Source organism: Oryctolagus cuniculus, chromosome 19 (assembly GCF_964237555.1).
Source record: "Oryctolagus cuniculus chromosome 19, mOryCun1.1, whole genome shotgun sequence".
Taxonomy (NCBI): domain Eukaryota; kingdom Metazoa; phylum Chordata; class Mammalia; order Lagomorpha; family Leporidae; genus Oryctolagus; species Oryctolagus cuniculus.
This window is the reverse complement of record NC_091450.1, coordinates 17,095,624-17,234,441: the sequence shown is the minus strand read 5'-3', so window position 1 is coordinate 17,234,441 and position 138,818 is coordinate 17,095,624. Positions and strand designations below refer to the sequence as shown.

The 138,818-nt window shown below is 52.3% G+C and overlaps 3 protein-coding genes and 1 non-coding gene across 17 annotated transcripts in view; 3 read left to right on the top strand and 1 right to left on the bottom strand.

Annotated features, from left to right (window-relative positions):
• Positions 1-35,333, top strand: part of VWA3A (von Willebrand factor A domain containing 3A) — a 66,334-nt gene extending 31,001 nt beyond the window's left edge. For 7 of the 9 annotated variants that reach the window (XM_070064610.1, XM_070064611.1, XM_070064609.1 and 4 more), the window contains 27 exons: positions 53-178; positions 496-604; positions 846-911; positions 4,303-4,443; positions 4,764-4,814; positions 4,922-5,057; positions 5,179-5,282; positions 6,817-6,897; positions 7,321-7,415; positions 8,978-9,097; positions 11,206-11,280; positions 11,496-11,640; positions 12,069-12,264; positions 12,997-13,067; positions 17,396-17,548; positions 19,545-19,635; positions 21,856-21,966; positions 22,539-22,636; positions 23,420-23,563; positions 24,743-24,851; positions 28,268-28,412; positions 29,856-30,000; positions 30,389-30,540; positions 31,373-31,496; positions 33,947-34,044; positions 34,233-34,298; positions 34,630-35,333. In XM_070064610.1, the coding sequence (XP_069920711.1) occupies positions 53-178; positions 496-604; positions 846-911; positions 4,303-4,443; positions 4,764-4,814; positions 4,922-5,057; positions 5,179-5,282; positions 6,817-6,897; positions 7,321-7,415; positions 8,978-9,097; positions 11,206-11,280; positions 11,496-11,640; positions 12,069-12,264; positions 12,997-13,067; positions 17,396-17,548; positions 19,545-19,635; positions 21,856-21,966; positions 22,539-22,636; positions 23,420-23,563; positions 24,743-24,851; positions 28,268-28,412; positions 29,856-30,000; positions 30,389-30,540; positions 31,373-31,496; positions 33,947-34,044; positions 34,233-34,284 (2,938 nt within the window). In that variant the 3' untranslated portion in view covers positions 34,285-34,298; positions 34,630-35,333. The remainder of the gene's footprint in view (positions 1-52; positions 179-495; positions 605-845; positions 912-4,302; positions 4,444-4,763; positions 4,815-4,921; positions 5,058-5,178; positions 5,283-6,816; positions 6,898-7,320; positions 7,416-8,977; positions 9,098-11,205; positions 11,281-11,495; positions 11,641-12,068; positions 12,265-12,996; positions 13,068-17,395; positions 17,549-19,544; positions 19,636-21,855; positions 21,967-22,538; positions 22,637-23,419; positions 23,564-24,742; positions 24,852-28,267; positions 28,413-29,855; positions 30,001-30,388; positions 30,541-31,372; positions 31,497-33,946; positions 34,045-34,232; positions 34,299-34,629) is intronic. The other 2 variants (XM_070064615.1, XM_070064616.1) reach the window with 2 other exon arrangements.
• A 4,078-nt stretch (positions 35,334-39,411) lies between these two features.
• SDR42E2 (short chain dehydrogenase/reductase family 42E, member 2) lies at positions 39,412-60,400 on the top strand. Its single transcript, XM_070064608.1, has 12 exons — positions 39,412-39,509; positions 41,517-42,193; positions 42,553-42,648; positions 44,212-44,269; positions 44,946-45,064; positions 45,658-45,733; positions 49,245-49,327; positions 51,086-51,223; positions 51,662-51,727; positions 53,580-53,643; positions 56,445-56,518; positions 59,270-60,400. The coding sequence occupies exons 2-12, from the start codon at positions 41,552-41,554 to the stop codon at positions 59,522-59,524; spliced, it is 1,671 nt and encodes a 556-aa protein (XP_069920709.1). The 5' UTR covers positions 39,412-39,509; positions 41,517-41,551; the 3' UTR covers positions 59,525-60,400.
• A 3,803-nt stretch (positions 60,401-64,203) lies between these two features.
• On the bottom strand, positions 64,204-64,285 carry TRNAL-UAG (transfer RNA leucine (anticodon UAG)). Its single transcript has one exon. It is a non-coding gene; the product is annotated as a tRNA-Leu (tRNA).
• A 77-nt stretch (positions 64,286-64,362) lies between these two features.
• On the top strand, positions 64,363-135,102 carry EEF2K (eukaryotic elongation factor 2 kinase). Of its 6 annotated transcripts, none has more exons than XM_070064605.1 (19): positions 64,363-64,522; positions 69,810-69,881; positions 83,918-84,239; positions 103,113-103,213; positions 106,566-106,626; positions 109,116-109,153; positions 109,514-109,685; positions 112,098-112,247; positions 112,687-112,819; positions 113,355-113,482; positions 114,079-114,280; positions 119,297-119,364; positions 120,593-120,670; positions 121,468-121,530; positions 124,879-125,013; positions 125,174-125,362; positions 127,773-127,897; positions 130,000-130,178; positions 132,446-135,102. In XM_070064605.1, the coding sequence occupies exons 3-19, from the start codon at positions 83,994-83,996 to the stop codon at positions 132,553-132,555; spliced, it is 2,178 nt and encodes a 725-aa protein (XP_069920706.1). In that variant the 5' UTR covers positions 64,363-64,522; positions 69,810-69,881; positions 83,918-83,993; the 3' UTR covers positions 132,556-135,102. The 6 variants fall into 6 exon arrangements, with proteins under 6 accessions (XP_069920706.1, XP_069920705.1, XP_069920707.1 ...); XM_070064604.1 differs by having other exon boundaries at positions 64,372-64,522; positions 69,795-69,881; XM_070064606.1 differs by lacking the exon at positions 69,810-69,881 and having other exon boundaries at positions 64,372-64,522.
• Positions 135,103-138,818: the final 3,716 nt, after the last annotated feature.

The window sequence follows — 138,818 nt, the reverse complement described above, 5'->3', positions numbered from 1 at the left end:
TGGAACCTGGTCAGAGAACTACAGTGAGCCTCCTGCTGGTGTCTCCTCCCAGCCTCCAGGAACTCAAGCTCTGGGTCAAGAAACTGCAGCCCGAGGGAGGCAGCAATTTGCTACAAGCCCTGAAGAAAGTCTTCACTCTGAAGGAGCTGAATTCTCTGGTGACCATCATGGGCAGCTGGTAGGTCTCCTTTCCTAAGCAGGTATCAGACTACATGAAGGGGGCATTGTAGAATCAAACCACGGTTTGATCAAAGATCAGCAAACAGAGCTCTTCACACTTGAAACAAGAATCGTGTTCACAGACGGGTGAGACAGGGCAGCCAGGGCCAGCCAGGCCTGCAGTCCACCCCACCCTGCATCTTACTACACAGGTGACCTGGGACACAGTGGTCAGTTTAGAATGGACAGATAGTCCCTGGACTTACCATTTTTCTCTGGAATGTTCTCAGAGTGGCTTGACCCCAAGTGCCCACTTCTTTTCTGTCTCCTCCCCAGCCCCGATCAGCCTTCTGAAATCCTGTCTGACTACATCCAACAGGCCACGATGGGAAGGGGCCTCTTCATCCATGTTGTTACCTACAAATGTGATGGTCAACTGCCCCCTGTAAGTACTTGAGTTTCTCCAAGGTTCCTCTTGGGTTTGGCGATACGAGTTTGGTCAGCCTTCAGGAATCCATGCCAGGTCAGCCCCTCTAATGCATGGTCCAGAACATCCCTCTACTGAACCAAGTTCTCCCGTTAGGAAAAAGGGAAGCATTAGCCAGTTGGGAGGTGCCGGCAAAGAGAAGGCTTGTGAGAGTACTGGGGTGGCCCTGGTGAGGCTGACGCTGTCCCCATCCCCACAGGCTGTCCTGAAGAACCTTGCAGAAGCCCTTGGAGGCTGCTACCACTGCTACAGCGTGGAGACAGAGGTAAGCCCTTCTGCCCACACACTGTCCCACTCCTTCCCCTCGGCCTGCCTGCAAGGCTGTGCCCGGGGAATGTGGGCCAGGACAGACCACGTGTGTACTTGTTCCACCCACACCCAGTGTGTAAAATCAAGTTCAAATGTGTGGAGGATCCAGGACAGCCTGAACTTACAAGGACTCCTTTCGTCAGCAGACTGCATGATGAGCTGACTGCATGCCTGTGAGCTTGAGTTCGAGGCCTTGCAACACCTGGCACCAGACTTCTTGGTCACAGCCGCCGTGCACAGAGGCCTTGGGCTACCTTTGCTCCCCCAAAGTACTGAGTTTGAAATGGTCACCTCCATTGTCTCTCCTAGAGAGATCCTTGCAACAGCACCCATGGCAGGGCAGATCAAACAGGCACTTCTGTACCAATCCATCCGTTAGTGTCCTTGTCCCAGTTAGTAACTAAATATCATCCACCCCAGTCACAATGGAGGTAGCGATTAGCAAACGTGCGTAGACCCATTTGGCAGATGGAGAATCCAACCACCTGTTCGGCTGTGCCTGTTAATAATTATAAGGAAATAAGTGTGTTCAAGTGTCCCAGAGTCCAACATTTCATTCCAGGGCACTGGGGTCACATAGTCCCCTTCTTGATACCCAGTTGCCTAGACTCCTTTTGTAGGTGCCACAGACTGCAGGGGCTAGGAAGTGAAATAAATGAAGGGGACTGGCTGGTAAAGAAATATTTTATCTGGGATGGGTGTTGGCACAGCAGTTAAGACGCCACTTGGAATGCCCACATCCAGTACTGAGGCCTGGCTCCTCCACTTGAGACTCCACTGCCTCCTTCTAAGGAGGCAGCAGGTGGTGGCTCAAGTAGTTGGGTCCCTGCCACCCATGTGGGAGACCCGGATGGAGTTCCAGGCTCCTGACTTTAGCCTGGCCCAGCCCCTGCAGCTAGGGCATTTGGGAAGTGAACCAGTGGATCTATGATCTCTCTGTCAGTTTCTCTCTCTCTCTCTCTCTCTCTCATTTTCAAGTGAAATGAAAATAAATAAATTTAAATGTTTACAAATATTTTACCTTAAAAGCTAGGGCCCTCCCCTCTTGATTTAACTCTTGTTTTTCCACTCTGGATGGAGAGATGTGAGATTGTCTTCTTTGATGTGAGGGAAACAAACTGTACAACGATGACAAAAATTCCAGCTGATGCTCTGATGGGAGCAACAGAGAGTCTAGGGACTGTGGCAGCCCAGAAGCCCCTGGCCCATCTAAAGCCTCAGCTGACCACTGCTCTGTAGGATGTAGTCTTGGTGTTACCAGGTCCTCTGATTTTTCAAGAGGAGTCAGAAATCTGGTATATGTGTGTGTGTGTGTTTTTTTCTTTTTTTAAAAATAACATAAAATTTACATAACATGAAATTAACACTAAATGAACTAACCAGTGACTTTTAGTGAAAAACAAAACAAAACAGTGACTGGTAGTACAATCAGAGTTGCACAATCCCTACCTTTTTTCTGAGTTCCAAAACATCTTCATCACCTAACAGAAGGTCCTGTACCCATAAAGCAGTTACTCCCATTTCTCTTTCTCCCAACCCCCGGCAATCACTAATCTGCTTTCTGCTGATATGGATTTGCCTGTTCTGTGTATTTCACTTAAATGAAATCATGTACACTTTGTGTCTGTCACCTTTTGCTGTCATGATGTTTTCAAGGTTCACCATGTGATAGTATGAGTCGGAACTTTATTCCTTTTTATGGTTAGAAACCGTTCCATTGTCTAGATGCACCATGTGTTGTTTATCCATTCATCTGTTGATGGACAGTTGGGTTGTTTCTACCTTTGGGCTATTGTGAACAATATGTGAATGTCAGAGTCCCTGTTTTCAGTGTATATAGAGCTGGAGTGTATAACTAAAGTAGAACTGCCATATCGATTCTATGTTTAATCTTTTTAAGGTTGATTTATTTATTTGAAAGGCAGAGAGAGAGCAAGGGAGATAAATAGAGATAGATAGAGATAAGAGATAAAGATAGATAGAAAGAGAGTGTGTGTCCTCCATCCATTGGTTACTACCCAAATACTGTAACAACTACAGCTGGGCCAGGCCGAAGCCAAGAGCCTAGTACTCCATCTGGGTCCCCTACATGAGTGGCAGGGGCCCAAGCACTTGGGCCATCATCTACTGCTTTTCCAGGTGTGTTAACAGGGAGCTGGATCAGAAGTGGAGCAACCAGGACATGAACTGGTACACTGATATGGGATGCTTGTGTTACAGGTGGGGGCTTAACCTGCCGTGCCACAATGCTGACCCCTGTGTTTAAGGAACCCTTTTTCTAAGGAACCCTCAAACTGTTTCTGCAACAGCTGCACCATTTTACATTCCTACCAGCACTGTTCAAGGATTCTAATTCTCTACATCATCACCATCACTTGCTATTTTCAATTTTTTATTATCATTTTTTAAAAAATGATTTAAAAGTCAGAGAGACAGAGAAAGAGGGAGAGACCCAGACTCTCCACTAGTTCACTCCCCCAAATGTCTGCAACAGCTAGGACTGGGCAGGGCCGAAGTCAGGAGCCAGGATCTCAATCTGTGGGTAGCAGGAACTCAGCTACTTTAACCATCACTTGCTCTCTCCCAGGGTGAGCATTAGCAGGAAGTAGAACTGGGAGCAGAGCCAGACCTTGAACCCAGATGTTCTGATATGGGATATGGGCATCACAAGCAGTGTCTTTTTTTTTTTTTTTTTTTTTGATAGGCAGAGTGGACAGTGAGAGAGAGAGACAGAGAGAAAGGTCTTCCTTTGCCGTTGGTTCACCCTCCAATGGCCGCCGCAGCCGGCGCGCTGCGGCCGGCGCACCGCGCTGATCCGATGGCAGGAGCCAGGAGCCAGGTGCTTTTCCTGGTCTCCCATGGGGTGCAGGGCCCAAGCACCTGGGCCATCCTCCACTGCACTCCCTGGCCACAGCAGAGGGCTGGCCTGGAAGAGGGGCAACCGGGACAGAATCCGGCGCCCCGACCGGGACTAGAACCCGGTGTGCCGGCGCCGCTAGGCGGAGGATTAGCCTATTGAGCCGCAGCGCTGGCACAAGCAGTGTCTTAACCTCTAGGCCAAACACTTGCCTCTAAATTATCACTACAGCCACCCTATGTAAAGTATTTCTTTGCATTTATAAAGTTAGAGAAACCTTCAACCATTCAAAAATCCTAAAGGTCAGTACTGTACAAATGGAACAAAATGTGTTTCCAGACTCTGTCTGGTACCTGGACCCCAGTTATAACGCCTGATGTGTGCAGTCTGCCACTCAGTTCTGGGAACTGACTTGGCTGCTTGCTCTTTCTGCCTTGGCCACTGGTAGCCAAATAACCGCTAGATGGCTGTTTGCTCCCACCACCCTCAGCTCTGTGCCAGCCGGGAAGTGGATGAGCTCCTGGCAGAAATGCAAAAGGCCCAGAGCCTCCTCAGCCACATCCAAGCCCTGCGCCAGAGCAGTCCGTGTGAGGAGCTAACCTGCATGCCCAAGCAGGTAGGCGGTGCGCAGGTACCTGAAGTGAGGGCTTTACTGTAGTGTGTTCGGAGCCAACCTCTTAGAACTTCCGTTTCTCACCTTGTAAGAGGGGGTTGGGGGGAGGAGGAGGCTGGGGTGGATCAGGACTCCCTGAATGATTTGGTGTGGGAGTTACCAAGTAGTTCCCTGAAGCCTTGTGTTTTGAGCCCACAATGGGTGGTGGGGGTTGGGGGCCGACCATGATCTTGACATCTGTGGTGCTGATCTTAATGGTAATGGTAAGGGAAGGGGTGAGGAGGATGAAAAAATAAGAGAGAATGAGTTGCTGAGTACATCCCCATTTTTCCTAAAAGTTCCAGAAATATCAAGAGAAGGAGACGGGGATGATGCCTTTGATTTTCCAGGTAATGCTTTAAGTTTCTTCACTTGGGGGGCTGGGTTGGGGGTGGGGTGAAGGACTTTCCAGCTCTAAAATATGATTATGCAATGAGGGTTTTCTAATTGAATTTAGATTTCCACAGAGATTGCAAAAGGGCCACTCACAAGTCTCTTGCCTAAACCTCCAAAGCATGAAGCTCCTCTTACAATTGAGTTCCCAAACTTGGATAAGACTTCTGCAGAATGGCTCAAGGTTAATAGTCTAAAAGGTAAATCACCAGAGAGGGCAGAACCCAGGGTGCCACTGACTGACAAAAGGACTCGAACCCTTGGAACTTCTTGGGGAATGCCCAAGAATCCCACTGGTGGTTTTTTTTTTTTTTTTTCCAGCTAAGAAATTAAGCCTTTATCAGGTTCTGGCACCCAACGCATTCTCTCCTGTGGAAGAATTCGTGCCTATTCTCCAGAAAACTGTGTCATCAACTATCCATGAGGTAATGTAAATTCAAATTAGGAGTTCCCTCCAGTCCTCTACAGGGGAGCTCCCTTGTGCGTTTTCCCATCTTTTTAAATGTTCACAGAGCTGGAGGAGCATGAGGCTGAGGGCCTGGTCTAGGGTGCAGGGCTTCCACCAAGCACTCTAGAACACTCAGCTCCACTGTGACCGCCGTTTTGCAAAGATCTGAAAAAGAAACATGGGAGATGGGATAAGAGGGAGCAAACGAAGTGCCACGGTTACCTCCTCCAGGGCACATTTGCTCCCTTCATGCCCTCACTGTACCTCGTACAGACTTCCATTGCTCCTATCATGTGTTACCAGCTATAAATCCCCACCAAGGATGAGCCCTTCAAGAGAAAAAAAAAAAAACAAACTCTTCTCTCCAACTCTGTATCCCCAGTGTCTAGTACAAGTAAACAGTCAATGTTTACAAGATGGCTGTGTGGATGGGGAGATGGAAGGATAGAAAGAAGAAGGAAAAGAATGAGGAATAGGTGGATGGGTGGAAGTGTTGGTGAGTGAATGGGAAAAGAGGTAGGTGGACAGTAAGAAGGACGGGTGGTAGATGGAGATGTGAGCAATAGAAGGATGGAAGGGAAAAATGAATGGATGAATGACAGGACGGAATGAAGGAAAGATGCAGGGAAAGATTAAGAGTGAGGAAGAGCATTTGGTGCAGCATCCCGTATCAAAGTGCCTGGTCCAAGTTCCAGCTATTCGTCCTACCAACCTCCTATGCTGGGCAGCAGGTGACAGCTAGTATCTGGGTCCCTTCCACCTACCTGGGAGACCCAGATGAAATTCTAGGCTCCTAGCTTTGGCCTGGCCCAGTTCTGACTCTTACGAGCATTTGGGGAGTGAATTAGCAGATGGAAGATCTTTCTCCATCTGTTCCTCTGTCTCTCTGTGTTCCAAGAAAGGATGAGAAGGATGGAGAACTGGAAGGAAGGAATAATAAGTGAGTAGAAAGAAAATGGAAAGATGGAAGAATGAAAGGAAGGAGAGGGTAGTGACAGACGCATAGTTCTGCAGTTGGTGGGTGAATGACTGGATGACTGGACTGACAGAGAGACAGATGTGAGAGCTCGGCAGAGGATCAAAGAACAGGATGAATAAATTGGATTTTCCAGGTGTCCATGAAGGCCTATCTGTGTTCCCAAACCATGGCCAGTATGTATCAATGTCTCAGCGTGCTCCCTAGTACCAAAACCCGCCAACCACCAACCGCATCTTAATGACTCTGATGTTCAGAAGAGCTTTCCAGGAAGACAGCCTGGCTTGCTGTCAGGCATGGATAGTTCAAGGGCTCACTCTCCTGCAGGTGCTCAGACCGGCTCCACACCAGGCATCACCTGCTGTAGCTACTGCTGCTGCTCCTGCTGGGCATGTATGGGTGGGGGCAGTAACCTGACCCCGGATGTGTTGAGGGCATCTGATTTGCAGAACCCAGTACTCAGAGTGAACATAAAATCCTTCCCCTCACCTGTTTCTCTTCACTGGCTCCCCCTCCTGCCCTTGCCCGAGTGCAGAAGGCAATGGTACAGTTTGAGTGGCACGACGGGACAGTGAAGAATATTCATGTGGATCCGCCCCTCCTCTATGAGTACCAGGTCAGTGATGAGAGCACTCAGTCAGAATGCAGGGCGTGGGAAGGGAGGATGGCGGGACTACGGAGACACCAAGCCATTCACTGAATTCCTTCATGTAAACAGACTGTGTGTTCCCCCTACACATGTCTCTAGAACTTTCTCCAATTGCCAACCCAGGCAGGGACCTGAATTCCTCAAACAAAAGTCTCTAATCTTTTGGATCAAGTTCTCTCTCCTGCCCCATTTGATACAATGCGATACATTGACTTGTCTCTGCCTAGCCTTGGGGCAGACTTGTCCATGATTCAACAGAATGTTTAGGCGGAGGATACCCAGGGACTTGACACATGATTCCTAGAAGTCATCTAGAGTATGCCTGCTTTCCCCTAGGCTCCTAGGGGCGCATGCACACAGCACTCACTCTCTGGGCCCATGCTTTTGCAGAAACAGCTCAGCAGAGCCGTGCGAATATTTGAGAGGCGGATTGAGTGGCTCTCCCTGGCCAGCAGACGAATCTGGGGCACTGTCTGTGAAAAAAGGTATCTTCCCCAGGCAGTGCTCTTGTCCCTCATGGGTCTTGTATGTGGCACAGCAAGGGTCAACTCACAGATCTTCTGTTGGTAGCATCAGAAGTCATCACTTAGAGTAGGGATCAGAGCAGAAACCCTGGGGGAGGAAAAGGTCACCGCTCTGTTGTCAACATCGATGATGTCATTGTGTGTCACTCAGGATTCTTTCAGTTAGAAAGCAGCAGAAACTAAATGCCAAATTGGCTTAAACAAAACAGGAAAGTCTGATTAAGGTGACTGAAAAGTCTAGGCTAGATTTATTTTTTATTTTAAAGATTTGTTTATTTATTTGAAAGGCAGAGTTCCAGAGAGGCAGAGAGAGAAAGAAAGAGAGAGAGATCTTCCATCTGCTGGTTCACTCCCCAAATGGTCACAGTGGCCAGAGCTGGGCTGATCCGAAGCCAGGAGCCAGGGGCTTCTTCTGGGTCTCACATGCAGGTGCAGGGGCCCAAGAAATCGGGTCATCTTCCACTGCTTTCTCAGGCCATTACAGAGAGGTGGATTTGTCACATGGGCACCAATTTAAGTCCTGGCTGCTCTACCTCTGATCCAGCTCTCTGGAGCTATTGTGGCCATCTGGGGAGTGAACCAGCAGATGGAAGACCTTTCTCTGTCTGCGTCTACCTCTCTGTAACTCTGCCTTTGAAATAAATAAATAAATCTTTAAAAAATATATAATATTTTTAAAAATATTATATATTTATTATAAATTATATATAAATATATAATATATATTATGCAATAAATATATAAATATATATTATATGTATTTATATATTTATATATAATATATATTATATATGTATATAATATATATATATAAAAACAGCCTTTAAAAACATCGGCTGTTCTTTAAAGGAAAGAAGTTTGGGGCCGGCGCCGTGGCTCACTAGGCTAATCCTCCGCCTTGCGGCGCTGGCACACCAGGTTCTAGTCCCGGTCGGGGTGCCGGATTCTGTCCCGGTTGCCCCTCTTCCAGGCCAGCTCTCTGCTGTGGCCAGGGAGTGCAGTGGAGGATGGCCCAGGTGCTTGGGCCCTGCACCCCATGGGAGACCAGGATAAGTACCTGGCTACTGCCTTCGGATCAGCGTGGTGCACCGGCAGCAGTGTGCCAGCCGTGGCGGCCATTGGAGGGTAAACCAACGGCAAAAGGAAGACCTTTCTCTCTGTCTCTCTCTCTCTCACTATCCACTCTGCCTGTCAAAAATAAAAAAATAAAAAAAAATAAAAAAAAAAAAGGAAAGAAGTTTTGGAAAATCATCCTATGCAGTTCTTGCCCCTCAAATCGTCTTCACGCTGAGACTTTGTTCCATTACGCAGTTTGCTGCAAGGGAGGGTTCCATGGTCTCCTGTCCACTGTTGGCAACTCACCACTGTTGCCCTCAACCCATGGGGGAAGATTTTGGCCAGCTAAGAATTTGGCATGCAAACCCTCCCTCACCTCTGGAAAACACTTTAAATAGTAAAATGGAACGAAATAAACAGTATCTGAGAGATTCGGTTCTCCTCTGAAAGCTTGTGTTTCTTTTTAGGGTGGTTTTACTGCTGGATATCTCTGCGACCAATTCCATGTACATTATTCATATCCAGCACTCCCTGAGGCTGCTGCTGGAGGAGCAGCTCTCCAACAAAGACTCCTTCAACCTCATCGCGTATGTGCCGTGTAGCCCGGGGTGGGGAGGGTGGGTCACGTGTGGGCTCGGACGCCGTCTCTGGGCTGAGGCTGAGGGCAGGCTGCTGGGTGGTGGATGTTCTAAGTGTTAGCAGCCTGGGATGGCCGTGGTTTATCTGATTTGGGTGATCCTGTTTGGGGCGTTGAATAATTCAGTGGCTGCAGGACTGTCCCACTGGGGCGAAGGTGATAAGTGGCCCCAGAACATGCTGCTTGATCAGCCAGGGGAAAGTAACTCAGCTCATTGCCCCATTTGGCTCCCGAACCAACAAACACAAAAGAGAGGGGCCCCAGCCATGAGCTGGTCTTTGTCCTCGGCTTGGTTCTAACATGCCACAATATGTCTGAGATGTAGGGCCCTAAATAAAAACCTAAATAAATATTTAAAAGTAAATAAAAATTATACATATAGAAGTGTAAAACTATGCATTTAAATGATGTGTAACTTATATGCATAGTTTTAAAATTATGTGTAATTAAAAATGTTATATATTGTATAATTTCTTAAATTATATATATATATTTGTTGCCTGTAACTTTTAAAAATAATTTCTATTTTATTTACTTGAAAGGCATAGTTACAGAGAGAGAGAGAGAAGGAGAAAAAGAGAGAGATCTTCCATCTGCTGCTCATTCCCCAAATGGCAGCAATGCCAGGGCTAGGCCAGACCAATGCCAGGAGCCAGGAGCTTCCTCCAGATCTCCCACATGCGTGCAGGGGCCCAAGAACTTGGGCCATCTTCCTTTGCTTTCCCAGGTGCATCAGCAGAGAGCTAGATCAGAAATGGAGTAGGCAGGACTCGAACTGGCACCCATGACGGGTGGTGGTCTTACCTCGCCATAACATTGGTTCTGCCTGTAACTTTTATATAGTTGTAATTGTAGGATAGAACCCATTTTGTTCTTTGATTTTTTTCTACTTATCTTGTTTCTCTTTATTGCCTATGTATAATTTTAAAATACAACATTTTAAAAATTAATATAAATTAAAAATTATACATATGTAGCTTTAATAATTACATACTTTTTCTAGCTAATTAGGGAAGAAAAGAAAGAAAGGAACCCAGTTGAGGTGAGTGTTCTTTTTTTTTAAACTAGTTTGAGGGACACAGACAGAAAGAGAGAGCTCCCATTTGCTGGTTCACCCCCAGATTCCTGTAACAGCCAAAGCTGGACTAAGTCCACAGCCAGGAGCCAGAAACTCCATCCAGGTCTCCTTTGTGTGTGACAGAGACTAAGTACTTGAGCGGTCACCTACTGCCTCTCAGGGCCCACGTTTGCAGGAAGCTGGAGTCAGGAACGGAAGCTAGGCATTGACCCAGGTGCTTTGCTGTAGACCATCTTAACTGTGGCATCTTAACTGACATGTTAACTACTGGGCTAAACACCTGCCCTGAAATGCTCGCTTTTACTCAACCTCTCACCAAATAGGGCATGTTCTAACCCTAGCAAGCCAGCAGTTAACACCAGGTGTGATTCAGTACCATAGCCTAATCTTTTCCTAATAAATTCTACAGAAAATGCTGAGAGAAACACTTTAGACAAGATTTTATTTATTTACCTAGCCATCTATTCAGTCAGCGAAGCTTTATTGGAAACCTGCTACATACCAGTCACTGCTGGCATGGGGCATATGGAGGTAAATGCACACAGTTAAGGAACTTATGGCCTAGTGGTGGGAGACAGGCCTGTTATACAGTAAGTGCTATGAAATGTGTTCTTAGAAATAGGTAAGGCCAGCGCCGTGGCTCACTTGGCTAATCCTCTGCCTGCAGCGCCAGCACACTGGGTTCTAGTCCCAGTTGGGGCGCCAGATTCTGTCCCGGTTGCTCCTCTTCCAGTCCAGCTCTCTGCTGTGGCCCGGGAAGGCAGTGGAGGATGGCCCAAGTGCTTGGGCCTGCACCCCATGGGAGACCAGGAGAAGCACCTGGCTCCTGGCTTCGGATCAGTGCAGCATGGTGGCCATTTGGGGGTTGAACCAACGGAAGGAAGACCTTTCTCTCTCTCTCTCACTAACTCTGCCTGTCAAAAAAAAAAAAAAAAAAAAAAAAAAAAAAAAAGAATGTGTTTTCTTTGTTTCTTTCAAAGGTTTGGAGCCACAATTGAAAGCTGGAGGCCAGAGCTGGTTCCTGTGACCCACGACAACTTACAGAGCGCCTGGCGGTAGGTGGCGGGCAGAGCTTCCGTGCTGCTGCGTCTAAGGACAGCCTCCATGATGTTGCTTCCTCTATCCCTGTCCCTACCAGGAAGTAGCTCTCTAGGGTCCCTGCCCTGGAACAGTCACGAACAGCATTCAGAAAACCACTGCCTTTGGTGCACTGCCTCCCCTCTGGGCCTCATGGGTGGCTGCCCTCAGCATCGTGTCCCTGCCTTCCCAGGTGGGCCCTGACCCTGCAGTGTGGGGGCAGCAGAAATATCCTCAGCGCCCTGCGGAAGGCCGTGGAAGTGGACTTCAAGGACAAGGACAAACACCAATCCCAGGGCATCTACCTCTTCACGGGGGGCATCCCTGACCAGGACATGGTACGTATACTGAGTCCTGGGCATCCGTGAGCCTCTGTGACCCGTCCAGCTTCTCCTGGGAGATGCCTGGCAGGGGTCTTTCCAGTGTGCTGTTCTAAGCCAGGATTTTACGATGCAGACAAGTGCCTGGGGATGTTATTAAAATGCACTGCCCAGTTCAGCAGGTCTGGGGGGAGTGGGACCGGAGAATCTGTCTCTAACAAGCTCCCGGGGGATACCAATGCTGCCACTCTGCAGAACACAGCTGGTGTCACCAGACTGCTGGGCGCAACTCCCTGACCATCCCTAGTAAGACCCAGACTCATCTCTTTCTATCTTGGGTCCAGAGTGCTGATCCAGGTGCCTCATGGGCTCTCAAGAAAGATGATCAGGCTGAACTGGTCTGAAGCCAGCAGCTATGGGCCCCTCTTGCCTTCTCTCTCCCATAGTCCATGCTCTGTGCCTACATGGCAGAGGCCTGTAGCGGCTGCGACCTCCAGTTGAACGTGTGTCTCTTCTACGTGGGTGAGCCGCAAATGGACAGCATAGCCCCTGCCTGCTATGCCAGCCGCACTGACACAGCCACTGCCTACAAGGAGGTCACCCGGGCTACTGGTGGCCGCTTCCACTGGTTTGGAGACACAGGTGTGTGAGAGTGCTGCGGGAGTAACAGAGGCTGGGACACACCAGTTGCTTTCCAACCTCCCTGACTCACAGAGGAGGTCACTCCTAGATGCATGGCATGCCTGTGGTCACAGAGTGGCCTGACTGGGGCTGGAGTTCTATTTGCCAGATCTTTCTTTCCATGAAAAGTACTGGGCATGGCCGTTTACACTATTGGTGATCATTACTTATAACAGCAAATATGCACAGGCCAGCTGTTACGGACCAGACACACTTCTAAGCATTTTACATATGATTTGTTCCTCATAATAACCTGTGAAGGAGGTGATCATTACCCCCATTTTACAGACGAGGAAGCTGAGAGACAAAAGAGCCCCAAAGCACACAGGTAGTTAAGTGTCAGAAGCAGGAGCTAAACCCAGGCAGGCCAGGTTAGCCATTACACTCCCTGTCCTCCCAAATGTGACTTCTGTGCCCACTACACATATCTTCATGCCTAACCTACTCTTCTTGTGGGTGAGTACCAGGGCACTGGGTCCCAAGGTCAGTCCCACTGTCAGTGACCACACGGTACCTGCCCATCCCCTTCCCCACTGGACAGTGTTGGCATAGGGACTGGTTGGCTCAGCCTGCTAAAGCCCCACCCTGCCCCTCAAGCTCCAGTCGCCTCTACACTCACTCGTGCATCCAGATGTGGACACAGGCTAGAATCCACACCCCCTTTCCCATCTTCTCAATGTTCTTTGCTTCCAGGCATTTATGAGAGTGATGACATCAGCTCCATCATATCCGAAATGGAAAAGGCTCTCAACTACTCCCAAAAGGTACGCCTTCGGTGTGAGCCGAGTTACTGTGCTGGCTTCTGTGTTCATTTTCTGGAGCTGCCGTGGCAAAGAACCACAAACCAGGTGGTTCAAAACAGGAGACAGTTCTCCTCTCACACTTCCAGAGGCTAGAAGTCTGCAATCAAGGTGTCAGCGGGGCCGTGGCCACGCTCCCTCTGAGGACTCTGCGCAGAATCCTTGCTTGCCTCTTCTTAGCTTTTGGTGGGGACTAGTGTTGCCATCTTTAACTGCCTGGATGTTTGTGAAAACTGACGAGGAGGATTTCCTGTAAGACTTGCGGAAGGGGAGAGAGCTTAAACTCCAAATGACAGCACAGATAGCTGGGGAGTTAGAGTCAGCAGAATCAGGGGATGAAAATTACCACGAGGGACATGATTGGATTTCAAGGGTGGGGAGGTTCTTTCTAAACATAGTGGTTGCTGCAGACCTGGGGAGGACCTGGCTAGCAGGGAGGGGGATCCCAGGGGCAGAGTGGTTCTCACTACAGTGACTTAGAAGGAGTCTTTGCTAAAACTGGATTCAGAAAGCCAAGAAGACGAACCTGTCTGAAGTTTCCTCAAGGAGGGAGCGCCTGTCACTGGCTATCCTTGGCATTCTCTGGCTTGTGGCAACACAACTCCAGTCTCCGCTCTGACTCCAAACAACTGTCTTCCCTCTAGGAGCATCTGTATCTCGTCTCCTCTTACAAGGACACTTGTCATATTAGATTTTTTTAAAGATTTATTTATTTATTTGAAAGAATTTCAGAGAGGGAGAAGGAGAGAGGCAGAGACAGATTGTTCCATCCACTACTTCACTCCCCAAATGGCCACAACATTCAGGGCTGGGCCAGGCCAAAGCCAGGAGATAGGAGCTTCATCCAGGTCTCCCATGTGGGTGGCAGGGGTCCAAGCACTTGGGCCATCTCCCACTGCTTTCCTAGGTACATTAGCAGGGAGCTAGATTAGAAGTGGAGTGGCTGGGAATCGAACCAGCTCCTGTATGGGATGCTGGTGTTGCAGGCAGTGGCCTAACCCCCAGTCATATTAGATTATAGTCTAGCATCTGGTCTAGAGGTTAAGCCACCAGTTAAGATGACCCCGTCCCATATAGAGTATGTGGGTTGCAATCCCAGCTCTGCTCCTGATTCTAGCTTCCTGCTAATGTGTACCCTGGGAGGCAGAAGTTGATGGCTCAAATACTTGGGGCCCTGCCACCCATGTAGGAGACCTGAATTGAGTTCCTAGCTCCTGGCTTCAGCCTGACCCAACCGCAACTGTTGTGAGCATTTGGGGAGTGCGAATCAGTGGGTGAGAACTCTGTCTCTATTTCTCCCTCTTGGATAAAACATAAATTAATAATAAAGCTCCCACTCTCCTTCAATGTGATGTCAGCATACATCTCAGTTACATCTGCAAAGACCCCATTGCCAAGTAACGTCAGTCCCTGATGCCAGGAGTTCAGACTTCTGCATATGTTTTTGGGGGACATAACTCCTCCCACATCAGCTTCCCACCCTGTCCTGACCCCAGGGCTTCAGGTGAAACCTGACTGCTCCCTGTTAGTCCTCGATGTTCAGTCTGTGCTGCACGCCCTGACCTCCTTTGAGTACTTGGAACCCATCAGGCTCATTCATGAACTCATTCCTAATCTCGGCCTCAGGATTCATTCCCTTCCACGTCTTCCATGGCTTACTCCCTGTTATTCACAGCTCACTAGAAGGGTTGTGGGGCCAGTGCTGTGGCGTAATGGGTAAAGCCACTGTCTGCAGTGCTGGCATCACATATGAGCACCGGTTCAAAGTTCCGGCTGCTCTACTTCCAATCCAGCTCCCTCCTAATTTACCTGGGAAAGCAGCAGAAGATGGCCCAAGTCCTTGGGCCCCTGCATTCATGTGGGAAACCTGGAAGAAGCTCCTGGCTCCTGGCTTTGGCCTGGCTTGGCTCTGGCCATTGTGACCATTTGGGGAGTGGATGGAAAACTCTCTCTCTCTCTCTGCCTCTGCCTCCCCGCCCCCAACAACTCTGACATTCAAATAAAATAAATAAGTCATTTAAAAATTAAAAGGGGGGTTGAGCAATAAAATATGTGATTAGAGAGGTAGGCAGATGCCAGACCATGTCAGGAGCCACAAGATAAGGGAATAGAGACGAGGCTATTTAAGGATGAATTGACTTGTAACTGTTGAAGGGTGAGGGAGAAAAAGAAATGCACAGTACCTCCCTTGGCCATTGCTGGGGGCCTGGAGGACGGGGCGCTGCTGGAAGTAGGAGGAGCCCCTGGGGGGAGTGCAATGCAGATGGGCCTAGGACACAGATGAGTGTGTGGGGCCTCTGAGATAACAAGGGAAGGTGTTCTAGGGGCAGGTAGAAAAACAGATGGGTGGGAGATAGAGATGTGGGATCATTCAAGCCATGGGGATGGACGGAGAATGTGTTGGGGGTCATGGTGAAGGAGCCCACCTCGCGTGTCCATCAGCGAGGATGTGTTCCCAGGACTCAGCTCTCCGGCTAGATGGGGGAGGGGAGGGCTGCGTCTCCGTGACGGGTCTGTGGTTCCCCTAGGCACACCTTAGCCATCCTCCCAGACAAGGCTCCTTGCAGTGCCCTTGCAAGTCCCTTCTCCTAGGTCACATCAATCCCGTTCTCTCAGCTGACGGGCTCAGTTGCGAGGTGTTCACAGACAGCGCTGGCTTAATCCACCCTTCCTTGGAATGCTTACTTCCATTTGACTGGGGTCTTCTAGGGCTTTGATTGAGAATAATTAGTGGAAAACCTTTAGGATTGATTGAGAAATTTGTAGTAAAAGAAGCCAAGGACAATGCCATTATGCTGAGGGCATCTGGAGTCAGCACTGGACCCCTGGTGAGCTGCCTAGCACCTGTGTATACCGCAGTGTCTTACAATGGAAAGGGCGCTGGCTTTGGACTCAGACCCATGTGGGATTTTTGTGGTTTTTTTAAAGTTATATTTATTTATTTATTTATTTAGATATACTTATTTATTTATTTGAAAGTAAGAGTTACAGGCCGGCGCCGCGGCTCAGTAGGCTAATCCTCCGCCTAGCGGCGCCGGCACACCGGGTTCTAGTCCCGGTCGGGGCGCCGGATTCTGTCCCGGTTGCCCCTCTTCCAGGCCAGCCCTCTGCTGTGGCCACGGAGTGCAGTGGAGGATGGCCCAGGTGCTTGGATCAGCGCGGTGCGCCGGCTGCAGCGCGCTGGCCGCGGCGGCCATTGGAGGGTGAACCAACGGCAAAGGAAGACCTTTCTCTCTGTCTCTCTCTCTCACTGTCCACTCTGCCTGTCAAAAAATAAATAAAAAAAAAAAAAAAAGAAAGTAAGAGTTACAGAGAGAGAGAGAGAGAGAGAGGTCTTCCATCTGATGGTTCACTCCCCAGATGGCCGCAATGGCCGAAGCTGCACTGATCCGAAGCCAGGAGCCAGGAACTTCTTCCAGGTCTCCCACGTGGGTGCAGGGCCCAAGCACTTGGGCCATCTTCTACTGCTGTCCCGGACCATAGCAGAGAGCTGCACAGGAAGTGGAGCAGCCGGATCTCAAACCGGCGCCCATATGGGATGCCGGTGCTTCAGGCCAGGGCATTAACCCACTGTGCCACAGTGCCGGCCCTAAAGTTATATTTATTTAAAGGGCAGAACATCAGAGAGAAAGGAGGGAGGAAGGGAGGGAGAGACAGAGAGAGAGAGAGGGAAGTAATATGAACTTCTGTCTTCTGGTTCACTCCCCAAATGGCCATAATAGCCATTCTGAGTCAGATTGAAATCAGGGGTCAGGAATGCCATCCAGGTCTCCCATGTGATGGCAAGGACCCAGGTGCCTGAGCCATCATTTACTGCCTTCCCAGGTGCATTAGTAGGAAGCTGGGTGGGAAGTGAAGCAACCAAGACTCAAACCAGCGTTCTGATATGGGTCAGTCTCATCCACTACACAACACCAGCCCCCAGCCTGGGTTTCAGCTGAGGCTCCTCTATAGACTAGTAGTCTGACCTTGTGCAAGAACCTTAAATTCACGGAGCTTTGGTTTCTTCATCTGTAAAACAGGTGTAAGATAGCACCTCGCCTACCAGCATAGGTGGCATGATGGCTTGATACGCCCAGGCATGAACTGGCCCAGTGCCCAGTTCACCCAGGCCCTCCATACCAGGGTACTTACTATTGTTAATAGGATTGGTCCACAGCACTCAGCCCCAGGTGGCATTCTAGAGACAGAAAGAGGAGTCCAGGGGAGACCAGGGCTCTCCCCTGCCATGTGTGTATTTGTCTATCCTCAGTGGCCAGAGACGCTGCTAACCCTCCCAATCCCCCTTGCAGTGTGCCTTCTTAGTGGCCTCCCTGAAGAACCACTCAAAAAAGGAACTGGAGAGTGCAGCCCTCCCAAAGGAGAAGCCAAAGATACCCAAGCAAGGAAGTCAGCCCAAGAAATGCCGCCCTCCCAAGCCCACGGCCCCCGCAGTGGCCAGAACGGTTTGACTCCCCTCCCTAACAACATGCAGAGGATTGTGTCTCCAGTTTGTCTTTTGGTCTTTTCTAGATTTTCAAAATGGCTGGGGCCAGACTCTCAGGCCCTAGGATCTACAGGGATGGGGCAGCAGCTTCGGTGGCCAGTGTCCCATGGATGCCCCCTCCCCTGGCCAGAGGGAGGGGGATTCCCCTGGGCTTTCTTCTTCCAGGCTGTGGGGGCACCGTGCCCATGGCTCTGCCTGCCTCTGCCAGCTTTCTTTCCAGCCTGGCACTAAGAACCCCATGAGGCTGGCACGCACAAGTACCTTTGATGGCTTATCATAGAGCATCTCTCGGGGCAGAAAAATTAGAGTCTATGATGAAATATTGTTGCTGCTGCCCAATACCTACCAGGGATCTCAGGAATTGGAGGGTGGGCCTGTGCCTGCTGGGGACTTGTCCCCATTCACGACCTGGCAAATCTGTCTCTCATAAAAGAGCCCCCCCCCCCCCCGCCACATCGGCACTCAGGAGAGGCCCTAGAGGGAACCCCCACAACAAAGGTGCAAGGAACCCTGTGAGTTCTTTTTTGTAAAAGATTTATTTAGTTATAGGTTTATTTAACAGAGAGAGAGAGAGAGAGAGAGAGAGAAATCTTCCATCTGCTGCTTCATTCCCCAGATGGAACCAACAGCTAGGGCTGGGCCAGCCTCATGCTTCTTCCAGGTCTCCTACATGGGTGCAGGGGCCCAAGCACTTGAGCCATCTTCTGCTCTCACAGGTGCATTAGCAGGGAGTTGGATTGGAAGTGGAGCAACCAAAACTCCAACTGGCACCCATATGGGATGCCGGCACCACAGGCAATGTCTTCACCCACTAAGTCACAGCACAGCCCCCTTTAAAAAAATTATTTTGACAGAGTTACAGAGAGGGGGAGAGAGAGAGAGAGAGAGAAAGAGAGAGAGAAAGAGAGAGAGAAAGATCTTCCACCCACTGGTTCACTCCCCAGATAGCCACAATGGTCAGGGCTGGGCCAGGCTGAAGCCAGGAGCCAAGAGCTTCATCAGGGTCTCCCTTGTTGGTGGCAAGGGTCCAAGCACTTGAGCCACCTTCTGCTGCTTTTCTCAGGCCATTAGCAGGGAGCTGGATCAGAAGCAGAGCAGCTGGGACTTGAACTGGCACCCATATGGGGTGCCAGAGTCACAAGCAGTGGCTTTACCTGCTACGCCACAATGCCGGGCCCATCCTCTGAGTTCTTTAGTCTCTCGCTGAGAGACTCTCCAGAGCGTAGTACCTTTTCAGAATGAGGAATCTATCCCAGACAGTATACACCATTCCTACCTGCAGGGCTGCACATCTGGGGGATTCTGTGCACACGGGCACTGCTTTCATTCTAAGAACTCTGCCAGGTGATGGGAGCTGGCCCAGGCATGTTGGCCTCTGATGCTTTCCCAAGTTCTGGGCAGAAACCCTGGGGTCTCAGGTTCTGCCTCTTGGGCTTCAGGGGTTCCTGAGCTAATTCAGTGTGAAGTGTCCTCTGCTACAGGATAGCCTCTAACCAGAACCTCCTGGAACAGCCTAGGGGCGCCCTGGTCTCCTTAGCTGGCACCAGGACTGTGGTTGCCTTTGTCTAACTATTGCCATGCTCCTGCCTTAAAACACAGGTGCTCAGTAGGGCACAGAAGTTACCTGAGTGGTTGCTTGGCATGCTGGAGGCCCAGAAATCCCAACCAATAGAAAGAGGGGCAGGTAACTGATGGAGAAAGCTCTGGCAAATCCCTACATCTCTCTCTCTCTCTCCTTCTCTGTCTGTCTCTCTCTTTCTCTTTCTCCATACACACACCAGCATGCACACACATTCATACACACTTTTTCACCTCAAAACCCAGAGTCCTTTCTGAATGTGCTGCCAGAGATGGGCTGAGTGTGTTCCTGATTGCCACATTGAGGTTGGGGTGACTAGGGGTACTGCCACCCATAGAGAACAGAACTCTGATGGGAAAGATGGCCTGTTTTCTAGAACATTCAGGATGGCCCTGACAGAGAGAAGAGCCCTTCCTTGAAAACTCTGAAATGGTGTCCACACAGTGGCAGAGCAAGTGCCTCCCCAGGTAATAAGTGGCTATGGTTGGGCAGGGAGGGTGGTGGTGGTGGTCCGAGGTTGGCTGGGCACAGCTGAGGCCTGGGCTGATGAGGTGGTACCTGAAATGATCAGTAGTCTTCAGTCTTGATCATCTGCCGTACTGTTTGCTCAGATGGGCCGTCTTCAAAAAGTTAATAGAAAATACATATCTTGAAAAAATTATCCATAGATTTCAAAAATCTTTTGCCCCAAAGTGAACTTTTTTTTAAAGATTTATTTATTTATTTGATCAGTTCAGCTCTGGCCATTGCAGCCATTTGGAGAGTGACCCAGCAGATGGAAGACCTCTCTCTCTTTGCCTCTTCTTCTCTCTGTGACTCTTTCAAATACATAAAATAAATCTTTAAAAAAATTTGAGAGGCAGAGAAACAGAGAGAGAGAGATAGAGAGAGAGAGCGAGAGAGTGCCTAGCCACTGATCCACTTTCCAGATGCCCACAACTGCCTGGTCAGGCCAAGGACCAAAGCTGGGAACTGGAACCCAACCCAGATCTCCCATGTGGGTAACAGGAACCCAGTCACCCAAGCCATCATTGTCCCCTCTCAGGGTCTATACTAGCAGGAAGCTGGAATCAGGAGCTGGAGCCAGACACCAAATCCACCAAATGTGGTCATCCTAACCAGTGTCTTAACTGTGAAGCCAAATGTCCACCCCCAAATTACCTTTTCCTTTATTTAAGAGCCAGAAACACACAGAGACAGATAAAGAGCGATCTCCCATCTTCTAGTTCACTCCCCAAATGCCCACATGGTCTGGACTGGGCCAAGCCAAACCCAGGAGCTGGTTTCTCCTTCCAGGTCTTCTGTGTGGACAGCAAGAATCCAACTGCTTGAGCCATCACCACTGCCTCTTAGGGTGCACACTAGCAGGAAGCTGGTATCAGGTGTGGAGCCAGGACTTAAACCTAACATGCAGTACAGCTGCCTTAAGTGCTGCACCACATACTCACCCTGACCAAACTAATTTTAAAGCTGCGGCCTGCAGTGCTGGCATCCCATATGGGCATTGGTTCGAGTTTCAGCTGCTCCACTTATGATCCAGCTCTCTGCCATGGCCTGAGAAAGCAGTAAAAGATGGCCCAGGTCCTTGGGCCCCTCTACCCCCATGGGAGACCGAGAAGAAGCTCCTGGCTCCTGGCTTCAGATCAGTGCAGCTCTGGCCGTTATGGCCATCTGGGGAGTGAACCAGCAGATAGAAGACCTCGCTATCTCTCTGCTTCTCTGTAATTCTGCCTTTCAAATAAATAAATAAATCTTTAAATCCATTTTTTCACATTGATTTTGAAGTCCTCTATTAAAGCGTATGATAGTTAACGCTGTGTAGAAAGTGCTTTTGACAATCTGCATTTTTCTGGTAAAGAAATCCAGGCCTGGCCAGCGCCACGGCTCACTAGGCTAATCCTCCGCCTTGCGGCACCAGCACACCGGGTTCTAGTCCCGGTCGGGGCGCCGGATTCTGTCCCGGTTGCCCCTCTTCCAGGCCAGCTCTCTGCTGTGGCCAGGGAGTGCAGTGGAGGATGGCCCAAGGGCTTGGGCCCTGCACCCCATGGGAGACCAGGATAAGTACCTGGCTCCTGCCATCGGATCAGTGCGGTGCGCCGGCCACAGCACACCGGCCGCGGCGGCCATTGGAGGGTGAACCAACGGCAAAGGAAGACCTTTCTCTCTGTCTCTCTCTCTCACTGTCCACTCTGCCTGTCAAAAAAAAAAAAAAAAATCCAGGCCCTCAGGGACTGAGGATAATGTGCCAACTGGTTATGTCCAAGCATTTCTCTTTTCCTGAAAGTATTCAGCTAAACCTAAAACTAGGTGTCTTGTTTCTAATGTCAAATGTCAAAGACATAGCAAAGTGGCTCAGAGCAGAGTTCTGGGATCAGCACGACCAAAGTGGGATCTTTGCTCTGCTTTGCACTAGCTCTGAGTTCACTTAGCTCATTTGTAACCCTCACTGAGGATGCCGTGAGACAGAACATGCACTGTGTTAGCATGCACTTAGCACCATGCCCAGTCGGGATCCACGCAAGGCCAGGGGACCAGGGGTGTGGGCAAGGAGTGCCTCTGAGCCATCTCAGAAGCACATTTCCAGGGGCAGAACGTAGCTGAAATTGAGACATCTCTAAGCCAGGCTGGACAGCTTCATCCCAGGAACCCACAAGGCTGCTCCAACCAACAAGCCTCATGTCTTCTAGCTGCAGCGGAGCCAGTGAAAGAAAGGACGACAGCATGGAGAAGGAAGAACAAATCAAGGGACACAGAGACTTCTGTCTCACTGTTCTATACAGAGACAGGGAATAACGTGGGTAAGTTGGAGGCTACCCAGTGTCAGACAGCCTCCTTGCCCCGTAGGAAGTGAGAGGGCAGCAGGCCCCGTGGAAGAAGACCCCCTCCATCTGGCCCAGGACATGCAATCCCAGCAGGGCCTCAGGAGCAGGCCTATCCTCAGACAAGTCACTTCTCCCAGCCCAAATAAATGCACATACAAAGTCTTGACACCTGCCAGAGACAGAAAAGTCAATATTGAAGAGGAGATCCCCAGAGGTCCTTGGGCACTGTGGTTCTGTCCCCACAGGGCATTTCCTTAGCCCTGAGGCTGGTCAGGAAGGGGTAAAGATTCCTCTAGGCCAGGTTGATTGACTGGTGGTGAATGCTGTGAAATCCCAGCGACAGTTTCTTGCTGAGTGAAGGGAGGGCCTGAGAAGCCCCCTCCCAGGTCACCTGGCAACCTCCTTTGCTGCCTGTCAGCAAAGTGCACCTAAAGAATTTCACTACTGGTTTTTTGATTGGCATAGAAATTGACATGAAAGCAGAGCGATGGCAGGGAGGGGGAAGGGAAGAGAGGAGCCCAAGATGACCCTGCTTTTTTCCCTCCTAGGTTCTGTGTACAAAAAGTACCCGCAAGGAAAGGGTATAAGAAGGATCAGAGGTTCTATTGAGTTGCCCAGAAAGGATGCAGTGTGTTCAAGCCAAGAGGTATTAAGTTATCTACATCAGCCATGCCCCCTAGGCAATGATTTCTTCCATTACTTCTAGGAAGGTGGGCATACTTGGAAATGAGCACAAACCTGGGACGCATGCTTGCATATGTGGCCAATGGAATATGGGTTAAAAGATGTAAATTCAAAATCTGGGTCTGCCACATCCCAGCTGGGTGACCTTGGACAAGTCACTTAGCAATACTCAATGTCAATGTCCTTGTTTATAAAATGGAGATGTGAGGATTAATTGAAACATATTTTGGGTATAGTCCTTAGTGGTGTCACTAAGTCCTTTGTTTGCAAGCAGCAGACATCCCCCTTCTTGTTTACAGCTGAAAGGTGCAATGTCTTTCTTCCCTGTCAATCAAAGTCTGAGCTTGGTTCTGATTGGGCCAATCCTGGATGCCGTGCTGTGACTGCTCTGAGCCTGCTGGTTCACAGATCTCTCATTGTGGCCAGGATCTTGAGATGATCCTAATTGGTTTACAGTCTGAACTTTAGACCAATCAAGGATTTCATAGGGGAGTTTGAAATGAATGTTCAGGAAGCAACAATGTTTACTAGGCTGAGGACCAGGGGATGCTCCCTGAATGTCAGTCCCTGTATCCGTTTCTTGTGTAGCCCTCTCCCAGTGCTGGGAAAGGAATCTCCATGCAATGCATGCTCAAAGAGGACTTAGGGAGCCCACAGTTCAAATAGGAGGCTTTAATAGATGCGTCAGAGAACAGTCCATTAAACCTGAGTTACCTAACATAGAATTCTCTCCTTTGTTCCAAAGTGGGTAGCAAATTATGGGCTAAAAAAACTGAAGATGGAAATCTCTAGACACATCGGTCCCAACTGCACTCACCAAAAGTCAGCACAGAGGTCAGCATCAGCCAAATACTGCAGCTGCAGTGCCTTCCCCAGCGTAGAGATCAAAGTAAGTCACAATTTTTAAAGATTTTTAAAATTTTTTTCATTTAATTTAAAAGACAGAAAGACACACAGAGAGATCTTACATCTACAAATTCACTCTTCCAATGTTCACGACAGCCAGAGCTGGGCCAAACTGAAACCAGGAGCCAGCAATTCTATCTGGTCTCCCACATGGGTGGCTGGGGGAACAATCGCCCGCTGCCTCCTAGGGTGTGGGCTAGCAGGAAGCCAGATCTGAAGTGGAGGAGCTGTGGACTCAGTCCCTAGTCGTGCTCCCTGATAGGGGATACAGGTATCCCAAGCAGCAGCATCATCACTGTGCCAAACACCCACCTCCACAGTTTTTATTGTTGCTTTTCCCCCAACTCCCACCTCTTCTCAGCTGCAAACAGCAGAGAGCAGTGTATGACACCGGGGCTTCTATTCTTGGTTTTGAGAACCCCACACCCAAAATGGGACCACCCTTGAAATCCTGTTGGAAGGAAAATCAAGCCCCCAGAGGGCCTGAGATCCTAACTCCAGGGTCACGGCCACTGCAGAAGGGATTAGAAACGTAGGGCAGCAGCTGCTGTTCACCAGTGGGAGCTCTGAGCCCAAGCCCAGAGGAGGGCAGCAAATGGGAACCACGACAGAACAGCAGGGAGTCCTCTGCCGGTCCGTGGGGTGATGACTGGTCATTGCCAGCACTGAAACAAACCAATTTAGTACAAAATGAAAATATAATCATCTCCCTCCTTGTCCTTTTAGAAACTGCACATCCACCTTGGGGAAACTAAAGATAGTCTCAAAAGCCAAAATTATTGGCTGAGGGATAACCAAGGGTCATTCACTCTGCTGTCCCGCTTCCATCCAAGGTCATCTTCAGTTCAGAATTCATTAGAATTCCCACTCCACCATTAATGGTTTCCTATTTTAAAACTCAGATATTATGAGATTTTTATTTGTTTGTTATTGCAGTAACTGCATTTATCACAAAACCATCACCCTAATTCCCCTACTCCTTCATAGAACCACACATCTAGTAGTTTTCATTTAAAAAAAAATGCTTTTAAACAAATGAACAAATAAAGCTTAACAGATGTTTGGGGCCTTGTTAGCCCCAATGGAATAAAGTGCCTTCTGGGTGATGGGGGTTGGAGAACTTGCTAATGAGGGGCCGATGCCTCCACTTGCCTGCTCCCAGGGGGTGGTGAGACACATCCAGTGGACGCTCAGGGAAATGGAGGCGTACATCTCGCGCCTGGAGAAGCTGATGAGGCGCTACGTGCAGAGGCTGCAGTGGCTGCTGTCAGGTGAGCCTGCCCACTGCCCTGGAGGGCGGAGGGGCACAGGGGAAGTGGCAGGTTAACCCTGGGGCACCCCAAGGCTAGTCCTTTCAAGGCCGGGCCCTCACTGTCAGGTCAGCTACCATCCAGGTCCCACGTAAGTTCTGGGTTCAGAGGTCAGGCAAGGTGCGGGATGACAGTGAGGCGGAGCACGGGCCAAGCCACCCCAGAGTCACGTGTATCAGGCACCGTCCCACACTCCTCGCCTTCCTGTAGGAGATGGTGGAGCCCATCCCTGGAGGTGCACTTCAGCATTTATTTATTTATTTTTAGATTTATTTATTTGAAAGAGTTACAGAGAGAGAGGGAGAGACAGATCTTTATCTGCTGGTTTACTCTCAAGATGGCCACAATGGCCAGGGCTAGGCCAGGTGAAAGCCAGGAGTCAGGAGCTTCATCCGGGTCTCCCACATAGATGACAGGGGCCCAAGCACTAGCGCCATCTTCTACTGCTTCTCCCAGGCCGTTAGCAGGAAGCTGGATCAGAAGTGGAGCAGCCAGGACACAAACCAGCACCCATATGGGATGCCGGGGTCACAGGCGGCGGCTTTACCTGCTGCACCACAGCCCCAGCCCTGGCTCTTCAGTACTGACTGGGCCCTGCTGCACTGGCCCCCAGCAGTGGGTGTGGGCAGGGGTCCTGAGAGAGAAGAAGCCCTCCTCAGTGAATGGATGGGGCTGCTGAGGAGAGCCAGGCTTCTGTCGCAGAGGAAGATGGGCAGGGGATTGAGAGATGGTCTGAAGCAGAGTCCAGGAGGCCTGGCAGCCACTCAGAACTGGACAGGAGGGGACTTAGGCTTTGGGGGGATCCTGAGAGAGGAGGAAGGAGGGAGAGGGTCTTATACAGGAATCCTCCAGGTGGCCTTGTGTGGGCCAATCAGGGCCCTGTGCATTTATTTGGTCCATGCCTCTGCAGCAGAGCCTGATACAAACAGTCCTTGGGCAGTGCCGTGTAGCTGCAACTGCTGTTTTCCAAAGCCTCTGGAGGGGATGGCAAGCTCCAGGAGAGGTCCATGCCAGAGGCTGAGGTGGGGCAAAGAAGGTGCAAACCTGTCCCCATGCCCAGCTCACATTTCCAAGTACGAGGAGCAGAGATTCAGCTACTTTTGTAGGACAAGTCTCCCATCTAGCCCACAGGTACACACCCCAAAGCCATCGAATGCTTCTAACATACCCAGGGAGACATCATTCATTTATTTATTTTTATTCAATAGTGTGGAGTACTAGAGAGAGGGCAGAAGGCCAGCCTCTGAGCTCATGCAACATATTATCTAGGAGGAGACAGACATCAACCAAAGAGTCTCACAGAGACGTCTAATATGCATGGTGCATGGCAAGGAGGTGGGGCACAGACCAAAGAACCCCCAAGAGAATTTACGCCTGAGAAGCCCTTCCCCAAGAGGGGCAGTTGGCTGGATAGAAAGGTCCAGGAAGGCTTCCATGAGGAGGTGACATTTGAGCTGAGATCTAGAGACTGAAAATATGTTAACTGTGCAAAGAGAGGGAAGGCAGGTGTGAGCTGGGGTGCTGTGCAGGAGGTGCTGAGTACAGAGACTGAATGGAAGCGAGCGTGGCTGAGCAAGGGAGTGAAGGGAGAGACCCTCCTTGAGAGATGAGGCCACAGCACAGACTGTCATTTATCAAAAGCAAAGGGAAGGGGCTGGCGCTGTGGCACAGCAGGTTAAAGCCCTAGCCTGCAGCACCAGCATCCCATATGGGTGCTGGTTCAAGTCCTAGCTGTTCCACTTCAATCCAGCTCTCTGCTATGGCCTTGGAAAGCAATAGAAGATGGCCCAAGTCCCTGGGCCCCTGTACCCACATGGGAGGCCCAAAACTGGCTCCTGGCTTCGGCTCAGCTCAGCTCTAGCCGTCATGGTCATTTGGGGAGTGAGTCAGTGGATGAAAGAACTCTCTCTGGCTCTGCCTCTCTCTGTGTAACTCTGTCTTTCAAATATATAAAATAATCTTAAAAAAAAAAAGGAAGGGGAAGCCATTAAAATGTTTTCAATAAAGGGAAAGGGGTCAAGTTAGCATTTGCAGCATGGAAATAAGCATGGTTGCTGCAAAGAAAACAAGATGGTGGGCGGGTAGAGAGGAATCAGAGCAAATAGCCTAGACAGAAGAGTGAGGTAGCTGAAAAGGGGTCGTGATGATGGAGATGGATGAAGTCGGCAGAGGCAGGGAGATTCGAGAGCATAGTGACCTGCACTGTTTACACCAGCTGATTCCAAAGGTAGACCAGTAGGCCATTTGTGGCTGGGGTTCCTTCAGTTGGCTGGGCCTCATCATGGAGCCCCCTCTGCTTTGGGATGGCCCCCTCTTCTCCCCTTGCCATGAGCATGGCCAGACAACACCCCAGAGGGGTCCTTGAAGGCTCAAGGGCAGCATAGTCAGCTCTCAGTCCATCTGCACCTGGAGAGCTGGCCTGTCTTACAGCTGCTCATCCGTTTTCTCTGCTGAACCCAACAGGATCCCAGACGCATGCTTTGGGAAGGCTGCACGTGGCGTCTTCTGTTTCTTTCCCTTCCCCCATGTTATCTCCGTTTAGCCTTACAGAGCCATAAGGACTAGGGGTAGAGGTTGCCTCAGCAAAGTGTGGGGTGGGGGGGCTGCTGAGCTCAGCTCTGCCTCTGCCAGTCTGTGTGCGGCTGGGCAGGTCACCCTTGGGCTGACCCTTAGCAGCCTCCCCAGCTTTAGCGCTCATCCCTTGGCCCCTGGGTGTCTCCAGTCCAGTGTGGTCTTACTCCCCACATGGCTCTCTCTGAGCTGCTTTCTGTCTGCCGGGGTGTCCACACCCCCACCTTGGCTCACTGTTGCTCCTCCTTCCCAGGCTTCTCTGCTCTCCACCCTGTATCCATCGAGTTTCGGTTCTCCTCATTATGTGCACCCATAACACTCCGTGGTCACAACCCTCGGCAGAGCTGTCATTATTTGCTAATGTCAGTCTTCCTTGCCTGATGGAAGCTGCACGAGGGCTGGGACCCTCTCTTATTCAACATCGCACTTTGCACAGTGCCAGGTGCATAGCGTGTGTGCAGTTGATTTCTGTTGATCAGTTGACTGAAGTGCTCCTTGATGTCTTTCCAGTCCCCAAAATTCTATGACACTGTTTAGCCCAATCACTTAATCTCAGGGATAAGGAAACCCAAGTACTGGCAGGTTGGAACACTTGTGCAAGTCATCACAGAAAAGCCAGAGATGAAACCGTGAATCTCCCAGAGCCCAGACCACCGACTGGCTCTGCTCTGGGACAGCTGACCCCTCCCAAGCACTACAAAAGGCCATGTCCTAGAGAGGTGACCTCTGATCAGTGATTAGACTGATACAGCGAGGAGAGCCATCCTCACTCCTGTCCTGCCTCCGCCCCTACCCGACCGGAGCAGGGAGCCGCCGGCTGTTTGGCGCCATCTTGGAGAGCAAAGTGTGCATCCTGCTGGACACCTCGGGGTCCATGGGCCCCCACCTGCAGCAGGTGAAGACAGAGCTGACTCTGCTGATTTGGGAGCAGCTGCGGAAGCGGTGTGACAGGTAGGAAGCAGGGCTGTGGGTGGGTGGGGGTCAGGAAGATCAGAGCTCCTGGGGCTTCCCAAGCACACTGCCTCCTCGTGGTTCCAGCAGGCCTGGGGCAGGCTGGAATGCTTTTCTGAACAGCCTGTTTAAGCAGGAAAGAACACCAAGTCTGCTGTGTTGCAGAAGGAAGGTGGTTCTTGGCAATCCATCTCGGGCTCGGGAACAATTGCAAGCTGAACAAAGGAGCCATGATGCGGCCCTGAACAGTGACCTTAGTTGAACTTGATCTTTAAGCAGAGTAGATGGGTTGTTTGTTCTGTCTGCCCAGAAAAGTTGGCCCTACAGAGACAGCAGGAGGCCCTAGTCCTAGGCTGGGATGCGTTCTTGACTTAATATTAATGAGTAAGCACTTCCCATGTGCCAAGCATTTTACACGCATGATTTCTTCAGTCTTCACAATGACTCTGTGAGGAATTCAGTTATCACCCCATTATGCAGAAAAGGAAGCTAGAACTTAGCGGAAGTAATTTGCTCAAGGTCACATACAGGCAGTGACTGAGCTGGGATTTAAATCTATTTTCATCTGCACCCAGAATCTTCACAATGTGTAGCCTGTGTTTTTTTTTTGTTTTAAATATGTATGTATGTATTTGAAAGGCAAGTGACAGGAAGAGAAGGAGAGAGATCTTCCATTCTCTGGTTTACTCTTCAAATGCCCACAACAGCCAGGGCTGCGCCAAGCCAAAGCCAGGAGCCAGAAACTCAATCCAGGTCTCCCGTGTCAGTGGCAGGGATCAGAGTGCTCTAGCCATCACCTGCTGGTCCCATCCCATCAGAACATTAGCAGGAACTGGATCAGTAGCAGAGGTAAGCCTCAATCCCAAGTATTCCAGTGTGGAATGCAAGTATCCCAAGCAGTGGCTTAACCTACTACACCACAAGGCCTGCCCCCATGAGTATTTTCTCATTCTCATGTGGCCCAGGAGGCCACAGGGATCATTGTAGACATCTTCAATGCTAGGTATGAACAGTCTTCAGGGAAGTGACTTCACCTGAATTCAGTATACACTGGCTACACTGGCTGGTTTTGTTTTGTTTTGTTTTGTTTTGTTTTGTTTTGTTTTTTTAAGAATTATGTATTTGTTTGCCAAGTTGGGGTAGGAGAGTTTTCCTTTCTCTTGTTCACTCCCCAACTGCCAGGGCTGAGCCAGGCCGACGCCAGGAGCCAAGAACTCCATCCTCATGCGTGGTCCATCTTCCAGTGCATTCCCAGGCATATTAGCAGAGAGCTGGATCAGAAGCAGAGCAGCCAGGACTCAAACCAGCACTCCAATATGGGATGCGGGCATCATCACAAGCAGTGGCTTAGCCTGCTACACCACAACACTGGCCCCCGCTGGCCTGCTCTAACCAGCCTTCTCTCCCCTATCTGCCCCTCCTCTCTCTGTTCTTCCTCCCTAGTTTTAACCTGCTGAGTTTCGCAGAGGGCCTACAGCCATGGCAGGACGGCCTGGTGGATACCACAGACGCAGCGTGTCACAAGGCGATGCAGTGGGTGGCCCACCTGCAAGCTCAGGGGAGTACCTCAGTCTTGCAGGCTTTACTGGCAAGTTCTAGCACTGTGCTGACCCTGTAGCCAGACAGACATACTGTCATCTCCTGAACTGTGCTTTAGGATGTACAGGGTTACTTCATTTTATCTTCCCAACAACCCGATGAGAAAGGAATTCTCATTGCTTCCACTTTATAGATGAAGACACAGATGCTCAGAGAGGTTAAGCCACTTGCTTGGGGCTAACCAGCTAGGCAGTAGACCGTGACCTGTTTCCTAAACCCCAGCAGCTTCCTTGGTGTGTCTTAGACCGAAAGGGGAGTCTCAGATACTTAATGGACAAATCAGGGCATCCGATCAGACACATTTTCCTTGGCGACAGCAGGGGCTACCTGCTCAGGAGGTGGCCCCTGCTCATGACAACCTTCCCACGCTCTTTCAGAAAGCGTTCAGTTTTCATGACGTGCAAGGCCTGTACCTCCTGACCGACGGGAAGCCGGACACAAGCTGCAGCCTTGTTCTAAATGCGGTCCAAAGACTCAAGGAGGAAAGAGACGTGAGAGTGCACACCGTGTCCCTGAACTGCACAGACAGGTGAGCAAGGAGGCGGGGCTGAACTTGAGTCTTTCCCTGTGGCCACACATGAGAGGACGGGCCTGGGCTCCTCACCTAATCCAGGGACTCATTTAGACAGTGGTCTCTCCTGGGCCCTGGTCCTACAGGCCAGGGATTAGGAGGTATCCTGTTTGCCTGGAGGGCCCAGGCAGGTATTACCCCACAGAGTGAAAACCCCTCTCTCCACCCTGAACTTGACCCTCAGTGGGTCTGCTCCTCTGACTTTCTCCAGCCTGGAAATGGATTTGTGCTGATTCACAGTCACATCATATTCTCTCTTCTGACCTTTCTTGGGAACACATTTGTGGCGATTAAGTGGAGGGAAATATAGCAGATGAGCAAAGCATCATGATGGTTGTTTTTGTAAACCATCACAATTGAAGAGCATATGTTAGAAAAGAGAGAATCCGCTCCTTCAGGAAAAACCCTGAGTTATTAGCAAAACTTATTCCTAGGTGAGTATTTTATTTCTCCATCTTAGCCATGAGCTGCAAGAAGGCCACGCATGTATTCCTCACGGGCCTAACCCAGTGGGCACTGGATAGAGGTCGAGTAAAGTGGGGGGTGGGCACCTGTGGGCTTTGAGGGGGTCCAGGCTAAACGGTGACACTAAGGTGCTGAATTTCCTCCACTTAAGCAGCCATGGCCCGTGAACTCACCAGGAAAGTGGGCTTGCGGATGCTGATGACAGTCTCAATGGCGCAAACCATGGCCCATTGCCAGGCTGATTTCTCTTAAATCCTAGACTTGCATTCCTCAGGGGTTGCGGGGCCCGGTTGGCCTCCCCCCAGCCCTCTGTTCCTCTCCCTAGAGAAGCGGTCGAGTTTCTGAGAAAGCTGGCAGCCTTCACTGGCGGGCGCTATCACTGCCCGGTTGGAGAAGACACGCTCTTCACAATCCAAGGCCTGCTCACCAAGGGCTTCATCGATGATCAGGTAGGCCGCAGGGCTGCCGAGTGCAGGGCCTGCCGAAACAGCTCAATAGAATGTCGATGGGCGGGGCTTTCTCCTTCCCACTAAAATGCTCGCTGCTTCTCTTCTAAGACAAAGTGTTCACTGCAAGGGGCTGTGTTTCCCTGCGGCTCTCCTCTTAAGCTGACTCTCAAGCTTGGGACAGAAGCAGGGTTTAAGGGTGGTACTTAACAATATGGACCAGTTTACGTTCATTGAGCACTTCCTACATGAAGGTATGTCGCTTTATGTAGATTATATATATTAATCTTCCCATGATTATTTTTAAAGATATTTATTTTATTTACTTGAAAGCCAGAGTGAAAGAGAAACAGAGAGAGACAGAGAGAGAAAGAGATCTTCCATCCACTGGCCATTGCCCAAATGACCATCACAGCAGGTGCCCAGCCAAGCCAAAGCCAGGAGTCTGGAACTCCAGCTAGGTCTCCCATGTGGGCTCTTGGGCCATCTTCAGCTGCTTTCCTAAGTGCATTAGCAAGGAGCTGGATCAGAAGCAGAGCAGCTGGGACTTGAACCTGCACTCCAATATGGGATGCCAGTGTTGTAGGAAGTGGCTTAACTTGCTGCACCAAGATAACAGCCCCCCTCCCACCATTATTATACCCACTAAATGAACAAACAGGCTCAGTGAGGCTTAGGGATATACCTAGCCAGAGAACACGGGGAAGCCAGAGCCCACAGCACCCTTAATCTCTGTGTTTTACTTCCTGCATATTTTTGCCCTCCTGGGTTCAATTCATTGAAGCACAGATATTCAAGTTGTCTGCTAAGCAATGTACTTAGTAGCCACAGATTATCTGTCACATAATTAATCTAGTAAAGTCATAGGTTCCAGTGATCCTCTTCTAATGTGATAGAGAACTTGTGCACCATGCCGGCACTATGGTGCAGTGGGTTAATGCCCTGGCTGGAAGCACCGGCATCCCATATGGGTGCTGGTTCAAGACCCAGATGCTCCATTTCTGATGCAGCTCTCTGCTATGGCCTGGGAAAGCAGTAGAAGATGGCCCAACATTTTGGGCCCCTGCATTTGTGTGGGAAACCCAGAAGAAGCTCCTCTCTCCTGGCTTCAGATTGGCTCAGCTCTAGCTGTTGTGGCCAATTGGGAAGTGAACCAGCAGATGGAAGACCTCTCTCTCTGTCTCTACCTCTCTCTCTCTCTCTCACTGCCTCTGCTCTCTCTGTGTAACTTTGACTTTCAAATAAATAAATAAATAAATCTTAAAAAAAAAAGGAAAGAAAACTTGTGCACATATTCTTACCTGGACAAGAGGCAGTGTTGTCAATGATCACATTTCTAGGGCCACAATTTATCAGGGAAGACTACCACACAGAAGCCCACATTTCTTTTCAGAGGATAAAGCTTCCTTTCACAGTACATGACATAAATTTTGAAGTCAGGGTGGCTCTAACATCACTGCATTATTCAAGTCACTCTTCCAGGGACATGTATTGCAAATTATAACAAAGACAGCCGAACAAGTTGGTAAAGGCAAGGAAGAATTCACTCAAGGGTCCTCGAGACATAGGAAAGCATCGACATGGGGAAAGTGCTCAGTTTAATATCTCATCCTCTTGGATTTTTGGATTGGTTTTTTGCACGCAGAATGGGCTCTCTCTACCCTTAGGAAGCAGGGCAGCCTTGTTTCTTTCACAGAACTTATTAACGTGAGGATCCGTGTTTCTAAGGCGAGGCTCTGGAATTGCACTCGTTAACATCAGACGAAAGTGTGTCTGTCTCAGTTTTATTAGAAGAAATGGAGAAAGGGCTGAAGAGGCTTTACTGAACAGCAGTAAGATAAGGAACACATACATATCTTTTGGGTTTTTTTTCTTCAATTTTTTTATTTGAAGGGCAGAGAGACAGAGAGAAAGATCTTTTATCTGTTGGTTCACTCCCCAAATGTCCACAACAGCCAGGGCTGGGCCAGGCCAAAGCCACGAGCCAGAAAGTCAATCCACATCTCCCATACAAGTGGCCCCTGTACTCAAATATCTAAGTACTTCAACCATCATCTGCTGCCTTCCCAGGAAGCTGAGTCAGAAATGGAGCTAGGCACTACCATATGGGATGCAGGCAGCCCAAGCATCAAATTAACCACTGTGCCAAACACCTGCCCCCGCACCTACCGGGGAGGCGCCAACTTCATTAGAGTTTGAAGACCATCTTGGTTTGCCATAGTCTCCTCCATACAATGACTCTCACACATTTTATTTCAGTGTCCCATTTACAGAATGACCGCCTGAATAGGTAGTGAGTTTCCCACAAGCTGAGGTCCACAAGGAGTTCTTGGCCTGGGTTGGAGGCTGCATTTAATTATCCTTGACATTCTCTACTTAGGATGTTGGATTTTCAAGTTCTGCCCAGTGAAGTTCAAATGGATGAAACTTTACACTCACTTCCGGTTTTCCAGGATCCCCCGTTGCCACCATTTGAAGGAGATGATTTAAGAAGATTGGCCCAGGAGATCACCAAGGCCAGAAGCTTCCTGTGGCAGGCCCAGTCCTTCAGGTAGGCCCTTCAAGTGCCCCTGAACCTGTCCCGTGGCTCCCAGCACAGCCAGACCCTGAGTCTCATCAACAGAGGGCCTACTTTGGTCACAGCACCCTTGTTCCCAAGAGCTCCTATCCCATCTCCACCCACCAAACCCAGAAATCTGGACACCAGGAGAACTCTCTTCCTCATCTCCTGCCCACCAGGTCCCAACTCCAGAGGAAAAGCAGCACTGAACCCCAGGTCACTGCTTGTTAGAGACGTGTTCTCAGGTAAGGGGCAAAGGGTGGACCTCCATCTGCTGAGTGCCCAGTGAGGGCCGGGTGCATGCTCTATTTGTGGACAGTCACACCTCTGGGGAAGGGTTCCTCTAAACAGAAAGGCCATGCTACAGAGAACCACTCACTAAGCACATCTGGGCCCTGAGGCAGCACCACACAGAAAGCTGTGACCCAGGTTGTCCACCGGAAACACGACACCACACCCAGGACTCCCTGGAAGTTGAGAAAGGAGAAGCTCTGGGTTTTGTGTATGGGGCCCTCCCCAGGTCTACCCTAAGTCGCCTGCCCTGTCCCTGAACTTACCCTGCACTCTGACCACAAGGTCACCGTTCACTGAGAAGCCCCACGGGAGCCCCGTGCCTGGAACACCCTTCTTGCCACCTTCTCCCGATGACTCCCACTCACCCCCCTGAGACACAACTCAGATGACATCAGCTCCCGTGTGAAGATGTCACTGGACCCATCTGGAGCCGGGAGTCTGCAGAGTCGGGAGCCTCCAGCCTTCCTCTCCCAGCAGCCTAAGCCGCCATGCCTCTTACTGCATTTGCCGTTCCATCTCACAGTTCCTTGCTCACTTCTCTAACTCTTCTCCTTGCCCGTGCATTCCCTCGGGATGAAGCTGGTGTCTTATTCATCCCTAAGTCCCCAGAATCTGCTGCATGGCAGACAGGAAGGAGACACTGAGCGCTGGGCCGAGCTGTGAGAGCCCAGCTCTGCAAACAGCCAGCCAGGGCTACTTCCGCCCTGGTGCTCTCTGTGCTGCCCCTGCCCTGGGGCACGAGGCCCACGCAGGTTCAACGTCAGCCCATCTTACTGCAAGAAGAAACAAGTGAGCCTCTGCCCCACCCTCAACCCTGGCTCGGCCAAGCTGGACTGAAGGTTGCTCTGGAACGCAGGCCGGAGTAAACGCGGCTGGAGCACATGACAATTGGGCAGGTGGTGGGGGCCTAGTCCCACCGTGCATATAAGAAGTGAATGTGTCACTGTTTGGGGTCGTTTTCTAAAATAAAACTGCTTTTATTTTCATTAATGGGATCATATAACTTTGTTTACGTGATCTTTGGGGTGGGTTTGTAGATTTTCGGTGAGAAAACTTTATTAAAAAACTCAAAGCTAGGTGTGGACATATAGCTGAGTGAAGACGCCTGTGTCCCAGTTCAGGCAGGGGGAAGTAAACCAGTGGGTAGGAACTTCTTCTCTCTCTGTCTCTCTGTCTCTCAAATAAATACATATGATTTTCGAATAAATAGGGGCCAGCATTGTGGAATAACAGGCAAAACTGCCACGTATAATACTGGCATCCCATAGGGACATTGGTTCATGGCCCAGCTGATCTACTTCCTATCCAGCTCCCTGCTAATGGCCTGGAAAAAGCAGTGGAAGATGGCCCAAGTGCCTGGGCTCATGTCACCCATGGTATGACCGGGAAGAAGCTCCTGGCTCCTGGCCTCTGCCTGGTCCAACCCTGGCCATTGCAACCATCTGAGGAATGAGCCAGGGGATGGAAGATCAATTGATTCCCTCCCTCCCTCTCCCTCTCCCTCCCTCCTCCCCTCCCTCCCTCTCTCTCTCTCCCTTCCTTCTTCCCTCTCTCTAAAACTCTAATAAAATCTTTTTAAGAAATTTAAAATAAATAAATAATGAGACTCATAGAGACTCATACCTAGACTATATAAAGACCTTTAAATCAGTGGATAACATCTCAATTTTTTTAAAGTGGACAAAACACTCAAATAATTACAGTGGAAAACATGAAAAATACTCAACAGCCTTACATCAGGGAAATGCATATTAAAACCACAATGATGGCCGGCGCCGCGGCTCACTAGGCTAATCCTCCACCTAGCGGCGCCGGCACACCGGGTTCTAGTCCCGGTTGGGGCGCCGGATTCTGTCCCGGTTGCCCCTCTTCCAGGCCAGCTCTCTGCTGTGGCCAGGGAGTGCAGTGGAGGATGGCCCAGGTGCTTGGGCCCTGCACCCCATGGGAGACCAGGAGAAGCACCTGGCTCCTGGCTTCGATCAGCGCGGTGCGCCGGCAGCAGTGTGCTGGCCGCGCTGGCCATTGGAGGGTGAACCAACGGCAAAAGGAAAACCTTTCTCTCTGTCTCTCTCACTGTCCACTCTGCCTGTCAAAAAAAAAAAAAACCACAATGAGACACCACTACACACTCGCTAGAATAGCTATAAAGAAAAAGACCTACAATATCAAAATATGGAGCAAGTGGATTGGGGTGGAAGTGGGACAGTATAAATTACTTCAACCACTTTGGAAAATTATTTGGCAGTCTCTACTGCAATAAGACACATGCCTACTCTTGTCCCAGCAATTCTACTCCAAGAGAAATGATAATATGTGTTCCACAAAAGACAGCTAATAAAAAGTTTATAGCAGGTTTATGCATAAGAGCCCCAAGCTGGAAACTACCCAAATGTCCATCAGTGATAGAATGGGTAAAGAAATTGTGGTACATTTATACTGTAGAATACTACACACACACACATCAATTAAAAAGAATGAACTACAAGAAGATGCATCAATCTTATGAACAATATTGAATGAAGAATCCAGACACAAAAATTATATACCATATACATATGGTATATAAGTCAAATTATGTGAAATTCCAGAAAAGGCAAAATTGACTGTTGGTGGCAGAAGTTGAGAGAGTGGCTCCTTTAAAAGGCAGCAGTGCTGAAAATGCTCTTTATCTGAGTGATAGTTCATTGGGATGCAATAAAAACTCACGAGGTTGTTTGCGAGCACTTGGTTTGCCAGGCTTGGCAAGGCCTGCACTACCCAGAATGCGCACTAGGCCCAGGGATATGATGTGGAACACAGCCCCAGGCATGGTGAATCCCACCCTGATCAGCCTTGGACAGCTGCCTCTCTGGGTCACTTCCATAAACACAAAGAAAACGGCTGGTGGCAGTCATATTAGTTTGCTAGCATTGTCATAACAAATGCCACAAGCTGAGTGGCTGAAACGAGAAATTTATGATGCCACTGCTCTGGGTGCTGGAAGTCCGAGATTAAGGGACCAGCGGGGCCCTGTTCTCCCTCTGAAAGTGCCAGCGCCATGTACTGCTCTCCTGAATTCTAGTAGTGCCGTGGCTTGCGGCAGCACGACTCCAGCCTTCCCCTGATGCAGTCACTGTGTGTACGTCCATGTCCAAATCTCTCTGGATAAGGACACCAGGCAGACTGGAGTGGGGGCCCACTCCACTATAGCCTCATCTTAGAACGAATTACATCTGCAGAGACTTGATTTCCAAATAAGGTCACATTCTGAGGTAGGGGGGTGGAATGTCCCCACTTGAGTCTTTCTCGGGGACACAATTTGCCCCTTAACAGCTGTGTTGTAACCTGTGCTTCTCCTTGCAAGACGACATCAGTGGCTGCTACTGGGGAGTATGATGAGTTCCCTGGCCCTGCCAGTGGAAGCAGGGCTGTACTTTGTGAATGGAAGTATGGACAAGCAGTAGCTGTGCAATGGTGAAGCACAGGACCTGGGTTCAAGTCCCAAGCTTTCATGTAATGATGATAATAGCTACCAATGGCTTAACTGGCCAGGCTCCATGCTTAGCATCCTGCATATATTGTTTTAGTTATGAACTTCACAACAGCACACTGTAAAATACACACCATGTTCAGTTGATGGGTGAGGAAGCCGAGCCTTGTAGCTGCCCTAAGACACACAGTAAGAAACTGGCACAATCAGGATTTACACCTGGTATTGTACCCATGGCCTCAACTCCCCTACACATATTGAACCCCCTTTCCTAAATCTGTGTCTAAAACTGAGCTAAAACAGGGTTGCAAGAACTGAACATAGACCTCACCTCTGGCACTTAGCAGGTGCAGGCTAGGATCTTGTTTTTCTCTTCATTGCATGGAGGGCACTTTCCGGTCACCCTCTTTCTGACCATGACCAAGCGCACAGCCCCACCTGCTCTCAGCCTCTCTGGTTGTACTGCAGTTGTTAAGCGAGGGGCTGGGCACACGCCTGCCCCTCTGCTGCTGCCACTTCAATGTGGGCTGCTAGGGACAGTGTGACCCAAATGCATCCTCAGCCCAGGGAGAAGGGCTGCACTGAGGAAGTGCCCATTAAGCATGGTCTCAGAGATGGGTGGGGCATGCAAGAGAGGAATGCTAAACAGATGAGTGGAAGGGAGGAGAGAAAGACATGTGGAAGGAAACAGATGGCTGGCCGGCTGGCTGGGTGGTGGAAGACTGGATGGATGAAGCCTGTTGGATGGCGGAGGATGAAGAAAATATAGATGAAGAAAATGTAGATGGATAAACAGGTACATATTTTTTTTATATTTATGTATTTATTTGAAAGTTGGAGTTACACAGAGAAAGGAGATGAAGAGCGAGAGCGAGAGCGAGAGAGAGAGAGAGAGGTCTTCCATCCACTGGTTCACTCCCCAATTGGCTGCAATGGCCAGAGCTGCGCCGACCCGAAGTCAGGAGCCAGGAGCTTCTTCCAGGTCTCCCACGAGGGTGCAGGGGCCCAAGGACTTGGGCCATCTTCCACCGCTTTCCCAGGCCATAGCAGAGAGCTGGATTGGAAGTGGAGCAGCCGGGACTCGAACCGGTGTCCATATGGGATGCCGGCACTGCATAAAGCCATACAGCGGCTTTACCCGCTATGCCACAGCGCCGACCTCAGGGGTACATATTTGAATAGATACATGGAAAGATGGATGGAATGACAGATGGATGGATGGCTAAAAGATTTAGTAAAAAAAAAAAAAATGAATGGAAAGATGGCTGCATGGGAAAGGGATGGACGGAAGAACAGGTTGGATGATGGACAAAATGAGGGAGGGAGAAGAGGAGGAAGGGGAACAGGCAGGCTGATGGCGGGGTAGGGTGGTGTCGAGGACGCACAGTTGGTAGAGGTTAGGAAGGGTGTGCGGGCAGGCAAGGCCTCGCTGTTCGTTCCCCAGCGGGAGCGCGGCCCGTTTCCACCCCCAGCTCCCCTCGGGAGATCTGCGGGTCTTCACTTTCGGAGTGGAGGAGGCGGAGCGAGCAGGTGCGGGCGCAGGCGGGGGCGGTCCCGGCATCAAACCCCGCCCCGCCCCGCCCTCAGCCCGGTCCCCATCCCCGCCCGCGGCGGCGGCGGCCCGGGCGGCGGCGCCTGGCTCTCTCCGAGACCGGAGGAGCACGCAGCGCCGCGGCGCGGGAGCCCGGGCCAGGTGAGCGCAGCCCCGGCGCGGGCCAGGGGCGCAGGTGTGGGCGGGAGTGGCCAGGCGGGACGAAGCGGGGTAAGGGGGGGACAAGTGGGGAGCGGGCTTGCCCCGGAGCTGCTGGGGTGAGGCGCGCGCTCCTTCCCGCCCCCAGAGGCCGGCGCGCCCGGTGGTCCGTCCCTGGTGCTCACCGCCCTTTTCACCAATTCATTTCGATAAACCCCGCTTCGGGCTTCCCGCTGGCCTGGATTCGGGCCGAGGCAGTTACTGTGACTGGGTCACAAGGCGTTGAGGTTCTCTGTGCCTCAGTTTCCACCTCTGGATGGTGGGAACAGTGGCCTCTGCTTCTCTGGGCTGCCGTGTCTGGCGGGGACAATAGCGCTCGCTGATACCGCCAGCCCCCAGTGCTGTCATTCATCCCGCAGCTGATGACTGGCCACCGTGCACTGCTAGAGGTGCTGGGGACTGAACAGCACCGTCCCGGGGCGTGCGCTCTGGCACTTTGCACAGCGCTCCCGCGTCTGTGCTCTGTGACCCGGCTGGGAGGTGCATGGCGCTGTCAGGGTTATTTGGGTCCATGTTACAGCTGTGCACACGGAAACACAGTGAGGTTTTAAGGGCACACCCTAGCAAATGGGTACCTGTGGTTGGGTCCCAGCCTGTGCCACAAAAAGCAGCCCCTTAGGGTAGGACAGCTCTGGACCACAGCCCCTTCCCCAGAACAGGGTCATCAGGGCCTGGGTCCTCTTGGGCTGTACTCTCTCCCCATTTCTCTGATGGCTCTGATTTGAGGTGTCCCACGCCCCCAGTTGAATCAGTGAGTGATAGAGTTTGTACAAGGCCAACTGTATCCTTCACCCAGAACCTTGAAAAACCAGGTAGTGTCCAAGGACACAAAAGACTCAGTCCCTATAGCTATCAGAGTCCCTGCCTTGTGACCACCACCATCAGTCAGTCACTCAACACACACCTGCTGTTTCATGCAGCCAAATATGTGCCATGCAGAACAGGTACTTACCTACCTGTAAGACCTGGCACACAGTAGGCCCACAGCACACAGCTGCTGTTGTAGTGATGATGGTGATCTGGCCCCTGGCCCAGCCTCATCCTCCAGTGAGGCAAGAGGTGATAGAGCCCAATAGCCTGGCTTGTTTTAAGTCTAGATTAGAGAGGACAGGAGCCTCAGTGGTGGCCCCTGAGAGCCACAGACCCACAGTGCCAGGCACCTGCCCTGCTTGGGTACCGGGAGGAGCAGCGTCAGGGTGGGGCCAGTGCAGCATGTGGTGTCACGCACAGGCTTCCAGGGGCTGTGCTTTGTGTCCCATGCAGATTCCTCTGCCCCGGCCCTCTTCCTCATTTCTAGAAATCCATCTGCTTCTCCCCACCGGAGGGCGGTCCCCTCCCAATCTAGTGAGGTCCCCTGGGCTGATCTGATCTGACTTCCTGGGACACTGCAAACACAGAGATTTGAAGGGAAGTCAGGAGTGTGTGGCCTAAGTCTCAGCTTCCCTGCTGTAAGCTTGGCCACGCTGTCTCTCTCTTACTCTCTCTCTGGGAGGGAGCACCCACCTTGAAAGTTATTTATGTATTTGAGAAGTAAAGACAGATGGAATTCCCATCACTCCCCAAATGTCCATATTGCCAGGTCTGGGCTAGGCCAAAGCCACAGCCAGGGACTCATTCTGGGTTTCTCATGTGGGTGGCAGGGACCCAACTCCTTGAGCCATCACCTGCTGCCCCCCAGGGTGTGCATTAGCAGGAAGCTGGAATCAAGAGGGGAGCCAGGACTCAAACCCAGACACTCTGATGTGGAAGGCAGATGTCTCCAGCAGCGACTTAAATCATGGCGCTAACCACCCATCCCTGAAGGTACCTGAAGTTCTGAAAGGGACAGATGCACCGAGAATTCAGAGCGTCTCTAATTTCTACCTGGAGTTCCCTTTAAGTCCTAGGAATCTGATAACCCGTGTGACTTGAAACAATTCTAGAATGTTCTTTCTTCTGTGTTTCCCACAGGTGGACAGCCTTGGGTCCGCATGGCCCAGTAGAAGATGAAGCCCAACCCCGCAGGTGCCTTCCCCGAGGCCTGCAAAGCCGCAGGCCAGGGCGAGAAGAGCTGCCCTGTCTGCCAGGCTTGGGGAGGGGTCTCAAGTCCAAGGTCTGGTTTCGGGTCTGGGGCAGGGCCAGGTGCTGCTCTAGGGTCTGGTGCTTTTCCAGGACCTGGTGCTGTCTCAGGGTCCAGGCTGGGACCTGGGGTGGTCCCAGCACCTGGACTGGGACCTAACACTACTCCAGGACCTGGGTCAGGATCTGGTGCTGTCCCGGGATCTGGGCCACAGCCTGGTGCTGTCTCAGGGCCTGCGTCGGGACCTGGTGTGATTCTAGGACCTGGACCAGGTCTGAGGCCTGAGCCAGGAGCTGGCTCAATACCTGGGCTAGGAGCTGGGCCCAGACAGGGGTCTGGAACTGGGCCCCAACCCAGTGAGGCACCGACAGCCCCAACACCAGCGCCACAGCAGAAGACTCAAGCCAAGCCCGCCCCGGCCCCTAGGCAGAAGGTTCTGGTGACCGGAGGAGGAGGCTACCTGGGCTTTAGCTTGGGTTCCAGCCTGGCCAAGGGCGGTACTTCCGTCGTCCTACTCGACCTCCGCAGACCGCAGTGGGAACTGCCCCCGGGGACCGAGTTCATCCAGGTGCGGGGACCAGGGTCTTGGGGACCGGTGGCAGTGGGGGGCGGGGCAGTGTCTTATGTGAAACCAGTGGAGTTTAGGAGCACAGGCCGTGGAGCCAGACTTGAGCCCCAGCTCTGCCTCTGTTCTTCCCACCGGACAGCCCTGGTCCCAGGGGGACAGCACCTCTTCAGGTGCTGTCCCCCTCTTCAGAGCGGGGCCAATGAGAGACCGGCGCTAATGATGGCCCCCTATAGGATCACAGAGTAAATCCGGGTGCCCCCACCTCTCCTGGCCCTGCGTGGGCTTGGCCTAGGCCTGGAGAGGTGCAGAGCTTGTGTGTCTGTTTGCCCTGAACTCGGACCTCCTCTTTCCTGTTCCAGGCTGATGTCCGGGATGAAGAGGCCCTGTACCGCGCCTTCGAAGGGGTGGACTGTGTCTTCCACGTGGCCTCCTATGGGATGTCCGGCGCGGAGAAGGTGAGCCCCTCACATAGACTCGCTGGAGAGAACAGAGTCGGGTTCAAGTCCTGGCTGTGCCCACCACACCCCTTCGCCCCCTGCAGGAAGGATTTAGGCTATTCCCAGCCTGCCTTCTGCAGCCGTGAGACCAAACAGCAGTTCTGCCACTTTCTCGCTGTGTGACCGAGGGCGGGTTAACATAACCTTTCCGAGTCTCTGTTTCCTTATCTGGAAAATGAGGGCATGACCGCCGCTTAGGTCACAGCCCCTTCCAACAGCAGTGCGACAGTAGCTGTCAAAATAGACATAGGCCCCTGGACTCAGAAATTAAACTTCTTTCTGTATTGGTACCCTTGCTTTTCATGACAAAACTGGACATGACCTAAATGCCCACCAGCTGAGCATTATTTAAATAAATTGTGTTACTTGAAAGACAGTTACAGAGAGAGGGAGAGACAGAGAGAGAAAGAAAGAGATTGAGATCTTCCATCCACTGGTTCACTCCCTAAAAGGCTAAAAAGGCCAGGGCTGGTCCAGACTGAAGCCAAAAGTCCAGGACTTCATCCAGGTCTCCGACGTAGGTGCAGGGGCCCAAGCACGTGGGCCAGCCTCTGCTGCTTTCCCAGGTGCTGGCCCCAGGACTGCCCCTTTTTACTGTTTGAATTACTTTTAACCTCTTACTGCATTACCCATTAAACAAGACAACCACAGAAAGAGTAGATAAAAATAAATCTATGGGGCAGGCGTTGTGGCATAGCAGGTAAAGCTGCCTCTTGCAATGCCAGCATCCTGTTTGGGGGCTGGTTCATGCCCCAGCTGCTCCACTTCCCATCCAGCTCCCTGCTAATGGCCTGGGAAAGCAGCAGAAGATGGCCCAAGTACTTGAGCCCCTGCCACTGATATGGGAGACCCGGATGAAACTCTTGGCTCCTGGCTTTGGCCTGGCTCAGCCCTGGCTGTTGCAGCCACTTGGGGAGTAAACCAATGGATGGAAAAATCTCTCTCTCTCTCTCTTTCTCCCCCTGCCCTCATGACTCTGCCTTTCACATAAATTAAAAAAAAAAAAAAAAAAAACTTAAAAATAAAGAAATAAAAATAAGTCTAGAACCCAGCTTCTAGTTGCTGTAAGACTTGAGATCGGGGTCACAAAGCTCGCGCCTGTCCCGGGCACATGCGGAGCTGTCATCACACCCCAGCCCCTTGCTGGGGCTCACACAACGCGGTTATGTCCATCTTACAGATGAGAAGACTGAGACTTCAAAAGCAGGGAAATGATCCAGCACAGTTTGAGCCCTTCTACCTTGCCAAGTTCTGTACTGGGCTCTCCCTGGTGTCTTATATAATCCTGCCCACCGCCCAGGGGGGGTCGGCCAGCCCTTGCCTTACCCCGAGGGGCTGAGGGCCAGGTGGGAACAGAAGCCTGGTCACCTGGGGAGCTGGCAGCAGAGCCGGGCACCCCAGGGACCCTTTCAGGACCCTGCTTCTGTGCTGGACATTCTGCTGCCGTGGGCCCCGCCTTCCAGCCTGGGCCACAAGGCGAGAGGCCCCACCGTCACTCCCCCGCCTCCTCTTATCTTTTAGCTGCAAAAAGAACAGATTGAGTCTATAAATGTTGGAGGCACCAAACTGGTGATCGATGGTAGGCGCTCAGGACTGAGTGTGACCTGCTGTGTGCTTCCTCCTCCTCTCCCCTCTCCTGCCACAGGTCCAGCTCTGGGGCAGGGTTGGGGGACAGACAAGGGGCCGTCGGCCCACCCCAGGGCAGGGGCTGTGGACAGCATTTCTGCAGCGCACCTGCCCAGGGCCCTGCACGGGGTGTGTCCTCGAGGTCTTAGCCTATCTAGGACTACGGGCAGCGGAGTGCATACTCACAGCCTAGGCATGGGCGTGAGAAAGGTCACAGCAGTGCCAAAATCGGAAACCCAAGTCTGGGCCTCTGAGTCTATCCTGCCTTGCCCCACCTCCCAGTTTCCTCTCTGATTCTAGAGTGGTTTTTTTTTCCCCCTCTGTCCGCATGGAGTGAGACTTTCTGCTGACCTGTCTGTCCCTGGCAAGGCAGCTCAGGGGCCAAAGTCACGCAGAGAAGGAGTAAAGCCCCAGGGGCCCACGGAGCCACAACTTGACCCTCACCCCAAGTTAAGGGGAAGAGGGGAAGGTCTTGGGGCCAGGACGTGTGCGGAAGATGGTGTAGAAATTGGTTGGGTGTGCCCCGGGAGGTCCCTGTGGGCCCTCCTCAGCTGAGCCCCTGCTCACGCTTGGCCCGGCGTGTGTGTTCGTATGCACCTGTGCGTTGCTGTGTGCACCTGTGGCTACAGTCTGCGTCCGCCGGCGGGTTCCGCGCCTTGTCTACACCAGCACCGTCAACGTGGCCTTCGGCGGGAAGCCCATAGAGCAGGGCGATGAGGACTCCGTGCCATATTTCCCACTGGACAAGGTACCCCGGGAGAGGCGGCACCTGGGAGAGGTGGCAGGGCCAGCAGGCCTGGGACGTGCCTTCCCCAGGATCAGCCGACCAACTCGCAGTGGGTCCCAGCAGGCACGAAGTAGCATGAGAGCCCCAATTTCAGCCACGTCCTGTCCCTAGGGGCTTTGAAACCAGGCAGACCTGGCTTTGAGCCCCGGCCTGGCCACCTAACGCCTGCGTGACCCTGAGCAAGTCACTGCTCCGGGCCTCTGTCTCTTCACCTGGGCCTGAGATCACCATGGCGGGGGCCGGGGAGAGCAGGAAACGGGACCACCTGGGAAAGCGCCAGGTGAAGCCTGAAGGCTGGCAGCGTGGCAGGGCAGGGTTCGGGGCTGGCCGGAGCCTCGCTGAGCAGAGCTGCCCCAGTGGTCCCGTGGGGTGGTCCTTGTTACCACCCAGAGGGAGAGGAGGGGCCTGGGGCTAGGGGCATGGCTGCTTCCCAGTGGGAGTCCCTAGAAGGCAACCCTCAAGCAGTCTGCCTGGAGGTGCAGGCCAGGCAGGTGTCAGGCCAGCAGCAGAGCTCAGCCCTGCCTGGTGGCCCTGTCTTCCCCGGCCCCTGGCAGCACATGGACCACTACTCCCGAACCAAAGCCATCGCCGACCAGCTGATCCTCATGGCCAATGGGACCCCTCTACCAGGTGAGTGCCTGGGGAGCCTGCTCACACCAAATGTGCCTGCCCAGCTCCTGCCTCCCCCGAAATAGGGGTGGGTGGATGGTGATTTCCTTATTTGTAAGGCACACCAATGCTTGCAACAGTGGGGGCTGGGCCAAGCCAAAGGAGGAGCCTACAATTCAATCTGGGTCTCCCAGCGGGTAGCGGGGGCCCAAGTACTTGGGCCGTCACCTGCTGCCTCTCAGGAAGCGGGAGTTATAAGTGGAGCTGGGTCTTAAATCCAGGCACCCGAGGGACATGGGCATGGGCATGGGCGTGGGCGTGGGCATCTTAACTACTATCAGCATCCCTTGTTTTCGAAACTCAGAAGCCAGTTTGAATTCCTTGCTATCCAAATCGTCACTACTTGACTTTCTGAAATTCAAAACCAAAAAGAATCAGAGAGCCTGGTTTCTCCTCCCTAACAAAACCTTAACTCAGAAGCCAAGTGCATTTGGAGAGAGAGCAATGATGGAAAGAAATTCTTGTGCCCGTTTGACACTGAGAGGTTAACTGACTCAGCTTAATGTCATAAGCCTTTAAAGGGTAGAGGTGGGATTTGAACTGTGGAGGAGTCTCCCACCAGGTCCTGGGGCGCTTAACCATGGGGCCGTGCTGCAGCCACAGCTGAGCAGGGCCATGAGTGGCGGGCTCTTTTCCTAAAATCTACTCAGCTGCAGCCCACTTCACCTTGGACCAAGTCAGACCTGCACCCCGATGGCAGCAGGGACATCAGCTGTGTTTTCCCAGGGCTTCACCCTGTGTGCTTGAATTCTCTTCTCTGCCTGGGGCCTCCCTCGGCCCGGCCAGCAGCCTGCATGCTGGACACCTAATCCTCCGACTGAGAATTATTTATATGAGCATCCCCAGCTTTCCATGGTCAGCAGAGTCATGGATACCAGGCCCGGCCCCTCCGTGACGTGGCTGCCCAGTGCTTCTCCCCAGCCCCCAGCCAATGGCAGGTGCAACTCAACCTTCCCCCACCATGCCCAGGTGACCCAGGGTTTAAAATTAGCCATAGGCTGTTTACAGAGCGGCTCACCCGATACCTGCCTTCCAGGAGTACAGCCTCTGTCACCCTGGGTGACTTCCACTCCCTGCTCCCCAGCCTGGCCTCAGACTGTCCCTGTAGCATAGCACAGGGGGCCCTGGTCCCAGTAGCAGAGTTTGTGATGCCCAGATCCCAGCGTGGGATCACCGTGACTATGTCCTGTCTCTTGGCATGTTAGTGTCCTAGGGTACTTAAAACAATAGGGATGTCTTCTTTCACCACCAGGAGGCCAGAGGACTGTAGTCGTGTCCATTGGGCTGCACTGCCCCACGCCTAGGCTCTAGGGGAGGAGCCTTCCAAGTCATTCCCAGGTTCCGGTGGCCCCAGGCACTCCCTTCTTGTGGCTGCATCTCTCCAACCTCTGCCTCAATCTTCGCGTCTTCTTCTTTTTTTTTTTTTTTTTTTTTTAATTATTTTTCTGAAAGGCAGAGTTACAGAGAGAGGGAGAGCCAAAGAGAGAGGTATTCATCAGCTGATTCACTGCCCACGTGGCTGCAACAGGCGAGGCTGGGCCATACTGAAGCCAGGAGCCTGGAACTCCATCTGGGTCTCCCATGTGAGTGGCAAGGGGCCCAAGCACTCAGGCCATCTTCTGCTGATTTCCCAAGGTGCATTAGCAGGGAGCTGGATGGGAAGTGGAGCAGCCAGGTCTTGAACCAGTGCTCATAGGGGATGCTGGTGTTGCCAGGTGGAGCTTAGCCTCTGCACCACAACACTGGCCCCCACCTGCATCTTCTCTGAGAGTCTTTTATGGGGTCCCTTGTCCCTGGATCCAGGGCCCACCTGGCTAGAATAGGATGACCGCATCCTGAGATCCTTAACTTCATGACATCTGCCAAGACCCTTTTCCACGTGAGGTCCCGTTCTCTGGTTCTGTGACATGGACATAGCTTTCTAGGGACCACTATTAAGCCTGCTGGAGACATACCGTCAGGATGTTTGGTTGTGACCCGGAGGCACTGGCCTTGGCTCATTTATGGGGAAAGGGAGCTCACATTGACAGGATGTGGAACAACTGCCGGAAAATCAACTTCCAGGAAAATGACCCCAGGGTCGAGGCAGCCCTGGGGACATGGAGGGGAGGGGCTGATCATCAGGGTTCTCGGGGCAGGTCCCCTCCTGGGGTTGTGGTCCTGGTATCAGTGATATTGAGAGTCACACTCCTAGATGACAACACCCCAAGGCTACCAACTAGACTGACAGTGACCTTGTGCAGAAGGGCAGGGGTGCCCGCAGGAAGGTGGGCTGCTGGTTGTAGAGCGTGGTCTCCCCTGGGTCTCCATACCAGGGGTACAGCCCCTTGGGGGGAGCTCGAGCCTCAGGAGGGAGAGCGGAGCATCTTCCAGGAGGCCCAGGAGGCTGGGAGTCAGCTTGCAAAGTCAGTCATTTAAAATCCTGAATACAGAGGCTGGCATGTGGCTTAGCCCTTAAGATGCCACTTGGGTCACTCACATCCTGAATCAGAGTGCCTGGGTGTCAGTCCTGGCTCCACCTCCCATTCCAGCCTCCTGCCGTTGTGTACACGTTGGGAGGTGGGAGGTGATGGCCCAAGCACTTGGGTCCCTGTCACCCACATAGGACATCCTGATTGAGTTCTGGGCTCCTGACTTCAGCCTGGGCCGCCTTATTGCAAACATCTGGGGAGTGAACCTAAGGTGGAAGATTCTCTCTCTCTCCCTCCCTCCCTCCCTCCTCTTCCTTTCAAATAAATGGAAATGATAAAAAAAAATCTAATCTTAAATATAAATGAATTGTGGAAGCAAATTGACATTTTTGTAAGCATTCTGAAGACTTAACTATGTGGCAGCCCTCAGTGTGTACCCCCAGATTTCCACAAGGGAGACATGTTCACCCACCACCCATTTCGGGGGCCCCCCAGTGGAAGTCCTGCACCGGGCTCCATCAGGGTCTGGTGGACTCTGCTAGGGTAGAACAGTGTGAGGGGAACAGACCTCCGCGTCTCTGCTGATGGCTGCAGACTTTTCCTTTCTCCACCCATTGTCCCAGAGCCCAGGACGTAGTTGGACCTCTCTGAGGGCGACTGTGGTCCTGTTCTAACTGATGACCAGAAAAGGGGAATGAACAAGTGTTTTTGGCATGAGGGAGTGTGGGGCCAGGTGCATCTGTAGAATGGGCACAGCGGGCTTCTCAGAGAGTCGAAGGAGATCCTGCTGTCCAGGGGTGCTGTGGGGAAGGGACCTTACAGTCCTCACACATCCATCCACGGTGTGTGTATTGGGGGTCGGGGGTGGGGGAGTGACACTCTGAGTAGTGCTTGCTGAATGGCTAATTGATGGACTGAGAGAATAATTGGATGAGCAAACCCCAAGGACCTTCCCTCTGATCTGTCCAGGTCAGGACTAGGAGGTGTAGACAGCCTTTCTCCCCCTTTCCCTGCTGGGCTGCCCCTCCCCAGGCCCCTGATTGCTGTCCCCTGTGTCCTAGGAGGAGGCACTCTCCGGACCTGTGTGCTCCGGCCCCCAGGCATCTACGGCCCTGAGGAGCAGAGACACCTGCCCCGAGTGGCGGTATGTCATCCCAGCCCTTCCCTGGGACCAAGGCAGGCACCACATCACACCAGGCCTCCCCCTCCCCCGAGCCCCCCCCTCACTGTCTCAAGGCCATGTCCTGAGCCTGGGACCCTCAGGTCTGGGAGATGCCCCTTGTGCCCACCAGTCCATGGGCCCCTCAGGCCTGCCGGGAGCGGAGCTCTCTGTGGGCGCAGCACTGCTGGAGGAGTCCTGGAGCTGTGACCCCACTCACCCATGGGCTCACTGGGCTGGGTGGTACATCTCTCCCATGCACAGGAAGTCTCTAGAGAATGCTAGGAGCTAGGAGTAGAGCCACAAGGGGCTCTAAATGCCATACTCAGATTTCTCCCACCTGGTGGCGGGGAGGAACACTGCTCAGTGTGGGAAGGGAGACACAAGACACTGGGCCTGGCAGGGGAGGCCCAGGAGGGCTTCTTGGAGGAAGTGATTAGTATGTCATTGGAAAAGAGAAAAGGAAATTAGCTGAGAATACGGGGTAGGAGAGAGAAGATAGGCCAAATAGACCAGGCCGCTTGGGTACAAGCCTGAAAAGGAGAAACGTCCAAGGTCGGTTTAGGAAGTACCAAGGAGCCCCTGTGTCTGGATCTGATCTTGGCATAGTAAGGTTGTGGGGAGCTATGGAAGTCAGGAGGGGAGTGGCGCTCCAGCCTGCAGTGGGAAAGCATCCCTGCTCTGGCTGTCTCTTACGTGCATGGGGTTCTTGGGGGACATGGACTCGGCCCCCCGTGGTGCTCTCCCCCAGCCAGTCACTTCTTACTCAGCAGATGTTCATGGAGCCCCTGCTGTGCGCCCAGCACTGCTGTAGGTTTGGGGGTAGCTCGGTGAGGCAGGTGGACACTTCCTGTCCCGATGGGGCTTGTGTCCTGACACGAGGACATCAGCAGACAGCAGGGAGCATGTGCAATGCTGAGGGCTCTTGGCAGGTTCCCGGCACGGTGAGGGAGCGTGGAGCGGGCTGAGGCGGTCGCCCATCTCCTGCACAGTCAGGTAGCCTCGTGTGGAAGGCGACACTGGGCCATGCACCGTGGGGAGCTGGCAGAGGGGGTGTGCAGGGATTTGGAGGAAGAGCCTGCTGGGCAGAGGGGACAGCATCCTGAGCCCTGAGATGGCCCAGGAGTAGTGAGTGGGGCCCAGGAATAGCGAGTGGGGCCTGCGGCATGGCTGAGAGGTCGAAGGGGTGAGTATAGGATGAAGCCCCAGAGAGGCTGCGCACAGATCAGGAAAAGACTTCTCAACCCGGTAGGATGGGCGCCCCTGGGCTGTTCTGAGCTGGGGAGGTGGGGTGGGGGCCTGGCCTTGACTCAGGATTGAAAAGGAGCCCCTGGCTGTGCAGAGAGCAGACCCCACCGTGGACAGGGGGGCAGGTTAGGAAGGGAGTGTGGATCCTGGTGAGAGATGAGGGTGGCTGCAGGATGCTGAGACATGATCGCAGCCCGCATGCACAGATTTTCACAAGCTCTGAGGCTTTAGCCTGAGTAGTGGCATGAGCTGAGCAGGCAGCCGACAGAGGAGCAGCTTGGGAGAGAAGATCCGGTGCTCTCCCCAGAACCTGTACATTTGGGGGACCTTGGTCCTTCCAGGATCACATGGCGATGTAGGAAGTCACCAGCCACAGGAGACTGGGGCAGAAGGTCAGGTCTGGGGCTGGAAACTAGGGATCCTGGCCCGGCAGTGGTGTGCGGAGCCACTCCAGGCTCTACCTTTGTGTCTCACCCCCCCCCACCCCGCAATCAGGGCCACATCAAGAGGAGGCTGTTCATGTTCCGATTTGGGGACCGCAAGACACGCATGAACTGGGTCCACGTGCACAACCTAGTGCAGGCACACGTGCTGGCGGCCGAGGCCCTCACTGCGGCCAAGGGCTTCGTGGCTGTGAGTCCTGCCCCTCCCCCACGGGCTGCAGGCAGGGAACCCCGGGCCCCGGAAGCTTGGGGTGGGGAGGTCTTTATGGAACATCCCTAGGTCCTCATGATGACCCGCGAGATTGGCAGGGTTTGTTCCAGAATAGTAGTCGCCCAGTGCCCAGCCTGTCACACACGCCATTGCTTTTGGTATTCATGGCAGCCCAACAGGGTGAGCTCACTATTACTCTCCCATTTCTCCGGTGAAGAAGATGAGGTACAGAGAGGTTAGGTGACTCCGTGGAGTCGGGGTGGTGGCCCCTGAATTCACGGGGACTGACTCAGGTCTGTCCCCATGCCTGGGGTGTGCTCAAGAGAACAAGGGGCCCGGGGCAGCTGCAGACACCCTGGGCAAGGGCGGGGTCAGGCCAGCAGGCAGCTGGCCGACTCCCGCCTCGTGTCCCTTCAGAGTGGGCAGGCGTACTACATCAACGATGGGGACAGCGTGAACGTCTTCGAGTGGATGGCCCCACTGGTAGGTGCGCTGCTGCCGCCCCCACCCCAGTCTGCTCTCCCTGTCACCCTTCCCTACTCTGAAAAACTCAGCTTTCCCATTAAGAATCAGCTCTGGTACCAGAGCTGTGCCCTGGGTGACAGCGGAACTGGCTGGAGGCGGTCCCGGCTGTTCCCCTGTGGACTCCATGTGCTCCCCAGTTTAACCCCATTCCCTTAAGCCTGCTTCCCGATTGATTACAAATCTGTTTTATATTTTTATTTCTTTTATTTAAAATTGGAAGTGGGGTGAGGGGGGGGGAGAGAGACAAAGAAAGGGAGGGATGGAGAGAGAAGGTACTTCCATCCCCTGGTTCACTCCTATAAATGCCCACAAACAAGCAGGGAGTGGGCCAGGCAGAAGCTAGGAACCTGGGACTCCATCCAGGTCTTCCATATAGGTGGCAGGGACCCAAGGACTTGGGCCGTCCCGTGCTGCCTCTCATGGTGCCCGTTAGCAAGCAGCTGGAATTGGAAGCAGAGCTGAGACTTGAACCCAGGCAGTGCACTATGGGATGCAGGTGTCCCAGGAGACTTTTAACCACCGCGCCAAGCACCTGTACCTGTTGCCCGATTCCTAGTGGCTTCCAGCCCTGGAGGATTTGCTTGTGAGCCACGGCACTGTGTGGGAAGGCTCTGAAGAAGGCAAAGGGAGGCCGTGGGCCTTGGGGTCTCCCGTGCTGCAGCCCCCCCAGAAAACTGTGGCCTCTTTTCTCAAAGAGGGCCAGTCTGCATAGAAGGGTAGACCAGAAGCCCTGAGAAGGCGGCAGGAGATGGCCCAAGTGGCTGGGCCCCTGCCAGTGAGGGAGACCCAGGTAGAGTTCCTGGTCCCTGGCTCCTGGCTTCAGCCTGGCTCAGGGAATGAACCAGAGGATGGAAGATCTCTCTCTGTTTCACCCCACACGCGCGTACACACACACACACACACCCGCCGCTGTTGCTCTGCCTTCCCAATAAACATAAGAAGTGGGGTAGCTTGAACCAGCACTCCAATATGGGATGCGTGTAACCCAAATGGCGGCTTAACCCACTGCGCCACAGTGTCCACCCTGTTACTTAGCTCTTGCTTCCAAGGCTCATCCATGTTGTGGTATTTATTGGTATGTGGTTTTTTAAAACCACTGAAAAGTATCCCATCCATTCTGTGTTATGCACCCATCAGTGGATGGAAACTTGAGTTTTTCCCCTTGGGGGCTGTTGTGGCGCTGTGAGCACCCGCGTGCATGTTGTGTGGGTGCGCGAGGGTCCTCGGCCTGGGGTGGCTGGGTTTTATGGCGGCTCTGGGTTTACGCATTCGGAGGAACAGCCTGCCTGTGTTCTGAAGGGGCTGCACTGTTTCCCATCTCCCCCACAGCATGGGAGGGCCCTGGTTCCTTCTCCATACCCTGCCAACCGTGCCAGCCCTGCCAGCCCTGGCCATTGTCCTTCATGCAAGGGACGAGCTCGGCTCATCCTGAGCCATCTCCTCTTCCATCCCTGCTACCCTCCACGTACAAGTTCTCGCTTTTCTTTAATAGAAAAGCCAGTTCTAGAAAAATCAGGTTCTGCTGAGACGTCCCTGAGTGGAAGGCAGGTGTCGGGAGTAACTGATGCGAGCGATCCCGGGTTAAAAGCCCGTCTCTGCACTTTGACTGCTGCCTCAGTTTTCCAGGGCGAGGTGTGGATTTCATTTCAAGACTGGCGCAGACTTAGGGCCAGTGGCAGGGTCTGCCCGGCTGGGCCGTGCGTGAGGGCCCAGAGCTACCCCTGTGGGCCTCAGGACACAGGAAGCAGGTGGCCTTCCCGCACCAGTCCCAGAACCCTCTCTTCTCACCCCCGGCCATGTCTCCTTGCAGTTTGAGAAGCTGGGGTACAGCCAGCCCTGGATCCAGGTGCCTACTTGCTGGGTTTACCTGACAGGTAAGGAAAGGGGCATGGGTATGAAAGCCCCCCATGGGCCAGGTGATCCAGCCCTAGCTCACTTCAAACCCAGGGCCAGGGCTAGGGTGAATTTTTAAGGTGGCCATGCAGGTGCCCCATACCTGGTCCTGGGCTTCCATGGGCCCTGGGAGCAGGTGTCTCCTTAAATTTCACACTCCAGTGGCCTCACTCCCTTCACACTAGTCTGGCCCTGTTTAAATCTTGTCCCATTTGCCAGGAGCGTGTGATTGGACCCATTACAAAGATGAGGGATGGAGGCCATTGTGAGAAAATGGGAGGGGCAGAATCCACACCTGGGGTTGACAGACTTCCTGTGGCCTGGGCTGGAAGGTGTCAGGCCAGGGCTGCTCTCCCTAGGGCACCCTGCAGTTGGGGCTGCTTTGAGACTGGCGGGGGCTCCATTGTAACCCTGGAGTCTCCTCCTCACTGAGGGTCGGTCTGTGCGTCCACCCCCGGTGCCCGCAGTGGGTGCTGCCTGCTGCCCTCTACTCCCACCCTTGGCACCCCTCTGCTGGCCTTATCCTAGGTGGACTGCAGATCAGGCATCAGGTGTGGAGCAATCAAGGAGCAATAGACCCTCATGACAAAGACGTATTCCTGGCAAACCTGGGCCAGATCTGCTGTATATTTGTTTTTGAAGATTTATTTATATATTTGAAAGGCAAAGTTACAGAAGGAGGGAGAGACGCAAAGAGAGAGATAATCTTCCATTCACTGGTTTACTCCCCAAATGGTCACAACAGTCAAGGCTGAAGTCAGGAACCTGGAATTCCATCCAGGTCTACATGGGTGGCAGGGATCCAAGTACTCAGGCCATCCTCTGCTGCTCTCCCAGGCAGGGAGATGTATCATAGGTAGAGCAGCCAGGACTCAAAAAATAGTGCTCATATGGGATGCTGGTATTACAGGAAGTGACTTAACCCACTGCACCGAAGTACTGGTCCCCACTGTATTTTTTAAGATTTATTATTTATTTGAAAAGCAGGGTGACAGAGAAAGAATAAGAGGCAGAGAAAGGGAGATATCTCTTCCATCTACTGGTTGATGTCCCAACTTCCCACAGCAGTCAGGGCTGGCCAGGCCAGAGCCAGGAGCCAGAAACTCCATCCAGGTCTCCCACATGGGTGACAGCAACCCAAGTACTTGGACCATCATCTGCTGCCTTCTATGGGAAACAGAGTAGCTGGGACTCAAACTGGCACTCCAAATGGGATGCAGGGGTCCCAAGCTGTAGCTTAACTCGCTGCACCACACCACCAGCCGCTTGCTGCATTTTCAGTGCGTCGGGATACTTGTGATTGGGAAGGGCTGGGGAGACGTCTCACACAGTCACAGCTGATGGCAGTTCTAGGGGACTGCATATCAATTCCTGTTCTTGTGGGCCAACCACAGCTCAGGGCTTCTCAATTCTGGCTGCGTGTTAGAGTCACCTCGGGGGCTGGCGCTGTGGTGTAGCCAGTGAAGCTGCTGCCATATGGGTGCCGGTTCAGGTCCCGGCTGCTCCACTTTCAATCCAGCTCTCTGCTATGGCCTGGGATAGCAGTGGAAGATGGCCCAAGTCCTTGGGCTCCTGCACCCATGTGGGAGACCCGGAAGAAGCTCCTGGCTCCTGGCTTTGGGTCGGCCCAGCTCTGGCCTTTGCAACCAATTAGGAAGTAAATCAGCAGATGGAAGTCCTCTCTCTCTGCTTCTCCTTCTCTCTTTGTGTAATTCTGCCTTTCAAATAAAAAATAAATCAGGGGCCAGCGCCGTGGCTCATTTGGTTAATCCTCCGCCTGTGGCGCCGACATCCCATATGGGCGCCAGGTTCTAGTCCCGGCTGCTCCTCTTCCAGTCCAGCTCTCTGCTGTAGCCTGGGAATACAGTGGAGGATGGCCCAGGTGCTTGGGCCCTGCACCTGCATGGGAGACCAGGAAGAGGTCACCTGGCTCCTGGCTTCGGATCGGCGCAGTGCCAGCCATTGCGGCCAACTGGGGAGTGAACCAATGGAAGGAAGACCTTTCTCTCTCCCTCACTGTCTATAACTCTACCTGTCAAATAAATTTTTTAAAAATACTTTTTAAAAAATCACCTGGAAGCTTTGGAACAGCAGAAAGCCTCAGCTGCAGGCCAGATATAGCAGGATCAGCAGGAAGGAGGTGGGAGGGAAGCGATTTTAAAGATTTTTTACTTATTTGAAAGGCAGAGAGAGAGCGAGAGATCTTCCATCCACTGGTTTACTCCCCAAATGCCAGCAAGAGCCAGGGCTGGGCCAGTCCAAAGCCAGGAGCCAGGAGCTCTATGCCGGTCTCCCACGTGGGTGGCAGGCATCCAAGTAGTTGGGACCATCTTCTGCTGCTTTCCCAGGCACGTTAGCAGGGAGCTGGACCAGAAGTGGAGCAGCCAGACTCTGAACTGCCGCTCTCATGAGATGCCAGCGTCGCAGGCTGCAGCTTATCCCAGCACTGAGACTGCTTTCTAAAGGGCTCCAGTGTGTAGCTTGGGTTGGGATCCGTTGCTCCACCCGCTCTCCTGCTCACTGGAATAGGAGGGAGAGAGACCCCCTTACAGAGATCGCTGAGAATCTGCTCCATGTGTTTTATAACTTCAGTCCTTCGATACCAGTAACAAGTTACTTGTGACTGTTTCACAGCCAAGTAAGGTACCCCAGCCTGTAGCCTGTGCTGATTAAAAAGAACCCAGTGACCTTCACCAAATGACCCTTTGCAAGGCAAACCCCCCCTGCCCCCCCGCGGACTCCGTCTCCAGGGCCCCTGGTCACTGGCCCCTGTCTCCTGCAGCCACAGTGATGGAGTACCTGCATCTGGCCCTGAGGCCCGTCTGCAGCGTGCCGCCCCTGCTCACCCGCAGCGAGGTAAGTGGGCTGCCGCACCCCCCCCCCTCCACCTCACCCCTTTGACACCATGACTGGCGGCTTGGCGGAGGTCTCAGAACCTTCCAGGCAGGCCCCGGTCTGGTGCCAGCTCCCGATCCTCACCCTAACCTCAGGCCTTTGCTGGTGCCCTTTTGGTCTGATATGCAAGACCCAAGCCATCGCTTATCACATTTACTTCATTCAGTAGCAGCTCAGCCTTCCAGCCACCGGGGGCCCCTGCAGGCAGGCTCCAGGACAGTCACTGTCTAAATTATTTATCTGAAAGGCAGAGAGACACAGAAAGAGATCTTCCATCCACTGGTTCATTCCCCAAATGCCCACAGCAGCCAGGGCTGGGCCAGGATCTCCATCTCCCACATGGGCGCCAGGGATCCAAGACTTGAACACTTGCTGCTTCCAGGGGTGCGGATTAGCAGAAAGCTGGACCTGGAAGTGGAGCCTGGACGTGAACCCGGGCACTCTGACGGGGCTGAAGGCGCCTTACTCACCGTGTCACACGTCCATCCCAGCATTCACTTCTTTGAGTGCCATTGGTACCCACCAACCACGTGTACGCACACTGCACACAGAGCCTGGGGGGGTCTAGGCTCACAGCTCTTGTGTCCTGCATAGTAAGCATATATTAAGTACCTACTGTGTACAGCCTTAAACAGGAGTGATGGTGGAGTTTTCTATTTGCCTAGTATCACACACCAACGAGCATGTTTAGCGCAGGTTGTAAACGGTAAAGCAGTGGGCTGTGTTTGAGGTCGTGTACAAAAATCCCTCCAGCCCGCTCTCTGATTCTCTGATGCCCTGCTAAGGCATCTGCGTTGTAAGATGAGAAGCTGGACAGTAGAGAAGTTAGTGACTTGTCCTATACACCAGGCTGGAATGTGGCTCCAAGTCCAAGTCTCTCTGACCCAGGGAACATGGAGAACGGGCCCCAGGGAGAAACAGTTGCCCGTGAGTTCTCCCTTGAGCCATCCAGCCTAGTGGAGAAAATAATGACAACAGTGACCCTCTGCTGAGTGGTGACCGATATGCCGGGCACTGTGCTTTGTCCCATTTAGTCTTGACTACTACTCCAACTTGTGGATTCTGTAATCCATCTACAGAGGAGGAACTGAGTGAAATAATCACTCGTTTCAGTGAGAGTGATGGAGGGCCCAGCATCATGGTGTAGTGGGCTAGGCTTCTGCCTGCAGCGCCGGCATCCCATATGGGCACTGGTTAAGTCCCAGCTGCTCCACTTCCAGTCCAGCTCTCTGCTATAGCCTGGGAAAGCAGAAGATGGCCCCCTCACCTGCATGGGAAGACCCAGAGGAAGCTCCTGGTTTCTGGCTTTGGATTGGCATAGCTCCAGCCTTTGCAGCCATTTGGGGAGTGAACCAGTGAGTAGAAGACCCCCCCCATCTCTGCAACTCTGCCTTCCAGATTAAAAAAAAAAAATACCCAGGCACCCCACTGTGGATTGCCTGACATTTGAGTGATGGGATTCAAACTCAGTCATCCTGAATGATCCCAAGCTTACAAACCAGCTTGGGGACTGCATCAGGAGTCGCATAAGTGTACAACACCTGTCCAGGCGCTGCTGGACTGTGGTGGGCAGAGGCTGGGGCGTCCTGTCTCATCTTAAGGTGTGGATGTTCTGTTGAGCGCAGCCTAGGAGAGGTTCCTGGGCTGTGGCTCGGGCGCCCTCTGCTGGCCATCCTGCAACACAGCCCCCTAGTTTAAGGCCTTTGATTCATTTCCCACTTAAACTGCGCTGTGTCCCGGCACTGTGCTGCGCAGTGGAGGCAAGAAGACAGTCTCTGCCCCAGGGAGCGCACAGTCCAAAGGGGAAGGGAGCCCAGAAGCCAGGCGACAACAGAGGCAGGGGCCCCTGCCCAGCTCTGCGGATGCCAGGGAGGTACCGCCTAAGCCTAGCCTCAGAATTCCGTGTGCCAGGATCCTGCTTCTCCAGTTCACACACAGCTCTCGCCCTACAGAATCAGTGTGTTTTTGGAATATTCTGTTGGACTAAGGCGCACCCTGAACTTACTAGCCGGGGCAAAAGGGGGCAGGAACTGGCCACTCTCTCTCCGCCACTGAAGGGGCCATGACCTGGGGCTGCTTGGGTAGAGCAGGCAGCTGGTGGACTCTCCCTCCAGTCGCCAGCCCCTGTGTGACCCCCGGCAAGTCACATAACCTCTCTGATCTTCAACTTCCAAATACACGAAGAGGAGAGGATTAAATGGCATAGGGATAGAAAGGACTGAGCCCAGGACAAGCACAGAGCGTGTGCGCTCCCTAATTGAGAGCTGGCATTCTACGAGCCATCTGGCAGCAGGGAAATGTAGACCCTGGAGAGCGATCACTTGTGCGTAATTGAATTCCTCTGTGAGAGAAGCTTAATCAGCCAGGAGGGTGTGAAGACGGCGCCTGGGGTCTGCCTGGCCACAGTTGGGCTGGGGCTGGGGGGCGGCGGGAAGCCAAGGTCCTCTCTTCCAGACACAGGCAGGGCGCTCGGCTTCTCCTAGCCAACACCCGGGAATGCATCGAGGACCCGCACCTTGCTAGGACAGGAAGTGCAGAGGCGGCCTTTGCGCTGTTGAAAAGGGTGCGAATTCCGCGGGGCTGCTTGGGGAGGTGCAGAAAAGACAAACTGGAGCAGGCATCCTCCAAGAAAATGGAGGCGGAGGAGAGAGGAAGGCCTCCTGGGAGAGGGCATCGCAGACGCCAAGACGCGAGCCCCGCCTCTTCCCGCAGGTGCACAGCGTGGCCGTGACGCACACCTTCCGGATCGCTAAGGCCCGCGCCCAGCTTGGCTACGCGCCAGACAAGTTCCGCTTCGCCGACGCCGTCGAGCTGTACGTGCAGTCCACGAGCCGGCGGCCCCGCGGCTCCCCCGCGCCGACACTCCTGCGGTGGCTGCTCGGGCTGCTGCTGCTCCTCGGCTTGCTCGCCCTGGCCCTGCGCTTCTTAGACCTGCAACCGCTCCAGGCGGCCGTGGATAGCCTCTGATGGCCGGAGGCAGCGGATACCAGCGAGACTGCGCCCTCGCCCACGCCCCGCCGGCCAAGCCGGGGCGCGTCCTGGCCCCGCCCCCTCTAGCCCCGCCCTGCGCCGTGGCCCCGCCCCTTCCCCGCCCTCCGGGCTTGGGCCCGTCCCGCGCCGTGGCCCCGCCTCCCGCCCTCGGGTTTGGGCCCGCCCTGCGCCGTGGCCCCGCCCCGCGCCGTGGCCCCGCCCCTTCCCCGCCCTCGGGTTTGGGCCCATCTTGCGCCATGGCCCCGCCTCCCGCCCTCGGTTTGGGCCCGCCCTGCGCCGTGGCCCCGCCCCTTCCCCCGCTCTCCGGGCTTGGGCCCGCCCTACGCCGTGGCCCCGCCCCTTCCCCGCCCTCCGGGCTTGGGCCCGTCCTGCGCCGTGGCCCTTCCCAAGTCCTCTGACTCCGTCCTCCGGACCTGGCCCCACCCCTGAGTCCTGACCCCACCTCTGCCCGGTCCCTGCACCTGCCCTCGAGGACTGGGCCCGCTCCTGACCCGCCCTCCGAAGTCCAGGCCCTCCCCACCCTTTAGCGTGTCCCCCTGGCCTGGCGGGGCTAGTAGGAGCCCGCTCCGCCTTCCGGGCCTTCCCGCGCCGCGGTGCGGTCCTGGCTCGCTCCCCGGAGTCTCCTCGCTCGGGTGCGGCCCGCTTTCGGGCCTTAGCCGTTCCAAGGAGCGCTCCCCGGCCTCGGCCCGCCCTCTGGCTTCAGTCCTTGCTCTGTCGCGGGAATCGGGCGCCGGCCCCGGGCGCGTTTTCCTCAGGACGCGGCCTCGGTCGGCCGTGCTGGCGGCGGGGGCCGTGCGGCGTTTGCTGCCACTTCCGCGAGCTGCGCGGCTCCGGGCTCGTCCTGACGCCGCCTTGGACTCAGGAACGCCGCGCTTGGGCCGCCGCCACCCGGACGTCCCTGCGCGCCGGGGCCTGCGGAAGCCGCGAGAACCGGGCTGCTGCCCAGCCCAGCCCAGCGTGGCCTTTTGGGGTTCTCCGTTTACGGGTCCGCGGGTGAGAGCTCAGTTAAGCACAGGTCTCAGTCCCAGCAAACCCATCAAAAAAGAGATAAAAAGCCTTAAAGAATGGGATATCGTCTTTTTAAGAGGACCAATGTACTTAGAATATGAAAAAAAATAGAGTTTAGTGCGTCATATTTTGTGGTTCAGCATTGTTTTTGTTTCTTAACGAGAGGTGGTGGTGATCGTGTAAATTTTAAGATTTATTTTTGTTTATTTGAAAGAGTTAGGGCCGGAGCTGGCCCACACTGAAGCCAGGAGCTTCTTCCTGGTCTCCCACGCCGGTGCAGGGGCTCAAGCACTTGGGCCATCTTGCACTGCTTTTCCAGGCGCATTAGCAGGGAGCTGGATGCGAAGAGGAGCAGCCAGACTGGAACTGGCGCTCACACGGGATGCTGGTGTTGCAGGTGGTGGCTTTATTGGCTACGCCACAATGCCATCCCAGGTTGTGTAAGGTTGAAGGCCACAACACTTGACCCCGCCCTCTGCTCTTCCAGAAACTGCGCCTCCCTGTGAGCTTGGTATCCGTCCTGGGTACCAAGATACCAATACCAGTGTGTATGTCTCAGTGTGCACACATGGAACCGGCCCAGCAAACCCTGGGTGCCGGCAGGGAAGGAAGCCAGAGCAAACCTGTGGTGGAGGCCAGCCTGGGTGCTGATCGGGGCCGTGGGGGCCTGGGCAGGGCGGGTCCCCTCTGCTGAACAAAACAGTTTGTGGCCTGGGCAGGGCGGGTCCCCTCTGTTGAACAAGACAGTTTGTGGAAGAGCTAAAAAGATGCTGCTCTCTGCCAGGCTGAACGGTGTGTGTGTGTGTGTGTACAATCAGTGAATAATAACCCTTCTCTCTCGGCCACAGGCTGGCCTCCGAATTCACCTCTTGGCTCCCTGCCTTTCCTCTCTCTGCTGATCCTGAGAAATCTGAAGGCAAGATGAGACTCTCCCTGTTCACATCACCATCCAGATCTCTTGTCTTTGGCCCACCCTCAGCCTTTGAATCCTCAGTCCGAGAGCGGGTTCTTGGTTTTCAGCATGTTTCCTGAAACTGCCTGGGGATGAGGGCGGCATGGGTCACTAGGCCAAACAAGCCCTCTTCCCTTTCAGAAAGGAAGTGGCGCCTCTACCCCGCAAACTCCCCCTCCCCCTCTCCCTCCCCCTCCATGGAAGCTGCCTGAATAACTAGGAGGTTCTGGGAGGCCATCTAGGAGGAGGTCCCAGGCAGAACATCACGAATGCAGGGACAGTGGGCAGCCCGAGGCAACAAGCAGAATGGGCCATCGGGACCCTGTCCGCTTTCCCTTGTGGGCACTGTAGCTATTCCCAGCTGTACACCCCACGCCCGCTACCAAACACACCCTCAATCCAGTGCTGTGATGGGCTGTCAGTACTTACATTTCTTTATTTTTAAGAGTTGATCATGGCCGGCTCCGCGGTTCACTAGGCTAATCCTCCACCTAGCGGCGCCTGCACACAGGGTTCTAGTCCCGGTTGGGGCGCCGGATTCTGTCCCGGTTGCCCCTCTTCCAGGCCAGCTCTCTGCTGTGGGCTGGGAAGGCAGTGGAAGATGGCCCAAGTGCTTGGGCCCTGCACCCCATGGGAGACCAGGAGAAGCACCTGGCTCCTGCCTTCGGAGCAGCGCACCAGCCGTGGCAACCATTGGAGGGTGAACCAACAGCAAAAGGAAGACCTTTCTCTCTGTCTCTCTCTCTCACTATGCACTCTGCCTGTCAAAAAAAAAAAAAAAAAAAAAAAAAGGAGTTGATCATTAAATTTTTAAAAATTATTTTCAGTTGTATTTGAAAAGGCAGAGAGACAGGCTGGGAGATCTTCCATCTGCTGGTTATTTCAGGCCAAATGCCTGCAATAGCCAGAGCTGGGCCAGGCCAAAGCCAGGAGCTCAGAACTCAGCCGGAGTCTCCCCTGTGGGTGGCAGGGATCTGAAGACTCCAGCCATCACCTGCTGCCTCCCGGAGTGCATGTTAGCAAGAAGCTGGGAATCGGAAACAAAGCCGGGATTTGAACCCAGGCACTCTGGTATAGGATGCAGGTGTGCCAAGTGGCATCTTAACAGATGCACTGGGTGCCTGACCCTATACGTTTTCATTTCTTCTCTTGAACCCATTCCAAAATGACTTTAATCAAGGCCATTAATAGCCCTGCCCAGAAATCATAAACCCAGGTGATGATTTTGTCTTTCTCACCTCTGAACAGCACTCAGCCTAGCCGGCTACTCCCTCTTGGACGCCACACCTGGTTACCACAGAGGACGCCGGCCAGGTCCCCCCTGTCTCTTTTGCTGGCTCCTCTTCCATTGCTGTCCCGTCAAGATTATGGTCCTCGGGGCCCTGTCTTGGCCTCTCTTCCTCTCTCAGCCTTTTCTGGGTGACGTCATCCATTCCCATGGCCTCAGTCTCCAGTGTTATTTTCTCAGAATGCTCTCTTGGCCTCCAGACTTCCACGTCCAACCCCATACTTAACTCCACGGCCCACAAGCATCTTAAACTCGCTCTGACTCTGACTGACCTCATCCGCTTTCCCACAAACCTGCTCCCTGTGGGTCCTGTGTTTCCTCCCACGGAGAAGACAGGCACGGCCAGCTCTCCAGCGACCCAAGCCCGGCACCTGGGCATTTCCCTCTCTTTACAACATCCTCATCGCCCACTTCCGTCGGGTCCACCTCGGAACCCTCCCTAGGCCCCACGTGCTCCGCGTCCTGCATATGTCCACCCTGCAGTAGGCTTTGAAGACCACCTCCTGTCTCCGAGGGGAGCTGCCTGTGTCCCAAGCTGGAATCTGCCACTTTGTGGCTTAAAACTCTTCCGTGGTTGCCCGTAGCCCTCAGGATCAAGTTCAGGAGCTCAGCTTGGCACTCGTCCGCCTGCAACCGCTTGCCCCCTGTCCAGCGGACCCAAATCCCTCCTCGGCCGCCTGGTCTCTCTCACCAAGCTCTGATCTGCCTCTAGGAGGTCCTACTTCTCAGAAATGCCCCCCACCCCGTCACTTTCCCGTGGCTCCTCTTGCCAGTTTCAGGTTCCAGCTAGCCAGGTTATAACAAACTCTGCAGGTCCACAGACATGTCTGCCTTACCCATCGTAGGACTAGTTGGGTTTCTGGCACATGGTAGACTCTTCAGGCATAGTTGTTGCATGAACAAATGAGGGACCCCCTAAGCCAAGCCTGAAGGCCAAGTTGGAGGTGAATCAGCTGAGACCTCAAGGCTGACACCCAGGCTTGTTCCCCAAGCTCTGTGTCGCCGGACAACTTTTTCTACCAACAGGGATCTATGGAGTCAGCCAGAGCCGTCGCAAGGACACAGAGCTAGCCGGAAAGAGCCCTCCCTAATCAGGTGGCGATTATAATCACCCCACCGACAACCTTGCTCCTTGGGAGGTATAGAACCCCAGGCCTGGAGGCGTTAAAGACCCAGGCAAACTGCTGGGATCTTTTCAGGGTACCCTAGACGGTTTTCCCAGGAAGTAGGGAGAAGTTCTTGCTTTGTCTCAAGTAGGCAGGGGTGGCACGTGAGACGTTTGTGTCCTGGGCCTTCACTGCCAAGTTTGTTGTTTTTTCTCCTCTCCCTACCCAGTTCAAAAAATTTCTTGAGTCAGGAAAGAATAAAGGGAGGGAATGTGGAAAAAAACATATGCCCTTCCGGGTGTGGCAGCGGTGGGATTCGAACCCACGCCATCGAAATGACTGGAGCCTAAATCCAGCGCCTTAGACCACTCGGCCACGCTACCGCCCAGTTGGTGATGCTGCTGCTCAGCCTATATTAGTCCGATGACGCGCACGTCTCGCGCTCAGCAAGCCCCGCCCCTGCAGGTGTGCGCATGCCCAAGGCAGGGCCGGGCTCTCTAAGGCCTCAGCTTCCCGCGGCGTTTTGGAAACACAGTTGTTTCGTGATCAGCAGCAGTAAGTCAGTAAGAACACCGTTAGGAACGAAAGAAGAGTTCCTAATGGTTCAGTCTTACTCGCAGGTGCGTTTGGGTTTGAATTTTTGCATTTTCCATGGGCGTAATACCGCGTGAGGCCACCTGGGGGCAGTGCCGCGCTGCCGCTCCCTCCTGGCTGGGCCTGGGTTTGCAGCTCTGATGTGCAGTCGCCCCTACTGCCCTGTGTGGCCTCCTGGGCTGGCCCCTGCTCTTGCCATCACCGGCCCAGGCCGGAAAACCGGTGAACTTTGTTCTATCATCCCCATTTCAGACGGCCCAGCCTCCCAGGACCCAGGTCCTTCTATGCAGGTTATTTCGGGGTGTGTGTGTGTGTGTGTGTTGTAGGAAAATGCAACAAATACGGAGCCCAACAAAACAGAAACAGACTTCCGTTTCCCACCATCCCGAATAGTGAACATTTTTGCTTCAAATCTTTTTAAAGATTCGATAGAATTCAGGTTTCCTTGGATACCCCCGAGTTCTACTCCCCTTCCTCCTGCCTCGGGAATTTTCAGTCTTTTTGGACACGTTTTCCTCATTCACATTCAGGTAGGGTTACTCCTTTCCTTGCAGCCAGCAGAAATCCAGGGGTAGATACAGGCCATCCCTCCATGCGCGGGGCAAGCTGCGTGATGGCCCCCAAGATGCCCACGTCCACGCTTCCAGAACACCAAACACCTTAGGTGGCGAACAGACTCTGCAGGTGTGACTGGGGATCTTCAGGTGGGCAAGGCAGCCAGGGCCAGCCGCATGGTCTCAGTGTTTGTCACAGGGCTCTTCCTAAGAGATGAGGCAGGGGTTCCAGGAGGAGATGAGGGGGGTTGAGAGCAGAGACCCCACCGCGGGCGGGCCTGGCAGTGCTGCGGAAAAGGCAACGACCCAGTTCTCCCCCAGCGCCTCCAGGAGGAGCCCGGGTGTCAACACCTTGATGCTAGGACTCTGACAGCTGTGAGACTGTACTTTGTGTCCCTTGAAGCCACTACAGCTATTACCACAGCAACGAGAAACCCCTATAGGACTTCCGTGGTCTGAGCTTTGGGGGCCTGTGTGCCCTTGGGAAAGTCCCCTCTGTGTGAGCCTCCGCTCCTTGTAGTGGAGGCACAGTGAGGGCACAGGTGGGTGCTGTAAGGATTACGTTTGTTCTGAGTCCTTTTTTTTTTTTTTTTAAGTTTATTTACTGGGGCACCGCTATGGCACAGAAGGTTAAGCCGCTGTCTGCAGCGCTGGCATCCCATCTGGGCATCAGTTTGAGACCTGGCTGCTCCACTTCTGATCACCTCCTTCCTAATGTGGCTTGGAAAGCTGCGTGAGATGGCCCAAGTGCTTGTGCTCTTGCATCCATGTGGGAGACCTGGAAGAAGCTCCTGGCTCCTGGCTTTGGTCTGGCCCAGCCCTGGCCTTTGTGGCCATTTGGGGAGTGAACCAGTAGGTAGAAGATCTCTCTAGTGTCTCTCCTTCTCTCTGTAACTGTGCCTTTCAAATAAATAAATAAAAACAAAAGATTACAGAGAGAGAGGAGAGACAGAGGGAGATCGTCCATTGGCTGGTTCACTCCCCAAATGGCCACAAGGAAGCCAGGAGCCAGGCGTATGGGTTGCTGGCACCCGTACTTAACCTGCTGCAGCACCACAGCACCGGCCCCTGTGCTGGGAGTTCATGCCCTTACGGTCTGTCAGGCACTGTCCGTGCTGGAGAATGGAGCAGACAGAGCAAATGTGGGAATGTGCGCCCAGCATTTATTTTTATATTTGTAAGATTTTTTATTTGAAAGGCAGCATATCAGAGAGTGAATCTTCCACCTGCTGGTTCACTCCCCAAATACCTGCAACTACCAGGGCTGGGCTAGGCTGAAGCCAGGAGTCAGGAGCTCCATCCAGGTCTCCCCTGTGGGCAGGGCCCCAAGGACTTGGACTTGGACCATCACCTGCTGCCTTCCTAGGCACATTAGCAGGGAGCTGGACCAAGATCAGAACCAGCGCTCTGATGTGGGATGCGGATGTCCTAAGCAGTGAGGGCTTAACCTGCCACAGCACAGATGCTGGCCTCGTGTCCAGCATTTATCTGCCTCTCTAGCACAGGCTGAAAGCAGTGGTGACGGGGGACTCCAGCTGGTCTGGCTACACATGAGCATTTACGCGTCTCTCCCCGGATGATGCTGAGCCCTGCCAGGAGTGGCAGGCGATGCCATCTCGTTCACCCAGAGCTCAGGGCCCAGGACAGTGCTGGCAGCAAGAATATTCCTTGAACAATGATGTTGCTCTCTTGGTGGAGGCTACCCCACCTTGTCACAGGAGCCTGGAGCCAGAGGCAGGTGCTGCCTGCCCTAAGCACCCACGGGACTGTGTCCACGCAGGGCCAGACTGTGGCTGGCTTTTCTAGGTCATCTCCCTGTGGCCCAGGGAAGGAGGCAGAGTTCTCTGTAGGTGATCGCCCTCTCCACAGTCTCGCAAAAGAGTTTTCCAGTCCTTGGATCATCTGCTGGCACCGTTCGGTCCTCCAGCTGTCTCTCGTCACTTAATTATGGTTAACATTTGTCCTGCACCTTGGACGCCTGATCAGGCAGAAACGGACCTTAGCGGGGACCAACAGCTGTTGATGGAGTTGTTCAGAGGCCTGTGTGCCCTTTGCCAGCACCCTGCAAATCCAAGAGAGAGGCCAGGCCCTCGGCCCACCCACTCTGCCCGGCCTTCCTCCCCAGCCACGCCTCCCAGGGGCCTGCTGACTCAGCCTTCTTGCTGACTTATTCCTTCAGGGCTGACGCGGGGCGGCTCCCATGCGGAGCCCAGCCACAGCCAGGCGAGGGTAGGCAGGGAGGCTGCAGAAACCAGGGCAACCTGGCTCTGTTTGCCTTTTGTTGTGTTTGGAAGGGGTGTTTAAAAATAACTTTTCCAAAAGTGGCCAGTGTGCCTTCCCTGTGGACACCCAAGCAAAGAAAGCAAGTACAAGAAAAACACAGAAAAACACAATCACCTGTCTCTTCTCCAAGCCTGTTATAAACTCTGTCCTCCCTTAGGTAGGGAGAGCCGGGTTTTGCCTTTGTTCCTAGGAAATGCAGTGCTGCCTGTTGTAAGCTTTTACACTATGAAGCCGCAGGTCTCAGGCTCCAAGGGAAATTCTCGGGCGGAGACACCCCAGCACCCCTCAAGCTCAGAAGGAACTGCTACACCAGGCTTTGGGGGCCACCCTTCCAGATCTTTCCTATGCAAATACAGAGGCCCCCAGCACAGGTTGCTCAGTCTCGCCCCACCCTCATCCCAGGGTTTGCTGACTCAGGGTTTAAGACATAAGTCACCTGCAGCAGTTACAATGCCTCCTCAGCAAACCTCATCCTGCACTGAGGGCCTGGGTTCAAGTCCCAGCTCCGCTCTGCAGCCCAGCTTTCTGCTAGTGCACACTAGGCGTCAAGTGCTTGGGCCCCTGCTGCCCATAGGGGAGACCCAAATTGAGTTCCAAGCTCCTGGCTTTGGCCTGGCCCAGTTCTGGCTGTTGTGGGAAGATAGAAGATCTCTCTCCCTCTCTCTCTCTCTCTCTCAATGAAAATAAGCACTTTTTTAAGAATAAGAAGACAGGAAGGTGGTCATTTCATAGCAGGCATCCCTACGGCTACAGGTGGGCCAGCCAGGGCCTCTGTGACGAGCGTACTCACCCTACAAAGGCCTGGGATCCTCGAAGCCCAGGACTGTGCTGCTTACAAAGCTACAGCCCACGCCCACGGTGCTGGGGAGCTAAGCAGTGGACACTCCAGACTGTGGCTGCCCTCCTCCCCGAACCTGCAGCTCTCCTAGCCTCCCTGAGCCTTCATGAGGATCACACCCTGTGTGCTGTGAGGGAAACAGGCACCAGACCCAGGCTGGGCTGTGGCCCCTGTGATGTGTGCTGTCTTCTGTGGTTGCGCCCCAAGCTCCGTGGTCAGGAGACAGCGGGAATCTGCGGTTTTTGTTTTGGCAACAACTTTATTGTGATATAATTCACATACCCAATACACAGTTCACCCATTTTAAGTATGTAATTCAATGACTTAAATTTTTTTAATCTATTTTTTTCTTTATTTAAAAGGCAGAGAGACAGAGGGATCCTTCCGTCTGCTGGTTCACTCCCCAAATGTCTGCATCAGCCAGGGCTGAGCCAAGCTGAAGCCAGGAGTCCCGTATGGGAGGCCAGTGACCCAAGGACGTCAGCTGCCACCTGCTGCCTCCCAGGGTGTGCATTAGCAGAAAGCTGGCTCTGAAGAGGAGGAGCTGGGACTCGAACCAGGCAGTGTGATATGGGATGTGGGTGCCCCAAGTGCAAGTGGTGTCTTAACTATTTCGTTAAACACCCACCTCCAAATCAGTGGATTTTAGTTAAGTCCCAGAGCTATGCAGCCATCACCCCCTGCCTACCTGGGGGCCACACAGAGAGAAAGAGACACAGGGAGAGGAGAGAATCTTTGGGTCTCCCACATGTGTGCAGGGGCCCAAGGACTTAGCCATCTTCTGCTGCCTTCTCAGGCACATTAGCCCGGAGCCAAGTAGAGCAGCCAGGACTCCAACCGCCGTCCATACGTGGAAACTTAACCTGCGGCCACAGAGCCGACCCCAAGCGGGTTCTTAAAAAAAATTTTTTTTAATTTATCCTCATTTTATTTGAAAAAAGGCAGCGAGACAGAGACAGGCGTGAGAGATGTCCCATCCACTGTTTCAATCCGCAATTACTTGAAACAGCTGGGGCTGGGCCAGGCTGAAGCGGGGAACCGGGACCTCAGTGTGGGTCTCTATGGGGGCAGCAGGCACCGCCGCCTCCCAAGTGAACATTAGCAGGCAGCTTGGATTGGAAGCAGAGGAGCTGCAAACCCAGGCGTCCCCAGCGACGTCTTCACTAAGCCCCGGCCACGCCGGCCCCCTGGGGGTCTGGTTTCTGTGCCTCCCCCTGCAGGAAGTGGCTACTATACTACCTCCTAGCGCCTGCCTGGGAGCCAGTGAGGGCAGGGGAGGGTCGGAGGGGGCCTTCGCTTAACGCTGTCAGTTTCCTTAACACCTGGAAGTCTTGGCTGCTCCTCCCTCCCTCTCTCCTGGGGGAGGGGAGCCTTGTTCTAGCCCCTCCCCACTCTGACCACTCTGCGTGACCGCCCAAAGCCCGACGATAGGCTACGGTATCAAACTTAATAAATGCAACAGTTACAATTTTTATTTCTAATATAAAACTCGTAAAATTTCTAAACTTTCACCAGAAACTAGAAGACTATAACATAAAAATATTATATTCACAATAGTTACTGTTAGTTTTCCTCTTGATGTCTTTCCATTGTTATCCATTTATTCCTTGGGTATTTATTAAGCATCTACTACGCCAGGCCTGGGTCAAGAGTCTGGAACGCAGCCACTTGCCAGACAGGTGAGGAACGCCTGCAGGACAAACTCAGCAGGTAATTGCACAAGTAACGGCAAGTGTCACACCCCTCCCTGCCCTGCACTGCCCATCCAGTGGACGGGGCTGTCCTCAGGCCGACGAGCGGGCCGGGAGCTGGGGACGGGAGCGGGGAGCCGGGAGCGGGGAGCGGGGAGCCGGGAGCCGGGAGCCGGGAGCCGGGAGCGGGGAGCCGGGGAGCCGGGGAGCCGGGAGCCGGGGAGCCGGGAGCCGGGAGCCGGGAGCCGGGAGCGGGGAGCCGGGAGCGGGGAGCCGGGAGCCGGGGAGCCGGGAGCCGGGAGCCGGGAGCCGGGAGCGGGGAGCCGGGAGCCGGGGAGCCGGGAGCCGGGAGCCGGGAGCCGGGAGCGGGGAGCCGGGAGCCGGGAGCCGGGAGCCGGGAGCGGGGAGCCGGGAGCCGGGAGCCGGGAGCGGGGAGCCGGGGGCCGGGAGCCGGGAGCCGGGAGCCGGGAGCCGGGGGCCGGGAGCCGGGAGCGAGGAGCCGGGGAGCCGGGAGCCGGGGAGCCGGGAGCGGGGAGCCCGGAGCCCGGAGCCCGAGCGCAGCGCCGCGGCTGCAGGGGCGGCGCTGGCCACCGGGGGGCGGCCAGGAGAGCGTCGCACCGTGCGCCCTCGGGGCCGCAGCCCCGCCCCGGCCCCAGCCTGGCCCCAGCCCCCGCCGCGGCTCAGCTCCTCGTCCGACTCAGCGCCCCAGGATCGTCCCAGGATCGTCCCAGGATCGTCCCGTGCGCTCCGCGCGGCCCCCGGCGCCCCAGGATCGTCCCGCGCGGCCCCCGGCGCCCCGCTCGCCGCTCCCCTGCGTCCTCGGGGAGCCCGCCTGCCCTGCACCCTGGAGCGCCGAGCCGCGAGCCTTTGCCGACTTCCCCGGATCCTCGCGGCCGTCGGGAGCGGCTGCCGTGCTCCGGTGCCCCGGAGAGGTGCGTGCGGGCCGGGCCGTGCGCCGCAGGCCTTGTGCCCCGCGGTGCAGCGGGACTGGGCTTGGAGGCGCGGAGGGAGGGCGGGGGCTTCGTCTCTGCCTGGGGGACGCTCCGCGGCTCAGTGTTTGCTCCAGTGGAGTGGGAGAGCCGTGCCGGTTAGCGGTGGTGACCGCGCGGGGTCAGCCGAGGGTGGGCGCGGCGCGGCGCGCCAGCCCCCTGCGGGACCCGAAGCGGCACCACACACACACACCCCAGACCCCGAACTAGAGGCGTGCGTGGCCCGAATTCCCGGAACCCTCGGCCCAGTGTAGACGCGCCCTGGCTGCATTCATTGTTGGCCGCGGAGCGGGTGTTGGCAGGCGCCTCTGCCTTGTGCGCCAAAGCCGGGCGTTAACTTGCGAGCGCCTCCCGGGTAAGCCCCGGCCTGCGGCGCCTGCTCGCGGGGTTGTTGGGGCCCGCGCGGTGCAGGGCAAGAGCCACCCCTTGGCGACGTCCCCCAGGAACCCGACTTCCGGGGCCTCCCTGCCTCGAGGCCACTCAGCCGGGCAGGCAGCAAGAAATACCCCCGCGCAGCCAACAGCGGGGCTGGCGTCCTGCGTCCACGTTTTGACTCGCTCACCCTGGTCGGGCTGCTTAGCGTCTCTGGCCCTCAGTTTTCTCATCGGTGAAATGGGTGCAGTGTTAGCCGTCCACGTCTTGGTGTCGTCAGCAGGACTGATGTGTCAGTCCGTGTCAGGTGTTTAGAACAGTGCTGAGCACACGGTGGCTCAGATCAGATGGCTGAGAGCCCCAGACGGGCCGCAGAGTGGCAGGAGCTGAGTGACATAATTTGCCCCCCCCCGATTTTGCCGAGGAGGAACCCCCACTCTGAAAGCTCCCTGAGTGGGAGCCAGCCACGGGGACAGCAGACTCTGATAAGCAGGATGGACCGAGTGGGTTGGGAAGGTGGGGATACTGAGCGAGTCTGTGGGAGCTGAGTGGGGGTGGGGAGGGTTATCCGGAAGGCTTCCCGGAGGAGGTGCTGGGAAACACGCCCCGGGAAAGGAGGTAGGGGCTAGAGGTGGAGGTGGGGTGGGGGGCCTCCCTTCTCCCAGGCCTCCTTCGAACTTGACTGTTCCTTTCTGCATTGAGTTGTTAATTCAGCAAATACTGTGAGGTCACCTGATGTTGGAGGTGGTGGCCCTGCTGGGGGGCGGGGGCGGGGCCAGCAGGGGATGTGAGGGAGGCCAGAAGTCCGGTCCTCAGTTTACCTTGACCGTCTGCACGGTGAGATTTATAACTTGAGTGCTTTTTGTGACCTAGCAATACTTGGAAAATTAGGGACTTATCACTGACTTGATTTTTAAAACACCCTGGGTGGGGGGGCTACCTGGCTTTCGGTCTATGGGATGTTGGGATATGAGGGGGAGTTGTGCGTGCCCTTCTCCTGCCCAGGGGGCAAAAGTCTCCCCCTTCCCTGTTTGCTGGGTGAGTGCCGTGGACTCTGGGGAGAAGAGGGAGGCCCAGCCACAAGCAGGACGGAGCCTGGATCCCCGATCGCCGTGGAGCAGAGCCCTCACCCCTCCCCTCCCTTCCCCTCCCCTCGTGATTCCCGGAGAAGACAGCTGTGAGTGGTCTGTTGGCTGTGCTTGCCCCTTGGCTGAGCTGGCCAGGCTGCTCCCCAGGGCCAGGGGACTTTAGGCTTATGCTCTTACACTGCACGGATTCTCCTGAGAATCTTTGGCAGGATTGGGGTGGCCGCTGGGACTTGGGGAGCTACATGGAGAAGGCTCGGGTGAGCAGAAGAAACCACTGTTCGTCCCAGCGCTTTCTCCAGGGTTCGCTGCTTCTGGTCCGATTCTTATACCAGGAGCAGAGGGGGGTGCCTGATGAGGACCGGTCAGAGTGCTCTGGCTGGCGTGAGTACGTGATGAGGACTGGTCAGAGCGCCCTGGCCAGCGTGAGTGTGTGATGAGGACCGGTCAGAGCGCCCTGGCCGGCTTGCCTAAAACGTGGAAACATTTGTATCAGCGGAGGTCCGCTCTGCTGACCCGGAAGTGCATATCTGGAGAGCGGAGTGGAGTAGCAGGTGCTTTGCAGGTGAGCCTGAGACCCAGGTGGGTCCTAGAAGGTGCTTGGAGCAGCCACAATGCTCACACCTGGGCAGGAAGCAGTCTGGGCCTGCAGGTGCAGGTGTGTGTGTGTGTGTGTGTGTGTGTGTGTGTGTGTGTGTGTGGTGTCACAGTCTTGCAGCCAGGGCTGATGGACGCAGGGAGGGGCGAGTCAGCGACACGCTGACTTCAGGCAGAAGGCCCAGAGCTGTGGCTCACCCTGGGGAGCCTTGTCCAGGGCGGGAAGCTGGGACGCTCTCCAGAGGTGGCCAGCACTAGTGGCTGGACTGCTGGACATTCCTCTAGGCCTGGGGTCCTCAAACGGCCCCTACAGGACTCATGTAGTTGATTGTAATTTTATAAAGAAACTTTTTGTTTAAAGATTTATTTATTTCTTTGAAAGGCAGAGTTACAGAGAGAGATTGACTGATTCCCATCTGGTGGTTCACTCCCCAAATGACCACAATGGCTGGGGCTGGGCCAGGCGAAGCCAGGAGCCTCGAACCCTATTCAGGTCTCCCTCATGGGTGGCAGGGGCCCAAGCACTTGGGCCCTTAGCAGGGAGTTGGATGGGAAGTGGAGCAGCCCCCAGCAATGGTTAGCCCTGGGCTACCCTTTACTATAAGTAGGTCTGGAATGAGCTTAGCTTATTTGCATATCTAGCAGGTTCGGCGGGAAGTGATGACTGAGTTCAAAGCCCTGTACTCTGCCTGCACCAGCTTCAAACCCAGCCCCCCACTTTCTAGCCATGTGATACAGAGCAAGTCACTTAACCTGTTTCTGTTTCCTCATCTATAGGAGGAAGCAAATATTCTCCTGGAGTTCTGGGGAGGCTGCCTGGGGGAGGCGACATCTAGGCAGGCTTGGCGGAGGGTGGGGGATGAGGCAGGTGAACGAATTTTACGGGTGAGGAAGCTGATGTTCAGAGAGGTTCAAGTAAATTGTCCACAATTTTCTCAGCGAATAGTGGTAGAGCTGGGACTTGAACTCAGATCTTTTCAACCCCGGGGTCTTGCTTGGATGGATCCTTGGTGCTTTCCGTGTCTTCTGGGATCGAGGCTTTCCCACTCAGTGCCCCTGCCCCTGGGTCAACTAACTGAGCCCCTTGTAGTTAGAACCCTGTTGTCCCCGCTCCTCCGCCCGCCTGTCCCCAGCTATTCCTTCACGGGTGTAGCGTCTCTTGGGCACCGATGGCGCACGGCGGCATTGGCTGGGAGCGGGAGAGGAAGCAGACACAGCCCCTTTTGTTGGAGACGCTGGCATGAGCGGGCCACCAGGAGGGCTGTGCAGACACGGCACTGCTGTGAGAAGTGAGACGTGCTGTTTCCGCGGTCTGACCTGCCAGGAGGACACCGTGTCCTGGGGACACCAGGAGGTGCCGGGTGGAGGATTAGGCTCATGTTCAGATTCAAGCCCTCTGGTGCATTTTCTAATGAAAGCTGTAATTACGGTGTTGCCTGCTTCCGATTCTAAAATGCATTTTGCTCCCCTCTGAAACGTTTGGCTAGTCCTGTAACGGGACACTTTCCTGTGAGCAAAACACGGTGCACGTCGGTGGTATTTTTGGAGCCTTTAGCACAGCGAATCCTGACTTCTCTTTTCGGTTTCTGTAGCAGGTGGTTGTTCACATCCATGCATAAGCTAATTTCTCTGTCTCTTTATGGTGTGGGTGGAGATTTAGTGTGGGTGGATATTTGGTGTGTGTTTAAGATTTTTTTTTAAGATTTATTTTATTCATTTGAAAGAGTTACAGGGAGACAGAAAGGGGGGGTTCCATTCGCTGGTTCACTCCCCAAATGGCCCCAATGGCAGGAGCTGAGAGGGTCTGAAGCCAGGATCCAGGAGCTGCTTCCAGGTCTCCTACGTGGTTGCAGGGGCACCAACCCTTGGGCCATCCTCCCGGCTGCATTAGCAGGGAGCAGCCAGGACAGGAGCCAGCGCTCTGGTATGGGGTACAGGTGTTACAGGCAGTAGCTTAGCTCCGGTGTGGGGTGAGGGTGTCACAGGCAGTGGCTTAGCTCCGGTGTGGGGTGCGGGTGTTACAGACTGTATCTTAGCTCCAATGTGGGGTGCGGGTGTTATAGACAGAGGCTCAGCTCCAGTGTGGGGTGCAGGTGTTACAGACAGAGGCTTAGCTCCAGTGTGGGGTGGATGTGTTACAGGCAGTGGCTTACCCTACTCGCCACAACACTGGCCCCAGAGATTCGCTTTTTACAAGAGGGGGAGGGCGGGTGAGGGAGGGCTCTCAGAATCCCACTAGAATCGTTCCGGAGCGGGCTCCTCGGCCCCTGCCCTGGCCCTGCTGACATTTCCACCGGAGAATTCCTCACAGTAGGCGCTGTCCTGTCTCCGCCTGCTACATGCCAGCTGCACGCTCACAGTCACGGCAACCCAAGAGTGCCCCAGCCTTTGTCCGCTGTCCTTGGAGGGGACAAAGCTATCCCGGATTGAGAGCCACTGTGCTCTGGACGGAGCTTCCTTGCTGAGACCGATTTCGCCAGTCTCGCGGCATGAAGCAACGCAAGGCTGCTGAGTTGCAGTTCTGGGGCTCAGAAGCTGCACAGCCGAGGTGTCAGAGGGGACGTTCTTCCCTTGCCTCGTGGCCCCTTGGGCCACCCTCTTCACCTCTCTCTCTTTTTTTTATTATTATTATTTTATTTTTTTGACAGGCAGAGTGGACAGTGAGAGAGAGAGACAGAGAGAAAGGTCTTCCTTTGCCGTTGGTTCACCCTCCAATGGCTGCCGCGGCCAGCGCGCTGCGGCCGGCGCACTGCGCTGATCCGATGGCAGGAGCCAGGAGCCAGGTGCTTTTCCTGGTCTCCCATGGGGTGCAGGGCCCAAGCACCTGGGCCATCCTCCACTGCACTCCCTGGCCACAGCAGAGGGCTGGCCTGGAAGAGGGGCAACCGGGACAGAATCCGGCGCCCCGACCGGGACTAGAACCCGGTGTGCCGGCGCCGCTAGGCGGAGGATTAGCCTAGTGAGCCGCGGCGCCGGCCCACTCTTCTCTCTCTTTGCTCTGTGCTGTCGTCACATCCTTTCCTCTAACTCCGACCCTCCTGCCCCCTTTGCATAAGGACCCCTGTGAGTACTTTGGGCTTCCCAGGTAATCCAAGACAACCCCCTACCCCCAACTCAAGCCTCTTAGCCTAATCACACCCAACAGTCCCTTTTGCCATTAAAGGTAAAATCACAGACCCTAGGGGTTAGGGTGATGGGGGGTGGAGACACTCTTCTGAGGGCCTCCTGGACTGTTGGGTCCCTGGGTGTAGTGGAAGTGCTGGGTTGGGGGCAGGGAGGGCAGTGGTTCGGGGCTGCAAGAGTGGAGCAGTCAGGACAAAAACAACTGGTGCTGTCCAGTGCCTGATGTCTGTGAATGCTCAGAGCACCCCCTGGGGTCAGGGGGCTGCCCCCTTTTTTACCCAGGGAGGGTTTTCTGGAGGTAGGAAATGTGAGCTGGATGTGGAAAGGGGCAGAGTGCGTGAGAAAGCGTCCTGGGCAGGGGGACCTGCAGGATCTGGGGCAGGCGGGTCAGGAGAGCTGGGTTGTGAATGGGGACTGGTGCTTGCCGGGAGGGGGAGGCAGAGAGGAAGGGGCACCTTGGGGATAACCGACCGTCCTGCTATTCTGGCATGAAGAGGGCCCTTCCTCCCAGTAGGTTAATTGAATGTTTATTGACGAGTACTTACCACACGCTGGGAGTGCAGACATTAATAAGACACTGACATAGACTCTACTCCATGCCTAGTAACTCCTAGTGTGCATCGCCAGGAAACAAAGTACAGGAGGTGGGCGTGGAGAGGTGGGGTGGGGGCGTTGTGGCGCAGCAGGTTAAGCCGCTGCTGTGATACCGGCATCTCTTGTGTCAGCACCGGGTTCTGATCCCAGCTGCGGGGCTTCTAAATCCAGCTTCCAGCTAAGGAGTCTGAGAAGCAACAGATGATGGCTCAGGTGCTTTATTTATTTGAAAGGAGGGGGTGGGAAGAGATGGGAGGGGAATCTTCCATTTGCTTTTTCGCTTCCTAAATTCCCCGACATCCAGGGCTGGGCCAGACTGAAGGTAGGAGCTTGGAACTCCATCTGGGTCCCCCCGTGGATGGCAGGGACCTGCCATCACCTGCTGCCTTCCAGGGTTCACGTGAACAGGAAGCGGAGCTGGCACTCCAACCCAGGCACTCTGGTAGATGAGGGCAACCCCTGCGGTGTCCTAACCGCAGGGCCAAATTCCCACCCCTGTTTCTTGTTGGAAGGAAACAGGAATGCAGCCGGGACTCAGTGCACCTGGCACAAGCCGGCTGCAGCCCAGGGCAGCCTTGCTTTGCCCGGTTTCCTACTCTAAGATAACTTTCAGAGGCTGGCAGTCACTTCCCCTGGGCCCCGCAGCTCCTGTCATTGGCAAATGAGATGGTCCCCAGTGAGTGTTTTGCGTGTGTGGTCTGTCTTACTTCCGGAATAGTTAAGCCTTTTTGCGGCTAATGGGAGCAGAGGTCTCTTCTGCTTTCTTATCACCCATCTGCAGCACAGAAGCTGCCCCATCCCCCTCTCTGATGGCGAGAGGAACTCCGCTTCTACTTGGTAGGAGGAGAGAGAGTTCTTGGACCAAGAGCTAAAGGAACCCCAAAAGACCTACCTACCAGTGTAGGAGGTGAGGAAGGGTCGTGGTGAGGGGAAGAGAAGCGAAAGCGCCATTTATCACACCAGGAAATCAGCAAGACTAAAGCAGACAAGAAACAGTAGGGAAAGTGTGGGGAGCAAACCGGACTAGACTGAGTTACTGGAATTAAGACTTATTCTATGCATCTGCTCTCCCACAATATGGCGCTGGGAGAGAAGTAAACAGCTTCCGCACAGCTGCCTCCAGTTCAACTAATAAACTGTAGGACTTGCTCCTGATTGGAGAGCAGCGTACTCGGCGTGTGGGCAGCCGAGTTGGGATTGGCGGAGGAGGACTATAAAGGAGGAGAGAGACGGCATGCACCAGGAACATCTATGGGGAACATCTAAGGGAACCCGTGCAGCCCCCGAGAAAGCCGGCCGGCGGTGTGCCGCTCCCCTGCGGAAGTGGGGAATGTGGCCAGGGGGAACTGCCCTTCCACGGAGGTGGAAGGGATAGTAGCCAACCCGGGAAGAACCAGCAGCAAACCCGGGGAGGGCTGAGCAGACGAAAGAACAGCGCAGGGTCCTGTGTTGCTCCTCCACGAAGAGGGGGAGCGACAGGAAAGCATATTATTTAGAGATGTGGAGCTATCTGCTAGGGGTGACACTGAAAACAGTTGGAAGTGGTTGCCTCAAGGGGTCGGAAGTAGGGCTATCCATGCACAGTTCAAAAGTTGTTGACTAGAGTTAGACATTATCCAACCTGTGTGGTCATGCAAAGTAGCCCTTGTGAGAAAGGTGTGCTATTTTAAGTGTTATTCATTTTTCCTTTTTTTTTTTTTTTGAACGATAGGGAGAGAGAGAGGTCCTCCATCCACTGGTTCATTCCCCTAATGCCTGGCAACAGCCATGGCTGGGCCAGGCTGAAGCCAGGAACTCCATCTCGCTCTCCCAGGTGGGTGACAGGGACCCAAGTACTTGGGCCATTTCACCTGGCCGCCTCCCAGGGTCTGCATTAGCAGGAAGCTGGAATGGGGGTCAGAGTCTGGGACTCACCAGGCCATCTCATGTGGGATGCTGGGATCCCAAAGATTTTTATTTTTAATTATGTGCTTTAATGAACGTATTTTTTTAAACGAGATAGAAATAATATACAGCAGTCCAGGGTGGCAGAAAACCCATTTGTAGAACAAGCTAGAGCATTTTCCCTGCCCCTCAAAAAGGCAGGACTTATTGTGTCCTAAAATTCAGAAGTCCAGATGGGGCAGGTAGTTTGGCTTCTGACCCGATTGGAGTCTGGGTCCCAAATGACGCCAGCACTGTTCATTTTTCTCTCCACCCTACACCTTCGCCATATTTGCGTCGTCTAAGATTGACAGCAGGAGATTGACCACGTCTTCTAACCGCTGAAGCGAAAGCCCCAAGCTTTCTCTCTGATTGGCCAAAATTGGTTCGACTGGAGTCACGTGACCGCCTTTGACGCAATCACGGAGGCCATGGACGCCTCTCTGCTGTGATTGGCTTAGATATGGATCACATGGCCCATCCGCTCCACCCACCTGGGCGAGGATCGGGAGGGGCGTGTCGGTCTTCAGAAGCAGGTGCCAGAGAGGAGGCGGTCGATCAGTAAGTGTAGGTCCGCTGTGGTTACTTTGAGGACCTACCTGTGAGTTCTGCTGTGCCGGCTGCATGTGTGCGCTCCGGCCGGCTCAGGGTGCCCCATGTTGGCTCTGGGACGCTGGCTCCCAGGAGTAGGGAGGGGACGCCCAGCGCCTTTTCTACAGCAGAGAAACAACTGCTGGGGTAGAGCCCTGAGGGAGGCCAGTGGCCGCTGTGGCTGAACCCACAGGCCTTGCCTGAGGCGTTGCTAGAGGAGTTTCTTGCCCCTGTGTCTGCCAGAGGAGCCCTGTAAGTAACAAGACACAGCGAGAGCTGTGGTTTGGCCTGGCCAGAGCCTAAAATAGTCTGTTCGCTGAGAACCCTGCAGATGCTCGGCTTTGCTGCCAAGCGGACAGCCAGGTCCCCAGCCTGGCAGGGACCCAAGGCTCAGCCCCTTTGGTCTGTGATCATAAAAATGACGATAATAATAGCTAGTGTGCCTCCGCGCTTGCTCCCTGTGAGCACTGTCACCGTCGTGGAGTGGGTTCCCCTCTGCACCCCAGTTGATAGCGAGGAAGCTGAGGGTTAAGAGGTGCAGCCATGCGGCTGGGAAGTGGCAGGGTTGCGGCTTGAGCTCGGGCCTGCTTGACTCAGCGCCTTCGCCCTAGAGTTATTTCCCCAGGCTGTGTCAGCGACTGGGACAGGAAGATGTGGATGCCCGAGTGAGGGCAGCGGGGACCTGGAGAATCCCAGAGTCTTGGGGCTGGGGTCCTGCTCCCAGTCTGAGGCTCTGCTCGGGGGAGCAGACTCCTGTAGACTGAGGGAGGCCCTCGAGGGACAGAGATTCCGAGGAGCCTGGACATGCTGGTGGTGTTGGAACAGGCATCGTGGAGCTCCGAGGGCCCCTTGCCTGTCTGGGGAAGCCGACGTAACACCAGGGGCAAACATGGGGGCAGCTGTCAAGTGAGGACCCTGGATTGAGATCATGGTTTTCCCAGGCTGATCCTGCCCGAATAACCATCAGTTTGTTGTTTAAGGGATGCAAGTTACTATGAAAGGGGAGAGAAGGGGGTACGGGACCAGATAGAATTAGCCAGTGGTAAGGGAAAAAGGAAAATTACAGTACGTTACACAGGATTAGGTATCAAAGTAGGGAGCCTGAGGGTCTCCTGCTGCGGTTATACTGCCCTGTGATGTGAGAGACTCAGGCTCTCTCTGTCTCATGGCTCTGCCAGCCTCAGCAATGGCCTTAAAGAGCCATGCAGATTGCATCTGCATTCCAGTCGTAGGAAGGAGGCCTCCTTTAAAAGCCATTTTTAGAGGGAAGGCATTGGGTGCAGTGGTCAAGTTGTCCCCGTGACACCTTCATCTCTTAATCATGAAGGCTTGCTCCACTCTCCATTCCAGCTGTTCATGCAATTCCTGGGAGGCAGGGTGATGACTCAAGTATTTGAGTCCTTGCCACCCATACGGGAGATCTGAATAAAATTCCTGGCTCCTGGCTTGACCTTGGCCCAGCCCTGGCTGTTGCTGGCCTTTGGGGGAGTGAACCAGCTGGTGAGTGACCTCACCCTATCTCTCTGGTGCTCTCGCTCTTGCATGCTCTCTCTTTCTCTCTGCCTTCCAGCAAAACAAAGAGAAATCTTTTCTTGACACCGCACACAGCCCATCTGCCTGTATCCCATTGGCTAGAACTTGGTCACATGGCCAAACCTAGCTGCAAAGGATCTGGGAAATGTAGGCCTTCTCCTGAGTGGACATGTACTTAGCCCATAGCTGTGGGGAGCAACTCGGACTGGACTAAGTTACTGGAATTAAGACTTATTCTATGCATCTGCTCTCCCACAATATGGCGCTGGGAGAGGAGGCAACAGCTTCTACCCAGCTGCCTCTCACCAACTTGACAAGCTGCAGGAGCTGCTCCTGATTGGAGGAGAGCAGCGTACTCGGCGTGTGGGCAGCCGAGTTGGGATTGGCGGAGGAGGACTATAAAGGAGGAGAGAGACGGCATGCACCAGGAACATCTAAGGGGAACATCTATCTGAAGGAACACCTGTGCAGCCCCCGAGAGAGCCGGCCGGCGGTGTGCCGCTCCCCCGCGGAAGTGGGGAATGTGGCAGGGGGAACCGCCCTTCCACGGAGGTGGAAGGGACGGTAGCCAACCCGGGAAGGACCAGCAGCCAACCCGGGAAGAACCAGCAGCAAACCCAGGGACGGCCGAGCAGACGAAAGAACAGCGCAGGGTCCTGTGTCGTTCCTCCACGAAGACGGGGAGCGACAATAGCCGGTGACTTGTCACTATGGAGGGAGGAGGAAACAGCTCTCTAGGGACAGCAGGCACTGCCCCAGATGCGTTAAGAGCAAATTCATGACTACCCAGAGAAATCAGGTCGTGTCTCTCAGTTCGCTCAGTGCCAGCCACTGTGCCAGGGCAGGGTCACTGCTTGTTTGCAGCTGCTTTTGTCGAAGGGAACAGTGGGTCTCTGGTGAGTTATAGTCCAGACTGGGTTCTGGTCCCAAGTCCTCTGTGAACCAGTGTGGAACTCAAGCCACTTCCCTGCTAAGCTGCCCCCAGTGCAATTGGGAGCGTTGACAAGATGAATTAATTTGTCAGGTTGACCAGATCACTGGCAGCGGAACTGGGATTCGTGCCTTTGACAACCTGGTTCCCAAGTCTGAGCTTTTTTTTTTTTTTTTTTTAATAAGATTTATTTATTTGAAAGGCAGAGTTACACACACACACACACACAGAGCTTCTATCCATCAGTTCACTCCCCAAATGGCTATAACAGCTTGTGCTGGGCCAGACCAAAGCCAGGAGCCTGAAACTCCATCTGGGTTTCCCACACAGGGCACTTTCCCATGTGGGCCCAAGCACTTGGGCCATCTGCTGTTGTTTTCCCAGGCACATTAACGGGAAGCTGGATCGGTAGTGGAATAGTGGGGTCTCGAACCAGTGCCTATATGGCATCCCCACATTGCAGGCAGCGGCATAACCCACTGTACCACAGTGCTGGCCCCGCATCTGAGCTCTTAACCCCTGAGCCACACAGCCTGGATGTCTGCAGGCTGAGGCTGTGGGTCCCACCCCTCCGCTGACACCACCCTGGCTCCCAGAGGCTGCTGACCTGGCTGGGCAGCTGGCAGCTGTCGGCACCATGCTGTGTTGGTCAGCAGGGGACACTGGCCAAGGGCTGACCAGAGCAGAATGGATGCCGGGGCTCACAGAGGTCCAGAGCCCAGAGCAGATTTGGGTAATGAGCAGGGTCAGGTGGCTGTGGTATTGGCTCCGGGCCTGTGACTGTGTATCGCCCAGACGATAAGAGACAAACCTGGGAGTTGACACTAGTTTTCAAAGTATGAAGCGGAGAGGAATCGATGTAAGGGCAGTTCAAGAGGAAAAAGAATATAAAAAGAAAAAAAAAAAAGACACAGTGCAAATGTAGAATAAAAATAACAAGAATGCATTGTACAAAGGACAGCGTAGCAAGAATGCATTGTACAAAGGACAGCGCAGTACAGCTTCCTGGAATCTTGATTCCCAGTTCGCAGGTTGCACTGAGTTTGGATAGAAATGTATTTCCTGCTTCGTTAGCCGTGGAGAAAATGCCAACACCTCCGATCTAGAGGACAGCTCACCTGACGGGCAGAGCTGCTGAGAATAATTGGAATTACTGGCTTGACCTAGAAGAGGAATTTATCGTTTTGCGTTGAAAGCAGTCTGGCTTTCTAAGAGTCGAGGCAGTACAGACGTGTATGAAACTGGGAAAGGCCCCCCAGCTGCCAGCCCCCTGGCCACTAAGCAGCCCCTGAGCTCCCCCAGGAAAGGCACAGTGCACGCACAATGCCCCTTCCTTTCCTTCTCGCGCAAGTGGGATCATCGCAATACACCCGGGCTTCCACAACTTGCCTGTACAATGCTGTCGCTTCCCGCGACTATTTTTTTTTATACTTCGGCCTTATTGAAGTGTAATTCTCACACCTCCCAATCCACCCCTTTGAAGTTTCCAATCCACGGATGTTTCATAAGTTCAGTCTTGTAGCCACCACCACATGAATCTTGGGACCTTTTCTTCAACTTGTAAGAAACCCAGGCCCCTTGGCGATCATTCCCCATTCCCTCCCAACCTCCAGCCCTGGCAACCATGAATGTGCTTTTTGTTGCTGTAGATTTGCCTTTTCTGAAACTAACTAACTTACTTACTTTCTTTCTTTCTCTCTCTCTCTCTCTCTCTCTCTCTCGCTCTCGCTCTCTCTCTTTTCTTCCTTCCTTCCTTCCTTCCTTCCTTTCTTCCTTCCTTCCTTCCTTCCTTTCTTCCTTTCTTCCTTTCTTCCTTTCTTCCTTTCTTCCTTTCTTCCTTTCATCTATTTATTTGAATGGCAGAATTACGGGGTGTGGGGGCAGGGCTCTTCCATGTGACCCAGCACTCAGATACAGGATGCTGGCATCCAGGGGGCAGCTGACCACTGCAGACAGTACCCCGGAAGGCGTTTGGTTTTATTTGGCTTTGGAGGGGAGTTTCTAGGTGTGTTGAGCAGAGCAGTCACAGGGTCTGATGTCTGCTCTGAAAAGATCACTCTGGTTGCATCAGAGCCATTCCTTTTCCCTTCATTGTTCCAGTATTTCCAAGCAGTGACTTCTCAGAAGTGGAATGACTGGGTTGGGTGGGTTTGGACGTTTCAAAATTCCTGGAGGCTACCAGCTGCCTCCTTGAAGACAGCTTGGGCTTTTATTCCAAGGGTGCTGGTTCTCCCGATGCTGGGGCCCTGCAGGGTGAGGTACCCGGTGGTGCACCTGCGCCCCAGCACCCACTCTCTGGCCTGTGCTTCCCTTGCAGGGCCTCCGCTGCTGCACTTGCCCCGGAACTCTGGCTGTGCCGCGTCCCCCTTGGGTAACACGGGCACCCCTGGAACATGGCCGACGAAGACCTTATCTTCCGCCTGGAGGGCCTTGGTGGCCACCAGTCCTCCCAGACTGGCCACGACGGTGATTCTGATGCAGACAGCGATGAGGAGGAAGGTTACTTCATCTGCCCCATCACGGATGACCCCCAATCCAACCAGAATGTCAATTCCAAGATCAATAACTACTACAGCAACCTAACAAAAAGTGAGCGCTATGGCTCCAGCGGGTCCCCAGCAAGCTCCTTCCACTTCAAGGTAAGTGAACGGCTCACCTGCCCCTCGGGATGGTGAGTTAAGATCGCTGGTTGAGGTCGTCTCTGCTTCTAAATCCTGGCCAGTGCTGGGTCTGGGAGGATGCTGTTGGTGTGAAATAGGTCTCTTTACCTTAGAGTGGGGTTCAGGTAGCTGCTTGGGACCCACTACTACTGGGATGGAAAAACCTTTGACTGAGTCGTGCCCAAAGTGGTTTTATTTATTTATTTTTTTTCAAATAAATAAATCTTAAAAAAAAGAAAGAAAATGTTCTTTCCTATGCATATGGGGACACTTTGAAAAGTCCATGGAAGGTGGAATTACAGATAATTTTATTTTGATGCATAATGCTTTGGAAATTCAGGTTTTTTTTTAAATAATAGGCATTCTCCATGAACTATTAGAAGACTCCCCACATGCGTGAATTTCAAAATTTCTTTGCACCTAAACAAACGTACATTTTCATGCCATTTTCTGTGAACATTTTGTGCATATCCAAGCAAGTGTTTAATTTATAGATAGAAGCGGTAAGGGATTAATGACAATGGCTAAAAATAAAATAAAACAGTTACCACAGTCTACTCTAGTAGATGTTACGTGAATGGGGGCTCGCACTCTCACAATGCCTGATTGTACTGCATGTGTGCGTGGGCTTCACCACTATCTTCTGTTGACTGTGGGTAACTGAAACCACGGCACTGAAACCTGGGGGGGGGGCACCTTCGTGTCCACCCATTGATGCACATAAATGTGGTGGCTCTGTTGGTTGTTGGTGACCGTCCTCTCATGATGTACCTGTTGTTAATTAAAAAAAAAAATTATTTAATGACATGCTATTACTGACATGCTTGCTTTTGTAGGAAGCAGCCTAGGTACTTGATTTCATAAATTATTGAAACCTGCACTTACTCATTGCATGTCATGTATCTGAAACCAGGCTGTGCATTGCACACAGAGAGGCGAATAGTTAACGGATGTGATTGTTCCCATCTGTGCAGCAGAGACACAGAAGTAAAGGCGGAAGTGTAATGGTCTGTTAGTTACTTAAAAATGTTTGAGGTTCTCCTCTAACATTTCCAGCTATTCTGTGTGGTTACTACCGTGGAGGATAGACCACATTCTTGTTCATCAGTGTTTTCAAAAAATACTATTCATTTATTTGCCAGGCAGGCAGAGGGGGGGAGAGAGAGAAAGAGAGAAACAGAGCAAGCGAACACACACTCCTATCTGCTGCTTCACTCCCAAATGCCCGCAACGGCCGGAGGACTGAAGCCAGCAACTGGAAACTCAAACTGTGTCTCCCGTGTGGGTGGCAGGAAGCCGGCCACTTGAGCCGTCACCTGCTAACCTCCCTGAGAGGACTAATATTAGCAGGAAGCTGGAATCAGGAGCTGGAGCTTGGTGTTGAATCCAGACACTGATGTGAGACATGCGTGTCTTAACTGCTAGGCTACCCACCCACTCCTAATCAGGATTCTTTAAATAACCTTGAATTGTGTATTGTACACAGTAAGTACTTACTAAATGTTAACTTCCCTTTCTGTTCCCACATGCCAGTATATGACCCCAACTGTTTGTTGTTGGCTTTCAGAATTCATGGCTTTTAAAGCTTTTCCACAGATGAAATTCCTTCTTCCAAATTTATTTGCTGATAAAACCTCAGAGTGGGAAGTTTCCACCTTGAGTGTCTTCTGCCTTGTCCAGTTTTGCATGAAAGATTTTGATGCCCTCCCCTGCGTCTGTGTGTACGTGGATACAGGGGCATGATGTCAGATGTAGTTTCTCCTGTTAGTGTGGCCAGGAAGCCACTGCTTGGAGTTGGACATCCTTCTTCTGGGAGGGTTTGGAAAAGGGCACCTGTCTGTCAGGGGTTTGTGTTCATACCACGAGTCGGGGAGGTGAGAACGTGATTGAGCTTGGTGTAATAACTGCTAGGGAAAATGAAAATGCAATGCCATTGCCTTGTGTAGCCTTTACAGACAACAAGGATTTTGTGTGTGTGTATTTATTTATTTATTTGAAAGAGGGAGAGACAGAGAGAGAGAGAGAGAGAGAGAGAGAGAGAGATCATCTAGCCACTGGTTCATTCCCAAAATGGCCACAACGGCCAGGACTGGGCAATTCCACAGCCAGGAGTTTCATGTGGGTCTCTGACACGGGTGGCAGGGGCCCAAGTGCTTGGGCCGTCTTCTGCTGTTTTTCTCAGGCCATTAGTAGGGAACTGGATCAGAAGTAGAGCAGCCGGAACATAAACTAGTGCCCATTTGGGATGCTGGTATTGCAAGCGGGGGCTTTACCCACTGTGCTGCAGCACCAGCCCCAAACAGCAAGGATTTGTTGTGGGCACTTGGAGCGTTCATTTTTTTTCCAGATCCTTGTCTCACATGAAGTGCAGACACGTATAAGATGTATAAAACAATAATAGAATTTATTCAGAAGGTGAGAAAATGAACACACATGCACTGGGTGTGGTGTGAGCAGTGGGCAGAGGATTTCCCAAAAGGAGGGGGGTTAGGGAAGAGAGAGAGGGTGCTTGTGCAGCACCTCCGGCCATGGTCCCCAGAAAAAGAGCCATCCCCCCACTTGTTGGCCTCTTTTATGAAGTAGGGGCAGCACCTGTACAGGAGTGATCCCACCTGGGAATTTTATGGTACTTCCACAAGTTCCACATAGAGTTTAATATCCATATTTTCATAGGGTTTCCCCTTATTAGGTCCTGGATGAAGCAGAGGTATCCCGGGAAGGTGGGCATTTTGATTGACAAGTGGGAGGATGGAATTACATAGGGGGGCTTGCAGCCATTTCCAGCTCACGCAGACTTAATACCTGCTGCCTGCCTGTTCACCCCACATCAGATTGGGGAGGGCATTTAGTGCAGCTTGTAATGCCCTCACTCGTATCGGAGTGCCTGGTTCAAGTCCCTGCTTGTCTGCTTCTGATCCGGTTTCCTGCCAGTTCACTTGGGAGGCAGAAGTTGATGACTCTAAGTACATGGGTGCCTTCTACCCACATGGGAGACCTGGACTGAGCTGTGGGCTCCCGACTTTGGCCTGGCCCGCTGCGTCCTGGTTGTTAAGGGCATTTGGGGAGTGAACCAGCAAATGGTAAGTTTCTCTGTATCTGTTTCTGTCTCTCTGCCTTTTAAATAAAATGAAAACAAATAAAATTTTAAAAAATGAAAAAGAAAACTCTGGGAAAAGAGTGTAGAGGGGGCAGAATTGTGGCACAGCTGATTAAGCCGCCGCCTGGACACCCATAACAGAGCATTGGTTCAAGTCCCAGCTACTCCACACTTCCAGCCCATCATTCATCTTCCTGCTGATGTGCCTGGGAAGGCAGCAGATGATGGTGCAAGTACTTGCGTGCCTGCCATCCTCGTTGAAAACCTGGATGGAGTTCAAGGCATATGGCTTCACCGTGTCTCAGCCCTGGCAGTTAGCGGCCATTTGGGGATTGAACCAGCAGATGGAAGTCTCTCTCATTCAAATAAATAAACCTTTTATTAAAAAAAGTAGAAATGGGGCTGGTGCTGTGGCCTAGTGAGTAAAGCCACCATCTGCACTGCCAACATCCCATATGGGCACTGGTTCCAGTCCTGGCTGCTCCACTTCCGATCCAGCTTCCTGCTAATGTTGCAGGAAACCTGGTGAGAGGGTCCAAGTTCATGTCTTGGTGTCGGTGAGAGCGGACACAAGGGTGCAAGTAAAAGAAGTTAAGTTTTAGGGAAGTAAGAAGTCGAAGCTTCGAACAGTATGATTGGAGGGGCTGGGAGGACGAGAGAGACCAAGCCGCTGAGGTCTCGCAGTCTAGGGGTATCTGTACGGCTTTAGCGCGTCATCTCCCAAGAGCAGAGGCAGCGGTCATACATTAGCCCCTGTGAGGGCTCGGGCAGTCTTGATGGAACCTTTTCTAACTTGTTTCTGCTGAACCCAGATCTCGTTGTCTGTTGGCAAATATTTGTCAAGATGGGCTTCCGTCCCTTTTGTATTGTGTACATGCTGGGAAGGGGCTGCGAGATGGAGTCAGTCTGGCCTGCTTCTAGTCCTGGACTGTCTCATTAATGCGCCTGGGAAAGCAGCGGAAGATGGCCCACATGCTTGGGCCCCTGCACTCCCGTGGGAGGGCTCCTGGCTCCTGGCTTTGGCCTGGCCCAGCTCTGGCTGTTGGGGCCATTTGGGGAGTGAACCAGCAGATGGAAGACTTCTCTCTCTCTCGCTCTCACTCTCGCTCTCGCTCTCTTTCTCTCTGCTGCTGCCTCTCCTTCTCTGTAACTCTTTCAAATAATAAATAAATCTTTAAAAAGCAGAAACAGAGAAAATGAAAATTAAATGGTATATAAAAACAGTATCTGTTAGTACTGCACCCAAAATGCTCACTTGGGAAAACTCTTCTGGTCTCTTTTTTTTTTTTAGAAAATAATTTCAGTTCTTGGCGATGTTGGGTGATTTTTTTTTTTTTTTCCTCTCAGGGCCATAGTTGTAGCTTCAGTCACACTGGGGCTGGGGGCTCCAGAAATAGCCCTGGGGTCTCCTCTGGGCTGGGGGCCCCTGCAGGGACAGGATGTGACTGCCGTGATGTCTTCCATCCACAGGCTTTGAAGGGCAGTGTCAGCCCCGCTGGGGGCGGCCTGGGAAGGACAGGGTTCGAGTTCCTCCTACAGTTCTCGTGTCTCTCAGAGGGGCCTGGTGCTCACAGAACGCCGGCTTTTCATTCAGAGGGAGATGACTTTTCCTGGGACTCAGTCTGGGTCTCATACGTGGGTGTCAGGGACCCGACTGCTTGATCTGTAACTGCTTCCTCCCAGGAGGCCGAATTGGAAGTGGAGCTGAGCCTCAAATCCAGGCACTTCAGTTTGGGATGCAGGCCCCCCAACTGGCATCCTCACTGTTAGGCCAGGCACCTGCCCCTCCAAATGACTCTCTTTAAAAAAAGTAGATACACATAAATTAATATCCGTTTAGCAAAAAAATGTTTGAAGAGGGAATTTGCATCCAACACATAATGGTGATTCTTCCTGGGGGGAGAAGTTCCCCCATTAAGGGGAACTTCGATTATTTCATTTTTATGTATAATATATATTATGTACATATTATATATATATATACACACACACATTTTAAGCTTTTTCTTTTTCTTTTTTAGATTTATTTTGTTTATCTGGAAGGCAGAGTTATATATATAGAGAGAGAGACAGAGAGATCTTCCATCTGCTGGTTCATTCCCCCAAATGGCCACAACTGCTAGGGCTGGGCAAGACTGAAGCCAGGACCTTTTTCCGGGTCTCCCATGTGGGTGCAGGGACCCAAGCACTTGGGCCATCTTCTGCTACTTTCTCAGGCCATAAGCAGGGAGCTGTATAGGAAGTGGAGCAGCCAGGACTCAAACCAGTACCCGTATGGGATGCTGGCATTGCAGGTGACGGCTTTACCAGCGATGCCACAGTGCTGGCCCTTAAGCTTTTTAAACTACATGAATGGGGGTCCAGCAGAGTGGATTAAGCTGCTGCCTGTGACAGCGGCATCCCGTATAGGTGCTGGTTCGAGTCCTCACTGCTCCACTTCCAATCCAGCACCTGGCTAATGTGCCTAGGAAAGCAGCAGAAGATGGCCCATGTGCTTGGATTCCTGCTCCCATGTGGGAAACCAGGCTCCTGGCCTCTGCAGCCATTTGGAAAGTGAATCAGCAGAAGGAAGATCTGTTTCTCTCTGTGTCCCTCTTTCTTTATAACTGCCTTTTGATTGAATAAGTAAATCTTTAAAAAAAGAAATTACATATATGTGTTCTGTGTGTGATGAAAGGGATATTTTTAAAATATCATCATGCATGGTGGACTCTTGGTGAAATGTTTGCCCACGTGTGGATAAGATGGGGCTCTTAATGCCCACTATCCGAGGTCATTGAGAACAGGCTGTGCAGGGGTGCTGTGGCCCGTGGCGACTTGAGGGAAACAACAGCCCACTTTCCAAATCTCATTCCCCCTGGCTCTCCACAAATCTGCCATGTCTTTTTAATTCACTGTTGACATGGCAACCTGGGTTGTTTAACCAAGATGGCCACCTGGCCTTCCTCCAGGGAAGGCTCACCAAGCAGGTATCGGGTGTGTGTGTGTGGTGAAAGGTTAAGTTGTGTCACCGTCAAGGCCCAGCCTCTGCCAGATTCCCCTGGGGCTGTGTCAGCATCGTTCAGGGCCGCCCTTTCAACAGATTCTCAGGCAGCGAACCGAAGGATGTTTATCAAAACGTGGGAAAGTGCTTCCGCCCCAGAGTTAAATTTGTAAGTAGAGTATAGGGTATGATTATAGCTCTGCAACACTCGGAGACATGCACACAAATGACAAGAGCCTGGGAGAAAGCTGTCTTCTAGAATAAGCCTATGTAGCATATAATATGTTCTTCATTTTCTAAATGAAGTGAGAACTTTTACTTTTAAAAGTTTGTTTTCCTGGTCCGAGAGTATCTGGTGGATCATTCCACATCAGCACAAATAGAGCACTTCTTTTTTTCAGTGCATTACATGGCATTTCAGCACACGATGTATGTGAGTTTATTCATCCAGCTCCTGTGAGGGACTTACTGGTTGTGGTTGTCTTTTTTTTTTTTTTTTCTTATTATAAATTGTGCTGTGATTCCCATATATCTATATCTAAGCAAACTTTAAAAGTACATTACTTTTTTTTTTATTTTTTGGACAGGCAGAGTGGACAGTGAGAGAGAGAAACAGAGAAAGGTCTTCCTTTGCCGTTGGTTCACCCTCCAAAGGCTGCCGTGGCCGGCGCGCTGCAGCCGGCGCATTGTGCTGATCCGAAGCCAGGAGCCAGGTGCTTCTCCTGGTCTCCCATGGGGTGCAGGGCCCAAGCACTTGGGCCATCCTCCACTGCACTCCTGGGCCACAGCAGAGAGCTGGCCTGGAGGAGGGGCAACCGGGACAGAATCCGGCGCCCCGACGGGGACTAGAACCCGGTGTGCCGGTGGCGCAGGCGGAGGATTAGCCTAGTGAGCTGTGGCGTCGGCCAAAAGTACCTTACTTTTATAATGTAATATGTATAAGGCAAAATGAATTTATTTGAAAAGTAGAGCAGGAGAGAGAAGAAGAGAGAGGGAGGGAGGAAGGGAAGGAGGGAGAGAGGGAGATCTTGCATCTATCTGGGTCATTTCTCAAATGGCTGCAGCAACCAGCTCTAGGTTAGGCCAAAGCCAGGAGCCTAGAACTCTCCCGTGTGGGCACCTGGGCCATCTTCCACTCCTTTCCCAGGTGCATTGGCAGGGAGCTGGATTGGAAGCGGAGCACCTGGTGCTTGAACCGATATTCTGAAATGGGTTGCCAGTATTGCAGGCAGCAGCTGAGCTGCTGTTCTACAATTCCAGCCCCCGTGCAATGAATTTGAATTGTGTAAGTGGTATCCAGTGAGAAGCAGCCTGCCACCTCTGAGCCCTGTTACCCTGGAGGGTGTCCTTCTAGGAATGCTCCATGCATATGTGTGCATGTGCCCTTCTTCCTTGAAGTTTTCACAGGAATGGCACATACAAACCTGTTCTGCATCCTTGTGGCTTCTTCCCAGCTTGGCCCCCAGGAGCTGGCATGAACTAGAACTTCTGTAATGTGGGCCGGGTGGGCCCTGCTGACCATGCCTTCCTCACATCAACTCATTTCATGTGCATGGCAATCCTAGGACAGATCTCTTGCCAGAACATGAACCTGCAACTCTGAGATCTGTGCCCTGGTAAATTGTGGGACTGGTTTGTTTTTTTTTTTTTTTTTAAGATTTTTATTTGCTCGTTGACGTCATATTCAAAGTATTTATGTGTTTGAAGGCAGAGTGACGGGGTGGAGAAGGGAGAGAGAGAGAGACCTTCCATCCACTGCCTCACTCTCCAAATGGCCAGAACTGGGCCAGGCTGAAGCCCGGAACAAGGAACTCCATTCGTGTCACCCGTGGCTGGCTGGGGCCCAGGCACTTGGGCCGTCATCCACTGCTTCCCAGGCACATTAGCAGGGACAGAAGCAGAGCAGCATGTGAGCATGGGATGTGGGTGTCAGAAGCACCAAGTTTACCCAGTGCTTCTTGATGCCAGCCCGTGGAGCCCTGTTGGAATGCAGGCCATTCCGGAGTTGACTCTCAGTGACCGTAGTTGGTTGTCTGGCTTATTTCGTGGTGACTTTTCTTTTCCATACTTCTTTGTCTGGAAGCACCCTCATGTGTGGCCAGCCCCTCACTGATGTATGTGGAGGTTTTTTCCCAGCCTTTTCCTGCCACAAACAGCGCTTCCTTGTGCATAAGTCTCTGTGCCCTGGAATGGATGCACCTGTTGGAGAGCTCCCCAGAGGCGGCTGGCTGGGACAAGATGTTTATGTATTTAAGCTCGCCCTGCAGAGAGGTAGCACCAGCTGTGTGGGCGCACCTGCTTGCCACGCCCTTTTTGGCCGACTTGGATTGCACTCACACGTTAACGCTCCAAGGCGACTGACACCTCGATCAAAGACGACAGTCACCCCAAACTGAAGCCAAGGAGCCAACGTCGGGTGACTCACTGGGGAGAGAGGTGTTCCCTGCCCACTGAAGTCCAGAGGCCTCAGTCTGGCAGGCTCAGGTTTCTCCCCAGGCCCCGGGGCCACAGGAAGTAACCTGGAGGAGTTCATGTTTTTTGTGTTCTGGAATGCAGAATCAGAAAGAAGGGCTTAGGCCTCCTGGGCTCAGGAAAGTTTGTACCTCCAGCAAGACAAAAACCAGCTGGACGGATTAAGAAAGAGGGTTGCTGGTATAGGGCAGAAAGCCAGCCAGTGACCTGCTGTCCAGGAAACTAAGCTAAGAAGCTAAGAGGGCTGAGCTGGGCTGTAGAGAGCCATCTTTCTAAAGGAATGTGCGTGGGCTAAGATGCTCAAATCCTTCACGAGGGGCAGGTGTTTGCAGAGGTCAGGATACTGCTTGGGTCCCCCCCCCCCCCAATCCCATATTGCAGTGCCTGGATTCTAATCCTGTCTCCACTTCCAATCCTAGCTTTCTGCCGTTGTGTCCTTAGGAGGCAGCAGGTATGGTTCAAGTACTTGGATTCCTGCCACCCACATTGGAGACCTGTGTTGAATTCTGGGTTCCTGGCTACAGCCTGGTCCACCCCTAGCTGTTGTAGGCATTTGGGTAGTGAACCAGTGGATGGGTGATCTCTATCTGTTTCTATCTCTTTGCCTTTCAAATAAGTTATATAAATAAATTAAAACCTTTGTGAAAATGTGCTGGGGCATATATAAACAAGAATCTCCTTTCTTTCATTTTATTGAAAATAATTTTATCAACTTTACTGAAATATAATTCATCTACCATACAATTTTCCCATTTAAAAGGTCCTGTTCAGTGGCTTTTAGTATCATCATCAAGTTATACATCCAACTGTAGACCATTTTCATTATCTCCAAAAGAAACCCAGTTAACTTTCACCCTTTTAATATCCTCACTCTACACAGTCCTATACACTCACTAATCTACTTTCTTCTATAGATTTGCCTTTTCTGAACATTTCAGAGAAACAGCATCATACCCCATGGCCTTTTGTGGCTGACTTTTTTATGTAACATGTTTCCAGAGTTTATCCACATTGGAACATGTGTCAGTTCTTCATTCCTTTTTATTGCTGAATAGTAGTTCATTATATGGATAGATCACATTTTAAACAAATTATTTTTTATTTATTTGAAAAGCAGAGAGACAGAGAAATCTTACATCCAATTGTTTACTTCTCAAATGCCTGTAGTAGGTGGGTCTGGGCCAGGCCAAAGCTAGGAACCAGGAACTCAACCTGGGTCTCCCACTTGGGTGGCAGGGATCCAAGTACTTAGGCCATCATCTGCCGCCTGCCAGAGTGCACATTAGCAGGAAGCTGGAATGGGAAGCAGAGCTGGGATTCCAGCACAGGAACTCTGATGTGAGATACAGGCATCTCAAGTGGCCTTTTTTTCCTTTAAGATTTATTTTATTTATTTAGAAGTAAGATTATATAGAGAGAGGGAGAGACAGAAAGAGACAGAGAGAGATCTTCCAACCACTGATTCACTCTCCAAATAGCCATAATGGCTGGGCCAAGCCAAATCCAGGAGCCCAGAATTCCATCCAGGTCTCCCATGTGGGTGGCAGGAGCCCGGACACTTGGGCCATCTTCTGTTGCTGTCCCAGGTTCATCAGCAGAGAGCTGAATTGCAAGTGGAGCTTCTGGAACTTGAACTAGCACTCTTACGGGATGCTGGTGTTGCAGGTGGCGGCTTAACCTGCTGCACCACAATGCCAGCCTCCCAAGTAGCCTTTTAACCACTATACCAAACGCCTGCCCCAGATATAGCACATTTTAAAAATCCCATTTATGATGGACAGTTGGTTTGTTTCACCTGTCTGGCTATCATGAAAAATGCTGCTGTGTTTTCACTTCTCAGGCAGGTAATGAGGTGGAATTACTGGGTTGGATGGGAGCCCTGTGTTTAGCTCCTTGGGATTTTTAAGAGGTGGAATCTGGGATTTGGCAGGCATGGCTGTTTGGCCATTTCCTGGCTGCTGCTGGTCTTTAGTCGGGTCATCTCTCTTGCTGTCTGAGTGTAGGTAGCTCGTGTGTAGGCTGGGGCCCCACAGTGCCTGCCCAAGTACCCTCTTAAGTCACCGTATGGTGTGAGGCCTGGGCAAGGACTTCCAGGAGGCCAGGGCCTTGTTACCCTCGGAAGTGTCACTGCTTTGTTACTGTCTCTCTCCTTCCTTCCTCCTCCTCTTCTCAGGCTCTGAGTCCCATGGGCACATGAATGCGGATTATTCTACGACACAGCTTGCTTTCAGATTTTTTTAGTTTGAATTCTTTCACAGTCATTTATTGATTATAGAAGCGATCTCTTGCAGAAAATGAAAAGGAAGCTATAATTGCTATTGATGTCTTACTCATAGTGTATATTTCAGACTTTTCTATATTTAAGTGTACATGCAGACACAATAAATATAAAGTTTTTAAAAATTAATGCAACAACCGGCGCCTTGGCTCACTAGGCTAATCCTCCGCCTTGCGGCGCCGGCACACCAGGTTCTAGTCCCGGTCAGGGCGCCGGATTCTGTCCCGGTTGCCCCTCTTCCAGGCCAGCTCTCTGCTGTGGCCAGGGAGTGCAGTGGAGGATGGCCCAAGTGCTTGGGCCCTGAACCCCATGGGAGACCAGGAGGAGCACCTGGCTCCTGCCTTTGGATCAGCGCGGTGCGCTGGCCGCGGCGGCCATTGGAGAGTGAACCAATGGCAAAGGAAGACCTTTCTCTCTGTTTCTCTCTCTCACTGTCCACTCTGCCTGTCAAAAAATAATAATAAAAAAAATTATTGCATCATGCTATAGATGCTCTTCAGTAATTTTTTTTTCAGCTTACAATAGGTCATCATAGTAAATAAGGAATTATAGTCCTTTTTTTTTTTTGACGCCATGGTAACCCAGTGCTGGATTCCACCAATGATTATATGGAACCTCCAAGTTCACGGGCATTGTGAGGCAGCCACATAGCCCTGTTGGTGTCTTCACATCCCAGAGCATGGCTGTGCTTTCCACGCATTCCCGCTTCTCTCATTTGTCCTTGAGTTTAGTTTCAGCCCTTTCCTGCCCTCCAGGAGGGGGGAGTCGGGCTGACTCAAAGCCATTATTTCTTACTGGAGTGATGCTGAGGAAAAAAACACGTTTTATGACCGCCACTCGGTGACCGTAACAGTTGATGTTTCAAAAGCCAGGCCTGAGTGAGTCACTGGGTGCTTCCTCCCGTGGGACCTGGAGGCCTTGATTGCTGCGCTAGTGCCAATGATAATAGAAATGTGATAAACAGCAGCCGTAGCGCTCGCTCCCGTGAGCCAGAGCCCTCGAAGACACTCTGCCTGCCCGACCGGCCAGGCCCCTGGCATGTTCCAGGAAACCCATGGCGATGAAGAGGATTACTGCTGTATTTGTATTGATTTATTCTTGTTTTGTACTCTTGAGTTTTGAAGAAGCCTTTCTGTTCTCTAGCTGGGGTTGTGTTTTCTTTTTATGAAACACCCTTGGCCTCTGTTCTATGTCAGATGAATTCCCCCACGCAGCAACTGAGTTTTAGACCTAAAGAGTATTTGAGCTGGCAGGGCTTTCTGAATCATCTAACCTAGGGATTATTATTTTTGTTGTTGTTTTTTAAAACAAACTTTTTCAGTTTCTTTTTCCATTTTTTTAAAGATTTATTTATTTATTTGAAAGTTAGAGTTACACAGAGAGAGAAGGAGAGGCAGAGAGAGAGAGAGAGAGAGGTCTTGCATCCACAGTTTCACTCCCCAGTTAGCCACAACAACCAGAGCTGCGCTGGTCTGAAGCCAGGAGCCAGGAGCTTCTTCCAGGTCTCCTATGCGGGTACAGGGGCCCAAGGACTTGGGCCATCTTCCACTGCTTTCCCAGGCCAAAGCAGAGAGCTGAATCGGAAGTGGAGTAGCCGGGATTCGAACCAGCGCCGTATGGGATGCCAGCATTGCAGGCTGCAGCTTTACTTGCTACGCCACATCGCTAGCCCTATTTTTTTTTTAAACTCTAATTTGCACCCGCAATACCTGAATGCATGGTTCAGGGGTGGGGAATCTTTTTCCTGCCAAGGGCCGTGTGTGTGTGTGTGTGTGTGTGTGTGTGTGTGTATGTGTGTATAAAACTTTATTCACAGGCCATACAAAATGAGCCACTTAAAAATGAGCCTGCTATAGGTGTATTGAATTTTTTTAAAGATTTATTTATTTATTTGAAAGTCAGAGTTACAGAGAGGCAGAAGCAGAGAGAGAGTCTTCCATCCACTGGTTCATGCTCCAAATGGCTGCGACGGCCAGAGCTGGACTGATCCAAAGCTAGGAGCCAGGAGCTTCTTCCAGGTCTCCCATGCTGGTGCAGGGACCCAGGCACTTGGGCCATCTTCCACTGCTTTCCCAGGCCATAGCAGAGAGCTGGATTGGAAGCAGAGCAGCTGGGTCTTGAACCAGCGCCCATATGGGATGCCAGCACTGTAGGCGGTAGCTTTACCCAATACACCACAGCGCCAGCCCCAACGTATTGAATTTTGAGTCTCATTTACAGTTGCCTTGGCAGGGCCAGAACAAATGATTTTGTGGACCTTATATAGCCTGTGGGCTGGATGTGCCTCAGCCCTGGTTTAGATAAAGCTGTCGTCTCCCAGATCCACCTCTTAGCCCCATCTGTCCCCTGAGATAACCACTGTGTTGGTTTGGTGTGAAGCACTTTTCAGACCTCTTTTTTATACATTTTTATTGAAGTATACAATGACAGATCCATCCAGGGACACACACATCCTTTGAGGATACATGACATTGATCTTTGAGTTTCCTACACCAGTCTGAGTCTATTTTATTGTACAACTCGCTTTCTTCTCCCTAGATAGTAAATCCTAGAAATTGTCTGCTCAGTACTTTGTTCTTTTTAGTGCTTGCGTCCAAGTGGACTATGCGTGTGTAACCATCCCCCTGTGGATGGGCAGGTGGTTTGCACCGCTTGACCATGATAGCATTTAAGTACTGACCTGGGTCAGCTCACCTTGGTACACCAGGTATGTTAGCCTTCCTTCCCTCCTTACCTTATGCCATCCCTCTTTTCCTTTCTTCCTTTCTCTCTTTTAAGATTTATTTATTTAAAAGGCAGAGAGCAAGAGAGCTTTGATCTACTGGTTCCCCAAATGACTGGGCCAAGCTGAAGACAGGAACCAAGAACTCCATCTGGGTCTCCCATTTGGGTGGCAGGGAGGCAAGCATTTGGGCCATCTTCTGCTTCTTTCCTGGGCACATTAGCAGGGAGCTGGATTGGAAACAGAGCAGCTGGGACTCAATCTAGCACTCCTATAGGGGATACAGGAATCCCAAGGGGCCACTTATCCCACTGTACCACACACTGGCTCAGTTAGCCTGTTTCCTGTTGCTATAATGATGTATCAGAGGCTGGGTGATTTATGAAGAAAAGTTTATTCACTTACTATTCAGGAGGTGCAAGAGCACGGTGTGGCTTCTGGCAGAAGTGTCATTCTGTGTCAACTCATGGTGTAAATACTGAAAGGAAGCCCGTGTGTGCAGAAAAGCGTGTGTCCAGGCTGGCGTCATGGCTCAGCAGGTTGCCTGCTTCGTCACCGGCATCCCGATGAACGCTGGTCGGGACCCATTCATGAGGGTGGTGCCCCCATGATCTAATTTTTCCCCCTGGGCCCTACCACTGAAAGTCCACACCTTTCACAGCCTACACTGGGAAGCAGCCCTCTAGTATATGAACCTCTGGGAAGCAACCCATAGCCAAACCACAGCTGGGTAGGTGATGGGAATGGCTGGGTCACAGTTAGTGCAGGACAAGGTTCCCAGCCCCTGCCAGATGGCTCTCAAAGGTGCGGGTACCAGGGCCAGCGCCGCGGCTCACTTGGCTAATCCTCTGCCTATGGCACCGGCATCCCATATGGGCGCTGGGTTCTAGTCCTGGCTGCTCCTGTTCCAGTCCAGCTCTCTGCTGTGGCCCAGGAAGGCAGTGGAGGATGGCCCAAGTGCTTGGGCCCTGCACCCAAATGGGAGACCAGGAGGAAGCACCTGGCTCCTGGTTTCGGATCAGCGCAGTGCGCCAGCCGTAGTGGCCATTTGGAGGGTGAACCAATGGAAGGAAGACCTTTCTCTCTGTCTCTCTCACTGTCTAACTCTGTCAAATTAAAAAAAAAAAAAGTGCTAGTACCTCCTCCGCACTCCTCTAGGGTCCAAGAGGATCCACTTCCCGGTTTCCATCAGCTTACTTTTCCTGACCTGATGATAAAATATTTACAGCAGCAATTTTCAGCTCAGGCAGCCACTGTTGCAGGTACAGGGATCACAGAAAAAGTTGACACTCAGAAGCCAAAACCTTTGTCATCCTCATTTGTGTCCTGATTCCAGCTTCCAGCCTGCCATCCACACGGGAGACCTGGATTCAGTGTCTGGCTTCTAGCTTCAACCCAGCTCTGATCATTGTGGGCACTTGGGGAGTGAACCAGAGGAGGGGAGCTCTTTGTCTTATCTGTCTCTCAAATAAATAATTAGTTAATTAAGAAATAAAGTCAATTGTGTTAAACCCAGTTGTTACCACTAAGACCTGGCATTAGTCTTTTCTGACTTTGGAAACAATGTAATCTTAACCCTGTGAAATACACACCCTGTAATTCTGAAATCCCAGTGCTTTCTTCCTTGACTCTTTCCTGGGCTGGTGCAGGGGCGCCTGGCCAAGAGCTGATTTCTGTTGACAATCCTGGTGGCTCAGGGAGTGGTGGGGACGTGCAGTCAAGAGAGCCAGGTATCCCCAGACAGGGAACCGAGCACCTGTGTAGGCATGCTCAGAGGAGCTGCCTGTGACTCCTCCTTTCTCTGCAGGCCTCCTGACAAGCAGGTGCCAACACTGTCCCTGTCATTCACAGCCGCTTGGGGATAAGGGGAACTGGCACTAAAGTCCAAGGCTGGAACTTCAGGAAGTGTTTGGGCTGTCAGTGTATCTGCTGTGGGATTATTTACAACAGGGAAAAGTCAGCGACAAGCTCAGGGTCTAACACTAACTTGTCAGTACTGATAAGCTCAAAAGGTGGATCATTACACAACTGTTAAAGCAGGTTGCAACTAACTTGCAGATTTCACAATGACTTGATGTAGTGTTGTTACAGAATTTAAGTGATTTATTTGCTGTCTCTTGTAGCTTAGGAGAATTTCTTTTGACAACTTCTAGAGTTTAAAATGCAGTTACATTTTCCCAAAAAAGGTCCCACTGAGATCTTGCAAGAATGTGCAATGATACAGACATGAGGATGTTTCTTTGGCACAGTTTGTATCCAGAAATGTTGGAGACGATCCAATATACATCAGCAGGAGGTTGGACAAATACTTTAGGGTACATTTATACTATATATATATAAAATTCCTGGGAAGGAAATGAAGCCAGCTGAATTTGTGGCATAGTCTCATTGCTTATAAATATGCGTTTGTGGAGCCGGTATTTAGCCTCGTGGTTAAGATTCCCACGTCCCACATGGGAGTGTCTGGGTTTGCTTCCCCGCTCTGGCTTCTGACTCTAGCTTCCTGCCCATACAGACTCTGAGAGGCAACAGGTAATGGCTTAAGTGATTGAGTGCTTTTAAATATATTTAATTAATTTATTTGAAAGGCAGAGCAACAGAGAAGGAGGAAGAGACGGGGCGGGGGGGGGGGGGATCTTTGATCTACTGTTTAATTTCCCAAATGGTTGCAGTTGCCGTGGCTGGATCAGACTGAAGCCAGGAGCCAGGAACTACATCTGGGTCTCCCATGTGAGTGGCAGGGGCCTAAGTACCTGGGCCATCATCAGTTGCCTTCCCAGGTGCAAGTAGGGCGTGAACCAGCAGGTGGGAAGCCGCACGCTCATGTTTTTATTTCTCTGTCTCCCTGCATTAAAGTAAGAGAAAAAAATATATAAATGCCTGTTAACAAAGAGCAGACACTCGAAAAATACGTCAGCTATCGGCTGCAGTGGAGGAAGGCAGTTAGGGTAGACTCCCACTTCCTAATTCAGAATTCTGTAGGGCATGCAGTTTTAACATGAAGCACACCATACTTTTGGGATCAAAGGGGAAAAATCATGATCACTAAATAAAGTAGGAAGTTTCACTGACCCCTGTCTTAAAAGGATGTAGATGTTACAGAGGTACTCAGTTTGGAGAGAGCAGGCATTGTGACACAGCAGGTTAAGCCTGTGCTGGGGGTGCTGGCGTCCCATATCTGAGTGCTGGTTTGAGTCTCGGCTCTTCTGCTTCCTATCCAGATTTTTTTTTTAAAGATTTATTAATTTATTTGAAAGAGTTACATAGAGAGAAGGAGAGGCAGAGAGAGAGGTTTTCCATCAGCTGGTTCACTTGCCAGTTGGCTGCTGCGATGGAGCTGCGCTGATCGGAAGCCAGAAGCCAGGAGCCAGGTGCTTCCTCCAGATCTTCCCATGCAGGTACAAGGCCCAAGCACTTCGGGCATTTCTTACTGCTTTCCCAGGCCATAGCAGAGAGCTGGAAGGGAAGTGGAGCAGCTGGGACTCGAACCGGCACCCATGAGGGATGCTGGCACTGCAGGCAGTGGATTCCTCACCATGCCACAGCACTGGCCCCTTCATGAAGTTTTTAAAATACTTATTTTAACTTTTAAAAAAGATTAATCTATTTATTTGATAGGTAGAGTTACAGAGAGAGAGAGAGAGAGAGAGAGAGAGGGTGATAGAGAGAGGTCTTCCATCTGCTGGTTCACTCCCCAAATGGCCACAAAGGCTGGAGCTGGGCTGATCTGAAGCCAGAGCCAGGAGCTTTCTCCGGGTTTCTCACGTGTGTGCAGGAACCCAAGCACTTGGGCCATTTTCTGCTGCTTTCTCAGGCCATAACAGAGACCTGGATTGGAAGAGGAATAGCCAGCTGGGACTTGTACCAGTGTCCATATGGGATGCCTGCGCTGCAGGCAGTGGCTGTACCTGCTACACTACAGTGCTAGCCCCTGATTTTATAATTTATTCATTTTTTGAGATGCAGAAAGAAAGAAAGGTCTTTCTTCTACTGTTTCACTCCCTAAGTGCTCACAACAGCTGGGGCTGGGCCAGGCCAAAGCCGGGAACCGGGAACTCAATCCTGATCTCCCACTTGGATAGCAGGAGCCCAGGTACTTGAACCATCCCCTGCTGCCTCTCAGGGTGTGCTTAGGCAGGAAGCTGGAACTGGAATCAGAGTTGGGATATAGGAGTCCCAAGTGGTAGCTTAACCACGGCCAAAGGCCCACCCTCCATGAACTTTTTGAAGTCTTCCTCTTTCTAAAAATGTGATTCTGATCCTGTGATACAAATCCCGTCTGGAAAAGAACTAGTCCAGGTCATTGGCAGTAGTTGCTCTGGATGGACGGCACGTGGTGGATTTGACTTTGCTTTGTCTTCTGTATGTTCCAGGTTTTTTCACTGAGCCTATACTGGCTTTCAAATCGGAAGGAAACATTTCTTCGCATTTTGCAGAGAGTAAATGGCCCCAGTGAGGGAGTTTTGGGCCTTGAGTCTGTCTTGAAGGCCCAGCTCCTCTGCCTGTGCAGATCCTGCCTGATCTTGTGCAGGATCCCAGTGAAGGGTCCAGGCGAGCTGGACTCCCATTGACGCTGGCTGGGGTGGCTGAGGGAGGCCAGTGGGAGACTGGGGAGGTCTGGGTTTGCCGTCCCATGAGCTCCCTCCTATCTCAGAGCTGCTGCTGTGGGCCTGCTACACCCAGACAGTGTCCAGTCCCCCATCTAGCCTCTTCCCTGTGGCGGAGGACTCTGGCCTGGAAAGGAGTTCTGGACTCACTGACTCTGGAATGGTCTTTATCTGCTGCCTCCCAGGCACATTACAGGAAGTAGGGTGGGAGATAAAGGTGGGAGTCAACCCTAGGCAATCTGACATAGGAGGTGGGTGTCCCAAGTGGTGGCTTAACCTGTGGCATCACAGTACCCACCCCTTTTCTCATTTCAGCGTGTTGCCCGGTCGCCTTTTAGAGAAGGTTCGTACGCACTGAGGATACCTGATTTCCCACATCCTGGGCGACACTTGATAAAACGTCCACACTCATGAAGATGTTTGGGATCTAAGGGTGGGGTGGAGGGGCAGGGAGAGTGGTGTCTGGTTTTCATTCTCACTTTGATTACAAAGTGAGGTGTAGTTAAGCTAGGTCACTTCTACCCACAGGAAGGCTGTGTCCCCTGAGAGCAAAGAGGGTCCCTGGAGAGCTGTGGATTATGGAGTCCATGGAGTCTCTGCCTCCCCAGGGGAAGCAGCAGGGCGGGAACAGGCTGGGCTGCGCTGTTCCCAAGGCCCCGGTCTGGGCCTCACATTTCCCTTTGCTTTCTGCAGGAAGCCTGGAAGCACGCGATCGAGAAGGCCAAGCACATGCCGGACCCCTGGGCTGAGTTCCACCTGGAGGACATTGCCACAGAATGTGCCACGCGGCACAGGTCAGCAGCTCAGCAGGGGCTTCGGGGGGCTCTGGAGGTGTGGGTCCTGCTTCTGGGCAGTCGTGAGGACTAAGTTCCCTTGGGGGTCAAGGACGAGGGAGGGGTACAGTGTGAGCATCTCTAAGCCCCAAATCAGAAATGTTCCAGAATCCAGAACTGTTAGATTGCACATTTGCCACTCTAAACGTTTCAGATAGTGGAGCATTTCAGAATTCAGATTTTTGAATTAGATGTGTTCAGCCAGGGAAGTCTACGCACATATTCTGTAATCCAGATCAGTCTAAAATCTGGAACACTTGTAGTCCCAAGCATTTGGGGATAGGGGATTGGGATGTCTATAAGCCCAGCAGCCACTGCTTGAGTGTGCATGCTGAAGCCAGTAAGTATCATCTCAGTCAACCCTTTGGGGAGCCCCCGAGGCACACAGCGGGTGAGACAGGATGAGCCATGGTACAGGAGCAGACGCCCTGGGTACTTTGTGCAGGAAGGGTGTACCCCACTCAGGTGGCTGCTTCCATCTGGGGCTCCAACGTCTCAACACAAGGCCCCACCACTGCTTCCCAAGAGAGGGACAGAGCAGGGAGGTTGTGCCGCTGCTTTTCAGTGTTATGGCGCAGGAAATGCCATCACTTTTGCATGCAACTCATTGGCCCTCTGAGCTGTAGGGGATGGAGGACTCCATCTCTCTGTCTGTCTGTCTTTGTTTCCTTCTTTCTTTAAATTATTATTTAATAGACAGAGACAGAGCTCTTCCATCTGCTGGTTCACTCCCCAAATGCCCACAGCTGGGGCTAGGCCAGGAAGAAGCTGGGAGTCTAAACCACAGTCGGGTCTCCTATGAGGGTGGCAGGGACCCAGCTACTTGAGCCGTCACCTGCTGCCTCCCAGGGTGCACATTAGCAGGAAGCTGGGATCAGAAGCAGAGTCAGGACTTAAACCTAGATACCCTCGTGTGGAATGTGTCTTAAGCAGCATCTTTAAAAAACAAAAGAAAAAAGATTTATTTATTTGAAAGACAGAGTGACAGAAAGAGGGAGGGAGAGGTAGAAGAGAGATCATCCATCCTCAGGTTCACTCCCTAAATGGCTGCAATGGCCCCAACTGGACCAGGCCAAAGACAGGAGCCTGGAACTTCATCCAAGTCTGCTATGTGGGTGGCAGGGGCCCGAGCACTCGAGCCATCTGCTGCTTTCTCAGGTGCCTTAGCAGGGAGCTGGATTGGAAATGGAGCAGCCAGGACTTGAGCCAGTACCCTTATGGGATGTTCCCATCGCAGGCGTAGACGAACCCACTGGGCCACAGTGCCACCCCCTTAAGCATCCTAACTATGTGGCAAACACTTGCCCCCAACCCCCCACCCCTCGCAGTGTGTTTCTGCAGTGTGTTCCTACTCCCATCTCTCAAGAAAATGGCTTTAGAGTCCCAATCCTGCTCCTGGTGGCCCACCTACTGTCAGGGTCAGTGGTCTGTTCCCCGCAGCCAAGGTCAGCGTTGTGGGGGTCCCAGGAGGGCAGGGTGTGGGCTCTGTTCCTTTCCACACTGCTCAAGAGCACAGTGGCAGCTAGCTGGTGACACATGGCTTCTAGGGACGACACTCGGCCACACAAGTAGGCCCCAGGGACCGCCAGTCTGGGAAAACAGGATCCATATGTCAGACTGGCTCTGTGTGTCCCCAGGCTCAGCTGGGAGCTCAGACCAGGCCAGTCTGCTTATTTGCTACCCAAAGTGGCTGACTCCAATTGCTCTGGCTGCCAGTGGCAGGAGGCTGGGATCCCCTGAGATTTCTAAATTAGAGCCTTCCTTTTCTTTTCCTTCTCCAGTTTTTAAAGACCTCTCGTGCAGCTTACTGGCCCTTTATGGGGAGATTTCCTCTTCCTGTGTGTGGGACCCAGGCTGGTTAAGAGCACAGTTCTTATTTAAACTGACCTATGTGGTTCTTGAGCAAGATACTTCACCTCAGTGAGGCCTCAGTTTCCCCATCTGGAAAACGGGCACAAGAATTGCCGCTACCTCATGGGGCTGCTGGGGAGGTTGAGTGAAGTGGTCTGTTTAAGCTCCTAGCATGCAGGGGGAGCACTCCATGAGCTCTGCACACCTCCTTCCCTTAGTCTCTGTCTAGTAACAGTAGCAATCATAGTTCTTTTTTGCTGGGCACAGAACTTGCCCTTGGCTGGTTGTAGGCAGGTATACACACAGCTCCAAAGAGCTTCCTCCCTCTGTTCCAGGGGAGGTCACCTGCCTGTTTTTTTTGTTGTTGTTGTTTTAAGATTTATTTATTCATTTGAAAGTCAGAGCTCCACAGAGAGAAGAGAGGCAGAGAAAGAGAGCGAGGTCTTCCATCCACTGGTTCACTCCCCAGATGGCCGCAATGGCCAGAGCTGCACCGATCCGAAGCCAGGAGCCAGGAGCCAGGAGCTTCCTCCAGGTCTCCCACATGGGTGCAGGGACCCAAGGACTTGGGCCATCCTCCACTGCTTTCCCAGGCCATAGCAGGGAGCTAGATCGGAAGTGGAGCAGCCGGGATTCAAACCGGCACCCATGTGGGATGCTGGCGCTTCAGGCCAGGGCGTTAACCCGCTGCGCCACAGCGCCGGCCCCGACCTGCCTGATTTTCCTCATCTCCAACAACACCTGGGGCTGAGAATGTTCTGGAATTTGTCCCAGCTGAGAGGTGGGCCAGGAGAGGAGAGCTAAGAACAACTCAGCTCCAGGGAAGGTTCTAGGCGCTGGGGATTCCCTGGGCTGAAGAGCTTTTGCACCCGGCAAACCTGTTTGAGGTCCAGGCAGGCCCAGGGGGCAGATTTGTTCTAGGGGAGCAGAGAGATGGGACTGTTCCAGAACCTTCCCATCCCTGTCTGCTGTGAGCATGCACGCGGCGGCTCCTTTCCTGGCTGACTCAGGGAGAAGACCCCCCCCCCAACCCTGGCCTGCCCTGGGATAGTTGTTACTTCTTGGGAGATGAGTCCAGTACCCGGGCTGGACCTTGCACAGGTGTCTGGTGAGATTTTGAGGGTACTGCCACCTCCCTCCCGGGGTCGCACCATTTGTGGAGGTAGACCAGTTAGAACTAGGATGTGGGGCGTTCAGTCATTTACCCACGTGTGTGCATTAAGCATCCGCATGTGCCAGGCCTGGTGATGAATGAGACAGACCTGGGGCTGCTGTCATGGAGTTTCAGGCCTGGGGGGAGCCAGACGAGGAGCAAGCCCACAGATGGCAGAGCTGTGAGTGCCGGGGAGGCACTGAAAGAGAGGAACTGGAGGGGGAGGGGAGGTGTCTGTAACCCAGTCCGAGAGGTCAGGCAGGGTAGGGAGCCCAGAAGGACTGGGTCGTGTTACTCTCATCTCTGCAGGTACAACGCTGTCACTGGGGAGTGGCTCCAAGATGAAGTTCTGATCAAGATGGCCTCTCAGGTGAGCAGGGCCCTGGGCCTCAGGGCGACAGGCCTGACTTCAGTCCCTGGACTCTCCCCTCCACTTTATTATTTTAACTTTGGGAACTCATGTTGTTTATTTGTTGTATTTTTCTAACAACTTTATTGAGCTGTAATTCACATACCATGCAGGTCATCCATTGAAAGTGTGTAGTTCAGTGGATTGTAATCTATTCACGGAGTTTTTCGGCCACAAGCCAAAACCACAAGCAGTTCACAGAACATTTTGACCCTCCCCGGATGAATCCTGTGCCCAGGAGTCACTCCCCCAGTCCATCATCTCCCCAGCCCATGGTCACTACCTGTGTTATTTTCTTTATTTCTAAAAAATGTTATTGATTTATTTTAAAGAATTTATTTATTTATTTGAAAGGTAGAGTTACACAGAGAGAGAGAAAGATCTTCCATATGCTGGTTCAGTACCCAGATGGCCTCAATTGCCAGGGCTGGATCAGGCTGAAACGAGAAGCCAGGAGCTTCTTCCGAGCTGCACACATGGGTGCAGAGACCCAAGCACTTGGGCCATCCCAACTGCTTTTCTAGGTGCATTAACAGGGAGCTGGATCAGAAGTGTAGCAGCCAGATCTCGAACCGATGTCCATATGGGATGCCGCCGTCACAGGCGAAGGCTTAACTTGTGGTGCCATGATGCTTGCCTCTATTATTTATTTTAATTGTATTTGAAAGACGCAGAGAGAAACACACAGAGAGATCTCTGTCCACTGGTTCACTCCCCAGAAGTCCACGATAGCTAGGACTAGGCCAGGCCAGAGCCAGGAGGCAGAATCTCCATCTGAATCCCCCATGTGGGTGGCAGGGACCCAAGTACTTGGGCTATCATCAGATGCCTCCCAAGTGTATTAGCAGAGAGTTGGGTCAGAAACGGATCAGCTGAGACTTGAACCTGCATTCTGATATGGGATGCAGGCGTCCCAAGCAACATGGTAACTACTCTACCAAATGCCTGCCCACTGTGTCACTTTCTATTTCTGTAGATTTGCCTGTCTAGACAAGACTGTTCTCAGCAGTCTTGTGGAAAATCATGAGTATATAGATCAGCTTTTAAACATTGCAGAGGGTGGTGCAGCAGATTAACGCCCTGGCCTGAAGCACCAGCATCCCATATGGGCACCGGTTCTAGACCTGGCTGCTCCATTTCCCATCCAGCTCTCTGCTGTGGCCTGGGAAAGATGTAGAAGATGGCCCAAGTCCTTGGGCCCCTGCACCTGTGTGGGAAACCCAGAAGAAGCTCCTGGCTCCTGGCTTCGGATTGACACAGCACTGGCCATTGAGGTCAATTGGGGAGTGAACCAGTGGATGGAAGACCTCTCTCTCTTTCTTTCTCTGCCTCCCTCTCTCTGTGTAACTCTGACTTTCAAATAAATAAATAAATCTTAAAAAAAAATAAACATTGCAGATTACTCTCTGTTAGTGAGTTGTTAATTCAGTGAGTTGCAATGAGCTTTTTGGGGAAAAAAAAAAAAAAAACAGAAAAACATTGAAAAATGAGTAGTTCCTGCACGGCGAGGGTAAGGATTGTTTTGTGAAAGGTTTTTAGTGGAATGGGCCCACAGAAAAGCTTACAGCTTGCTGAGCTTCCACAGTGATCACGTGGTGTTACCAGCACCCAGCTCGAGAAACACAACACAAACAGTGCCCCCAGGAGCCCCTCTCGGGCACCACTCCCCCCCCCCCCCCCCGCCCCGCCAGGGTCAGCACCGCTGAGAGTCCCGTGCCCTGGATCAACTTCGCCTGCTTCTGTATTCATTTAAAGGAGCCCTACAACATGTGTGGTTTTAAAAATTTATTTGTGGGGTAGGAGGACCTCCCAACCGCAGGTGCACTCCCCAAATGCCTACAACAGCCAGGGCTGGGCCAAAGCCAGGAGCTGGGAATTCAATCTGTGTGTCCCACACGGGTGGCGACAACGCAGTCACTTGGGCCATCACCACTGCCCCCCACGATGTGCACTAGCAACACTAGCTGAAAGCTGGAGCCGTGTGTCACACCCGGGTGTTCCAGTATGGGAGGTGGGCATCGTACCCTCTAGACTGAAGTCTGGCCTCTCTGGCCCACCCTTGGCGTTTGCTCTCACTGCTGTGTAGGCTGTCACTGAATGAGTAGACTGGGTTGATTGATACATTGTCCGTGGACATTTAGGTTGTTTCCACTTGTTCTCTGTTACAGACAGGGCTGCATCCTCTGACATGCGTGGTCCCTGCCTACTGTGGGATCTTCCCCTCAGCTAGGGTGGGAGAGTGGGGTGGTCCCTTGCCATCCCAGAGCTTTAGGCTATAGGGCCTATCCAGCTTTGGTGTGGGTCACAGAAGGGAAAGACAGCCCAGGGGTTTGACGTGAGGTCCAGGGCACCCATTTGGTGGATGGTGTCCAAGGGGAACACCCCCCATCCCACTCAAGGTCACTCATGGGCGGGGCATGGGACTGATAACTCTGTGCACTGTCTTTCAGCCCTTCGGCCGAGGAGCAATGAGGGAATGCTTCAGGACGTAAGTGACTGCCCTGCACTTGGTCTCTGCTCAGACTGCCCCAGCCTCCTAAGAGCAGGGGCACTGGGACATTTTGGGTCAATGGTTGGAAACAGTGACCTTGGCCTTCTGGTAGTTCAAGTTCATTCTCCAATTGGGTTCCCTTGGGTCACATAATGGGGCTCAGAAAGAGGAGGGTATCTCAGTAACCTCTGCTGTGCTGTTTGGAGGTCAAGGGAAGTGGGACAGAATGACCTTCAACAATGACCTCTGGCCCTCTTCCCAGCTCTTTGAAGGCTACAGTGGAGCAAGGAAGCCCCTCCCGCCTCTTGCCATCTCTTTCCTGCCTCCGGCCAGACCCTCTGCTGCTTCTCCCCACAGGAAGAAGCTCTCTAACTTCCTGCACGCCCAGCAGTGGAAAGGGGCTTCCAACTACGTGGCCAAGCGCTACATCGAGTCCGTGGACAGGGACGTGTATTTTGAGGATGTGCGTCTACAGATGGAGGCCAAGCTCTGGGGGGAGGAATATAATCGGCACAAGCCCCCCAAGCAGGTGCGTGGCTCCCCTGCCCACCAGCTTCCCATACCAGGAACAGCAGGAGCAGTGGTGCTGGTCGCCACCTTCTTCCAGTTGATGACATTCACCGATTGAGCACAACAGGCAAGGTGCCCCATCAGGGAGACTTGTTCATTCCCCAGATCAGAGCTCTGAACTCTAGTTTTTTTAATCCCTAAATATAGATGGGTCCTACTAGGAGTTTTAATTGCAAATGAAGAAATTCACTCACACTGGCTTAATCCAGAAAGAGAATTGTTTCATGTAACCGAAAAGTTGTGTTGGCCACTGGCCTGGCTGGCTCCAGGACCCAGCTGAGGTTGCCAGAAATCTTCCTCCATCTCTGGCCTGGATCGGTATGTCCTGTGTCGGTGTCATTCTAAGCAGCCCCTGGGTGCTGCAGGCTCCCTTCCTGTTTTCAAGGGTCCTGCAGCTTTGTTGGAAGGACAGCGCTTGTTTTCCCAGAAGTTCCGTGAAGAGTCTCAGAACTGGTTTCCTTGGTTTGGACTGGGTCAGATGCCTATCACTGAGCCAAATACAATTGCCAGGGGGAGGGACTATGCAGATTGGACAGGCCTGGGCTGCGTGCCCACCTTTAGAGCCAGGAATATAGGGCATTCCATACACACCCCATAGACTGAGGCTGGGGAAGAGATGGCTCCTAAGAAAAACCAGGAGTGAGGAATGGATGCCATATTCCCTCCCTGGGGAACCTGGGGCTCAGAGAGATTGAGTGATCTGCCCATCCCAGCAGGGCTGGAGCCAGGGCTCCAGGCTTCCCAACACCCCTGCCAGCTTGGCTCCTGTCATTGAGCCTAGGGGTGTCCAGTGCCGGAGGCCCAGCAGAATTTCTGCTTGCCTGTGGACAGCAGGGAGAAGTTGCTTCATGCCTCTGTCCTCTCTGAATTCACAGCTCAGCTCTCCCACTGTTGGAGCACCTACCAGGTGCAAGGTGCTAATTCCTGGGTGCCTCAGGATGGCCACACCTTCCAGGCAACCAGCAGAATTTATTGAGTCCTGGTGTGTAGGACCCTTGATTAAGCACCCTTGGGGTGGGCACAGGAAGCTGTGTCCTCCTCAGTACTCTGCTGCACCCTGGCCTGGCCTCCCTGAGCTTGTTCCTACCTCAGGCCTTGTTTTTGTTTTTGTTTTTGTTTTTGTTTTTTGGTTGTTGTTGTTGTTGTTGTTTTAATTATTGGAAAGGTAGAGTGACAGACAGAGAGATCTTCCCTCCCCTGGTTCATTCCCATATAGGCTGAAATGGCCAGGGCAGTGCCAAGTCAAAGCCAGGAGCCTGGAACTCCAACCAGGTTTCCCATGGCCAGGCATCCAGGTGTGCAGGAACAGTGCTGTGGTGCTGGCTGTCTGCACCCTTTGTCCAGTGAACCTGAGCTGCAGGCGTCCTTGTAGGAATGGAGCCTGCGTTTGAGGTGGGGACCCTCTGAGAAGAACCCCTCCCCACCCCCTGCTGGTTCTGGGAGCTGAGGCTGTGTTTGGGGAAGCAGTGGGACCCATCACCCTCTATAGCTGTCCCCTGCATATTGGGTGCTTCATGCTCCCTGGATTGTTGCCCTGGGAGCCCAGGCTGGCTCCTCCTATGTTGTGGGTGGCATTGAGGGAGACAAGGGCTGTGAGTCCCCAAGTGAGTACCACAGGTCTTCTACACCACGGTTTACAAACCATACACAGTACTGACACATTTCCTTGTATCTACAAAGTAAAACATTCTTCATAAACAAGATTCAGCAAAATATGTCAAAGTTCCCCCTAACTCCCCATTACAGAGGGAGAACCAGTGTTTGCAGTTTGATTCTTGTACTGTGTCCGAGTTCCCTCTTTCATAGTTAGGGAAACTGAGGCACAGAGGCGCGATAAGTTGCCCAGTTTCTCAGGATTAGCGTAAGGCAGAGACTGGGTTACTGACACCCTCAAATACATGCTGTGTGAAGTGGTTTCTTTCGTGCTCAGGTCCAGACCCACATTGTGAGGTAGGCTGGGGCCTCATCCCCTTGAAGTCACCCAGAGACCTGGTTCCTTCCATCTTGTTGCTCTGCCACCCTCCATGGCTGCCGTGGACCCTGTGGCCAGATCCGACTCCCAGGCAGAGTCCACTCTTATGGGCCGTGCTGCGGTTATGTCATTCCTGCTGCTCACTTCCCATTGGCTCATTGTGGTCACGTGGCCACACCTAGCTGCAAGGGAAGCTGGGCAATGTCATTCCTGTGTGATGCATCCTGCCTGTATATCTTACTCAAACTCAGAGACAGGGTTTTAATTCTAAAAGGAAGAGGGGGAGAGCGGACTCTGGGGACCTTCAGCAGGGCCTGGCAGAGAGAGCTAGTAAGTGAGGGAAGCAGGATGTGAGCCCGGGCAGATGCGAGCTCCTCCTGGGCCCTCCCTTCCCACCAGGTGGACATCATGCAGATGTGCATCATTGAGCTGACGGAGAGGCCAGGGAAGCCCCTCTTCCACCTGGAGCACTACATCGAGGGGAAGTACATCAAGTACAACTCCAACTCGGGCTTCGTCCGCGACGACAACATCCGCCTGACACCGCAGGTGAGGCCCACGGCTCGCTCGGCCGACACCTCCGCCCTCCGCCCTCCGCCCTTTACCCAGCCCGGCCTTTCTTGGTGGGAGTCTGGTGGTTTTTAGCCCCTAGAGAAGAGGTCCCTGTAAGTATAGAGTCTCATAACCCCCAGAGGACCTTCGAGCCCTTTGGGGCAAGCCAAGCAGGTATCCTGTAACTGGTCACCTGTGCACCTGCCAGCTTCTATTAGCAGACCCAGAGTGGCTACAGGGGCTCTGAGGGCTGCCCCATCGGTCAGGTCTCCTCCCTTTGTCTTCTTCTCTTCCCAGTTGCTCCTTGTTAGAAAGCCCCCTCTAGTGTGGCCAGGGCTGGGGCCATGCAACCCCCTGCTCAGTAGCTGGCCAGTGCTGCACAGCCCACAGCCTGGTCCCTTACAAGCAACTTATTCTTCGTGTCCCCCCTTCACAGGCCTTCAGCCACTTCACGTTTGAGCGTTCTGGCCATCAGCTGATTGTGGTGGACATCCAGGGTGTGGGTGACCTCTACACTGACCCACAGATCCACACGGAGACAGGCACTGACTTTGGAGATGGCAACCTAGGTAGGTGGGGAAAGCCAGCCTGTTTCTATGGTGACCACTCCGCCCCATAGTCTCAGGGCTCTTTGGACCCCCCTTCCAGCTCAGCCCTTTTTAAAGATTTATTTATTTATTTGAAAGCCAGAATTATAGAGAGGCGGAGGCAGAGAGAGAGAGAGAGAGAGAGGTCTTCCATCCACTGGTTTACTCCCCAAATGGCAACAACAGCTGTAGTTGGGCCGATCCGAAGCCAGGAGCCTAGAGCCTCTTCCAGGCCCCCTGCATGGATGCAGGGGCCCAAGACCTTGGGCCATCCTCTGCAGCCCTCCCAGGTGCACTAGCAGGGAGCTAGATCAGAAGCAGAACAGCGGGAACTCAAACCACCACTCATGGGCTGCCGGCACTGCAGGCAGCGGCTTTACACATGCTACGCCACAGCACTGACCCCTTGCTCAGCACACTCTATGCCTTCTCCAGCCAGGTTAATGGAGCCTGGCTTTGCCGCCCTCCCCTGTCACTAAGCAAAACAAATGCTGCCCACACCCCTGTCTGCCCACAGGTGTCCGGGGAATGGCTCTCTTCTTCTACTCTCATGCCTGCAACCGGATTTGCAAGAGCATGGGCCTTGCTCCGTTCGACCTCTCGCCACGGGAGCAGGATGCAGTGAATCAGAACACCAAGCTGCTGGTGGGTACCTGGTGTGGAGCCCCTCAGACCGGGGGTGCCTGGTGTCGCCTTAGCGGCAAGCCCTGCTTCCGTGTGTGACGGTGGCCAGGCCCTGCAGGGCTTAATGGACAGAGATCAGTTCCATCTGTGCCCTGACCTGTCCACCAGCTCAGTGTGAAGGGCCCTCCCAAGTGTCCCCACCATAGAGTTGCTATCTGCTTGGGGTCGGGCTGTTTGTGACCAGAGTGTGGAGGACAGGCAGGTGGAGACAGCAAGAGGAGGTGCGTGTTGTGTTTGTGGGTGATGTGATAATGAATGACTGGACTTAGACCTGGCTCTCTGGGCCCCATGCTGGATCCGGCGTGAGCCCAGTCTGCCTCCACTACATGGGCCAGATACTAGACAGTGTTGGCAGAGACCAGCTTGGGAATCTGAACATTTAATGGGATGCACTCTCCAGCTCAGAGCTGCAGAGTGTTGTCCGTGCGTCTGGGAATGCAGGTTCTCAAGCCTAAAACAGGGAGGTATGGGAGCTGTGGCTGAAAGGGCTTCAGGGTGAGAGGGGGGTTCCTCAAAGGGTTCCTATGTGACATGAGTATCCCTGTTACTGTCCCCAGCAATCAGCCAAGACCATCTTAAGGGGCACAGAGGAAAAATGTGGGAGCCCTCGAGTAAGGACCCTATCTGGAAGCCGGCCCCCCCTGCTCCTTCGCCTGTCAGAGAACTCTGGAGATGAGAACATGAGCGACGTGACCTTCGACTCTCTCCCTTCCTCCCCGTCTTCAGCCACACCACACAGCCAGAAGCTGGACCACCTCCGTGAGTGATGGCTTGGGCCCTGGGTCACTGTGAGTGGAAGGTGCATGTACCAGATAGAACAGAGATAAACTGCCTTTTATTTGTGTTAGAATATCAGTCATGCCGGGGCCAGCACCGTGGCATAGTAGGTTAATCTTCCTCCTCTGGTACCGGCATCCCATATGGGTGCCGGTTCTAGTCCCAGCTGCCCCTCTTCCCATCCAGCTCTCTGCTGTGGCCCAGGAGGGCAGTGGAGGATGGCCCAAGTGCTTGGGCCCTGCACCCGCATGGGAGACCAGGAGGAAGCACCTGGTTCCTGGCTTTGGATCGTCATAGCTCCGGCCGTAGCGGCCATTTGGGGAGTGAGCCAATGGAAGGAAGACCTTTCTCTCTGCTCTCCCTCTCACTCTCTGTAACTCTACCTCTCAAATAAATAAATAAAATCTTTTAAAAAAAATAAAAAAAGAATATCAGTCGTGCTAACCAAAAAGGTTCATGGCCCAGGTGGTCTAACAGGTCAATTCTCTGAGTTCACTCCTAAGACAGAATTCATTCAAATGCTATAAAAACCAACCCCAGTGGTAGAAAGCTCGTTAACATTTTTCAGTGTGTTTTATGAAACTAGCAAAACCCCTGTACCAAAATTTGACAAAACACAGAAAACTAAACCCAAGAAAACTGTATCCCATCCTCACTTTTGCATATTGTGAGATACATATAGTGGATAAATTCTTTTTAAAAAAATTATTTACGGGGCCGGCGCTGTGGCACAGTGGGTTAACACCCTGGCCTGAAGTGCTGGCATCCCATATGGGTGCCGGTTCTACTCCTGGCTGCTCCACTTCCAATCCAGCTCTCTGTTATGGCCTGGGAAAGCAGTAGGAAGATGGCCCAAGTCCTTGGGCCCCTGGACCTGCGTGGGAGACCCGGAAGAAGCTCCTGGCTCCTGGCTTCTGGAGTTCCGGCCGTTCTGCAGTTCTGGCTGTTGCTGCCAATAGGGGAATGAACCATCGGATGGAAGACCTATCTCTCTCTCTTTCTCTCTGCCTCTCCTCTCTGTGTAACTCTGACTCAAGTAAAAAATAAATAAATATTTAAAATAAAAAAAAGAGTTACATTTAAAATAAATAAATAAATAAATGAAATTATTTACTTACTTTGAAAGTCAGAGTTAGAGAGGAAGAGACAGATCTTCCATCTGTTGGTTCACTCCCAAGATGGGTACAGTGGCCAGCACTGGGCCAGGCCAGAGCCAAGAGTTTCATCTGGGTCTCCCACATGGGTAGCAGGGACCCAAACACTTGGGCCATCCTCCACTGCTTTTCCCAGGCCATTAGCAAAGGAGCTGGATTGGAAGTGGAGCAGCAGGGACACGAACCAGTGCCCATATGGGATGTGGGCATCACAAGTGGCTGTTACCTGCCACACCATTACAGTGGCCCCAGTGTAGTGCATAAACTCCAGATGAATTACTAACAAAGAGAAACTACACATAATAACTTGTGCAGGTTGAGTATCCCTATCCAAAGTGTTTGGGACCAAAAGTGTCTCAGATTTCAGATTTTTCTGGATTTCAGAATAATTGTATAGACTGTAGTGATTGAGCAGCCCTAATCTGAAATCAAACTTCTGGAGCCAACCTGACACTCAGAAAGTTCTAGATTTTGGAACATTTTTGTAATATCTTAAAAGAATAGCCTTTTAATAAAGTCAGATAGGGTTTTCTCAGGTATCTGAGGGTGTTCAGCATCAGGAAATCTATTATCAGCACATCAGTAGGTCAGAGGATAAACATGGAGTCATTATTTGTGAACTTGAAATGACAGAGTTTTCTGATGCTGTGGATGTAAGTCAGCCAGAAAGGGAAGCAGGGCCGACTCCAGGGCTTTGACCTGGGGGACGGAGGGAAGGTGTGGCCACTTATTCAGCTGGAAAAGACCGTGAAGCAGCGGGCTCAGCAGGAGAGGACGGTGTCAATGTCAAAAGTTAAAGACACCTTTTATTCATTTATTAAAAATTATGTGTTTATTTGAGAAGCAGAGAGAGCATGCGTGAGTTCCTAGCTGCTGATTCATTCCCCAAATACTTGCAGTGGCTTCCAGGAGGGCCCAAAAGTGGGAGCCAGGAATTCCATCTAGGTCTCCCACATGAGTGGAAGGCACCAGTTACCTGAGCTATCTTTGCTGTCTCCCAGAGTATGTCTCAGCAGGAAGCTGGAGTCACTAGCCAAAGCCAGTATCAAACCCCAGCTCTCCAGGAGCCAGTGTTGAGGCTCAGTGGGTTAAACTGCCACCTGTGACCCCAGCATCCCATATGGGCGCCGGTTCATGTTCCAGCTGCTCCGCGTCCAATCCAGCTCCCTGCTATTGTGCCTGGGAAAGCAATGGAAGTTGGCCCAAGTGCTTGGGCCCCTACCATCCACATGGGAGACCCAGAAGAAGCTCCTAGCTCCTGGCTTTGGCCTGGCCAGGCCTGGATTTTGTGGCCATTTGGGGAGTGAACCAGCAGATAGATAGATAGATAGATCGATCAATCGATCCCCCCCCAGGCCTATCAAGTAAATAAATAAAATTTTTTTTTTTTTTTTGACAGAGTGGACAGTAAGAGAGAGAGAGAGAGACAGAGAGAAAGGTCTTCCTTTGCCATTGGTTCACCCTCCAGTGGCTGCCGCGGTCAGCGCACCGCGCTGATCCAAAGCCAGGAGCCAGGTGCTTCTCCTGGTCTCCCATGGGGTGCAGGGCCCAAGCACTTGGGCCATCCTCCACTGCACTCCCTGGCCACAGCAGAGAGCTGGCCTGGAAGAGGGGCAGCCAGAACAGAATCCAGCGCCCTGACTAGGACTAGAACCTGGTGTGCTGGCGCCGCTAGGCGGAGGATTGGCCTGTTGAGCCACAGCACCGGCTGTAAATAAATAAATCTTTAAAAACAAGACAACCAACCAGGCAGTCCAGTGTGGGATGCAGGCATCTCACCCACTTGGTCAAACACCCATGAGGATGCCTGTTAAGTATCTCCACTGGAAGGCCTTTGGAACAAGCCCTTCAACAATCTTTTTTTTTTTTTTTTTTTAAAGATTGATTAGAAAGGCAGTTACAGAGAGACAGAGACAGAGAGGAGAGGTCTTCCATCTGCTGGTTCAATCCCCACATGGCTGCAACTGTCGAAGCTGGGCTGATCCAAAGCCAGGAGCCAGGAGCCGCCTCCGGGTCTCCCACGTGGGTGCAGGGGCTTAAGGGCTTGGGCCATCTCCTACTGCTGTCCCAGGCCACAGCAGAGAGCTGAGTCAGATTTAGAGCAGCCAGGACTTGAATGGGTGCCTATATGGGATGTCAGCATGCAGGTGGCAACTTCACCTATAGTGGCACAGTGCCAGCCCCTCAACAGTCTTTTTCTTAAAAGGACCAGAGAGTAAATTTGTGAAGCTTTGCAGGCATCTCCTGGGTCTTTGCATGTGCATCATGAGAAGCAACTGTGGGCAACACTTAAAGGAATGGGCGTCCCATGCCCAGTAAAGCTCTGTTTATAGACGCTAACGTTAAATTTAGGGTATATGCGATTTTCCATGTATATTAAAAATGTAAAAAGCATTTTCAAAAACCATATAAAAACAGATTCGACTTGAAAGGGCTTGGGGTCGGGGAGGGGTTGGGGACCCAGCAGCAGGTGGTTGATTTGGAGCCCTCTGAGGCCTGCTGCTTGGGCCCAAACATGCAGTTGTTTTTCTTCCTTCACAACTGCATCTTGTCCACGGGCTGATACATGCATCACCAGGATAACTGCACCACGGAGCTGGCGTTGTGGTACAGTGGGCTACGCTGCCGCCTGTGAATGCCAGCATCCCACACAGGTACTGGTTCAAGTCCTGGCTGCTCCACTTCTGACCCAGCTTCCTGCTGATGTGCCTGAGAAAGCAGCGGAAGATGGTCCAAGTCCATGGGCCCCTGCCACCCAAGTGGGAGACCCAAATGGCGTTCTAGGCTCCTGGCCTAGACCTGGCCCAGACCCAGGCATTGCAGTCATTTGGGGAATGAACCAGTAGATGGAAGATCGATCTCTCTCTCTCTCTTTGCCTTTCAAATACCCCTCCCCCCCCCCCCCGCCTTTTTTAAGTATAATTGCATCTGACAGCCCCGAGGAGGTACAGATGTAATGCTGCCTGCTCAGGACCATGTGACTGGCAAGTGGCAGACTTGGAATAAGTTCTCCAGGAAGAGCTGTGGTCCCAGTGCAAAAGCATTCTTCTTCCATGTTGTGCCTTTCTTTAAAAATGAAAACTAGGGGCAGGCATTTGATCTATAGATTAAACCTCTGGTTAGGATTCCACGTCCCATATCGGAGTGCCTGGGTTCAAGTCCTGACTCCGGCCCTCGATTTCAGCATCTTTCTAATGCAGACCCTGGGAGGCAGTGGTGATGACTCACATAATTGGGTTCTTTTCAACCACACAGGGGATCTGGACCGAGTTCCTGACTCCCAACTTCAGCCCTGGTTCAATCTGTCACAGGCATTCAGGGAATAGACCAATGAATGAGAGCTCTCTCTCTCTCTCCTCTCTCACTGTATATCTCTCAAATTAAAAAAAATAAAAAATGGCCAGCACCGCAGCTCACTAGGCTAATCCTCCGCCTGCGGCGCTGGCACCCCGGGTTCTAGTCCCAGTTGGGGTGCCGGTTCTGTCCTGGTTGCTCCTCTTCCAGTCCAGCTCTCTGCTGTGGCCTGGGAAGGCAGTGGAGGATGGCCCAAGTGCTTGGGCCCTGCACTTGCATGGGAGACTAGGAGGAAGCACCTGACTCCTGGCTTCGGATTGGTGCAGCGCCGGCCATAGTGGCCATTTAGGGGGTGAACCAATGGAAGGAAGACCTTTCTCTCTGTCTCTCTCTCTCACTGTCTAACTCTGCCTGTCAAAACAAATAAAATAAAATGAAATAATCAAAATAGAGGCTTGGTGGCAGGTGTAATCCACTCCAGGCCACAGGTTGGTCATGTGAGTGTTCCAGCAGTGGAACCAGCACACTGTCTCTGTTTCTCTCTTCCCAGATTGGCCGGTGTTCAGTGACCTTGATAACATGGCAGCCAGAGAACAAGACCATCTGGACAACCAGCGGGTGAGTGGAGAGGGAGGGAGCAGGGGGAGGCTGCAGTCCTGAGGGGGGATGGTGAGAGGAGGGGGCTTACTCCCAGTGGGAACTCAGGATGAAGCTTCATCCCAGCCAGATCTTCTCTGAGCCCTGCCAGGAGGGCACAGGGTGGCACTGGTGGGGAGGATGCAGAGAACTCCCAACTTCAGCCCAAGACAGAGCTTTTTTTCTGGGCAGGCTGGGGTCCACTGCAGTTCCCAGAGATGGTCAGGGGAGAGGGGCTTCATGGTGCGTGCTAGGTTCGGTCTGGCTTGGCTTTGACCACTTGTGTGTGGACTGTTGGGCTGTGGGGCCCCTGGGCTGGGTCACAGACATGGAGCATGTAGCTCAGTCGGCCATGACGCTCTCAGGCGCATACACAGTTCATTTCCTGCGGCCTCAGGTTGACTCAGGAACAGAAGGCATCAAATTTACATTCACATAGTGTCTATTATGGCATCAAATGAAAAATTCAGATGACTTTGTGAAATAAACAGACTCCAATAGAAATGTCTCACTTGTTCAAAGACCAAGCTCTTTTTCTTTTTGGAAGGCAGAGTTGTATAGAGAAGAGGAGAGACAGAGAGGGAGAGATCTTCCGTCTACTGGTTTCAACGCCCAAGGCTGGGCCAGGCAAAAGCCAGGAGCCTGGAACTCCATCCAGGTCTTCCTTGGGGGTGCAGGGACACAAGCACTTGGGCCATCTTCTGCTGCTTTGCCAGGTGCACTAGCAGGGGACTGGATCAGAAGTGGAATAGCTGGGACTTGAACTAGCATTCATATGGGATACCAGCCCAGCATTCAGGTAGCAACTTATCCCACTGCACCACCACACTGGCCCCAGCACAAGCTCATTTTAAGCTGCACTCCACAGACAGGGTGAAAACTCATTTCATCCTCTTAGCACTTTGATGTAGCTGCTGTCTCGATTCCCCATAGCTAAGGAACTGAGGCTCAGAGAGGCCTAGCAACTGTGCATGGTCACAGCTAGCACATTGCAATGCCGGGGTCTGAGCCTAGGGATTCTGGCTCCAGAGCCCCAGCTCTTTGCCACTACTTTATCCTGCTCCCGCTCCTCCACCCAGCCAGGGAAAGGAGGAAGAGGATGTCCAGTGAGGTGATGGGACAAGGAGAGAAAGAAAATGGTTGGGATGTTGGGATGTCCAAGTGGCAGCACTACCACTGCTGGGACCCTGGGATCGTCTTCTCTCCACAGGACTCTGAGAACAGTGGGGACAGCGGATACCCTAGTGAGAAGCGAAGTGAACTGGATGACCCCGAGCCCCGGGAACATGTAAGGACCCCCCCCACCCCTGCCGCCGCCAGAAAATGAAGCCAGAGTCCCTTACGGCCTCATTTTTCCCCCAGGAGAATAAAAAGCTGGATGGGGGGGGGGGCATTGAGTTGGTCTTGAGAACACAATGAGTTAGTCAACAAGATTACCCCAAGCAGTGGTAAATGGGGGAGGGGGGTAGGAGATAAAGCAAGATAATTGGACCAGTCAGGGACAAGGAAGGGGCTCAGATACAAGGTTCAAAGCGGCAGACAGATCTTCCAGTGGGTCTGCAGCCTTTGGTTGCTGGGCAGAGCATGTGGGGTTATAGGCTGGCCTGGCACTGATGTAGGTGGGAGGGCTGGCTCTGTCCGCTCCCAGCAGCGTCCTGGTGAGGACAAGCCCCACGGCCGATTAGAGGTTTCACCACATGCCAGAGTCAAGCCTGCACACCAAAGCCAGTCTTGCAGGGCGGCCTCTGGACTCAGCCTGATGACTGTGGGTAAACACATGTGGGGGAGCTTGCCCTGGAGGAAGGGCCTGACCCCACTTCCCTGGTGGCTGTGTGCCCAAATCCTGTGCCCATGAGTCAGTTCCCTCTGTTGACACAGGGCGAGGGACAGGAAGGCTGGGGCGGCCCCATTGCTGCCCTCGTGCCTGTGACCCAACTCCCCTTCTGCGTGGCAGACGAGGGCCCCCGCCTCACATGGGGAGGGCCGGGCGGTTCCCTGGGAAGGCAGAGGGGCATGTCAGCACGCTGTCCCAGTCCCCGGGAGGAAGGTCCCCGTTTGGATCACTCGGTCTCTGCTTCTATCCAGGGCCACTCGAATGGGAACCGGAGGTGCGAGTCTGACGAGGACAGCCTGGGCAGCTCCGGACGGGTAATGCCCCCCGCGTCGCCCTCCTCGCCGCCTCCTCCGCCTTCTGCTCCTGTTCCTCCCTCCATACCTGCCTCAGGCACAGCCAAAAGGAAGATTTCACCAAGGAGCAAATCTTCTGGGCAGCTTCTTCCCGAGGCCTGTCCTAGACAGGATGCTGGGGTCGTGGTGGGGGTGGAGGCTTAGAACAGGCCCCGGGCCCCCTGTTCTGGAGCAGGGGTGACCCCCACTGCAGCTCACATGCTGAAGTGCGAGCCCTGGAGGCTCCTTCCTGCGTCAGTCACATCTCTCAACCACTGATGAAGACGAGCAGTCGTCATCCTCAGTCTGTGTGTGTGCAAACTGGGTCTTCTGTGACTGTCTGCACGCTACCCAGCTGGTGCAGGGGGAGTGTCCCTTATCCACAATGCTTGGGACGGACCAGAAGTGTTTCGTATTTCAGATTTTGGGATATTAGCATAAACGTCATGAGAAATCTTGGGGATGGGACCACGGTTTAAACAAGAAGTCCATTTGTGTTTCATGTACACCTTACGTGAGGGGACTTCCCAAAGTTCATGCAGAGTGCCTAGAATTGCAAAACCTATGCATGGATTTCATGGCTTTTTACACCAGAATAAAGTTAGCTTTGTTTTTTAGCAACAGTTTCATCGTCTTTTTTTTTTTTTTTTTTTTTTTTTGACAGGCAGAGTGGACAGTGAGAGAGAGAGACAGAGAGAAAGGTCTTCCTTTTGCCGTTGGTTCACCCTCCAATGGCCGCCGCGCCCGGCGCGCTGCGGCCGGCGCACCGCGCTGATCCGATGGCAGGAGCCAGGAGCCAGGTGCTTTTCCTGGTCTCCCATGGGGTGCAGGGCCCAAGCACCTGGGCCATCCTCCACTGCACTCCCTAGCCACAGCAGAGGGCTGGCCTGGAAGAGAGGCAACCGGGACAGAATCCGGCGCCCCAACCGGGACTAGAACCCCGTGTGCCGGCGCCGCTAGGCGGAGGATTAGCCTAGTGAGCCGCGGCGCTGGGAAAGTTAGCTTTGTTTTTTAAAGACTTATTTATTTATTTGAAAGTCAGAGTTACGGCTGGCATCGCAGCTCAATAGGCTAATCCTTTGCCTGCGGCGCCGGCACACCGGGTTCTAGTCCTGGTCGGGCGCCGGATTCTGTCCCGGTCGCTCCTCTTCCTGTCCAGCTCTCTGCTGTGGCCCGGGAGTGCAGTGGAGGATGGCCCAAGTGCTTGGGCCCTGCACCCCATGGGAGACCAGGAGAAGCACCTGGCTCCTGGCTTCGGATCAGCGTGGTGCGCCGGACACAGCGACCATTGAGGGGTGAAACAATGGAAAAGGAAGACCTTTCTCTCTGTCTTTCTCTCTCACTGTCCAAAAGGCAGAGTCTCTCTCGAGTCTCACAGAGAGGGACAGAGATCTTCCATCTGCTGATTCACTCCGTGACTGCAACAGCAGGAACTGGGCCAGACTGAAGCCAGGAGCTTCTTCCAGGACTCCCACATGGGTGCAGCGGCATAAGGACTTGGGCCATCTTCTATTGCAGGCTTTATCTGCTATGCCACAATATCAGCCCCTAAACTTAGCTTTTTTTTAAAAAATTTTAATTTATTTGAAAGTCAGAGTTACACAGAGAGAAGGAGAAGCAGGGAGAGATAAAGAGAGAGAGGGAGAGGTCTTCCATCCACTGGTACATTCCCCAGTTGGCCGCAATGGCTGGAGCTGTGCAGATCTGAAGCCAGGAGCCAGGAGCTACTTCTGGGTCTCCTATGTGGGTACAGGGGCCCAAAGACTTGGGCCATCCTCCACTGCTTTCCCAGGCCATAGCAGAGAGCTGGATCGGAAGTGGAGCAGCTGGGTCTCAAACCGGCACCCATAGGGGATGCTGGCACTGCAGGCAGCAGCTTTTCCTGTTACACCACAGTGCCGGACCCTAAACTTAGCTTTTAATTCTATTTGCTTTTTTTAAAACAAAACAAAAAAAAGTTTGTTTATTTATTTGAAAGGCAGAGCAACAGAGGGGGAGGGAGGAATAGGAGGGAAGAGAGAGAGAATCTTCGATCTATTGGCTGGTTCACTGCCGAAATGCCCATAGCATCCATGGCTAAGCCAGGCTGAAGCCAGGAGCCAGCACTCCTCTTGGTCTCCCACATGGATAGCAGAAGCCCAAGTTTTTGAGCCATCATCTGCTGCTCCCCAGGGCGCACATTCATGGGAATTTGCATGGGAAGTGGAGCTGAGGCTTGATCCCAGGCTCTCTGATATGGGATGCATGTGGGATGGAGGTGTCCCAGGTGGCAGCTTAACTCACTGAGCTATAATGCCCACCCGTTCATGAACTTTTTGAAGTCCCTTTATGCATATGCTGAAGGTGATTTTATACAGTATGTTCACTGCACCTGCACCTTGAGTGCGATTCAACCCGTGAAGTCAGCTGTGGAATTTTCCACGTGTAGCATCATGTTGGAACTCGAGTAGCTTTAAATCGTGAAACAGTTCAGGGTTTGGGTTTTCAGATTAGGGATGCTCAGCCTGTGTCTAACCAGCATCTCAGATTATGATTCTCATTGAGCAGGTCTGGGCAGGGCCAGCCTTGTACCCTACATGTTCTTCTCTAGCTGACAAATGCACTTGGAAACCTCCCACCTGTGAGCCCTTGCCAGGCAAGTCTCCCACCCACAAGTCTCCCCTCTGGGTGTTCCTCAAATTCTACCTGCGCTCCAGGCCTGGACTCCAGTGGCACCTCCTCCAGAACCTTCCCTGACCACCCCAGTGGGTCTGGCTTCTCCCTCCCAGAACACTGTCTTGTGCAGGCTGCTCTGTGTGCGGTTGGATGTTTAGTGTACAGGTGTGTGCACACAGCTGCTGGACTCTGGACAGGGTTGTGTTTGGCTGGGAGAAATGGTGTGTTTTCTCAGCCTATCTTCTGAGTCCACTTGTCGGTGTTGGCCAAGGCATTGTGGGGATTCTTAGAGGATAACAGAGTGGATTGGCCAAGAGGTCTGAAGTCAGACTCTCCCAGTGCTTTGTGTGGGGAACAGGCAAAGCAAGTGGTGGAGGGTCAAACCCCATAACTAAACCCAGTTGGATGAACGGGGCTGACATTTGTTTGAGCTGCGGTAGCCGCTGCTGCTAACCATGCATCCTGTCGCTGCGATCTCTTAGCGCCCAGGAGCTGATGGAATTTGGATGATGAGAACTCATAGCATCCAATGCTGTAAGGGTTTGCTCCCCTCTCTCTTGCCGGCCGCACTCCTGTGCAGGGAAGGGGCCGCCGACAGCCTTGTGGGCACATCCACCCCAGGGCACCGCACCTCTCTGAACCGTCAGCTCCACCCTGTCCCATCTCCTCCTGCAGGTCTGCGTGGAGAAATGGAATCTGCTCAACCCCTCCCGCCTCCATCTGCCCAGGGCTTCGGCAGTGGCCCTCGAAGTACAAAGGCTCAACGCTCTGGACCTGGAAAGGAAAATCGGGAAGTCTGTTTTGGGAAAGGTAACGGTGCCACCCACTTCAGAGCCCTTGGCACTCAGCTGGAGCCCCCCGCCCACGCCTCTCCTTTGCTAATTGCTTCTTCCTGCAGGTGGGTTGGGCGGCTCTTGGGGCTGCGTTGGCCTCCCTGACAGCCAGGCCAACAGCATAGTCTGTGCGGCAGGTCCATCTGGCCATGGTGCGCTACCACGAGGGCGGGCGATTCTGCGACAGGGATGAGGAGTGGGACCGCGAGTCGGCCGTCTTCCATCTGGAGCACGCGGCCGACCTGGGTGAGCTGGAAGCCATCGTGGGCCTGGGCCTCATGTACTCACAGCTGCCCCACCACATCCTGGCCGACGTGTCTCTGAAGGTGAGGGGGTCAGGGGGAGCCAGTTATGGTCGGGAGTTCTGTCAGTCCGTCATCTACCTGCCCTGGAGGTCATTCACCTACCTCCCCTCCCTTATCCCCTCCCCCGTCCATAAAGAATAAGTAAGACTTCACAGATTTGGGTGCCTTCCTGGCACGGGGACCAAGCTTACCTCTCTGTTACTCAAGTTTTAGTGTGTGTGCTGCTGCAGCCAAGTGTGCAGCTGGGTGGTCCTAGCCAGGGGCTTCCATCTCCTCCTTCCCACAGTGACATTTAGCAGTATCTCCAGTTTTGTTTTGTTAGAGAGAGAGAGGCAGGCAAACAGACAGACAGACAGCTTCCACCTACTGATTCATTCCCCAGAGAGAGATCTTCCATCCACTGGTTTACTCCCCAGATGGCTGCAATGGCCAGGGCTTTATGAGGGTCATCCATGTGGGTGCAGGGGCCAAAACACTTAGGCCATCTTCTGCTGCATTTCCAAGGCCATTAGTAGGGAGATGGATCAGAAGTGGAGCGGCTGAGACAAGAGCTGGCACTCATATGAGGTGATGGCTTTACCTACTACTCCACAGTGCTAGTCCCCAGACAGGTCTTTTTTTTTTTTTTTTAACAGGCAGAGTTAGACACTGAGAGAGAGACAGAGAGAAAGGTCTTCCTTCCATTGGTTCACCCCACAAATGGCTGCTATGGCTGGTGCGCTGCGCCGATCCAAAGCCAGGAGCCAGGTGCTTCCTCCTGGTCTCCCATGTGGGTGCAGGGCCCAAGCATCTTGGCCATTCTCCACTGCCTTCCCGGGCCACAGCAGAGAGCTGGATTGGAAGAGGAGCAGCCGGGACAGAACTGGCACCCCAACCGGGACTAGAACCTGGGGTGCCGGCATCACAGGCAGAGGATTAGCCTAGTGAGCTGTGGCGCCAGCCCCAGACAGTTTTTTATACAGTTTCTTTATTTTTATTTATTGGGAAAGCAGAGAGAGGAGAGATCTTCATTTGCTTGTTAAGTTCCCAAATTCCCACAACAGCCAGGGCTGGGCAAGGACAAAGCCAGGAGCAAGGAACTCCATTGGTCTCCCACATGGGTCTAAGAGACCCAAGTACTTGAACCATCATCTGCTGCCTCCCAGGGTGTCCATCAGTAAGAAGCTGGACTGGAAGCAGAGCTGGGACACAGTCCCAGGCAGTCCCATGTGGGATGGCAGTGGTTCAGCTCACTGTACCACAGCATCTGCCCCAGAGACTTTTTTAAAAAATATTATTTAGTTGAAAGGTAGAGTTACAGAGAGAGAGAGAGACAGAGAGCTTCCATTGTCTGGTTCATTCCACAAATGGTGGCAACAGGCAGGAGCCTAGAGCTCTGAATCTCCCACATGGGTTCAAGGGCCCAAGCACTTGGGCCATCTTCTGCTGCTTCCCAGGCACATTAGCAGGGAGCTGGATTGAAAATGGAGCAGCTGGAATTCAAATCAGTGCTCATATTGGGGGAGGCTGAAGAAGAGTAACAGCAGGGGTCCCTGCCATACTTTTCAAAGCTTGAAGGTTGAGAAGGGCCTCACAGGCCAACACGAGGGCTTTGGATTTATCTCTGGGTGAGACAGGAAGCCATGGAGGAGCTTGAGAGAGTGAAGTGACCTGGCAGGCTTTGGCCAGCATCTCTCTGGCTGCTGTGGGGCAGATCGTGGGGGAGCAGGATAGAAGCAGGAGCCCCTTACACTGCTGGTGGAAATGTCCAGTGGTACAGCCACTAGAAGACAGGCAGGCAGCTCCTGAAAAGGCTATGACCCAGCAATTCCATTCAGTCAGCCGTATCTGTATTCATGAGGATAAAAACACGTAGCCACAGAAATGTTCGTTATGTGAATGTTTGAAGCAACATTATTCCTATTAGTCAGAAAGCAGAAGCAACCCTAATGTCCATCCATGTGTGAATGAAAAAATAAAAGGCCCATCCACTGGAATAGTACTCGACCATCAAGAGGAATGAAGTGCTGACACATGGTGTACCATGGATGAACCTTGAAAACATCACACTTAGAGGTAGAAGCCAAGCACAAAGGACCATGTGTTACATGAGGCCCTTTATGTGAAATGTCTAGGATAGGCCCATAGGGCAGCTGTTGGCTAGGGCGAGGCAGAATTGGGGAGATTTGGGAGTGAGGGATGATTGACAGTTAGGGGGTGTGGGAATTCCCTTTTGGGGGTTGATGAAAATATTCTGAAATAAATTGTGGGGCTGGTTGCCCAATTCTGTAAATATACTAAAAACCACTGATGTGCACTCCTACAGCGATCCCAGCCCAGAGCTCTTGAAATAAGTCAAGGAGTGGGGAGGAGATTGATGGGTGAGCGGTTGGTAGCCTCTTCTGCGAGCCTCATTTGCTTTTCTTCTCTCCTCTCTGGTTTGAAATGACAGGACACGAAAGAGAATAAAACGAAAGGGTTCGACTACTTACTGAAGGCAGCTGAAGCTGGTGACAGACAGTCCATGATCCTGGTGGCACGAGCTTTTGACACCGGTCAGAACCTCAGCCCAGAAAGGTACTGTGGCTGTCACCCAGGTGGAGCTGCTGGGAACCGGGGCTGCTGCTGCTGCGTGCTTCTCCTGCAAGGTCCAGACAGACCTGGGTTCTGGTCTAGAATCCCCCCACCCCCCCACCAGTCCAGTGACCACGGGTGAATTAGTTAACTTCCCTCACCTTAAGTTTTTTCATGTTGTAAAATGGGAGTATGAGGAGTCAGAAAGCTTTTGGAAAGTGGGAATCATGAAAAAACTATGCATGGGCTTCAGATTTGCACTAAAATAAGCATATTTTAATTCCATTTTTCACACACTTGCTTTTAAAGATTTGTTTTATTTATTTGAAAGGAAGAAATAGCGGGTTGGGGTGGGGGGGGGCAGGTCTTCCACCTGCTGGTTCGTGGCCCAGATGGCTGGGGCTGGGTTAGGCCAAAGCCAGGAGCCCAAAACTACAGCCAGGCCTCCCAATTGGGTGACAGAGGCCCAAGATCTTGGACTATCAGCTGCTGCCTTCCAGGTGCATTAGCAGGGAGCTGGATTGGAAGCAGAGCAGCTGGAACTCAAACCAGCACTTTGATATGGGATGCCAGCATCTCAAGTAGTAGTTTAACCTGCTGCCGCAGAACACTGGCCCCTTTTTTCCACAAACCTTATTTTTTAAAATCATATTTTATTTATTTGAAAGACAGAGTTACAGAGAGAGAGAGAAGGTGAGAAAGAGAGATCTTCTATCCGCTTGTTCACTCCCCAAATGACCACAACAACCAGGGCTGGGCCAGGCAGAGGCCAGGAGCCTAGAATTTTACCCAGTCTTCCACTTGGATGGCAGGGGCCCAGACACTTTGGCCAACTCCTGCTGCTTTTGCAGGCGCATTAGTAGGGAGTTGGATCAGAAGTGGAGCAGCTGGGACTTGTACCAATGCTCATACGGGATGCTGGCGTCGCAGGCAGTAACTTAACCCTTTTTGCCACAGTGCCGACCTCTTACTTGTTTACATTTATTCATCAGTAGACACTTACTGAACCTGCTGTGTTTGCAGCAGTAAACAAAATGGACCAGGCTCCTGCCTTCTTGGGGCTTGCGTTCTAATTGGGGGAGACCCCAGTAAACAAGTGAACAAGGAGAATTAAAGATTGTGGTGATGGTGAGAAACAGGTTGTCTGGGGACAGTGTCTCTGATGAGGTGACATCTGGGCTGAGACTGGAATAGTGAGGAGCCTGTGTGGAGTCACAGGAAGAGTGTTCCGAGGCACGGCAACAGCAGGTGCGAAGGCCAAGGGCAGGCAGGAGCTGGTGTGTTTGGGGAATAGCAGCGTCATGGAGGGAGGTTGACAGCAGCCGAGCCTAGAGGCCAGAGCCTGATCAGATGGATGTCAGGGGAGGCCGTGACCATGGGGAAAGGACAGCAAGTCAGCCACGCTGCTGCTCCCACAGGGTGTCAGGAGTCTCGAGAAGTTTCTGTATGTGTCTCTCCCTTTGCTCTTTCCTGATGCACTCTAAATAGCTATTCCCACAGTTTACACTCAAAGGAAGAGAGTCTACTGCCCTGTTTGCTCTATATTTTATGTTGTGTGGGTTTGGCTGGCACCCACCTATACCGGTGGTGACTTGGCCATATGTGGGCTGTGTTAGAAGGAAGAGCTCGGGCTAGGAGGGCCACGCAAGTAGATGGGTGAGCTCCACACTGTGCTGGGGGACAGAGTGTGCAATGGGGTCAGGTGATTGCTGTTGGCTCCAGTTGTTCTGGGGACCTCTGTTGAGGGTCCCCTACCCACCCCATCTCAAACCCAAGCAACAGGGCAGCTTAGCTGGGTCCCCCAGCCACTGCTGATGCCAGTCTGTGAGGTGTTTTCATGCAGTCTAGAAAAAGGCCCTTCCTCAAGAAGCCCCACTTCCATCTTTGGAGAACTGTGCTAGACCAAGAAGTGATTTGGCTGCTCTCCTAATGAGACAGTAAACGCACAGTACAAAGATGGCCCTTAGACACAGCGACCTTGGGAGCTCTGGGAGGTGGTGGCCCCGTGGGGATCCTGGAACTTACCCCTTCTGCTAGATGGCCCTCCAGCTTCCTGCCCGTTGCCACTGTAACATCAACTCTGTCCCTCTGTGTCTCCTGGCAAGGAGCCGAGACTGGCAGGAGGCCCTGCACTGGTACAACTCCGCCCTGGAGATGACGGACTGCGATGAGGGCGGGGAGTATGACGGCGTGCAAGATGAGCCCCGCTACACACTGCTGGCCAGAGAGGCTGAGATGCTGTTCACAGGCGGCTGTGGCCTGGACAAGGACCCGCAGAGATCAGGTGGGGTCTGCCGGACCTGCTCCTGCGGTGGGATGGGGCTGGGTAGGGGGATGTTACTGCTACAACCATGGGGAATTAGGACAAGACACTGAGGTGAGTCTGTTCTCCCAGGAGGGGCCTCTGTGGAGCTGGTCTGCAGATAAACGTTTTGATTTTAACGGTCACGGAATTGGTCCTCTGTACCCACAGGTTCCACATCTGTAGCTCCCAACTACAGATCATACGTATTCAGGAGCAGGTGTTTAATTTTGCAGTTTAGAGCCCCACATCCCGTATCAGAGTGTCTGGGTCTGGTGCCCAGCTCTGGCTCCTGACTCCAGCTTCCTGCTAATGCAGCTTCTAGGAGGCAGCAGTGATAGTTCAAGTTACTTGGCTTCCTGCCGCCCATGTGGGAGACCTGGATTTCATTCCCAGCTACCCCACTATGGCCCTGCCCTGCCCTATCCTGCCCCTTCCCTGGCTATTTCAGGCCAGTGAATCAACAAATGGGAGCCAGCTCTTTCTCTCTCTCTCTCTTTCTCTCTTTCTCTTCCTGTCTCTCTTTGTTCCTATACCTCTCAAATAAATATATTTAATTACATTTTTTTACATTTCAGAAAAAATTGTGTCCTGGACATGTAGTTTTTTTTTTTTTTCTTTTTTGGTCACCGTTACCTAAACGACAGTGTAACACATTGTATTGGGTACTACACGGAATCTGGAGATTATTTAAAGTATCCTGGAGTATGTGCATAGTTATTAACAGATGCTGTAAATACTCTTTATAGAAGGGACTTGGGTATCCACAGCGGTCCAGGAACCTGTGAATGCCAAAGGATGACTGTACATTAGGGCTGTTTTTTATTTTTTAACTAAAAAAAAAATGAGTTAAGAGATTTCATATGGTATAATTCCAGCATCTTAAAGCATACAGTTGAGTGGTTTTTTGTGTATTCATGGTGTTCAACCACCACCCCTTTCTGATTCCAGGACATTGTCGTCACCCAAACAGAAACCCCACCCAGGTTAGCAGTCACTCCCAATGCTGTCCCACAATCCCTGGCAACCATGAATATACTTTCTGCCCCGATGAATTTACCTATTCTGGGCATTTTATACAAATGGAATCATAGAATACATGGCCTGTTGCTTGCACTTGGCATAGTGTTTTTAAGGTTTCTGCGTGTTGTAACATGTATCAGTACTTCTTCCTTTTTATTGTCAAATAATAGGCCAGTGCGTGGATAGACCACCTTCTGCGTCTCCACTCTTGCTTGATGGACAAAGTAAATATTTTTTGCATAATGTGTTAGTGTGCTCAGGCTGCCGCAGGAAAACACTATAGGCGGAGTTGGTTAAACAACAAAAATGGATTTCTCTCAGAGCTGAAGGCTGAGAAGTGCGTGACCAGGGTGCTGGTAGACAGCGAGCTTCTTACTGTGTCCCCCCATGACCTCTCCTCTGTGCGTAGTGGAAAGAGAGAGACAGCTCTGCTGTTTCTTCGAAGGGCACCAGCCCAGTGCAATTCGAGCCCCACTCTTAGGCCCTCCCTAACTTGTCACCTTCTCCAAGACCTGTCTACAAATACAGTCACGTTGTGGATTAGGGCTTCAACCTACGAATTTGTGTGACAGGAGTCTGGGGGGGACATGAATACTCAGTCCCTCATGTGTAATAACCCTACTAAACTCCTGGTTTCACAGGCATCGGATTTCATAGGCTAGGTTTAAAAAGCTGCAGAGTTGTATTTTAAAAATTAGCAAATAATAATGCAAATCTATAACCTCCGACTTGAAATTTCTAAATCCAAGAAGCTCTGAAAACCAAAAGTGATTTTGTAAGTTTTGCACAAATTCATTTGGTGGCAGAACCTGTTCTCTGAGCTGACATGAAGCTGCTTATAGTCTTTTAATTCTTCCACTTTCATAAGTCTGTTCTGTCAAAGTCCTCAGCCTGATTCTTATTGGCTTAAACTGCTTCACTCACCCACCTCTAAACCAATCACTGTGGTCATTGAAATGACTTCCTCTGGTTGGCCACGCCTAACTCTTAACCAATCCTTGCAGTTTGGAGGGCAAAGAGGGGCAGAAGAGGGCTCTGATTGGCCAGGTGTGACCACACGCCCACCTGTGAGGTGTCAGACCTATCAGGCAGAGGGAGAGAGCCAGAGCCGCAGTTTGAGATCCTAGGGAAAACTCAGGCTGCTCTTCCTGGAAGGGTCGGGGACACTGCACTGACTAAAGCAACAGGTGGCTCACCTCTTTGTGCCCTGCTTTGCTGTCTTTCAGGGGACTTGTACACCCAGGCGGCCGAGGCAGCGATGGAAGCCATGAAGGGCCGTCTGGCCAACCAGTACTACCAGAAGGCAGAGGAGGCCTGGGCCCAGATGGAGGAATAACTCACACCCTGGTCACAAGCAAAAGGGCCAGGAGGAAAAAAAAAAAAAGACTTAATTACTTCAGGGAGGGTATTATTTTTAGTATGTTGTAAATCAGCTTTTGTATTTCATTTTTTGACTCTTGAGGTTGTCTTTGCTGTTTGCAGAGACGCTACAGCTGTCCCACAGGGCAGTGTTCTGGGGGAGCGGGGATTGAAGAAGCAGCCCAATGAGCTGACCTGTTATTTTGAGGTTCTGTTTTTATTTTTTATTATATCTTTTTTTTTTTAATGTCATGTTAGTAATTGCTTTTCTGCCTCGGAGAGACAATGTGAGGGCTTTGCTCCCCAGGTATTTCAGGCTGGATTGAAATCTCAGGCCCCAGAGCCCCATCTCTGGTCAGGCAGAACAGGGGCTGCTGGAGACCTGCACGTGAGCTTGTTGCGGAGCGCGCGTCGTCAGGACATGCCCCGGAGCCTTCTTCCTCAGAGCTTCTGGAAGCACGTGGCTCAAGTTTTCTGATCTTTTAGTTTAATTTCCTTCTGTAATCTGAGTGGTTTTCTAACACACAGTTAAATTCCATTTCTAAGCGTGCTTTCCATCTCGTGGACTTCACAAAACAGATCTGTTTGTATGCGCACACTGACTACCTCCGACACCTGACACCTACGGCTAGCATGGCTCCAGGCTTTCTCCCTGTGAAGATGGGGGTTGCAACTGCCTTCGGATTTTCTGCTTGAGCCTGGGCGGGTTTTCTTATCATTTGCAGCCGGATGCTTTCAGCTACAACCCCCTGAGGTTTTGCTAAGCAGTTTGAGAATGAGAGGCCAAGAACTGTAAACACTCATTAATCCCAGTCGATTTCCCCAGGGTCAGGCTACAGTTGTCTTTATTTAATGTGCTTTTCATATAAAAAGAGTCCAGACTGAATGTTAGTAGACTTCAGTTTCAAAGAGCGAAGGAAACAGATGGCTTTGATCAAGCCCAAAAGCTAGAGCAGCCTCTTTGAATTCAGAGACACAAAATGCAGGGTGTAGCGTACAAAGCCATTCTTACCTGCTCATTAAGAGAGATCTTTCAATGCTTCAGCGTTGAACGCTACGGAGTAATGAACTTGGACAGGCGTTAGAGTCCAGAGTCAGGAGGTGTGCCCATAAAGGAAGAAAATCAAACAGAGTCGAAATTCCTCTTGAAAAAGTCCTTCAGCCACCCAGAAATTCCCTGAGAAGTTAGAACTCATCACCATTTTGTCTTCTGTACCAGATGAGTTAGTTGGCTTGCGATCATTTGTGTGTGTGTGTGTGTGTGTGTGTTTTAAACCAGTGTCTACAGTTAAATCGCACATGTTAAGTGTAAGAAGCAACTTTATTGTGACTTGGCTCTTCAGAGTAATTAGGCTCATAGAATCTGTGCAGATTTTGTTATACATATAATATATTTATGTTCCCGAACATCATCTTCATCTCTTTGTTCTTTATCATCTCTAGCAGGAATCGGCAGACTATTGTGTAAGGGGCCAGATAGTAAAGATTTTAGGCTTTGCAGGCCATTCGCCCTCTGCTGCATCGGTTCAGCCCTGCTGGTGATGTAAAAAGGCACTCACAGATTCTGTTGCCTCCAGCCAATTCATGCTTCGTTGTCTGGACTGGCTTGACCCACCACCCCACCCTGTGATCGATCCCATGGCTTCCCACTGGGAGGTGGCTCCTTCCTCCTCCAGGAGGCTGGAATGCTGCAGGTGGTCAGCTAAGCCGATGCTTCTGGAAGGACCCTGGAGAGTATAAAAGTAACTTACAAGATGTTGAGATCCCTCCGAGCCAGCGGAAGAATTTTATCCTACCTTCAATACCTAATTGTGTGCCTTCTAACACTGGATGGGACCTCTTCGTTTAACACAAATGCTGGGCATGTAGAGAGAGAGAGCAAATCGAGGATAGTCCAGCCCAACTAGGAAGACCTCAGAGACAATCTTCAGATGCAAGAAGCAAGTGAAAATCCAGGAGGTTAACAGCCATAATGTCCCATCAGGTGCCTTCATTCCATAGATGGCAAAACCAAGGTTCCAGAAGTAGGTTTCTCTCGAGGTGATACTACCGGCTAAAAGCTTCACCAGGTTTAGGATTTGAGAGCTGTTCAAATGCAGGGAATACAGTTTGAAGTGAAACTTTCAGTTTTACTCTAGATAAGAGGAAAAGACTTTAGGGATATGAGAAAGGAAAAAAAAAAACCTCAAATTTCTGAGTATCCCGTCCCCACTTCCTTCACCTGGGACACTGAGACTGTAGCAAATTTGACTTTGACAAACTTGTCTGCCATAGTAAAGGCGTCCTACAGGTGTTGGCATGGATACATGCAGCTTCGATGGGATTGGGGAAAGAGGAGACAAAATACGCACACTCTCCACCTGGATTTGTGCCTCTCTCATTTCTGAGGGAACCACTCAGCCCACTCAAGATGGACGCTGGGTAACATCTAGGGAACAGTTTGCCGGACAGTTTGATTTTTGCCTATGTTCTGAGTTCCATTTTGTCCCTCCAAATAAAGTGGTTTCTTTCTTTTCTGTCTCAAGTTCAAATGTTTCCTGGTTTAAGAGAGAAAAAAAATGTGGCTGGCTGGAGGCAGAGGCACACTGAGAAGGGGCAGCCATGATTCCGCTTCCAGTGAGTGTAGCCAAGGGAAGAGTAGCCCCAGCATCACCCCAGTTTCTGATGTTTCAAGACCTGCTGAAAATCAGGATATTTCTTATGCGCTGTCTCCTGATTTTTAAAATTTGTGATACATTCTAATAAAGCCTTCCAGATGGGGCCTGTGTGCTATCAGAATCCGTAGATGCAATCCGTGAACCTCTCGTTTCTTGATTTGCTCATCTATAAGACAGAATAATCTTTACCATTACAGGGTTGTCCTTAGCTTCACTGGTTGGTTACTGCCAGGATCATCTGGTTCTAAGCAAGTCATTTTTTAATTTTAAGAAATTTGAACATCTCTGTTGACTATGCATGGTAGATTCGACACACATGTTTAGGCCTAGGAAGGTTTTTTGTTTTGTTTTGTTTTGTTTTTTTTAAACAGCATAAACCTGTGAGAATAAAGACAAAGAGGAGTCAGCAAAAAAAAAAAAAAAAAGTTTGGGTACTAGAAAGCCAGTGGAGAAAACTGAATTAGAGGACTCCAGAGGGCTGGATCCTAGGTCAACAGTAGGGAATCTGGGAAACAACCCAAAGAAATCCCACAATGCTAGGAACTTGTGGAAGCGGAAACAAAATGGGGCTAAAAGTGGAGAATCAGGATGTGGTGCCAGCATTCCATATGGGCACTAGTTGTTTGAGTCCTGGCTGCTCCACTTCAGGTCCAGCTCTCTGCTGTGGCCTGGGAAAGCAGTAGAAGATGGTCCAAGGACTTGGCCCCCTGCACTCGTGTGGGAGACCTGGAAGAAGCTTCTGACCAGAGGCTTCGGATTGGCCCAGCTCCAGCCATTGTGGCCATTTTGGGATTGAACCAGTGGATGGAAGACCTCTCTGCCTCTACCTCTGCCTCTTTATAACTCTGCCTTTCAAGTGAAAAAAAAAAAAAAAAAAAAGGATCAGCTGGAGACCATTAGGGCTGCTCACTTCCTTTGCTTAGCAAGCCAGCTGCCTCTCCATCCTGCTTGGAGCTTGGAACCCCAGGCTTAGCAAGTGAGGCCACTCAATTAAATGGAAGTTTCTGGATTGAATGTAGAGGTTCCCCTAGCCTTTTCTCTCTGTGGTCCCAGACACCAGCAGCAGGACTCTAACCACCTTGGCAGAAGCCAGACAATTGGAGAAAATCCCACAGCATCTGACTGCTATAGAGGGAAGACTGAGGTGCTGTCACAGAATGAAACCAACCAGCCTACTGTTTGTGGCAGACTTGCTTTCAATCTTGTCAAAATGACAGGAATTATATGCTACTATAGGTTTTTGTTTTTTTGTTTTTTTTTAAGATTTATTTATTTATTTTGAAAGAGTTAAGAGATTTTTCCTTCCGCCAGTTCACTCCCCAGATGGCCACAACGGGCAGCACTGGGCCAGGCCGAAGCCAGGATCATCTTCCAGGTCTCCCACATGGGTGCAGAGGCCCAAGCACTTGGACCATCTGCTGCTGCTTTTCCCAGGCGCATTAGCAGGGAGCTGGATTGGAAGTGGAGCACCTGGGACTGTAACCGGTGCTGATACGTGATGCCAGCATTGCAGGCTGAGGCCCTACTTACTTGCCATGCCACAATCCCGGCCCTGCTAATATAGTTCTAATACTTTTTTTCTTTTAAAATTTGAGCATCTTTTCATTTGATTATTATTGATAGCCCTTGCTATTTTTCTGGGCTATGATCTTTGTTTCTTTTTTCCTATTATTTGTGTGCATGTGTGTTTTTAAGATGTCTTTTTTTTTTTTATTATTTCAAAGACAGCATTACAGAGGGACAGAGAAAAATCTGCCATCCACTGGTTCACTCCAAATTGCCACAATGGCCAGGGCTGGGCCAGGCGAAAGCCAGGAGCCTGGAACTCCATTTGGAGCCTCCAAAGAGGCCCAAGAACTTGGACCATATTCCATTGCTTTCTCAGGCACATTAGTAGTGAGCTGGATTGGAAGTGGAACAGACAGCAGTTTAATCCGCTGTGCCACTACGTCTGGCATCTCAACACTGGCCTCTGGCCTTTGATTGTTTTAACTTTGTTGTTGAATTCTTTATTTGGTGGAGCCATTAAGCCTTTGCTTATAATGTAAATTTAAAATGTTATCTGAAAGGAAATTTTTAAAAAAGGGAAACAACAAAAGAAACAGGTTGGCCAGAGCACCCCACAAGAAAGTGAAATTAATTCCAAAGAATTCAAGCTGTCTCTGTAAAGTAGTATCTGTTGGAAAAAGTGTAAATAGTTCTAATTAAAGCAAACAAACTCAACAGCAACAACAACAACCAAGGTCCAGGATCCTAACTTAGGAGTTGGAGAAAGAGAATAGAGAAAACAGGAGACGCTCCTACAAGCAAGATCAAGAACGTGTCTCTGGTGTGTTTCCAAAACCATACCATCTGACCTTCGAGAATCATCTTCACGAAGTTTCAGAATACTGGGGACAATAGGAGCTTCCAGAGGGTAAGAAGGAGTCCCATAGGAAGGGTGGAGAATTAGTATCACATCAGACATCTCAACAGTATGACAATGAAAATTGGAAGATGCTGACTTCTAAATTCTGAGGAATATGGATTTTAACCTAGACGTGTACGTCAAAGATAAGGGTAGGATAAAGGCTGTTCCAACACATAACTTGTCAAAAAAGTTCTCTCCTTTGTGGCAATCTTGCAAAGATGGGCAGTTTCAAGTTGAATTAGGGATGATTCATAAAAATAAGGTACATTTTTAGAAGGCAGTTATTACCGATAAAGCAAACGATATTTTCCAGAAAAGGAAAAGGAATTCCAGTACAGTGCATAGCCAACCTGTGAATAGCATTTACTACTAATAAAAGAAACTGCAATATGATTCCGTTGGGAGGGTGTTTGGTGGAGGTGGGGGTGGGGTAATTAGGGTTAAATCCTGGCCATCCATTGTGGGAAGACCTAAAATAATACTTTTTGAAAAGCAGTAATGTACGTGTGTTGCTCAGATGTGAGGAGATATACCAGAAGAGAAGAATGAGCTAGAAGTTGAAAGTGGTTGGGAGGGGATAGCCATTTGGCTAATTTTGATAACAGGCCTTGTCAAATTGATACTATGCATATATACAATTCTGATAAAGTTTTCCAAAGATTTACTAAGAATCCAAAATTAAATTTGCCAAATTAAAGAATTGTTAATAGTAATTTATGTCTTCAGCATTCTCCTTACTCTAGTGCTTAGTGCAAGACTCCATGGAGAGGTGGCGCTGTGGCGCAGTGGGTGAAGCCGCCACCTGCAGTGCCGGCACCCTATATGGACGCCTGTCAGTCCCAGTTTCTCCTCTTCTGTGCTTCTATGCTGCTCTCTGCTATGGCCTGGGAAAGCAGTAGAAAATGGCCCAAGTCCTTGGGCCCCTGTACCCGCATGGGAGACCCTGAAGAAGCTCCTGGCTCCTAGCTTCGGATTGGTGCGGCTACAGCCATTACAGCCAATTGGGGAGTGAACCAGCAGATGGAAGACCACTCTCTCTCCTCTCTGTCACTCTACCTTTCAAATAAATAAATATTTTTTAAAAGACACCACTGATCTTATTATATATGAATAAAAAATACTGAAAAGTGTGCCATTGGTTTTGATGCAGGTCGATTTTAGAGATACTAAAAT

Coding starts and splice junctions, on each gene's coding strand:
- SDR42E2 (XM_070064608.1), top strand. CDS start 41,552: ATGAAGCCCAACCCCGCAGGTGCCTTCCCCGAGGCCTGCAAAGCCGCA. Junction 42,194..42,552: donor CGGGGACCGAGTTCATCCAG/GTGCGGGGACCA, acceptor TTCCTGTTCCAG/GCTGATGTCCGGGATGAAGA. Junction 49,328..51,085: donor GACACCTGCCCCGAGTGGCG/GTATGTCATCCC, acceptor CCCCGCAATCAG/GGCCACATCAAGAGGAGGCT.
- EEF2K (XM_070064605.1), top strand. CDS start 83,994: ATGGCCGACGAAGACCTTATCTTCCGCCTGGAGGGCCTTGGTGGCCAC. Junction 106,627..109,115: donor TGATCAAGATGGCCTCTCAG/GTGAGCAGGGCC, acceptor ACTGTCTTTCAG/CCCTTCGGCCGAGGAGCAAT. Junction 114,281..119,296: donor CCAGAAGCTGGACCACCTCC/GTGAGTGATGGC, acceptor CTCTCTTCCCAG/ATTGGCCGGTGTTCAGTGAC.